Source organism: Ammospiza nelsoni, chromosome 4 (genome assembly GCF_027579445.1).
Source record: "Ammospiza nelsoni isolate bAmmNel1 chromosome 4, bAmmNel1.pri, whole genome shotgun sequence".
Taxonomy (NCBI): Eukaryota; Metazoa; Chordata; class Aves; order Passeriformes; family Passerellidae; genus Ammospiza; species Ammospiza nelsoni.
In genome coordinates this window covers 69,964,018-70,079,293 of record NC_080636.1, presented here as the reverse complement: position 1 = coordinate 70,079,293, position 115,276 = coordinate 69,964,018, and the positions used below count along the sequence as shown (strand labels likewise).

Genomic DNA, 115,276 nt, shown 5'->3' with positions numbered 1-115,276 from the left:
CCTCCTGATTATCTGCTCCACCTGCCCCTGCAGGAAGGAAAGAAGCAGAGTTGAAAAAGCCTTGGCAGTGCTTAAAGTTATTGCCTGACTAATCTGTGTGCTGGTGGGTGGGGACCATTCCTTTCATAGCCTAATTTCCCACTCAGAATCCTGTTCCACTGATTACTACTAATTTTTTTTGCACCAAGCTGTGCACTGATAGAATTCACCCACTTGCATACCAGCCAGAATAAAGCTGCTTTTTGTTTTTCCACAAGCAGGGAGCTTTCCTGCTTGTTTTTTGTTTAGGAGCAGGAGATGTTCCAACCTGACCTAGTGACTGCTATTAGTAACTCTAATGACCTGTGGATGTTTTCAAGCACTTGACTGAGCAAGTAAAACAGCTCTGATAAATGCAACCCAAAGTTCAAATCTGCATAACTGAGATGCATAGAAGGGGAAATGTTACAGAAACAGATGAAGGAAAGAAGCAAAGACTTTAACATCAGTCCTTCCAGTTTGTCCACATCCTCATAATTAACAATGGAAGTAGTTTGAAGGCTGCAGAACAGAATAAAAGCAGATGCAGGGAATTTTGGCGTACTCCAGGTATAAGCAACAGCCTGGAAATAATATATTAGTTCTTCCTGATTTGCAAGTATTTTTATTCCTGCCTTCAATTCAGAGACACTTTCAGTAGCACTTTTCTCAACAGAAATTTTCCTGTGTATTTACCAGAGAGCTGTAGAGAAAATGAACATAAGGAACAGAAAGAGATGTGTAAAATGGACTATTCTGCATCAGGAGTGACACTGTTGGTCAGCAGGAAGTCCTAGCAGAAAAGTGAGCACTCTACAACAGAAGCTAGTCCTAAAGTGCTGACGAACTCTTTCAAATACTTAATTAACAGACCAGATAAATTTTTTTTGCAGCAGTTTGCAATTGCCATGGGCCTTCATATTCATGGGGACAATAAAATCAGTAATGCAAACAGAAATAACCCAAAAATCTTTGTATGAGAAACTACATATGAATGAAGAATTTGAATGTTTAGAAAGACCTGTCAATGCAGCATCTTTGCCTTGTAATTTTTAAATAGTTTAAACAAACTATCTCTCAAATATGACCTCCTATGATGGAACAACTTTAAGTTATTTGTAGGATGCTTTCCTTCTAAGAGCCTCATGTAAATGCAGCTATAGGAATGCTGGGTTCTGCTTGGGCAAAGTTGAACTTTTCTTGAACAACACTGTTGTTACATAATCCTTCCCAAAATGTTACCAAAGATCCGTGCCATTGTAACCGTGTCTTATGTTAGATGTTGGAATATTATATCTTCATATAAAATTGTAGCTTATGTTACCTGCTTTTACACATGAGAGATGTTACAATTCAAAGTACTGATACATCCATCAGAGACACAACATTTGATTTGTGCATTCCTGAACTAAAATGTAATGAGCTACATGATATATGGGTTTTGGGTAGCATCAATAGCACCAGTAATAGATGAAACAACCACAAATATTGGACTGACTTCTGAAGTCCAGAGCAGTCAGCAGTCAAGAAGGAAAAGGCTTTGATTTTCTTCAGAGTGCCAGGGGCAGTCAAGGGTAAGTTGAAAATTTAGCACTTAGTAAAAACAAAACCAATGAACTAAAAGGATGGACAGTGCTCCTTGACAGCTATGCAGCACGGTTTGGAAAATAAGGTTCAAGTGAAAACTGAAATTGAGTCACTCATAAAGATAGAAATGTTATCATTAACCCCAGCCCTTTTGCCCAGATAGCCTCTCCTTTCAGACTTATAAAATGAGCAATGGAAAGAAGCAATTGCTTTCAAAACTAAATACTTATCTGTATAAACAAAATTGATCTTTTCTTCCAGTGATGAAAGCAACACAGTAGTTATTTCCATGGTCTTCCTTTGGAGAATTGAGCACTTCAGGAAAGCAAATTCTTCCAACAGCTGCCAACTTTAGAACTTGCAGTCTGTACACCACTCATGATATTCTATTCAAGAGCATGTAGCACTCAAATATGTGTCTGTGTACATACACATGGCATCTATAAATCCTGAAGGGTAAGCTAATGTAGGAAAGGCTGTGTGAAAAGGCATGAATCCTTATTTTGTGGGCAAGTTTCTTATCCTCTAGATCATTACAAAATTGCCCAGAAACACATATATAATGTGACAGAAAGTGAGGCTTGGATTTCTTGTTCAGGTAGTTGAAGCTCTGAATGCTTCACTATGCCCTCTGTGGAAAAAGAATACTTACACTTCAATCTCCTTATATGAGAGTTTTTCGTTTTTTAAAATAGGTTGTTTCTGAACACTTTGTATAGGAAAGCTTACATTTATTAAGTTGACTTGCACAAAATATCTGAAAATAACAAGGCATAACAAGCTGTCTTTTCTTTCCAGGAACCTTAGACCCAGTGTTTAGGACTTGTAAGAAATAGATGTACATTTCTTCACCTAATACACTGCATATTTCAGTGTGATTTATGAAGGTGGTTTATTTTTCATACACTTCATTAGAGCACTGTGCTCACACTGACACAGGGGCTGAAGACAGCAATACTGAACTCAGAGTTTTACTCCTTATCTGAAAACTATGAACTTTTAGTTTTTGTGGGAGGTATTATTTGGTTTTATTTTAAACAAAGGCTCAAGGACTATTGGCTTAATTAGTTCAGGATTATGATTAACACCTGCTAAGTGTTAAGGAAGTGTGAACATTTTTAGCCGTTTGCTGGGGCTCAGCTGAGCTCTGTCATTTTAATCACAAGTCAGTTTTTAGAGCACTAGACAGGACAGCACATTTATCAAAGTGTAAAATCAGTTGTTAAGGGCTAGAATGACCCTGACAACCCACAATACAAAAAGGCACACAGGTTTCCTGCCAGAGCTGCCTAGCATATGAACAGATAGACCCTCGACCCACAAAACTGCTGCCCTTGAAAGCACAGCTGCTCTGTGGTGTTAAATCTGTATTAGGTAATCACCTCTGGAAAACAATGCCAATGTGAATGCTGCATGTGGGAAACAGTCTGGGACAAAACCCTTATAAACAGAGATCCCACATCTTCATCCCAGAATAATAATCAAAATATTGTTTTCACATTCCACTCTTGTAATTATCTCCAAACAGTTATATTGGCAAAAAAGATCCGTTGATTATGATGAAACTGAACATTAGCCTTTTCCTGTTAATAACGAAGAATTACTTGGTAGAGACAGCGTGTGTTGTTGCAGTTTTTCCAAAGTCTCACCCAAAGTCAGACAGACAGTAGAAAAAAACTCAGTGCCTCGTATACATGCAGCTATAGACTGGGGAATGGAACCTCTTTTTTTGTTCTTTTTTTGTTTTGTTCTGGTTTTAGGGGTTTTTGTGGTTTTGGGGTTTTTTTGCAGTTACATTAGCACAGCTCAGTTTACTGGCTTATTACTTGCTCCCCTTCCCATGGTCAGGTCAGTGCATGAAATAACAAGAGTTTCAGACTGTCTCCAGGAAAGAAAGGATCTTGTTATAATGAGAAATAAAATCCTGTTAAAATAAAACAGGACTGTAAGTCCAGTCACTTCCCTTTACTTGGATGTGATAAGCCAACACAGTGACTGGCAGAATTAATTTATAATTGCCCAAAAAATCCCATTTGTACCAGTGTGCTGATTGCCTGGAGAACATGAATACTACATTCTCTTCAAGTTCTCACAGTGCTAGAATCTCATGACCAAATTTTCATTTTTTTTTAATAGTATTTGATGGCTCTAGAAATGCATGGAATAACCATTTTACAGTTTGTGACAATACAGTAAAGTGTTGACCTGTCTACATGGTGAATGAAAACCACATTTTAGGATACAGATACCTCAGACCTTTCTCTGGCTCCGTGGAGAGAGGTGTTGCTGACAAGGCCATAGACATTGCAGAGTACAAGAATGTACATTGTAGTGCACAACTGCCTGCAGCACACTCATTGATTAGCTTTAGATTTTACTAGAGGTTTGTTCAAAACAAAGGTTCTGGGGCCTCCAGCACCACCCATTCATATCAGATGCTAGCACATCCCATCCTGTTTCCTTCTTGTGCCTATGACTGTCTTTCAAAAGTGAGCTTGGAACCAATCAGATATGATTTGCACTACCATCTCAAACACTGTAACCAAGTCATTAAAAAAAAAAACTCACATAACCTTATCAGTTTTGTCTTCATGTGTCCCTCCTGGAGGACTGCCTTTACAGAGAATCCTAGTTTGGAAAACAACTCTTAAGACCACCAAGTCCAACTGTTAATTTAGTACTGCTGTGTTCACTGCTAAACCACATTCCCAAGTGCTGCCTCTATTTGCCTTTTGAACACTTCCAGGGATGGTGATTGCACCACATGCTTGGGCAGCCCGTTCCAATGCCTGACTACCCTTTCACTAAAGACATTTTTGCAATAATCCTGTAAGCAGATATCCAAATGAGCATCTCATCCATTGTTTATCATTCTCTGTTTTTAAAAAATAAAATCAAACATGAAGTTATGTCCCCAGAGGTTGCTCCTACCAAGGACTGGCCCAGCAGTTTGGAAGCCAACTGCAGTGCCCCCTTAAAGACAGCAGTAGAGGCACAGAGCCCCCTGCACGGCCAAAGCACAAGCACCACCAAAAATCAGTTTCCCTTGCCTGTCTGATTTCACAGGAATGCATAAGATCCAGGAGATTCCAAACAACTAAGCATTCCATAATTTGCATTTTCGTGGCTGATCTCCCCTTTTTTCTCCTTGTTCTAGTTTTTCTTTTTTAAACAAAAAATACCAGAATAAAATACATTTATAAAGACCTTTGAAACAGACTTTGATGATTACTCTGCCTCATGTTTCAGCTAGAGAGCCTCTATTGAAAAAGCAAATCATTATAATTAAATAAAAGAGGCAGTAGAACACACATAAAAGTACTAAATACCTGCAGAAAAGTTTAACTGTCAACTGAGAGTAATATTTAACCAAACTGTAAATTTAGTAGTTGAATGCAACATTTAAGTGGAGACTAGTTTTAGTAACAGAAGTGGCTAAGTGCCTAAACGGTACTGAGATAAAAAGCTCTTACATGAACACAATATGAGCTATTATTCTATGCTTTAAGAAATTTCAAAATTTTAAAGCTCCCATAAGCTTTAAATGTTATGTTACAAGGTAGCTTATGGGAGCTTTAATATTTTGAAATTATTAAGAAGAAACAATATAAACCCAGAGCATTATTTAAGTTTTCTGGCATGCCATCTTCCACCATCTTGAAGTGTGATACAGAACTTCATTTTCTTCAGAATCATTTGCATATGAGTTATATCAATACACAACCACAGCTGTCACAAATTCCATGTCTTTCAAAGGCACCATAAAGTTTTTGTAAGCTTGAACAACTTGATCAGTCCACATTGCGGCTGTGGACTTATCTGAGAGAGGGCAACCTCTGATGATGTCTTGGGGTGTGTTGCTGTCCAGCAGTGAGATGATGCAGAAGAAAATATGAGGTTTCCTCCCTTCATTTCCCATTCCTAAAGCTTGGGTTCCTAATGTACCTCCTGCTCAATCATACAGCTAATAATGTTCAATCATACAGCTAATAATGTTTGATTGTTAAATATTGCCCAAGGGTTTCAAAGGAAGGTTTTATACATTTTTGTCACCTCATCTACTGGTTTTGAAGCATCAACCTCAACATCCTGAACACTACTTTAATTTGAGGATGTGATCCATTAATGTGAATATGTGAGACATTTGGACATTTGCAAACATTAGAACAATGCCTCAACAATTTATTTAAATATGAACTGCAAATTATTTAATGGAGAAAATACTTTTTTTGTATCAAGCAATGAAATAAAGTTTTCTACCAAAAGAAAATCACAAGATTTCTAGAAGTCCGTGGAAAAAATAATTTATTGCAATTTCTTTTGCACATTAACATGAAACATTTATACATATATATTCTGTGCTAATAAGATATACTAGATATAGACAATTTTTATACACAAAGTAATTGCACTATTCTATTTTATAATGCAAATATTCAGAAATGATCAGTCAGATAAGAACAGATACTATTCACATAAAAATGCACTATATATTAAAGTTATGGAAGGTCTATGCATCTGAAAACTTGTCCACTTTTACTGTGTCATATGATGAAACACACTATGACCCTTTCCAAGCTTTACATCCCTTAATTATGTCATGATGCCTAGAATATAACCAGGTCCTCTCAAGGAATAACATAAGATCATTTCTGAAATTAGAGACCAAACCAAAAGGCAACTGTATCAACCATGTCCCAGCAGCATGCCTTCCAACTCCAGGGGCTACATCAGATGAGCGTCAATGCACTACGAGTCATCTAAAATTGTCCAGCAATCTATTACTAATATGACAATTTAATTTTGTTTATATAAATCAATGAGAAATACATTGCAAGTGAACAGCATTTCAGTAGAAGTACATTGGCACATGCTTCAAATGGCAGTATCAGAAAAACAGCTGCCCCCTCCCAATACAGAAGATGTTTACAGTGTCCACAAAGGGAAAATGCAGGATGATATCACATGAGAAACCTTTTTCTAACCAGGAGTTTACAGAGCATCAAGTGTTATTCACAAAATGAATGAGAAGCATGGTAATAGCAGAACCAAATGTGATACCATATATGCAATAATTTTCATAATGCTGCTTTAAGTTTTTTTTAAATATAGTTCCTTAGGTTCACGGTCCTGCCTATCAACTGAAATACCTATCTTTCAAGAAATGTCATCAATTCACATAACCACAGTACTTCAGAGATGAAGATGAAGATGTGAAGTATCAGATTGAAGTGGTTAGCTGTGGCGTGCATACTACATGGATTCATTCAATATTATCTGGTGGTAGGAATGGTCACATGACTGACATGCAAAAATGCATATCAAAAAAAGGAAAGCTTGAAATACATGCTCATAGCAGAGGTATAACAGTACCAAACAATAAGGACAAAAAATTAGCAAGCAAGCCTGGAGAAAAATGGTAAGTATGACTTCAGGAGCAGGGCAAAGGACAATGGTATTGCACATGGCAATGGGAGATATAATGTGAAAGAACATCCATAACATAACCTTACTGCCTGCACCCTACTTGGAGACAGCATTGCACCCTATTCAGTGTCCTCTTCCTCCTCCCTCAGCTCAGAAAGCATCTTGCTTTGTTTCCTTGAGAGCATGCAAACAGAATTTGAGAAGTAAGGAATATTTTTTGAAGCAACAACATGGTGAGTTAATGCAGTGACAAAATACATTTTACAACTTGCAAACAGTATCAGTAAATAGTAAAAACTAAAAAAAAACCAAAAAAGCACAGGTAATGCATGTATTTCTTCCATGTGTATTGTATGTAGGAATGAAACAATTCCTACATGTCCTGGTGAACTACCAGCTCTGCCTGAGATATTTCAATTTGTTCCCACCAGTAATGTGGGAACAGGGCAGAAGAGAAAGATATTAAAAACTGGAGAGGGAGTAAAATTGCAGTCATACATCTGAAGCTCTTGGCAAGATTTATTTTTTACAACAAATCTGTTTCTCAAGAAACTTCAGCTGAACCTCTGTTAAAACAATGAAGCCAGCAATAATTAATCTTATGCAAACAAGCAGATGCAAAGTGATTAACTGGCCACAGTTTCTTTGTTGTATGTGTATTTTGATGCAATTCTACTTATTGCTGTACTAGTATCATGGAAGAGATATCAGAGAAAAAAGGTGAAGGAGCAGCACTCCAAACCAACACTTATAAATTAGGTCTTTCTCAGAAGTAACTGCTGCTCATGGGGACTGATATTAGAGATGCCAACCCAGGAATCAAGTTTGAGGCATGCTGAGCTGCTTCAGCCCTATCATTTTCTACTGGCCCAGTAGAGAAACAGTGTATTTTTAGCTTTGTTTTCACATCTCTTATGGCATCTGTGAACATTTTGTCCTTTCTCCTCACCATGTTCTTATTACTGGTCTTCAGAGTAAAATATGCTGATAGATTTGAAATGCTGAGCTAATAACTCTCCACTGAATATAATGAAAAGAAAAATACATCACTAATGTGCATCAATCCTAGATTGAAGATACTGGAGATAGAAAACTTCACAATAAAAGCATAATTAGCAGAAGTGTCTTCAGGATTATTTAAGAAATATTTTCATGCTTACTTCTATATGCCACTTCTTGCAATATTCTGCAGTGACCTTTCAGGAAGTTTACCATATAGTTTCTAAATATATTTAAACATGCCTCTATTTATTGTCATGTACAGTCGCCCTGTACATAACAATAAACAGCACTGCACAAAATAATACATTAGCATTCTGCAAAAAATTCTGAAAAGGAAACCAAGACTACATGTTGGCATAAAGCAAAGTGATTACTTTAAAATGATCAAACATAAAAAGTTGGTTATCTGATTTTTGCTTTTGGATCAAAACATATATGCACAGCCTATAAAGTGCCAGAAAAAAACACAAAGAGTATGTTCACAGGAGAAATAGTTCAGAAAATCTTAAAGGAATAAAATTTTGTGCATTTTTTGTGTATGGACAGATGAAATTGTGCAGGCAGTAGAGAAGAATCAAAAGATTAAAGGAATATATTCTTTCACTTCTCAAAATCACTTCTGACAAAATGATTATCAGTTCATCACATCAGTGTATATTTCTATTCTCCTGTGCTCCCAAACTTAGTACAATTTAGAAGAGATACCTGTCTTGGGAGAAGTCCTTCTGTCTCTAAGAATTACATCTATATCTGAATTTCAGAATTAATAAAAACTAACAAAATTAGAAAGGCTTTTTCAGTGTGCTTGAACTGTGAGTCTTAAATGCTCCTGAAAATCAGGCTCACAATACTTCTCAGTCAGGTTTATTCCTGCCCCCATGTGTCCCTCTGTAAAGCTCCATTACTGGATAATAGTATCAGCAAGTGTCTCTCAGGACTGCTGTGAGGATTAACAAAAACACCTGTTGTACAATATCTCTCAAAGTCTTAAACTACCTGAACCTTTCATACTAAACATATGTTAGGCTAAAACAAGAAAAATACTCATCTGACTCAGTAACTGTCTAAAATTTACATTTAAAATTATAATGTGTCTTGAAACAAATGATAGGACATTTATAAGGCAGAAAAAAAGTGAAAGGTGTTTCATTAAAATGTATTTTAAATACAGATTTTAAATAATGGTAGCCATGTGAAGTTATCTTACTGTAGAATAAGAATAGAAAAGTATTCTCAAAAGTGGCATCCACAATATAATTGTAAATAATATATATTCAAATACAGAATTAAAATGCAGAGCTAAAGTACAGAGGGTTAATATTGGGAGTTACCATTAAAAAGTCAATATTCATATACTTGGGTACCAGTGGTAATAAATCTGGATTAGATCTCCTAAACAGTTTAAGAGCCTAAATTACACTTTCAGAAGTATATGAGCATTCAGACACATAATTAATTTCCTCTGACTTACAAGAATTATTTCAGCCAAGGTGACTGATGACTTTAATTATTTTAGTCAAGGGTGTTTTTAAGTTTAAATACATAGTAGAAAACTCATTCCTTTTATATTGCTTCAGGGCAAAATTCAAGCTATATAAATTACTTTTATCTTTTTTTTTTTCTTCCTGTTGACATATTGGATGGATTGTATGCACCTGTTCAGCTATGGCAAAGCAGCTGGCATACTGTAGCCTCATTGTCTAAGTCTGTACCACACTTTCAGTCTAGACCTCATTGGCTTTTACTGAAATTCTGGATAATACATGCCCAGAATTCTGAAACTGAGGCATAAGCTTAAAGGTCCCTCAGTTCTTGAAGAGCTCTACCCCACCTCATTTTGAGAAGACAACTTAGGCTGATATGTTTATAATTTACAAGAATTAGTTTTCACCCCATGTATTTCTAAAGCAGGACCTCTGCCATGCAACAGTGTCTGAACAAGCAGGGGCCATCTGGGGTTAAGAGACCACCACACACATCAGGTGTGAACCTGCTTGCAAACAGTTGCTTGACTGTTGCCTAAAGATTTGAAAGCACATTTTTTCACTCACTGCAAGAAAGCAAATGGCAAATTTTGAAGTGCTGGTAACCAGACATGTCAGCTAAACAGAAACCGACATTATATTGCAAAATCTAGCACAGTGCAGAAATCTGTAAGAGGGAGATATAAATATTTAAACACTTGGCATTCCCTCAAGGACTTTCTGAAATCAAAAGTACTCTTTCAGGAACTGCATAAACTGCAAAGACAAATAATCAAGTATTTTCAAGTACTGTCAAGATAATAAATGTGCTAATGAAAGAGTGTTGCACAAAAGTCGTCATTTTTTTCTGTGGAACATTTAGTTTTGCAAATGTAAATGTATCTCCATGGTTTAGATTAAATTTTTTAATGTTTATGTTTGGAAAAAAACAAAATTACACTCTAGTTACTCATACCTCTGTCTCTGTACTCTTTCTGGACAAAAACCAAACCTGCATTGGTTCTTTTTTGCCCTTCATAGAAACTGGACCTCTGTACTCCAGGTGGAACTGAGGATCTGAATTTTCTGGTGTCATAAGACACCTGAAATTGAAAGAGAAAACATGTAAATGAATGGACTTTGCATGCAGGCCACACACTGTGCAAAATATTAAACATGCTACATGTACGTGAGCAGACTATCAAAAGATTCAACTCCATCTCTACATCACTATTATACTTGCAGACCAATAACTGTGTACCATAATGCAGTTTGCCATACAGCTCCATGAGAAGTCACAGACTTAAATGATGGTTGCATGAGGACTGTCACTTTCAACTCCAAAAAACCTTTATGGTATGCTGACAAAGTGATTTAAGATGTCAATACCAATAAAAATAACACATCACTCACCTGTAAGTGTATTCAGAGACATTGATCTTTCCCTTTTCTCCAGTAGTTTCTGTTCTGCTTGTAAGATTGACTGTATTTCCAAAGAGACAGTACCGTGGCATCCTTTGACCTATGACACCTGTGACTACCTCTCCAGTATGGATTCCTATGGTTATCTTTAGAGAGAAAAAATTAAGTCTCAATATTCAAAAGTAACATAATTAATCTGATGCCTCTGACTAAACACAGGCAACATGCTACTCATATCTACTAGAGTTTATTTTCCCAAAATGCTACTCCTGCTTCTTCAAAGCCTTGCATTTTGTGGGTTTTGTCACTTCTTTGTTTTTTAACTTCAGTACAGTGTCATGCCTCTGCCTTCCACATGAACAATCAAACTCTGTAATTTTCCAGCATCCACCCTGCTGTTATTATGTACTGTGAAAATAAAGCAGTGAGCAGAGAGGCACACTCTGCAGGCCTGTGCTTAATGACTGCTCAGAAGGTGCAGAAAAGGTGGCATGGGCCAAGAAAAAAGATGTTTCTCAAAGGAAAAATCATGGTATTTTGTATTCAGAAGGTCAAGAGATAGGACAGAGGTTTGGAGAAGCTCATTCTAGTAGCACATTACAGTTACTGTAAAGCCCCAAAGCTGAAGTACACAACTGAAGTACACAGCTCTGAGCTAGGTGATAGAACAGCAGCATTCATGTAAATAGAAATATGCATTGCACTCAATCATTTTCTGCTCACAGCCTTCTGATGAGGACAGTCAATGCTGCTTGCCCAGTTATGTATCAGTGCTACAGCATCTCCAGAAAGTCCCACAATGAGTGAAATTCCACTAATATACACTGGTGTCAGTAATCATTTCTATATCTGTCTATGACACTGTAATTCTCCTTTTAATGCAATAATGTCTCATTCTGACATGAGGATCTGAGGTGTGATGAAAAATATCAGGGAGGGAATATTATTTTTCTGCTCCTTGAATTGAAGAAGACCCAACAGACTATACTTGATGCACAATAGGAATTCACTGATTATATTGAAATTATCAGAAAACAGACATAAATGGTGTGGACTTAAATGAGTCCTTTACCTTTTAAAGCATAATAAGCATTTTAAGGTCTGGGAACTACATGTGACTTCTCATATTATTTGTATATATCAGTCACAAAATTTAACAATAACAAGGCCCATCCCCTGCATGGACTGTGACTAGAGCATTATCTTATTTCAAAACATTACCATGCTGTCAGAGAATGGGTTTTCATTCAAGCCCTCATTTACTAACCTGTACAGGCTCACCATCTACTTGAACTTGGCCTGCAATTTCCATCATATCCAAAGCCAGGTGGCAGATAGATCGTGCATGATGCATGCAGGGCTCTGGCAGACCACTCACTGTCATATACTTGTCCCCAACTGTTTCCACCTATCAAGATAGATATTTTTCAATTACTTCATTATTATGGTTTTTAGAGTACTAGAATTGATGTAGTGTTTCAAGACTGCTTCTCCTCTAAAAGAGTTCCCTTTCCCTTTCATTCAAATCACCCTAATTACTGTCATCTCTGCTTGTTATTGAAGGGGATTTATCATAAACCCACAATGTAGCAACTTACAATGACTGTGATTGTGTAAACTTGAGTCTCTCTTCTGGTGTCTTCTGAATGAAACTGAGCTCTATGTTTGTTCTGACTCACACTCTTAAGTCACATGGTACAGGACACAAAATTCAGTTCTAGCAAGACCTAGGAATGAACCTCATAGATATAAACACACAAGCAAACACATATACCTATTTATGGGATGCATATGTATCTATCTCTGTACTTTCCTGCTACCAGGCAGATTTGCAACTACACCTCACTCCTGAAGTGAATGAAGGCATGAAATTCACATTGAGTAACTGAATAGTAAGTTATAATTTACAATTAGAAGACCCGGGAATAGAACAGAAAAACTTAAAGCACAAGGTCAGAAGAACCACAAATGGCTTGTATGAGTTCACATCAGCTAAATGTGGAAGTACCTTTATATGTCCACCTAATGGGTGACTGCAGAAATCATGATGAGAACTTAGCACTTTATGTTCCTTCAGACATTTAGAGAAAACCAAAATACTCTTCTGTAGCTATCTAATATCAGATAGAACAGTTCAGAATGAGAACATAAGTTGTTTTTTTTTAAAGCCTAAAATCCAAGAAGATTGGAAAAGAATGACACCATAGCAAATTATAGAAAAGCAACAGATTAGATTCTTCAAAAATCTTATGCTTACCTTATAAACAAATGGATTCCTTCGTGAATCAGTCAGAATATCAAATCTTGTGTAAAGATCATTTAAAAGATTGACAATTTTCATGGCTCCCTCTCCAGAGGCATGTTTGCTACAAAAGGCATTGAAGCCCACAATGCCACTGAAGAGAATGGTGACATTGTCGTAGCGCTTGGCTGGCACAGGGCGCTTGTGCCTCAGCTCATTTGCCACTGAGGGTGGCAGAACAGAGTACAGCAACCTACACAGGCAAGGAAAGAAAGGCAAAAGTGAAAAAAGGGAATCTGGAGAAAGCTGTTTACAGCAGCACTCTTCATATATTAAATTCCTAAACCCCCCAGAGGGTTTGTAACATTCTCCCACCATCAACAAGCAATAGAAAAAGTGCTTACTGAAGAATATGTTATTTGGAAAACAGGAAGTGATCATACCATTTAGAACACATTAGTATACATCTAAATTATCAACAAAATGAGACATGTATTATTCTTCTAACATGATTTGTTAGTAGTGTCTAGGATTCTTTTTACTTCTTTCTGCCACATCCTCAGCTCATATAACATGGTTTTTCTCACAGAACCATAAAGACTGCAAAAAAGACTATGAAGAGATCAAACAGTTTTCTGTCTCTGATTAACTCATGCATTTCTAAATGCTTGCTCTCTGTTGAGCATGCTGGTTTTAGGGTCTAGAGTGTCTTTTTATCAGTCTATATGATGTATTAACACTTGTTCATATTACAAATCACACATACAGACCTTCACCCTATTCTCATGTGTCTTCCTTCAACTATCTAACTCCTATCTTAAGCTCCTTTTCCCTCTCTGACTTTTTCACAAATCTTGAACATCATTTTGTATACAGCCTCCTGCACAATCCCTCATTAGTTGCATTTTTGGCAAGTTCACTACTTGAGTTATAATTAGTGAATACTTTTGGCACATCACACAGTACGTGACACTATCTGTTCCAGCAGCTGCCATGAAGGCAAGAACTCCTGAAGATAAAATGACTTTATAAAGTAAGCCACCAGGAATAAAGAGAAAAAATACTTCTTAGTCTTTGTTTTCTCTGGTTCTCCTGTCCATCCCTTTCAAGTATTTTTAAAATAATTTCCATTACTCCATTACAGAAAAAACATATCTGTCAATAGAATTAATACAGAGATGGGACTGTGTTTTATAAATAAAAGTCAATCATGAACTCCATGCTACTTTTCGCAAAAACTTTTTTTTAATTTGCCAGTCATTGTTGAGCTGAAATGCCATAGACTAATGACTTTTGAAATTGACTTTACAGTTATCTGTAGTACAGGATTTGGGGCCCAATGCACACTGTTATGTGTTATTTTTACGTACATATATCTAGATAAACCCAAATTCATTTCTACAAGTAACTACTACATCAAATTCATAGCATTAAGCTATTCCCAAGTTTCAGCCTTACACAAACTGCTTTCAAGATATGTTTTTCTGTTCTATTATCCTGTGCCAGAAAGACAAGAGTTGGTTTACTGAACTCTGTCAAATAACACCACTCGGGCATTCATCAAATTCACCTTCGCTACAGTGACCGCATGTAAGTTTCCAAAATTTTAGGTAATTCACAAGTAAAAATGAATCGTCAGCTCCTTTTTTATAACTTTTCTTTTCAGGGAGGGAGCCATCAAAACATCTAGGCATATAATGGCCTAGACTGTGGGTGACATTTGACAATCTAAATAAAGACATACCCTATTAAATGTTCTTTCTCGACTCCAAAATTACCAGTCCTGATTATCTCTGATATTTCTTACAAGATTCTGTTATTCTTTAAAGAAGGTAGCTATAAATAATATATTGCTCTGAGTGTTTCAGCCCAAAACTGGGATTTGGTTCTTACGTGTCTGTCTTTTTCTTCTCATCCTCCAGTGCACGCAGAGTGTGCTGCAGTCGGTCGGTGAGGATCTCAAGCTCCTGGGTCAGTTTGTATTCCTCTCGGAACTGCTCTCCCAAAAGAACCAGATCACGGGTGGCATCATGCAGTGGGATATCACTCAGATATAAACCCCTCCTGGTTAAATCATCCAAGTTCATCACACTGCAAAGCAGAGAAATATACACTAATATGGGTAAAATGAAACTTGACAAAGGAGCATTTAAAACTCAAATAAACAGCAGTCTGCTGAATAACAGTAGAAAGATGAAGCTTCTGAAATTGTGATGAGCTGTACAACATATTCTAGGAAAACCTTATTTGTGATCATCCATTTTAACCCACAGCACTTGATTTTTGTGTTTAAATACAGAATTCTCACAAAGAGTTCCATGAGCATATCAAACGCATGTACTTCAGCTCACAAAGTGAGGTTATGTAAAGAATCTTTCCATTCAATCCTCCATTCCAACCACTTTTTTATCACCAATCTATTACATTAAAACTACTGCAAAAATACACGAATATACATAGAAAACCAAGTCACTGTCACATTCCTTAGCATTCTCTGAGTAAAAAACAAAACTTGCTAAAAAAAAAAAGGAATATGAGGAATAACCATTTATACAAACTGGGCAAGAGCAAGCCAATGTTTCTACTGAGTATTTAATACTCAGTCAAGTTCCAATGTTTAAATGCTCCTACCTCTTTTCGTATAAACACATCAAAACCAATTAAATCAATACTTGAACCAATTAGTCTCTGTAGTACTACTCTCATAAGTGTTCTTAAAATTAGTCATTGTAAAATGAAAATCAATATCATAGAACTCTAGGTTTGAAGTACCTTGGTGAACAAAGAAAGAGAATGCTGTCTGCTTCAGGCAAGTAGATCATTTGCCCTTTCAGGCGTAGGCAGCTGATTTCTGTGCCAGTCAGTTCATCTTCACACTCCAACTTTTCCACATCCAACAGCCCCTCCTGGTGATGAAAAGTCACCACTGTGTAAGGGCAATGGTGTGTTATGCACCAGGCCTAGTCTGTAAGTGCATTCACTACAAAGGCAGTCAGAATATTTGGAACAGACTTACAGCTTACACTAAGCCCTGATTAACTTCTTGTTTCAACACCATGCACTGTCTGTATTTTAATACTATGTTTTGCTACCTTGAAGACACATAGCATGGTATCTTTCTTTACATTCATGTTCCTAACTCCTTGTTTTCCACATTGCTCCTTAACAATAGTTTTAACAATAGTATTGCCTGTTCTGTGAAGTTCTATCGGTGCCTGAGATCATCTCTAATAAATCATCCTGGTTTCCCTCAGGTACAGTTTTCTTTAAATAAACAGGGTCCTTGATGTAGTAGGCATTACTCTACACACTGCATCTGCTCATATCACACACCTTGTCTCCTGCCCTCTTTAGAGAACAGGACACAGACCTTTGTATGAACATAGGAATCCAAGCAAGAACACATTTCATATTTGTGTCCCACACTCTTATGAAGTAAAGTAAATGTAATTACCTCTCTACATTTGCTTTGATACAACACCATAAACTAGACTGGCACCTTGCAGAGAAAGCATGAGACATGAAGTGTGTTTACTTCACCATTCCTACAAAACACTCTGCTTAACAGCTATTCACAAATTCATACCTGTGACTCTCTCTTGGCTCAAGACTCAAATAGGTCTGAGCATACTACAGAGAATTTTCTCTGAAGACTTCTGAGCTTTCTGCACTTCTTATCTCTCCAAAGCACACATCCTTAAAGAAAAACAGGGAAAATATTCTCTAGTTACCTTAGTCCTCAGTACAAAGACTGTATTGATATGGGAGAGGATCCCATGGAAGCTAATATCAATATGAGGCCGGACCAAGGAGAAAACTGACAGCAGACTGCAATTTCCTGGCTGCAGCTACAATATTAAAAAACAGAAAAGAGGAAAAAAACCCCAAATGTTATGCTTTATAATAAAAATATACATAGAGTAATTATATTCCATTTTATTAGATGACAATACCAAATAGAAGAGAATTTATGCATCTCTTCATTGAATAACAAATTTTTTTAATTATTCTCTTACTGCATATGGACACGACCATAAGGAACAAAGCTGTTGTAGAATTAGGTTATTTTCAAGTCCTTTTTCTAACAAGAGAAGCACAATTTAGTAAATATTATACAGTTACATTGGAATGCAGTTTAGACAGAGAATCCTAAATCTGTTTTATTCATCTTTATAATTAACCTGTGAAGCATCTATCACTATGAATTTTCTATGGCTATCCATGCATAAGAATCATCTAACCTGTGGAAGGACTCTGTATATAGCATTGCCACATTGTGTGACCACCAGATCTCTGTCAAATATGATGTGGAAAGGAAATGCCTTGCAGAAAGTGTAGGGACTGATGCGAGACTCTTGGGTACCGTTTTCCTCAAATCTGTCAAGGTCCTCATAGTAGTCCTCTTCTTTAGATTCTTTTTCTTCAATTAAAAATTGAATGTGGTCACACTCCTCATTTCTCTGTTGAATAACCTAAAGAAATTAAGAAAAAATGAAAAACTGAAAACTGCTACTCAATAGTAACTGGACTGCTACTATGGAGACAGGAGTGTATTTAGAGAAGAAAGATAAATTCAGGAATTATACTGACATCTTGAAAAATACCATATTGTAGTAAGAATTTGTGATTTCACAGTCTTTGTAATTGCAGGTGAATAATTATGCCTTTGCTTAGCCACAGTTGCTCTCTACAAGAGCAACATAGTGAAGATCACTCAAATACAATTTATTAAGCCTGAGTGAAATGCAAATCCTGAAATGAGGGGTCAAGGCTCAGGTTGTACTTGATTTTTTTTCTTGCCAGAAAATAGGGTGGCCCCTTTCCCTGAAATGAACCTGTGTGAGCTTTGAATCCCACAGAACCCCATAATCCTTATTTTGATCAAAGATGTTTGCAAGGCGTATAACACAACAGCAAATAGTGCTGACTGTTTAGTGATGACTAAATAGTGCTAAGAGGGTGGATGTGTCACTGACAGCAAGAAGGAAAGTGGATGGAACACGTTAGGATATACAGTCCTTATACATTCCAGCAGACTGTAAGATCAGAGCCAACAGACAAAACTAAAAGCAATCCTCTCTGGGCTGTATTCCACATTAAAGGAAATGACAGCAAAACTAGAATCATCCACATCAGTGGAATATCAAAAAGGTGTCCTTAACACAGCATTACACTCTTCAGTAATTTTACTCAAAGTTAGTAAAAAATATGAAATTAATAGGGACTAGTTTATTTCCAGCGAGAGTCATGTATGGCAATATAATTTAAGGTAATAACTACTAGAATAACATCACTTACCCTGAGAAGCCAAATTCACCTCTTTTCAAATTTAATTACACTTAATGATTGGGAAAGAACAATTCTATTTATATAGTATTGTTTAGCAGCTTTTTTCTGGAACATGTTCCACCTGATTCTACTTTCATGTTGACTCTGATCCTAAAGTCATTGAAGCAAAAAAAAGATTTCTTAAAATTTCTAAAGCATCCTAATTTTGCCCTTTACACATAGTCTTAACCACAGAGATAAACAGTTACAATTTGAAAACAGAACAGATTTGCACAAACACTGCAACTGATCCCTAAGATGTCAAGTTTATTAAATATCTGATCTCCAAAACTGCCAAAAATAGTACTTGATGGGCTAGGGAGTGCTGATGCCTTTTTTTGTTCCTAAACAAATGGAGGAGTGTAAAACAACAAAACAGTATTTTATTGTTAAATGATGATTAATTTAAGGTGGCAGTGTTCTTTGATCTATAAATTGACTGCTCATTTGAAGGAAAGAGGCTTTTCTGGAGGACAGTTTAGAGCATGAGCCTGATTTAGGTGCTCTATAGCTGTGTGCTGCATTATTCTCCTCTTTCTTTTGCTTATGTAAGTAACTTAGAGAAAGATCAGCCTACTAAATTTACCAGCTAATGTAGGTACCCAAAGCTGCATGTACAAATAAATTCAAATGTTGATGATGAGAAAACCTAACTGCCTCAAAAACTGTACTGGTAACCCACATCTCAGTGTATGACAAAGATAAGTGGGAAATTATGACCTAAGAAGGGGTAAGCCTCAGAAAAAATAAATGGTGGCCATCTGAGGAAAACATATTAAGTGGGTTTGTCTAGGAGAATGGAACATAGTAGATGAACACCTAGTTTTCCTCTGAATTCAGAATTTAAAGGTTTTCCACATCTTCCTTTTAAATCATTATCCCTGCAATTGTGAGAGACTGTGGTCATATTGAAGATTATCAGAAGGCAGTCAAGAGTCCTAGCTCTTACTTTCTATCATTCATGTACACTCCCACAGGTTTTATTTTAACAGTACCATTATTGTGGCCAGAGATGGCTGAGATTACACACAGAAACCTTTTTAAAATTGTGAAGATTTATCTCTAGAACTGATCTATGCTTCCAGATTATTTCCAGTCTTGGATCTTAAAGTGTTGCTCTTGCCACAAATGGAAAAAAAAACCCTGCATATTTTGGATAAAAACCTTCTTAATTCAGCAAAGGTGATTTTAAATAAGCTAATAATTTTTAAGGAAATGTTCATATTAACAACACATCACCTTCCAGACAGATTATCTCCTTATAGCCATCTTAGTCACTGCACACTAGTATTCTGTTACCAACTTGTACTTACAGACTTTTTCCTGCTACAATGCAGCATTTAACAGGTTGCTTTTAATAACTTCCCATTTTATTTCATCTATTATAAATGAATGATGCATCAGTGAACAAAACTCAGGCTTAGATTAAGAAAACTACCTATAAAAATAGAACTGCTACATGTTTCCAGACATCTAGCTAGTTTGAGCCATGACCCTCTGCAGATCCTACAAGCTCACACAGTGACAAAGTCAGTCCTCACACATGCTGTGCTATTTTCCTAACCTTTACAGATTAGAACTGTGCCAGTAACAGTGAAAAGCTGCAAATTTCCTAAGCATCTTCAAGTTCATTTGAAACACTATTTTTGACCAGACTCCAGGGCATCTAGAAATGCCTGCTGTATTAGTGCAACATGCTAGTACAGCAAATGAACACCAGGCCAAACACATGGACATGTGTCAGACCTACAAGACAGACACCGAGCCAGCAGCACATTCCTGGTAAACATGATATGCTGTGGACATGGCTGGTTTATGCAATTTTATTCTGATCATTCATGCACAGACACTTATTAACAGATGCTTTAATCATACCCCTCTCCAGGCTACAAAAATCCACTGATGCATCCCTAATTAACTTCCCAATGGATATGCAATTTCATTATGTCCTTTCTGCTCACACAACTTATGAACTATCTAATCTTCTGATCTCATTACGTCATTCAGCTGGTCAGCAAATTCAAAATTAGCACTTTTGACTGTTAATATAAGATGTTAAATTCTGTTCCTTCACCCTTACCCCTATAGATCCAAACTAACTGGCCAGGTATTTGTTTGGCATAAGGACCTGCCCTAGATACTCTGATAAGCTTAAGTAGAATAGAACTTATCTACTGTTTCATCCTGCAAGCAAAGTTTGCAAGCCACACAATTTCAGTGTCATTTAAATATTGTTGAAGAAGCCTCTGATAAATGCTTGACAAATCAAAGTTCAGTCACAAAGCAACAAAGCCAGCAATCAAGTCTAATTCTTCCTCCCCCTGCAGTCTTAGCTGAAGTGACATCAGTTCACAATGTCTAAGAGCTCAATCACCATAGTAACTGCAGTTAAAACTGAAGGGAGAAATCATTCTCTTGGTTTCAAAGAGAATATATAACATCTTACTGCTAACCTGCCTGTGCCTTCCAGGAGATGTAGCTTCAGAGTTTGTCCTTGCCTAATCAAGTGAAAAGTCACACCAATATTTCAGGGAATGACAATTGAGAGCAAAGTTATTTTAAAATGAGTGTGGTTTAATGTATTTGGTGAGCTTCACACAAGATATTAAATCAAGAAGTATTGCTGTGATACAGAATAAATAATGAGCACATGCTATCTGTTAAGCTGTCACTATGTGTCTACAAGACTCAGTTCTGTAGATCTGAGCATATCCCCAGGACACACTCGTATTTCAGCATGGCAGGACAGAATGTCCTTGGACAGTGCTCTTTTTTGATGAGATTGTGAAAATTAATACAAAAACAGGGGGGTTTTGCCCTTTAAAGGCCAATACAGCATGAAATTCTTGATCTCTTCTGTTCAAAACTGACTGTGCAATGCTGCTTAACAAAGTTCACTGTAGTTGCTTCAGAATGATCCCAAGACAAAGGAGTTCAACTGCGGAAATGACAGTGAAAAACTTTCAGTTTTGCATACCCAAAGATAGAACCATGGGGATATCTGTCCCTGGCAGCTGGCATCAAAGCAGATTGCCTCACTTCACCAAACCACTGTGCCTGGAGATAGTGAAGTTTACAGCTGCCCCAATACCAAAATTAGAGACTGACCATGCTCCATGACTGACTTATCTTCACACACAGTTGGCATTGTAATGTGTGGACCAGCATTGCTTGTCTTCCATGACAAGTACCAAAGTAATTTTTAGACCAGCTCTCCAGCTGGTCACATCTTCACTTTGTTTTTTCATACTGCCATTACTAAGCCTGAAATTATCATCTTGTCAAGGACTTTCCCTGTTCTTTTCTCATTTTATATTGTAAAACATCTTCCCTATGTAAAAGATTGTGACAGTCTGCTCTCAAATAACAGAACTGCAGAAGTCTGCTCTCCCAACAGATTTTTGGGCTCTGCTGGATTATGTACAACACTCTTTGTTGTCCATACCATTAGTAGCCTTGAGGAAATCCCTGTCCTGACTTCACCTTCACAGGTCACCCTCATTTATATACAAACAACCTCTGACAAGTGAAGCAAGAGAAGGCTTAGCCAGTAGGCTGCTAACAGAAATCTCCTGACAAAGTTTGTCACCAGCACTGTGATGATTTTTCAGTTCTCATACTGAGACTGGAAGAACATGAACATTCTTAGTGCATACACAAAGTCAGCAACAATTTTAGAGACAATACCTGCTGCAAAAATGATTTAGTCTTAGCTCTATTTGCTAAAAATGGATTACCATATCAGAGAAGATAAGGAAAATTGGATTTGAACTAATTAATCAATTAATGTCAACTTGGGCTTTCCTGAACTATTCAGCCGGAATTTTGAATCCAAGTTCAAAACAAATTGGTTTCCTTTCAATCTAACAGAAACAAAATTACACTTCCCCCCAACCCCATCCCCCCTTTCCTTCTGTGCACACACACTCTAGGTGTTAAAAGAGAAAGTAAACTTCCCAAAGGACACCATTCTGGAAAAAGGAAGCCCTACTTTATTTCAGAAGATGTATAGTTTTAGATACATATATATATATATATATATATATATATATATACACACACATACACACAAAATTGTTCTGTGTGACTCTGAAGAAAGATGATAAAATGAAAACTTTTTTTTTATTCAGCTACTTCTCCACCCCAAGAAACAATGTGAGACAAAACAAGACAATAGTTCTTTAATATTTAGTTTCCTCTTGCGATCATTAGTTGGTTTTCTCTGCAGGTTGAGGAAGGTGATCCTTCCCCTCTCCTCAGCACTGGAAAGCCACACCTGGAGTGCTGTGTCCAGCTGTGGGTTCCTCAGTTCAAGAGAGACACAGAGCTACGAGACAGAGTCCACTCCCTCTAGGGAGGGCTGCTAAGATGACCAAGGCACTGGAGCATGTCTCAGAAGAGGAAAGGCTGAGACAGCCAGCGCTGCTCAGCCTGGAGAGCAGATGGCTCAGCAGGATCTCATCCATGCACACAAATACCTGAAGGGAGGGTGAAGAGAGAATGGAGCCAGGCTCTTTTCAGAGCCTGGACAAGAGGCAATGGGCACAAACTGAAACACAGGACATGTTGTCTGGACATCAGGAAACACTTTTCTACTATGAGAGAGATGGAGCACTGGCATCTGTTGTCTGAAGAATTTGCAGAGTCTCCATCCCCAGCGACAGCTGAAAATGTCTGAGCATGGCCCAGAACAGCTGGCCCTAGGTGGCCAGGCACGAGCAGGTGAGGTTGAACAAAACAACCTCCAGAAGTCCTTTCCAACCTCAGCCATTCTGTAACCCATGAAAAAAAAAATCTAACCACTTAATGAAACAAAACCAGCATTATCAAAACCAATTAATCTCTGCTACCACCTATACGGAGACTTGTAATATATTAGACAAATTCAAGCAAAGTTTCATGGAAATACAGAATTAGAAGCATGTATTCTCTCAAGCAGATTTATATAAGCATTTCTTTAAAACAGATGGAGAAGAAAAGTGGATAACAAAGTATTGAACATCAAATTGCAGATATCAACATTATACTAATATAAAGAGAACTGCAGAACTTACTAAGTCAGTCCTGTGTTGGACTGTCATGTGAGATGTTTGGATAAAGACATTTGAAAGGACAAGTCAGAATCTTTCTGCAAGTCAGAAGATGACTCCTGTAATAACATTGGAAACTTTGAGCTAGGCACTGAGGTTTTTATCAGATTAAAAAAAAAACCCATTCTTCCTTAAGCAAAATGATAATTAGGTTCAAAACAAGAATTTTACAGTAGAGGCACTGATTGGTCCACAAAACCTGAACGAATTAAAAGCAATTCCATTGTTCTTCTGGGCTGTGCTGTTTCAAACAATGCATTGCTAACAGACTGAAACACAAAGCATTAACTCACTAAATTATGAGGCAAAGAATGGAGACGAAAGAATTTGGTCTATTTTTTCTCCTATTCTCAATATTTTGAACAGTAAAGCTACCTAGTTATAACAATGCCAGACTTTACTTTAAAACCTTCACTCCATACCATTCCTGATTAATATCTGACCTGTGGAGTAACACTGGAAGACTTCAGCATCTGTGGATAAGCTGCAAATTTCAGCTTTTTTTTTTCATTTTTAGAGAATAAATTCTCTTCCTATCTACCACTGAAGTTTCTGAGTACCAGTGGAGTACAGCAGTGTGTAATGTCCTAGAGATGTCAAGACATGGGCTTTATCAATCAGGAGAGGCGTGAAAATGTTCAGTGTTAAGGGTACATTCTAACAGGGAGAAGTTTAGAACTGGGGTAACAGACAAAATAAGACAATATAAACTTTCTTCAGTTTAGAGTTTAATACTATTTTTAGGCACCTATGTGCTTCTACCTCAGACAGTCTAGAAGAACAGTGTAGGTTGAAATTAGACTTTGCATTCATTTACAGTAGGTTTGACTAATAGTATTAAATACCTATTTACTTACAGTACAACTGTAAAATTTCCAGAAAAGCCTAAAACAGTCAAATTAATATAAGAAGTAAATACATAATAAATATTTAAACCTCTTTAGAACACATATTATTTGTGAGAAGTTCTAGGATATTAATACAATTTTCTCAGCAAAGTAACCTTCAGATTGAGAGGACAGTTTATCAAAAGTTTGTGCTGCTAGATGCTTTGGACAACCCAGATTTCTCCTCTGCCCCATGGATCACTTTTGCCTCTGTGTGGACCTCTGAGAGACAGAACACTAAACCATGTAAAGGAACATATAAAGGTAAAAAAAATATGAGGAAAAAACTATACTGAGGAAGTGAACCCAGTTCACTTCCTCAGTATAGTTTATTTTATAACTTGACACCAGCTGGAAAGCAGAGCTGAAGAAGCTGTTGAAGACAAATCTGAGCACTGAGAGAACAGGGACTGCTTAAGCTGCTACCAAAAGAAATGCTTGTCAAGCAACAGCTTCAGCACTTTTACAGCCAACTTTCCAACATGGTGCTCCTTGTCTGTCTCAACACTTCAAATAAACAGGGAACTAAAAAGAGGATTGTTTTGATTGTGTTGTATCCTTCTGTATCTGATTACCAACACCTGCTGCAAAGTTTGAACTGTGGCTTTCTACAAAATAGAATCTAAACAAGGACACAAGTATATCACCCACTATACACAACTAGACATGTACTATAAACTTGAGCTAGCTTAGAACAGGAAATCTAAAAGGCAAATACTTCAATACAGCAGTAAAAATATCTTTGTTATTGGATTGCTTGCAAATCTCTTACCTGAGCAAGATCATGTTTTTGTGATAAAATAATGAATGGATTTTCTCAGAGAGCATACAATGAAACTGCTAGAAATGTAGTATGACTAGGGAATATTTAAAAAACCCAAAGATTGATTGGTGTATCTGCTTAGATTCTTTTCTACTTGATAAAAAAAATTTATATTAGTTTCAATAATTCTAATAGAAAAAAGCTTTCATTTTTTGTTTCTCCCCCCACGCCTTAGACCAAACTCTGATTTTATATTATTACATATACAGGACCTGATTAATCAAATCTTTCTGTTGCTCTGTATGGGCAAAGAAGAAGTCTCTTTCCCATTTTACAAGCGAGAGAGCAATCATGTCATTACATTAACTCTGTCACTGAGGAACATTTTTTTCACTTCTGGGGCTCTAGGCGCATATCCAGTCACACTTCCATGCAATGACAGCAAGAAACCCACAAACATGTTCTTTTTTCTGGTCAGAACTTGGCATGCTAGCTGGGAGGAAAACAGTGCTTGCTGCCCAGGCCTCACCAATGAACATCAGCCTCACAGTCTGCACACAAATTAAGAATATAGGACAAAGAGGAAATGTCTGTGCTCTCAGAGAACACAGTAGACACTAAGAAATATATGCCAAACATTAAATAAAGGGGGAAAAAAGCACCCTAAATGAGCCAGTATTAATTTTTTTACATGTGCTTTTCTGAATAAGGGGATATTGCTCTGTACTGTTCCCAGTCAGGTCTGGCTGCCAGTTAGAGCTGGCCTTCTCAGCACATAGCTGTGTCCTTCAAGCAACACAAATGATGATGGCTCTTCCTGAGAGTCATGCCACTTCTTCACAGAAGAGAGCAACAGTGAAAATTTCTGTTTGCCATCACTTCACCTTTAATTTTCTTGGTTTTTTCCTATTGACATAAATTTTCAATGAGTATATAGCTTCAGACATTACCTTCATGTCTATTTCTGTACCATGGATCTGTTGAGCTACTGTTTTGATGATGCCAATGACAATATCCTGCAGACCTTCTCTTTCAGAATAGTAATGCAGAATGAGTCCCTTCCCCTTCTCTGCATCCGTGCATCTGAAGGAAGGGGCTCGCATACCCGGGTAAATTGTAGCAAGGTGGTCATGCAGAGCATCCAGGTTCTGGAAGAAGAAATTAAAAACATGATTATAAGGCATTCACTCACTATTTATGAAGAAAGTAAGCACATATTTTGTCCAATCTGAATGTCCCCTTTCTCCTAGTGCTCATGCTTCTACACATTTGCCTTATTCTCTGTAGACCTGCCATCACAGCAGGCTTTTCAGGTAGCCCAAAATGTTCTATCCACCATGGCAACATTTGAACAACGAATGGCATAAAAATAAGGACTACTATAAATTACTCCAGATAATGGGAAGTCATGCTTGATTATGCTGCATTTTGAAACATTCAGATGATTAAAGACCTTCTGTGTGTTTCTCGGTCTGGTACCTCACCCAGTTTCATTCCTTCCAGTTCTTGTCTCTATAATCTACTCTTCAAATATGAGTTCAGGAGCCAAATACAAATAAGCATGTCTAAATAAACATAAATCTTTGTCCTTATCATCAGTGAAAAAGCCTAGGTCTGACACCTTAAAATCAAGTTTACAGGGCCTGACAAAGTTCAAATTTTAAAGTTAAGATTTAAATGCTTGAAAGACCAAACTTAAATATATCTTTTCTTTTGACAATAATTGAAAAACTCCACAAAATAAACAGAAATAGCACAGCTGTTGTAATAATTTATCAGGAAAAGTTGTTTTAAAAAGGGAAGAGATTTTTTTCCCCCTGCTATTCTCCCAGATATCTCACATGTTTAACTTTAAATTTCAACCAGACAAATTGTGATATGGAGAGGAAAGCTAAATTATAAACTTAGGCATACCTAATCAGGATATTAGAGAGAACAGTGAGATCAAAATTACACTTAAAACACAACACTTGATTCAACTTTGATTGTGATGCAATTATCAAGGATCCATTTACTGTACGTTTAGCATAGAAAGAGAAACCTAGTTTGCAGGATAGAGCTGCAACCCACAATTTTTTATTTATCCTCTAAAATTCAGACAACTCTTTGCATCTTAAGTCCAGAACATTACTGCATATTTTAAATGTTGTTCTCTCACTGCCCTGCAAGTGACTGCTTTTCTGCCAACATAGGAAGTTAAGTGAAAATATTTTCAATGTGCTGTCTGGGAAATTCTCCACCTTTCATGAGCATCTGTCGATCATCAATTTGTGGAGGCACACTGAACTTGATTTCATGTGAGCTGTGAAGTGCTTAAACAGCTGCCTTTTCTCTCGGAGACCTCCAGACAAAATGACACTCTTAGCAATGAATTCCGTGGGATGCACTTAGCCTGGAATTTCCTCCTTCAGTTTTTCAGCTTGTTTCAAATTCATGTTTTTGTTGCTATATCAACATCTCCAAATTAGAACATGAAGAGGCAACAATCTGGGTGTCAATTCATTCCAGCTGTTAGTGGGCACTGACAAAAAGACATAATGCTTGAAGGCAAATTCTGTAAGAATTTTGCAGGGTTCAAGACAATGAAATTGGAAGAGACTGCTTTGAAAGAGTGTGGATGAGAAAAGAGCAAGAGAGATGACTCTGAAAGATTGCCCCACCATCTCCTTCAATGGATGCAGAGCTCCAGTTTCAGTAGATATGCCTCAGAAACAGCTGGGATATATTGACCTTTTGGAGAAAAACTCCCAGGGAGATACATGGGAAAAGACAATAATCTTTCAGTTACACAGTCACCAGCTGAAGAATTTCAAACAGGGAACAGCAAATGTCTCAAGGACAGGATTTTTGTAAAATGATTGCCTAAGTATCAACATTTAAAGTAAAGATTTGGCACAAGTGTGACTAACAACTGGCAATAGCCCCACCCTGCAAAACCACTTTGCCACCCTTCCACTCCTTTATGGCCAACTCTCTCAAAGCAGTGTCACAGGTGAAGTCCATGTGATGTGTCCTTCAGCTTTTACTCTCTAATCTTCCAGAGTGGGGACTTACAGCTCACTGTATTCAAAACCTCTCTCTGAGACATAACCAAGGAGTAGACAGATTTTTCCAGATCATGGAGCTGAAACCACTCCTAGACCCAGACACTGTCATTGTTACTCCTACTCCTATTTCTTTTTTGTGCTCAATCCATTTCAAATTGATATTGCAGATTCTGAAAGAATGAATGTCTTTTTTCCCTGTATGTTCACCTGCTGTGAGCCAGAGGTGAGGTCAGGTACAGATCATAGTAGGCCAAGCTCTCTCCCGGAATTCTTGGCTCCTAGACTGCTCAGATGTATGCCAGAGCTTGTGCTGGGACCAAAGAACAATTCCAGAGCTATGAGTGATCAGAACAGTGATCAGCTCCATGGAGAAACACAAGGGAATCTCCAGCAAAGAACAAGCAGTCAAACTAAATGGGGCTGATTCTGGTCTGTCCAAAAGTGAGAGCTGTGGTTGGCACCTGAAATACAAAGATAGGCTGTTCAGTGCTGTGTGGTACACAGCACCTGGAGACTTATCTAAAGGAGGAGTTAATCCCCTGAATTTCAATGCACTGCAAGTATGAAAGTCTAAACAGCCATGTAAACAATTCCTTAAATGGGAGAACTAACCACTTTGATTTTCATTCAATAGAAAGTTACTAAACTGAACATAAATCACACTTTGGGTTTCTTAGGAGGTACCTCTTTTCACATTGCTTCTCTTTGGCACAGTGTCTTTCAACATCATTTGCAAATTTTCCATGCTTGAGTTTTTCACATAAAGTATAAATATTTGATTTAGTTGCCCTTTTTATTTTCCTCATTCATGAAGCTTGAAGTACCTGTGTTTCAACTATGAATAAATGAAATTTTCTTGAGATGTCAAAGGAAATGGAATATAAATGTGAGATTTATTTTTATATATTTTAAAAAGCTGCAGCTCTCAATTATTTTGTATATATCCTGGACTCCATATACATTTCAAGAAGCACATTTTGGAACTCTATTATGTAAAGAATCTGAGAAAAGTTTGGGACATTAAACCCAATCTGCACCTATTTTTGTAACACGTATATAAAGTCATTTCCTGACCTAATATGACTGCTGGAAGATGCAAAAGTAATAAATCACAGGTAGTGTTGATTTTCCATTGCAATAAAAAGCTAAAAAAGTACACTTCTGGCACAGCTACTAACACATTAGTCCTGTTAACATTTAGAGAAGTACATAATAGCCAATGTCATCTGTTAACACTGAAATTCAAACAAAGCAACTTAAAATACTGTCATTAGAAGAATATAAATGTAAGCTGTTTCCACTTTTGTAGATGTTTGGTGTTTATAACAACCATGTCCAGTCCTTCCACCAGCACACATGGTACGGAATGAAAAGAGAAGTATCTGGAAAAGGGCATGAGGGAAAGCAAACAGAATCTGTATTTCTGGCCCATACATGAGCAACCAAAGTTACTCCTGTATAAAACCAAAGTATCTGAAGGCTTGCCTTGAAGGCAGCCTGTGAATGAAGCTATGAAATATAAAGGATGTCACATCCCACAGTGGTTTACAGATTGCTCCATGATGTGTTGGAACATCCACATACTCTGTTCTACCCAGCAACTACAGTTTGTGGGATTTGTACAAGAAGTCTGGGTTGACTGCATCTAGAATGCTCTGGAATGATGCAGGTTTTGGGGCAGTGAGACACAGAAGTAAATATTCAAGTAATCCAACAAACTATGATTCTGCTGTTTCCCTTAATGCTGGAGAGATTTTAAGGGTACAGATGACAAGAGGCTCCTACATATTCAGAAAAAATCAAGACTTTTGATAGCCTTTGGGCACTCTCCAGTTCAATTCTTTTAACCTCATTAGAGTAAACAGTTCTCTCTAAGAGTCATGTAGATCACAAATCTTAAATACAAAGTGCTTACAGAAGTGAACAATCTTCAGATGACAAAAAGGCCATTTTTCTACACCTAGAAATAACACTCTAGAGAAGACCCTACATTTCTTCCATGCTATTAAAGAATATTTTTAATTTTGTGTTTATAATGCAGTATCATGCTGTTCTGCAGTATCCCATCCTCAGTTCATGGATGAAGGACAATATCAAGAGATAAGCTGTTATGAGCCCTTGCTCTGTACATAACATACTATTAGAAATATCCAGTATCTATAATAAGTCAGAGATAACAGAAGAAATATCATAAAACCTGAAGATCACATTTTCTGTTACAATAAATAAGGCAAGTCTACTTATCACAGACCACCCCTGCAATCAGTTGCATATGAATACTCCTGATGTAAATTTCTCTTTGGAATTTCAAAGTAAATTTCTTTTGACTAGGCAACAATTCTGTCTGGTATATGAAACATTTTTGCAAAAAATTCTTACCTGCAAAAACTCTCTGACATTTGAGCCCAAGACACGTAGAATTGTATCATAACCAGATTCTTGACAAAACACAAAAAACATCTTCCCAAACATTTGAAGAATTTCCCCAGCATTTAAATCTAGTTAAAACAGGAAAATATGATTCAGTCCAAACACTGTATTTCATGCACTTATTTCATTACTTTTGCATTCAAAAACAAGAAAGACAGTACGTAAACACTATCCAGATCCAGTAGGTCAAGAACAAAGCAAAATTCAGGGTTCATATGGCAAATAAAGAGCATCCAATAGAGGAATTTCATTAAGATTTGCCAATTACTATTACTATTTCACCACACTGTGCATTTCACACATGTATAGCATTTAGATTTTGATACAGAAAAATGAATCACTTCCTGAAAATAAAGGAACTTGGTTGTTAGTAGTGCTTGCCTCAGCAGAGTTGATTCCAATTTACAATAGCATGAAACCACATCAGCTGCTCCAATTCAGCATTACTACAGTCATCAGTCTTATAGATTCTTGGCTAATTACTGATGCAGAACAATTTCATACCACACTTGGGCCTGCAGATAAAATAATGCTGATGGGCATAATTCTACCTTTTAAATTCTAGACCAGAGTTGCAATGACTGAAAATGAATGCAACCCAAATCAATGGCTGATATGCAACTAAATGAAATGTGTCCATGCCACAAGCATTTCTGTGACTCAGCACTGTTCTTCAGCAGAGATCAAGGATTCATTCACTCATTCATACATTTATTCATTCACTGCTCTTGCAGCAGTGGTTGAAAGTTGCAGTTGCAGCAGGATGTTGTTACTTCACGACTGCTCATTACACTGCCCATGTTGTGTGGATGAGGTATATTTCTTCAGTTTAACATGGAATACTTTGTAAATAATAAAAATAATTTCAAGCAATAAAATAAGTAGATTTTTCTTAGAGAAATACAGAAATACAATTCTCTCTCCTAAGATTTAAAAAAAATTTTGTGACCAATACTCCATTTTCACTTCCCCTGTGCTAAATCCTGTTCCTCTCTGCTGCACAGATTTGGGGGGCAGGAGGATATTACCTTTTTTGTGATGAATAGGTAAAGAAGATATCTGCATTACTTACTAAGGACCTTGCTTGCAGCTGCAACGAGGTCATAGGTTTTGGAATCATCGTAAATTATTCTGACCAGAAACTGTCCCTCTTCATCCAGCTGTGCCTCCTTCCTAAAAAGAAAATAGAATAAAATCTTTTTGCTTGAGGGAAAAGCACCATATGGATAAAAGTCTTTTAAAACAAAGAAGCCTGTATAGTTATTTAAGACAGAAAATTAGAAATAAATTTGTTCCATATCCCAGTCATTAGTGTACAATATAAATATTTCAGACCACAAGTGTTCTGAAAATAATAATTAGCTACAAGAAAATAAACATGATTTTTCAGTACAGAGCCTCAAAGAGAAGTTGCTGTACTAGTAAAGACACAATCTGCATTTTAAATAAGAGACTATCCAATAATGCATCCCATGATGGGCTCTTTAAACTCTTTTTGCTTTTTCATTCCATCACATTTTAATTACACTTTATTTACAAAAGGTGTGGGATGTTTCTAACAACCATTTGCACACACATCCAAAGAGGAATTTAAAATACAGATGCAGGTACCAAATCAAATGTCTTTTTTCAGAATTCTGCACACGCCAAGCAGATAGGAAGAAAAAGGATGCTAGGATTTTGCAAGGCCTTGTTCTCATATCACACATCTATTCTCACGTGTAAAACGTCACCACTTAGCTAAAGCAGAATAAAAATACACATTTCTTCACTAAAGGAAACAACTCTCTACCCTAGGTTTAAGACAAGACTCATATATATGTCCTGTGCACACTTACTCCAAGTAAAAAACCAAAACAAAATGACTACTTTGTTTTTCATGTCCTTTCCTATTCTCTTCAACTTGAACATCAAGTCAGCAGCTTGTCCAAAAGGCAGCACAAATCTGTAGGGTTTGTTTTTTTACTGAGGAAAACAAGTTGATCCCCCAGACAATGAATGTGCCTCCCAAGCTTTGCCTCTGGCACAAGTGAGTTGCTAGGGAGGACCCGCATGTGCCCTCCTCCCTGTTTTACCCTGTGTGCACGGCACAGGAGCCAGGGCACTGGTGCTGCAGGAGTGCTGAGTCCCAGCTCCTGGAGCACCTCCATGGGCAGGCAGAGCCCAGGACACTGAAGAGGCAGCTCCCATGGGGCTGGTCCTGCTGTGCACAGAGCATGCCAATGGACATGGCCCTGGCTCTGCCTAGTTTCATGTATAGCAGAATTCTGCATTCGCTCTTATGCCCTTGCACATTTTTCTTCAGCAAATGAGGAGATGTGCAGAGAGGCCTGCTGTGTTCTCTGATGAAGTCGTGCCCTGTTTGTTGAAGTCCTCATCTGGAAAATGAGCACAGCCTCCTTTCTCAGTGTGCTTTTTAAAATAGGTGCTCACTTCCTGTGGTGTTGCCTACCATGACTCTCTATAGAGAGATAGTGTGCTTTGCAGAAATAATGATGAAGTGAGACATTTGTAAGTACTCATGCTCTAATTGATGTACTTAGAATATATTTTGGCTCAGCAAAACTAATATGATCACAGCATCATTACTATATTTGCAGGTGGAGGGTCACAGCTACCTCATTAAAAAGAAATTATACCCTTTCATCTAAATGTATCTCTATGCTGCAGTCCATTTCAGGAAGTCAAAAGAAAGGCAAAGAGACAGGAAAGCCTTGAAGTGAATTACTGAATCACATCTTGCATCACACCAAAAAAAAACCCAATCAGTATACAATGTTGCTCTTTAGAAAAATACCCTCACAATTAGAAAAACTATAAAAAAGGCAGATTATGAGGTAGGTTCTTAAAAAATTCTAAGGACAATCAAGACATTCCTCAACTTGGTAGTAGTATAATTATTTTTCTAATGTACAAATTAAAGAGGACAGTGAGTAAACAATTATTTACTAGTACCATGGTAATGAAGAGCTTTTACCAGAGTATGACTGGTAAATTGAGTAAATACAAAGAAATGCTCTTTGAGATATGGCTCAAGCCTACAGAGCCAGTATTTCTAACTTCTGAATTTTTCTGGGTCACCAGAGGAATTATAAAGACCTATAAAAAGTAGAATTCTAAATCTACTATGTAAAATCCTGCATCCCCTCTATATCAAACAATTTCTCTCCATTATCATAACATAATCACCCATAAATTAAAATCAAATTATTTGACTGTAACTCAGGTTTTAATTTCCTAAAATGGTGTAATTGATTTTAAAAGTAAATTAATACAAAATAATAATGCCTGCAGAACAATTCAAGCACTTACAGATGTAGTGGAATTATCCATCCATAGAAATAGAAACATCTCCTGAGGTACTCAAAGGGAAGAGGTCTGAGAATTAAGTACTCTGGTTGATCTTAAAACTGCTAGATGGCAAATGGTACTGCTGGGAAGGACTGATTCCCATGTCATATGGCAGTATTTTATTGAATTAAGTGAAATGACTTGTCATCTAACCCTCCAGTTTGTAATCATCAGTCTTTGGTAATCTGTTCACTTAATGGATATCTGGAACCCATTATTTTCTTATTCCTCTTCATCTTCCTTTAATCTTGCTCCTCACATTCTTCCCACTGTCCAAAAATTACACAACACTGTTTTCATATTATTTTAAAAATATATAAAAATATATTCTTTATTATTACCAGAAGTATTGAAACTGTTACTTGACATAATCATTTTTATACTCACTCCAAGAATGATGAACTGAACACAAGCTAAGCAATTTCCTAAAGAAAAATGACAAGGTTATAGGGGAGGTGTGACTAAATATACCTCATCATTCCACCTAAAAGAAACATCATTCTCTATCCAATGACATGAAAAATATTATAATAACCTTAATTAAGCAGGCTCTTAAGCAGGAAGAGAGGTGGGAAATGATGTCTTGAAACATGAGATCAATCAGGGACAGGAAGGTAAAGTTTACAACTCCTAAGAACAGAACTGAAATGAATATGAGAAAAGAAAGCCATCTTGATTTTTTGGTTCTCATAACATGGTCTGTAACAAGCCAGCTACAGTTCGGAGGGATGTTTGCAAAGGGTGAACAAACTTTCCCACATCTCTGATACATGCTGTGCTTTCTTTTAGTCTCTCTGATCTGAGCCAAACCACAAAGGATAATACACACATCTGGAAAAGCAATGAACATCCTCAAAAATACTGCATACTTACACAGTTCAGTAGACACAGCTTTTCTGTGTGAGAATTTTCTCTATGAAAAATTGACCCAGTTTGATGTTGGTATCTCTTTCAAAACTTCTTGCATTTTTTTCCAACTACATTGACTGGAACTTTTCCTGTTTACTTCTCTGTGCCAAGCCATGCTTCTTTTTTTCTTATTTTATTTGTCTTTAGTTTACTTTGTCAAAGTTTTTCTTCAACATTTGCGATTTCTCTGAGACACCACTTTTTAAAATCACCCCTGGTTGTTTCAGTTATTTCATTCTATTCCATTTAATTATTTTAACTATTTTTTTCCTAGTTTACTCTAGATGCTTTGGATCACTCAGCAGCCATCTTCTCTGTAGCCTTACTGATGTATTTCCCACTAAAAATATTTTTAAGTTGAGCAAAATTTTCTAGAAAATTTGTCAAAGTAAATATTTACTCCTGCAGGGGATTACACTTCTTAGTTACTTCTCATGCAGGAAAAAATTTCTTTGCTTGTTCTATAAATATGGCAAGTATCATGACAATGGCTAATCAAAGACCATGTCAAAAGATAAACTGCCTTTTTAAGATGCATAGTTGAAAATTATTAAATTTCAGAACTTTCTTGTTCCATTCCAAGTCCATTCCTTCATATTCTGAGATCTGTTGTGCTGGGGCATCCCAGCAATTTAGATACATGTTGAGCTGAAATAAAATTCAGTTAGACATCTGTTTTTCTGTATTATTTTTCTGCTAGATGAATTTCCCTGTCTGCTCCATCACCTTTTCACAGAAGTTGCTCTGCATACAGACCACACATAGGCACAGTGATTGTGGACAGGCTTGTGAAACCTTTCTGCTTCCCTCAGTAATCTAACAGCAGTGAGAGCTTCCAAAAGTCTTTCTCTCTGAAACACTACTCTTAAGACTATATGTGATGGGAAAATGCTGCTGTGAGTTTATCCAAAATGGCCACTGCAAAGTGAAAGCAATCCTACTTTTTCAGAGGCACTGGTCCTTCAGCAAGGCTTCAAAACAGCAGGGCCTCTAAAGAACTTGTGTGAGAGAGCATCACAGCCATCAGCACCAGAGGCTGACCGTGCCCAACCTCCAGCAGCCCAGGACACAGGGCAGTGTCATTCAGGTGGACACCTCAAATTGTTTCCCCAAGGCTGCAGTTTTCACATTTAATTACCTGACCCTACCTGATTTCTCAAAGCTGCCTGCACTTACACTAAGGAAATGGTTTTATAACACGGGTGAGAGGAAGAAATATATGATAGTGTCATAATTAGAATTAATGTTAAGAGTGAGGCTGCTTTTTCAGCTTTGCAGAGCTGCTGTGGTCAGCTGTCCATAACCTGTAATTCCTTACATTTGTATTTGGCTGACCACATTTTAGAGAAAACTTCACAATCCATAGCTTTACAAAAAAACTGTAGCATTTCCCTTGAAATGTTTTGCTGCAATCTTAAGTTACAGTTTTTGACCAGATAAAATTGTGGGAGGAAATTAGCATAGTTCTAATGTTTTCTGCAGACTGTGGTGTTTGATCACAAAGACATTAACAGCAATAACATGTTGGTAGCTTTCTTAAGAACTTGACTGGAAATGAGCCAAAAGCAACAAGCTCTGGCAAATTCCCAAGCCCGGCTTATTTCTTTAGTGAAGAAGCAGAATTACAGTAGCAAACTCCTAACTTTTATATGGCTGCTCTTTCAAAATAAGTTTCAAGTCAAATAGAACAGAATTTACAATTAATGTCTCATTTACATTTATAGAGACAAAAGTGTAGGGTTTGCTCCCCTATAAATTTATGTTCAAAATGTTGAAATACCCCAGGATTTTAATGCTCTTCCCAAACTGATTCCTGTCACACGAGACGGGATATTTCATGTTCAAAACTTACATCCTATGACATGCCTGCCCTAACTTCTACAGTCTGGCAGCCCTTTTATTTACTCTAGACTAATTCTGAATGATTACTCAGAGCTATTTCAATTGTGGGAAACAAAGATTCCAGCACAGACTTTTCTAAAATGCTTTTGTTTTCCTCCAGAATGTTTCTATTATCCAGGTTAATGTGAGGCAGTTTACTTGGGCAAGAGAAGAACCTTAACCATTGCACCATGGAAAATAACAGCTATACAGAGGCTATTTTTCACATAAAGATTTGGCCTTGAAATCAGTGGAAAAATTCCTATTGAATAGACCAAAGCAAGATCAAGTCTTAAAGCAGCCTTTCCTCCATCAGTCATGCTAACACCCCCAAAAATTCAGCAGCACAGAACAGCATTGCAGGTGATACATCTGTGTACAATGGTCTCTTTGAAAATCTTCCCCATTGTGCAACTAGTTTAGTATTTGTAAACACACTACTAATGTTCAAAGGTGATGTTAATAATTCACAGAAATGGCTGAAATGCTATGTGTGGACAAGCATTCTGAGAAGAACTATTCCTAAAATCAGAACAGATGCTGCACTTCAGATGTTTAAACCATAGGATGCACGCATTTTTATATCTCAAGAGGTTTGATGTAGAAAGGGTTTCTTTTGCCATTTTTGGAGATTTTACAGACAACACAGCTGGGCAAGATGTCACATCTGCCTGGTCTTACTTATACATAGTCCATTCTGCACAAGGTGAGTTTTAATGTAGTTTTGCAGTCAGACTGTAGTATTTAAAGTGAATTTGCATAAATCATACTCAGGAAGACTGCTGCTGACAACACTTTTTTTTCCTGTGAAGTCATACTTGCTATCCTGCCTCTGTAACCAGTCAAAAAGGTGAAATCTTAAGAAATTCTTAAAGAAGAAGAACCCTTTCCATTTGCATGAGGCAAGTATTGACAAATATGTGGTAGAAGACTGTATGAACAATTATTTTGCATCCTGAAGATGCATAGGCTTTCTGTGATATAACATTATTGCTTAGAAGCTGCTGGTGTCACTTTAAGAGATCATCCAGTGTCCCAAAAGCTCAACTGGATCTCTTCCTACCAAAACTCAGCCCAGAGTGTGTGCACTGGGTGTGTCACCTTGAACACACCAAAAACAGCAGCTAGTTCCAAGACCACCTCCAGGACTTCTTCCATGATACATATTGTTTCTGCTGGGACTTTTGCCACCATTGTGCTTCAGTATTCTTGGTGTACCAAGGATGGAAAAGTGCTCGTTAAATTGAAGAGATCGGTCAAAACAATCTTAATGACAAAATAACTCCAGTGCACTTAGAAAGCCAGCATGGTTCTGATCTCACTGATAGGAGCAAGTCAAGTTTAATTCCGTTCCAAGAGTAGCACTCTTAAACAGGATTACATGGGTCAGACCCAAAGATGGTATCTGTGAACCCAGAATCATTGCCTTTGCATCTCATTTACATTAAAATGGCAAACTCACTGCTCATATTACTTCACAGACAGTTGTTTTTTCAAACTGTTTTGGGTCTTTTTTTCATGTATTTCACAAAGACGCTTTACAAAAGTTATTAAAAATATTCAGCCCCTATTCTGAAAAGGAAAAAAAGAAAACAGGCTTGTACATGTTTTGGATGGTCCAAGGATATTTTAAACTACCCAGCTGGGAAGAACATAAATTATATTAAGTTACAAGATTAAATAAAAATGGGAATCTGTCCAGGAAAATGATGTTCTGGGTAAAATAAATAGGTGTATTTATAGACTTCACAGTTCTGAGCTATTTCCCAGTTTTACAGGCTGGATACGGGAGTGTTTAATGTAGGTTTTCAAAACAAGATAATACTAGAAGATACAGTTAACAAAAGTACAAGTTCCTTGCTGCTACTACAAACACTAAAAATATTATTAAAAATATAAAGCCAGTATTATTTTGCTTCCTTTTACGTAAGTGGAATAAAAAGAATGGTATTTACAAAATACTCCTTCGTGCATTTCATTAACAAGAGTGAATGATGTGTTTATAACACCTGTTATCCTGGCACATCTAAAAGCACTTAATTCTGGGAAAACTGCAAAGTACCTGAGAGATTCTGGAAGAACACACACACCAAGTTTCATAACATGCCAGTATTTCATTTTAGCCAGCCCTTTCCCAGAGGAATTAAATAATTTGGCATCCACTGAGTTTAACTCCTGACCTTCAAGCAGGTCCTTCCGCTGTGAGGAACTGAAATAGCAGGAATTATAGTGTTCTGACCCTATGAAGCTTGCAAGTATTGACCTCCCTACCCATGAAGAATCATCTAGTCAGAACCACTTAAAAAAATATTAAAATACTGATTAGAACTTTGGAATAGTATGAAACAAGGACTTTAAAACAGAAACAAAAATAAATGTTGCTTTCTGGATAAAACCTCAATAATGTTAAAAGGGGTATGGATTAAAAATAATCATCTACTGTCATTTCACCACTAATGGCTTTCCAAAGTGTCCTTCTCATATCTATTTGTAGGAAATCTGTATTTTTTCAAAATTGTTGAGATTGATCGAACAGAACATTGCCTTCAGCACTGGGTAAACCCACATGGTACTGAAAGAGGCAGCAAAACCTCCATTTTCTTGCTTTTTAACAGACCACTGCAATTATTTACAAGTGAAAACAACATGATCCAAAATAAGAATGGATTCACAATCTAAACTATAGTGAAACAGTCAATTTCTTCCACCAGCGTGCATTGTGACAAGAGAGTTAAAATAATTAACACAGGATGTCTGCAACACTTGAGCATGAAAGAACCAGTAAGTTCAAGTAAATTGTAAAGCACAGTAATTAGTTGTGGGCTGGGAAAGGGAAATATTGAGCAAGCTCCCAGCAGTTCAACAAAGAAGGAAAGAGGATTCACAGGGACTGACTGCCCCCACTGCAGCACACGGGTATGAATGTGGGTCTACATGGTATACTCCATAACTCACCTGGTCACCACCCAGAATTCTACAGTTCCTGGGGGGAGAAGTACAGAAGAAAGGAACAGGAAAGGCAACATTTTGATGGGAGAAATCCCAAAGGCTTTAATAGGATAAATAAAAAGGCTTTAATAGGATAAAATAAAATTGAAGTCTGAGACACACCAACACCTACACCTAGAAATTTACAAGGAGGTTTGCACTGAGGTTCTCCTGCAAATCAACCCCTTGACAAGAAATACCAAAGAGAACTGGAAGGCTTTGTCACTTGCTTCCACTACAGATGATTACTAACTGAAGTGCCCCAGTCACATTTTGTACAGATATTTGATTCTTATTTGCTGTTTAGTTTGCATTTTTATTGCATTTTTATTGCCCAGGCCACATGGTGATTATGTAGACTTAATATGCACATACACATACACATCAATATTTATTTGCTTATGTACCTAGAGACACAAATAGATTTTCTCCAAAAATTTTACATTCTAAGCTGTTGATTATCCAACTTCTCCGCCACCAGAAGTGATGCTGTTATCACTGCAGACAGACTGTTACAGACTATGGCACTGCTTTACATGCTTTCTAAAGGGCTGCCCTATATATAGAAACTACAGTCAGCTCAAAACTGGAAAAACACTTTCCAGAACAATTACAAAGAAATAAAACACATCTCATAAAGAGCCTTAAGCATCTGGTGAATTTTTCTTTGCAGTTTAGTGAAAGCAGAAAAGATGGACTCGGGCGCACTCAGCACCATGAGAGCAGCTTGCTCCAAGCAACATTTCCCTGCCTGTTCCCAGGCCTGTGTGACACAGCACCCCACCCACACCCAGGAGCCCACAAAAGCTGCTCCTTTTCCTGCAGGCCTCCAGCTCCCTCAGTACTGAGGCTACATCTGTTGCAGACATTTCTCCACAGAAATCCTTTCTTTCGGATTTTTGTGTCTTCTGGAGGACAGAGGCCTCAGAAGAGAAGGTAAACAATTATTATCAGCTGCTGTGGCATGTAATGGGATGCACCTTGATTGGCTCATTTTCTTTGTTTATAATTAAGGGCCAATCACAAAGTGTAAGCCAGGGACTCAGTCCTTGAACACAACTTTGTTATAGATTCTTTGCTATCGATCGATTCTTAGCCTAGCCTAGCTGCTCTGCAAACCTCTCTCTATATTCTATTAGTATAGTAATAATGTATTATATATAATATCTTAATAAATCAAGCCTTCTGATTCAAGAAACAAGATTCACCGTCTCTCTATCACCAGCAGCGCCCACTCAGGCACGGTAATACTACATCCTACTCCACTAATGCATAACTATTCTGTGTTTTGTTTTATCCCATTCCTCAATGTATAATCTCAGACTTGATTTACAGCAGTTTTCAAATCCAGTTCTGAAGAGAGAATTATTCCTTTCTCATAAGTTTTCCTGTGGAATTGATCTCCACTAATTGCATGCAGAAGCATTAATTAGGTCTCCAACAATCTCATGAGGCCAATTATACCATTTCCATTTAAAACAGGCAAGAACACCGCAGATCAAAAAGGTTTAATTCACTTCGGGTGCCCAGTATGTGATCAATGGTTCTGTTTTTTTAAGATGCTAAGCACTTTTTATGTTTAAAACACAACATTCATGGACTTTACAGCCTACCACCATCAGCCCTACAAAGTATCTAAATTCCCACTAATTTTAAAAGCTTGCTATTGCAACGTAAAAGAGATTTTCACTAGAGCTGTTGTGCATATTTTCCTAGGTTTCTGAAAAGCAAACTACACTATAGTAGGAGCTATTACTACACCTGAACACTGTGCTAAGCAATAGCAGTAGGTCAAAATCTTAATTCTCACAGGATTTGTCAAGAAATACAAGTTGTGTTTTGATATAATATTAAAAAGAAAAAAAAATCTCTGACAAAGTGACATTTTGAACACAGCATAGAGACATAGAAAGCCAAGCTAAGGCCTTCACTCTGCAACTAAAGAAGGTTTTTATTATTTGCTTTGTTTAAGTAGTATAAAAATGGGCAATTTTTGCTGTGAGAAATTCCCACAAAACAATGCAATCCAAGTCCATCTCCTGTAAAAAAAGTATAAAATATTTTTTCCGAGGCATTTAATATTCATTTTATATTATTTATTTTTATTATTTACTATTTTAGAATTGCAAATTCTATATATATTACAAATATATTTAATCAGAACAGCACATCCTGTCAATGAGTTCCTAATTACCTAAATGCTAGGGAAATCAGTGGAGTACCATTTTTAGATAGGTAAATTAACAAAAGCATCTACCTTTCCTGACTTAAGCAGGCAACTTACAACACTACTCATAAACCTAACTGCTAAGAATGCCTTTGAAAATTTATCCCATAATATGCACTCTTAAACCACCTACATTTCACTGCAAAAGCCACACCAAGTCACTACAGTCTGACCTATGTTAACCTTCACCAATGGGATGTGGAAGTTTCTGTCTGTTTAGTTTTCATTTTCAGGCCCTGCAGTTTCTTTCACTTCCCCAAATGGTACAGCTTCTCCTTCACCTGAACCCAATTTGAAACTGAGCAGTTTTCCACTTTCCTTTTCCACATTACACCAGGCCAATTACTCAATCCTCAGTGTTTCACCATTTTAACCATAACAGGAGATTTACAGGAAAAAAAAGCTTTTAAGAGACTGGAGCCTTGGTAGGTGATAATCTGTGAAACTTGGGGAATGAGTTTCCTTCCTCCTAGGAGAAGCAATTGGCTTTTGCTCTTCCATAGTGTGCACTTCCAGACCACTGGGTCCCTGCAGAGTCTGTGCTGGCCAGAAGGCTCCCCAGACCTGCAGTCTTGGCATTTAACAGTGTGGAGAGCACATGCCATCCCAACCCCTCCAAAGGACAAAGCAGGGCAAAGGCAGGAGCAGAGGCCTTAATTCTACATTAAGCACCAGGGATGTAAGACTATTGCTTGATTTATATATCCCTATGCTAAGTACAGACAGCAAAGGGGCAAAAATTGCCGATTTTTCTACTGTGTAAGTTTCAACACTTCTTCAGAACCAAAATTAAAAGTGTTTTCACCTCTATGTAGCTACTTTTAGTAAACACTGAGTTTCAACTTCCAGTGGAAAAACTTCTAGTTTTTCCACACTACACATTTTTGTGGGAACTTCTACCATAAAAACAGATGAAGATGAAGGAAGATGAAGGAAGATGAAGGAAGATGAAGGAAGATGAAGGAAGATGAAGACTGTGGTCGACTGGTTGTGCCATTTCATTTCCCAAGTCCTGATATTTCATATACCTGTGTGGGGAAAATATTAATTTACTCTACAGGCTTGTAATGAAGCATTTTAATGCATTTCTTTATTAGATTTTTCAGTTCTCATTCATTTTCTTGGCAGTATGTTGGAAAGTATCACAATTTGAGCATCTAACCTGGCCTCAATTCAGATTTAGGAGCCCGTGGGAAAATCCTCTATTCATTTAATCAAACACAGAGGAATAGTGTTGGGAAACGCAGGAAAAAAGACTCTGTACATATTCCCTGCTGACAGCATTGCTCTAGCTCCCACACATTGACCTGGAGCTGTTTCAAGAAGACATCCCTGTCAATGCTTGTCACACAATTAAACCCTTAGAACTGCCGAATGGAGTGATCAGAATTTCACATATATTGGCTGTTCAGCTCAGCCATAAGTGATACCTGTTGTTCAGATTTTATGGTAGAGGCCTCTTTCAAAAATGTACTATCACACACCATAAAAACATGCCTGCCATAGAAACATACTAGGGAATACAATTTCTTAAGCCCTGGAAATTTTCATTTATTTTGACAATGTGAGTAATCTCTCTGCATCGTTTTGGACAGGTACATGGACAGTAATTCCATGTGCACTACTTACAATTGTGTGCACACACTACCACACCACCCAGCAGTACAAATTTGGCCTTAAACAGACATGAGCCACAATTGCATGTATGTGGGAAAGGCCAGGCCTGACAACTTGGAGTTTATGTTGGCTGCAGAGGGCTTGAAGATATCTAATGCCAAAGGAATCTTGAGAACCACCCTGAGAACCAGCCATTACAACTGTGGCACACAGTCTAAACCAGCCCTCTGCATGGAACAAGTACAAAATAAAGGAGTCACAAGAGGTTTTCTCTTAAGCATGGAAGGAACAAATGAAAACTGTTTTCTCAGCAACAGTGTGGTTAACAGCTCTAGGCTAACTGTTGATTTACTAGTAACTCATCCTTACTTTCCACCAAGGAACTTCTGCTACTGCACAATTCAGAAGCTACAGGAGGACTGTCCTCTCACTCCCTGTTGCTCATCCAGCTTTGCTGGATAAATCCTCTAATGATTCTAGGGCTTAATAACAAAACCCCTGTTTATTAGTTCAAATTCTTAATTCTGCAAGTGGCAGTCAGAGAAAACCCTAAGGAGAAGCAAAATTTTGAGACTCTGCTGTTGGAAAATGAGTAAAGTCATCATAAATCAAGATTAACTTTCATTACTTACATGCCAGCTTTCTTAGTCTTATTTTAAATTCAACCTATTTGGGATCCAGAATGCTGGTTCAGAAATAGAAGGCTTTGAACCATTTTGTGTGTCAAGCATTTTAATTCTAGTTCTTTAGGAAAGTCAAGCCCTGTATCAAAGTATATACTGTAATTTTTCCATTAACTTAGTTAGCCTTTTATATGATGTGTAAAAGAATATTTTGTTCAGTTATGCTTTTTTTTTTTTAAGTGGGTGAAAATAACATGGAGAACTTTCTATCTAACTAACTTTCCCAAGAATTCCACTCTGGGTCATTAAAAACCAGTGAATCTTTTTCTGATGAGATCATGGTTTTACAATAATGCTGAAAAATGAAAAAAATATCAGACACAGAGACTTGAAATCATCATGCTAACTCAGGTAACAGTAAGTGATGGCACTGAAAACACCACTCTTGTAAGAGCATCAAATTCAACCGTTTGGGTATCCAAATTCTCTATGTAAGAACTTCATTCAACACCTCTTTTGACTGAACAAGCTACGAAAGAGTTTCCATGTGTCAGATGGAGAATACCCTTTCAATTCAGCATTTAACTTTCTAAAATTCACTTTATTTGAAGAATGACCATATTTCATTAGTTCAGTTTATTTAGTTTCATGTTTTCTTTCCCCTTCTATCAACACTAAGTACAAATTCACCTGTTGGCATTTCAGAATCACTCAGCAATCATAACCCACCACTCTGCAGTGCTGATTCACATCTTCTGTGCTGACTTCAGAGAGAACAAAATGGCAGTATGTGACCAACTCAATATTGAAAAAAAAACCAAAAAAGTTTAGATAAGAAATGTACTGAACTACCCAGAGGTCTCTTTATTTCACAAAAATGCTGAAGTTCTATTGCAAATTCAAGCTTACTAACAGTGAAAAGTTCCTCTTGGGTTTTTTTGAAACAGCCAAGGACTGTTGACTTCAATAATTATTTCTCCAGTCATCTGTGATTCAACTGATCCAATTCAGCATGCCACAACCCTGTTCTGTACTTTCTTGCTGTTTCCTAAATGATTAACAGTTCTAACAAAAAAAAGCCTTTGCAAGAAGTTTGCATTATCTTATAAAAGGTAAAACATCCAAGTTTTTCATCAACATCCCTTGGCTACGAGCTGACACTACCATTCCCTAAATCAGAGGCACCAGAATGTGTTCCAGGGAGGGTTGGCTTACTGGTTTCTGAACTCTGGATACACAACTGAGAAATCCTGCTGAATAAATACCCCATGGTGACCAATTCCACACAAGGAGCTATGGCAGCTGCTGCAAATGCATTGGCTCCTTCTTGGGGATCACATTCCAATTTTCTGCTGGGTGGTGTCGTGCTGGTTTCCTTCCAGAGAGCCATCTTCTTGTGAGCTAACAGCAGAGCCTACCTGCTGGGCTGCCACAAGACACAAATGTTTCTCACTTGAAAAGCAGAAACAGGAGGTACCAGCTTCCTGAATTATCACAGCTGACCTTAGAAAAGTATTTTGTATATTTCTATTAGACTTCTCCAAAATGTTATATGAGTAATATTCTTCATGGGCTTTAGTTATCTACAGTATTCCATCAGGTGTTTCCAAAATCTAAAGAGACAGGACGCATCAGGGATTATGGCTGTGCTCTGGCAGTCTGCAGTACGGTCTCATGCTAGAAGATGAAACTCTGTATCTTCTCTGATGGATTGATCTTAAATACAAATACATATTCAGTGAGTAATCTGGACAATAAGTGGTTCATGATACTTAAAGGCATCTTGGTAAGGGATGCCATGGCAAGAAAGAGTGAACATCATATTTTATACATATTTTTCTTCTATTTATTTATTTTAATTTTCATGGGAAATTATGCACGTGTCACTATTTTATCACCTCCTAATTAATATATGTCATTTTAAAAAATCAAAAATTTTCAGGAATTCAAAGTAGATCACTGTGTTTAGAAACGTTTAGTATGTAAGGAAAATAAATGTCTTACTTATAGCACAAAACTCTGTGGCACACACTAAAAGTTCATCTGTGCTATGCACAGAACTGTATTTGCAAACAGTAGTTTACAGAATACCTGTCAGGGATCAATAGAACAATGAATGCCTGCTGAACCACAACTGTGGACTCACCTCTGGTCATTTTAAAGACTTGGCTAGACAAAAGTCATAGCTGAGCCCTGATCTAGTGCCGGTGCCAATCCAGGCTGGAACAGAAACTGGACTAGATGACCTCCAGAGGCCCCTTCCAGAGAACATTTCTATGATTCTCTGATTTCATGGTACTGTGCAAGGTTACCACACTCTTAACAAATGATTTTATGAAAAAAAATATGTCATGGTAACAAAAATATCACAATCAAAACTGGCCTTTTGAATTGTATTAAGACAACAGCAATATATTATAAAATCAACATCAACACTGACATATTAAAATAAAAGCAACAGAGGCATATAGTAGGGGTCCAGCTGAAAGAGAAGCACTTTCTTCAAGTTGGATAATCGACTTCTGCCTTCTTAAGAGATCATATTAAACCATTTCTTCTGACCACATGTTGCCTAAAGCCTGATGAAGTAAGCCTACAATTCTGTAAGCTTTTTACAACCTTTCAAAGAATTTTGTTGTAGTTTTGCCCAGTGGTTCGTACTACTATTTTTAAGGTAAACAGAATTTTGTTTGCACACTCATTTAAAACTTTTAGTGCAAGCTCACAACTGATCAAAGGTTTAAAGTGAAGGCAGTCAGCTCCTTAGAAAAACATTACACTACCAGAAAACCAAGGGTTGGGCTCAAGAAACCAGGTTCAAGAAATGAAGCCAAAAACCATTCTTCTACCTACATCCTTACATATGTACATCCTCTTAAATAATCAGTGACTGTTTTGATTTCGAGCTGAGGACATTACCAAAACCCGACACTATTTTCACACAGTGTTTATTAAACAAACACTGTATCTTAGTTCCTTCAGGGATGCAGAGGGATGCAACTGTTGCACGGTTCACCTGGTGGCCTGATGCCAGGACAGCACTTCGGCCACATACTCCTTATCTGAGGGAACCGGGGGCTCACTGCCATCCCCGCTGCGGCTCCTGGGCACCGGGAAAGATGGATCGAGGCGGGTCTTGGAGGCGTTAAGGGAGGCCGTGAGCGGGACGAGGTGCGGCAGGAGCCGCGCTGGTTTGTCACGGCTGGGAGCCGCGTCCTGGGCGCCGCTGCCGGCCCGCGGAGCTGCGGGTGCCGCTGCCAGCCCCTGCGGCCCGCAGACCGCCCGGCACGGCACACGGAGCGCTGGTACCCGGTACCCGGCACACGGAGCGCTGATACCCGGTACCCGGCCCGGCTCCCGGCCCTGCGCGCCCCCGCGGACGGGCGCGCACACAGACGCGCATCCACAGACAGACACACGGACGGACGCGCACAGACACTTACTTGATGTCCTCCCAGACGGCGGGGCCGTAGTTGCGGATGACGAGCAGCTCCAGGGCGTGATTGACGAAGCCGTACTGCGGGACAGGACGAGGCGGCGGCACGGTCAGGCCCCGGGCGGCAGGGGAGCCCCTTCCCCCGCCGCGCAGCATCCCACCCCACCCTGCCCATCACCCCGCCGGGAAGCGACCGCACCGAAACATCACCCATCTCCCCCAAAACAAAGCTATGGCGCCCGGCTGCCCGCTTCCCAAGGGGATTCAGCCCCCTCCCTCCCTCCGCGGGCCCGGTGCCGGCAGAGCGGACGCGGCCCGGCCCCGGGCAGGGCGGGCGGCCCGGCGGAGCTCACCATGGTGCCGCCGCCGCCGCCGCCGCCAGCAGAGGATGGGCCCGGCCGCCTCACCGCCTCCCCCGGCCGCCGCAGCCCCGAGTGGCACTCGCCGGCAGCCAATGGCGAGCGCGACCGCTGCCCGAGGGGCCAATGGCGGTCGCGGCCGCCGCGCTTTCCGCCAATCAGAGGCGGAGGCGGGGCCGCGGGAGCCGAGGGCCGCGCGGGGGCCGCGGCCGGCGCCGCCCGGGGCTGAGGGGCGGCCGCTGCCCGTGCCCGGCCCGGAGCCGGGGCTCAGCCCGGGTACCGGCTCGTTCCTGCTCGTGCCCATCCTGCGCGTACTGCTTGCGTGGGAACCTGTAGGGCACTTCCCCGTGCAGCGGCTGCCTTCGCAAGAATGCTTCAGTTGTTCCTTGTACCCATGCAAACGCTTAGATTTTAGGGAGAAAAACGTCCCCCCAAAACGGACGAATCTGGGCGACAAAGTGATCCCAGACATTTCTGTTCCTGGGCGTTCATTTCTCAAAGCAGTGAAGTTAAAAGCGTAATGATGAGTGCTTTCAGTAACGGAATTTTTGTGTGTTTTTGAGTCCTTTCAGGTGTCAGTGTTAATAAATACAGTGCTGTATCATTAATCTCCTGAACATGTATTCTTAGACAGTTCTCTAGGTAAGGTATGATCTTTACAACAGGGGTCTTGAGCAGAGACAATATGCCAAAGCCAGTTTGGAAATAACACAGTCCATCATGCTGTCATATACAAGGAATAAAAAAAGATTATACAGCACCATGTATTTTAAAGCCCTTTGTACAATAGAAAGACCTGGCCCCAGTGTGCGAAATAAAAAATCTAAGGAGACCAGTAACTTTAAAAAACTTGTTTAAGAAGAATCACAATATACTAAAAATATAGTTAGTTTATCTAGGAGGACAAGGAGATGAGTACCTAGTGGACTACCAATGTAGTAGCTCTTGGGCAGAAACCTTGCTGCATGAAGCCATAAACACTAGTCAGACCAGATCAATTCTAAATGTAGGTAAAATCACAGAAGTTCAGACCTTAGTAAAATAATGCAAAATAAGTTTAACATTTGAACTGTTCACACAGTTCTTGAAAAAAAAATATGAATCATTGATGTTGGAAGTTCCATGTAAATAAGTTTAAAAATGGCAGCATGTAAAATCTTTTGAAATTTCAACCACTGCCTGATCAACTTTTGAATCTGTGTTAAGAGCTTTTAAAAGTTCTAGTAAGTGAGGACACGAATGGATGGGCATTAGAAATTTAGCAAAATCATCTCAGTAGACATTCCAAGAACAGAAGAAACAAACTCTAGTTTTAGGTTTTGTAGGCATAGTCATCAGTTCTACTTAACACAGTCCAAATCTACTGGGAAAACCAATTTTAGGTTTTTTAAAAGAATGACCAAGAACAAAAGCTTCAGTATAACCAGTTAAAATCATACAAGCAATATGATAATTTTAAGGGAGAAAGAAAATATTTAGATAAATTAACCAAACGGTTCCAAACTACTGGTTGAATATCTCTGTGTAGAAAACCAAATAAAAACTGGAGATGTAAATCTCTAAAAATCTTTTCAATTTCCCGGAAACTGGCAACAAAATAATGTAATAAATCATACTGCTGGAACCAGACCAAAGGCTGTGCTTTGCTGTAGCTAAAGAGGGGTTGGCACCAGTTAACTAAGATTTGAACGTGTCAGGTCACTATCTACTTTTTACGTTTTCGTAGGAAGTGAATTTTGGGAAAATGGGAAAATTCATCCTACCATACAACTGTTGTAGTTACATCTTTGTGTGCCTGCTGCTTGTAATGAAAAGACAACACCTGGGACTTTTGCCCTCCACTGGGGTTGGTCTTCTCCCTCAAGCACTTATAGAACAGTTTTGAGGGTACAAATGTCAAGGAATTCCTGGCAGCACGTCCCAGGCAGGAAACAAGTTGACTGTATGGAGAATAGGTATAAAAAACATTCTTCACAGGTTTCAAGGGAATCCACTTTGTATATGGAGTGAGCCCTCATGCTCATGAAGTATTAGAGAGATTAAATGAAATATTTATAGTTATGGTTTTCAGAGGTGGATTATCTGGTGATTTTGTGTACCTGAGTGACACTTTTTTGAAAGTGCTGACATCTACAAGGGTCAAAATTGCCTGAGATAAATATGAAATTGCCTTTCTTCTGATTTGGTTCAGGCTTGGTAGGTTGCATTTACAGGCTGTTCTTGAGATTAACTCAATAGGATACAAATGGAAGTTCTAGACAAGGTGAGATTTGTAAAATGTGAAGTGAAAATGGCATGGTCAGAGTAAAAGCAGGTAGATTTAGTTTTCTAAAATAGAGGTCTCATTTGGAAGACGCTGAATTAAAGAATTCAACCAAGTGATTTGCTGAGAAGGACTAGCTTCAATTCCAGATACCTGCTCAATCAAGACTGTCTGGAAGTCTTAGGCAAGAAGATCTGCTTTCATCTGAAGGAGAGGCTCAATGTCAATAAGATAAATTATTCCATCATAGCATACAATTAAATTCCCATTTGGTGACCCTCATGCACTAGGTACATGTTATACATGTTTTATTTTAATATGTTTCTTCCTGATTTGAGATGCTGACTTCATCTGGCAATTCTTGGTGAGATTCATGAAAGCAAAAAGTAGCATAAGATCCTTTTATGCTGTGTGAAAGGGCAGCTGCTGAGAGAGTAACATTCAGCTCAATATGGTTTGTGTTAATGCACAAGCACTATAAAACAAAGGAAGTATTTTAATAAGTTGCATTTTTTACTTTGGACTTTGCTTTTACAGTTTATTTTGTTACTGAAGTCCTGAATAAAAAGACTGCCTTATATGGTACTGCTGGATTCCACTTGCTGAAGATGGAGTTATTCTACTGACATGGACTGAACTATAGGTATTTTCTAGTTATGGTCTGAGACCTGACACTTGGAATTGTCATAACAATACTTCTCAGGTGCAGAAACACCCTTGTAAGTTCCCTTCAGCAAGATTCATTATTTCTACTATACCACTATATAGTGTTCTCCTATACAATTCCATTAATTTTTCAGTCCTGGTATTGACAAGCTATGATGAACCAGCCCTAAATATTCCTATGCTGTTCTGTAATGCAGTAAGATGTGTACATTTGAGAAACAGAGAGCTCTATTGCATCCTCCTGTTAGAGGAATGTAATCTTAGCCATGCAGAGTGAACTAATAATATGTATGAATTTTCCCCAACATCATCTGCAACCAGTGGAAAGATTTCTGTTCATTTTCATGTGCTTGTAGTCCAAAACCCCTGGGAATGCCTTTGTCCTTGATACTTCTTTGGCAGGTTTTGTTTGGGCTGAAAAATCAGAAGAGTGGAAATGTTTCTGTGTCTGAATCCAGCTCTTTTCACATCCTTGGGATGCTACTGCATGTATTCTCTCAGTTATTTCCCCACTGTGTGCTGCTGTGCAGGATATGCATTTGCCGTAGTAGAACAAAAAATTGTAATTTCCTACTGCTCAAAAAATGAGAAGCAATTTTAGCACAGATCTTCAAAGGCCATCTTATAACGAGGCTGCAAAGCAATGTGCTCATTTACATTTCTGTTAGGAAACCACTGGCTTGACTTTGCTTTCAGCATCAAAAGTCTGCCGAGGCAGATGAGACACACAACTTTATAAGGTTGTTTACTTCATTTCAGATTCTTTCACAGTTTATTATTTCTTTGACTGGCTTTCCAGATTACATTCCATCCTAAATGCATATTTAACATTCAGATTCTACTGCTTGTGCTCTGAAGAATATGTGTCTTTAAACTGTTACATCTGGCCATAGCAAAGGTTCCAGACTCATCGATTATCTTTCTTCTTTTATTTGTGTTTCAGTATCAGACCAATGGTCACTAACCTAAGACAGTAGCTTTTACTCTCCCTCCATGCTCTGCAGAGGACTGCCAGTGAACATATGCAAATAGGATTGGAAAATTAAAATAAAACCAAAACCAAACAAATCTTATATCTGATTATTTTCTTCCCATGCAGGTGCAAATAGCCACACAATCAGAGGTGGCTTTAGAAGTCTCAAAAGACTGTTATGGCACACACCTTGCAGACTTTAGAGGCAGGAAAGCAAGTCCTAGCTTTCATTTTAGAAAGTTGTATTTGGTTTCTGCCAAGCTGACTTAAGAGAAACTGGAGCAGAGCTTTGAAAGCAACTCAGTACCTTGTACACTCTATGGCAAACAGCCACAAAAGTCTTTGCTGTTGCAGGAAGCAAATCTCCCACCGCTATCGCAGAACAATGGGCAGGCATTAAAAAAAATGTTAGCAGATGGAGTGGCCTGTAGGTTGTAGGATGGGTGGGGTTTGAAAAAGGGTCCCCTTGCCAAGATTCAAGAGCAACTCCCTTAATTCTGATGGCCTTTTGTTGGAAATACTGATTTTGCCCCATGTACTGTTAATTGCAGCTGTTTCTGGAAAGATTGCAAAAGAAAATGACGAGAGAAATAAACTGGGTTTGGGGGAGGTCTCAATTGTGCCTTCACAAGTTTTCCCAGGAAGAAGTAGATCTGTCCCAGGGGCTCAATTATCTGTGCACTTCACTGTTCTGTCAGTTTCCCTGACTCCCTTTGCTCTGGTTTTGCACAGTAGTTCAGAGAGAAGGAAAGCATCAGCTCCACACTAATTGCACTTCCTCTGACACCAGCAATGCAAATTTTTTCTGACATCCCCCTGAAATCTTATCAGGTCATGCCTGAATGAAATAAAATTAATTGAATTCTTTTGGTACAGCTTACAGTTTAGCTATGTCAGTGTTAAGATTCAAAGGACCCACTTTTTATTTCAAGGGCCATTTACACTTCTTTGGCAAAGAAACTGCAGTAATAAAAATGCATCTTCCATCACATAGTGTAAGTGTGAACAGGAATCAGCTACACAGAATCTTCATGAACTAATAAAATAAAATTTCACACGTAACAAAACTGTTTCTGGACATAATACTAAGGTATTTTTATATTCATATAAATAGCATTGCATAGCCTCCAAACATTTTCACAATATCATACACTATACTACAGAAGAGATCAACTTAAAAACAACTCTATTATTTTCTTCCAAAATGTCCAAGTATTGCATCAGCTAAACTGCCTTTCTTCTGTTTATTTCAACAACTTGCTCATTAGCTTTCTGATTCCTTTTGTTCAATTTAAATGAAATGATTAGTTAAAGGTGAAAAGAATATTTTAGATCTAAGTGAAAAGATCAATTCAAATATTTGTCCCTTGTTAAATACATATTTATTCTGAAAAAGAATTTAAACAGAGGAACAGTTTAATTTAGGTCTCTCAGTGAGACCTAAATTCTTAAATTATGTTTAAAGCTAGATGGACTTATGAAGGATTTATTTACAACACGTCTGAACACATGCACCTTTTAAAGCATTTTCATGAATTGTTGTCTTAAATATGTGCCTAAATCCTGTTTACTTCCCTTAGACTCAAGTATGTTGCTTTCTGTGCACACTAAAGCACTTCAGCAGAATTCCTCCTGGAAGGCTGTTACCTAAGGAAGGTTATCAAGAACTGCCATGATGAGCATCCTATCTGATGACAGATTTATATGGAATTTGGCTTTGAGCATGGCCCTCATCCAGTCAGCAATAGTTGTCTTCTAGGAACAAAAGGCAATTCCCTCCTAAATGTAATTCCCATTCGGTCTGTGAAATAAATCCTTTTTATTTATAAGTCTACTTATTTCTTAACCAGGATGGATAGATTCATACTGACCTCAGTAATTTCTGATTTATTAACATAAGCCTACTGAACTGTCAGGAGTCAAATACTCCCCTATATTCTATATCCAGGGGTACCCACACAGCACTGCTAGTAACCTCTGGGTATTTCTCTCAGTAGAACAGAACTATCTGACCAATATAATATTGTAAAGATCAGTTTCCAAGATTTGCATAGTTCTTGTTTCCTTGAAACACTGGGGTCCAAAGTGTGACAAATACATGTGCCTGTATATATGTGTGTGTGTATATATATACATATAAATATACATATATATACATATATGTGCATATATATATATATTTATATATATATAAAACTTTCTGGTTCCATTTTTGTGCCACAGAACTATTTCTAAGCATCTTGGATGGATATAGTAGACCTGAGAAAGGATTTAATGGTTCAAGTTTTGTTCAAATGCTCCTTACAGGAAATCTGAATTGAAATATGTCTTTAAAACATTTTTAATTCTAGTCTCTTTTAAGGTCTTTTCTCAAGATTCTGATGCCACATGTATGAGTTTCTACCAAACACGAGTAGGATTAAATGGTTTATTGAGCTTCAGAATGTACCAGTCAAGATCAGAAAATGAACAAAATTGTATCTTAGTCTAATAAAATTGCTCCCTGTAAATATTAAGAGACCAAAATCTGATTTAGTGGTTTGAAGAGACATTTATGGCTTGATATGCCAAACGCCAGGAGCTGAAGAAGTCATAATAATAATACCTGATACAAATGGGAGTAGTAGTATGTGCATAAGCGATGCAGTTCTCCAGCCTGTAGTTGGGATCAAACTGTACAGCACAGAGGAATTTCTGGGCAGACGGACGTGCTAATCAGAGGCAGAATCCTCAACTCAGAACTCTTAACTAACTCTATTCTGCCAGTTCCACAGGCAAAGCCTTTAGGATTCTCCACTCATATTCCATCAGCCACAACAGAAAAGTTTGTACTGTAGTAGTACTAATCTTTGTAAATGTGCTCAGATGTTTAAAAGCATCTCTTTTCACCTGAAAATTCCCCTGGCAACTTCAGACCGAGTATGTGATGGGCATTTCCATAGCACCTCACACCCACATTGCATCCTCAGATAAGGATCAGAGATTTAAGCTGGTGTGCTTCCATTCCATACAGTCTAACTGGAATTCCATTTCTAAGCAAACATTCCAAAGCATATTTTATTACACTTCTGTTAAAACATTTCAAATTTAATTGACAACAAAAAGAAAACATTTATTGCTGTAATACATAATAACAAGTGGATAGTATTATTTTTAAGTACTTTAAAAACCCTAAGAACTAAAATAGTTTGATGATTACAGAGATGTTAGTATGTGATTATACAGTATTTTAATCTATATTCATTTTATACACAAAATAAAGTTCATGAAACAGTAAGCAGCAACTCTGCTATGCATGTGTATTAGCTACAATTATCAGCCTGATCCAGAAAATGCTGAGCACCCTCATACTTTGACCAGCCAGTGTGAGAAGATGGTCAGCAGCCTTCTAGGATGGGGCCCAAATGATGCACTAGGAGTATGTGATGGCAGTGACATACTTTAATATTTTAATGGACATTTTCTTATGGAATCTCTAAGAAAATACATTTTCATAGTCATTGATAAGCACCAGCTCACAACACTGCATGTGGCTGCATGACTTGCACATTACATTTCCTGACAAACTGCATATACAATACATCTAGAATTCTCAGTATAGAGAGAACTGTAGCACTTACAAATTACCACAGGGAAAATACAGTTTATAGTAGCATTTCCAACAGTGACATTGCAACATTACTTTAGCGATTATGTTCCTTATGCAAAGGAGAAATAAAAAGTAGTCAGTGACATACTTCCTGAAATTTTAATACTGGCTTTCAGGTGTTAACAATCTAAAGTGCTTTCATGTTTCATACAGTTTTAAAAATTTTCAATTTGTACCAAAAAAAAAATCCAAATATTTATAAATTTATTCTATACATTTGTGAATGTACAATTTAGTCTATTCCTGTTTCCTCACCAAAAAAATTGGCATTGCCATCTCCCAAATCTCTCTTTTGAAACCAAGTCTGTGAGTTTGTTCCTTGATTATAAGCATCCAGAAAATAGCAAATTCCAGGGATATCACTTGGAAAATTTGGTGGAAGCTCCTCTCTTGAGCGTGGTGTGAACACAAAACCTGGGTATTCCTTTAATAACCTAAAACAAAAATTAAACATATTGATTAAAATCAACCAGTCACTAAGAACTAAGCAGATATTCAATAACTCTTCATATATGGCAGGGAGAATCCAATTTAATTTTTATAGTTATTTACTGGAAATATAAAAAATAGTGTTTACTTGGTAACCTTGAAAGCCTATTAAAGTGTGCATCAGTGCAAATAACAGTTTCTCCTCTTTTTTTTTTTTTTTGTCTTGGTAATGTTTTGCACATAGGTGCTATGTTTGTTGTAATTTTTTTCAAGAATTATTTAGTGCTAAAAGCTTGCTCACATCCGCACATCAAATGCACCATAATTAGTATTTCAAAGAAGGGAATACTGTGAACCTTATTAAACTATTCAGACCCTCTTATCAATTTTAATATTATTTGCTTTTTCACATGTTGAAACAGAGACTGCTCTCTGTAGGGATAAATGTTGGTTAACTCATACCAAAGCTTTCAAACAATTACTGACATATACAGCAGTTGTGCAAGGTGCCAAAACGTTATGCATGTGTCTTTAGAATTGGTGAATGAATCAAAATTTTAAAAAGACACAAAACAAAAAGGAGGTTAACACCTCATTCAGTAAGAAAAAAAAAAGAAACTCTATAACAACAATAGTTTACCAATTAATCAACATGCCTACTTTTTAGGGGTATGATTCAAAATGATTTTCCATATGAGTGGAATGGAAAAACAATCACTGTTGGCCAGCACTGCTTATGTTGACATACACAAGCACTGGTGATGCTAATGCTCTCTCTGCGTTTTCAGAGTGCATGAGCAAAAGGGTTACTTTCTCTGTGCTCTAATACCTGTGCTGCTTTTTCTAAATCACCTATCCAAAATCATCTTAAGCTTGGCACCATCTATGTCACATAACACATGCTGCAGGGGATGTCAGGAAAGATCCTCTGCCAAGTTCTCTGTCTGATGCTGGATGCAGAACCTTGCCACAAGGCATTATCAGATATGTGGCAGTGGGTACAAGCTAAGTAAGAAAAACAGATCACAGTCCAGGATACACTGAGGGTAGCAGAGCTTCCTTAAAAGTAATAATAATTTATACTTTTGCTTATTTTCCCCAGCCAAAAAAACAACAAGAAGATAACAGACTACTACAGTAACTACTGCAGGTGGACATTTTACATACTGCACTGTACCTGTAAGTTGTTGGGCTGACATTTATTTTTCTAGGTATACTGCAAGATTCAAACTTATTGGCAAGGGTCACATTATTTCCAAAAAGGCAATAACGAGGCATTTTAACCCCAACAACTCCAGCAAAGACAGATCCAGAATGAAGGCCAATACGCATCTTTAAACAAAAGAAAGAAAACAGCACTTTTAGGTAAAATAGAACTGGTAAAGTCAATTTTATAAATTATTCTTCATTAAAAAATATAAAGAAAGAATGAGCTATGAAAATAAACAGGGTTAGCAGAGTCTCCTTAAAATATCTGTACTCTGGTCATTACTGCTCATGGAGAAGGAACTAGCTGAAGTTTATCTTGTTCTGCATTTTTAGTCAATAATCCTACCATATCAAAATGTGAACTGCTGTGAACTTAGCTCATACTCAGATCTTTGACTCTTACTTAACTGCTGCTGGTTTTTTTATGGTTCTTTTTGTTAGGTTTTTTTTCTGAGCTGTGTTCTTTTTCTCATGTGCATTATACATGTGTAGAGGTGTTTTCTTCAGAACAGCATTCTGACTAAATAATGGTATGATGCCAGGAACCTTGTATGTCTACTCTGCATACTACTCTTTACATACCAAGAGAGTATCATACCAGTACGAAGAAGTTGCAGTTCCTAACTTTGAGTGTAAAAGTAGAAAAACCTGCAACAATACCAAAATCCACCCACATTGAAAAGATGGCTGAAATATGTTCATCAAAATGCAAGTCTGATTCAAAGTATGCCATTTGCAGTCACACCGTTTTTTCTTGGCAATTGATATGTAAAATGACAGTAGATTGTGTGACAAATGTATTGCTTTGCACAATATACAATGTTTTCATGAAGCATTTAATTAAAATAGATGCATGCTTTCATTAAAAATATAGTTTCCTTCTTAGAAGCTTCTGGTTAGGTACTTACACAATATTACATTTTATCCTTATTTTAAAATAGTTTCAAAAATGTAGTACTAGCATTTGCATGTAAATTATACACCTGTTATAACATTGTCAGAGTGTTTCCAGATTTTTAAAGTGTAACTTAATTTGATACTGCAAAATACAAAAAGAACAATATTTATTTATAATTCAATACTGCTGTTCTGTGTGATAAATGTGGAGCATATAATCCTCTTAATAACCATTTTCTTTTTCTTGGAATACAAGTATTCCTTAATTTAAAAAAAAAAAAAAAAAAAACAAACCACTAAGCTTTCTGGAGGAACAATGAACAGATAAATGTTAAAAATTAGGAAATGAAAGACATAATGAACTGAGACACCTCTATTAAAAATAACAGGATGGCTATTCCAGGCCATTTGAAGTACATTGAAGGTCCACAACATAATTTTTCATGCACACAGACCTTTCTTTTTCTTTCTCAGTAGGACATAATCCTATATGAAAATTTCAGTACATGTGTAAGTTCTCACTGAAAGGAAGCCATAAATATAATTACCACTGAATTTAACAGTTGCTTTGACAGCATTAACACCATTATCTTATGGTGGTTCGGTATCTGACTGTGAAACAAGAGCAGCAATGGAATCCTCCAAAGCTGTGTGGATTACTACAATCAGAACGTCTTTGGGCATTCATATTCATAGCTTCTGCGTCAAAAGACCTGCAGTCTAATTTGGAAAGAGGATTAGTCATTTCCTTAGAAAAGAGACTATTCCATGCCACTGACAGTTTTATTGCTACTAAGACAAGAACTGCAGCATGTCAGATTGCACCTATTCCCTTCACTGCATTTGTCTTTTAAGTTGATTTTCATATCTCTATTTCACCTTTACCACTCTACAAAACTCTCATCCACAAATCTAAAAAGGTCAGCTTCTCCAGCCACAGTCACTTGATTCCCCAAATTCCCTAAGTTAATGCAATGATGTGAAAATTCCTTGAGACAAAATCCCAGAAAGCAATTAAACAAACAAAAGAGCTCAGTTTAACCAAAGAAAATACAATAAAATATATGACCTTGATTGGCTCTCCATGGGGAGACACCACCTCGTCTGACAGTTCCATCATCTTCAGGGCCATCAGTGCTATTTGAACAGCATGTGTTTCACTTTCTTTGTGCAAGCCTCCAGCAACACAGTAGGCATCTCCAATAGTCTCCACCTAAAACAGACATATTTGTTCCTTACACTTAGATTGTTTGATAAATATAAAAGAACTGCCTAAGTTCTTTCAGTAAGAATTTAGTAAAACATAATTCTTGAGTAAGTCTTAGTTTTCCTGCAAAATTATGTAAGTACTGGACAAATCTTGCAGTATCATGCAAAAGGAAAAATTACACAACTTTTATTTATTGCTGGGCATAATTCTAAAATAGTTTTCCTTTTTCATTTACAGTCAGGCACCCCCAGCTACATTAAACACCTGTTTACTCCAGAGTCACAACACCGTCATTGAAATTAATTTTTAAAATTAACTGTTAAGTTTTGATGGGTTTTTTTTCTTGGCTGAATTAACAGCTGTTTGTGTTCACCATTTTTGTTTGTTTTGTGATTTATTTTGTCTTTCATTTGAAAAAGGTTTATAGCAAAATAATTTTTGGACTTCTGTTATTTTTGTCCCACTTATTCTTAATTTCCTTTCCTGCCCCAGAATCCCAAAGAAAAGCAATGAGTGGTGTACCTTGTAGACATCTAGCTCTCCACATTGGTAATCAAAGCGAGTATAAAGCTCATTAAGCATGGTGATAACCTGCATAGGTGAGCATTGGGAACAGATGGCAGTGAATCCAACAATGTCAGAAAACAGCATTGTGACATTATTAAATTTCTTGGCTTGTACAACTTGTCCCTGCCACAGCTGCTGAGCAACCTCTCCAGGAAAAATTGAAAACAGAAGATCTACAGTCTTCTTCTTCTCCTCTTCAAGTGCTTGATGGGCCTGCTCAAGGGTTGCTTTTAGCTTTCCTAACCTCTTCTTCAGTCCATCCTGGGCTCTGGCCTGCTCTCCTATCAGAACAACATCTCTTAAAGCATTGTGAATGGGAATATCAGAGAGGTACAATCCACGTCCTGTAAAATCTTCTAGTCTGTCCACACAGGGAGATCCCAAGAATAGAATGGCACTGGATTCAAAAATATAGATCATTTGGCCTTTAAGATCCATTACCTGAAACAGTTAAAGAAACAAGAATTCACACAAAACATACAAGGCAATGGTCTAGAAGTGAGAAATTTTAGAGAAAATACACTTCGCTAAAATGTAAGAAAATCAAGACTGGCCCATAATCCTTACATTTTTATTTAGTTGCCTAGAGAAATCATGGGGTGCTGAATCACAGAGCCATCAAGTAAGTTCATTTTTATTTAGTCTTCTGGTACAAGAGGACCCCAACTTAAGGATAAACCCCTAATTATGTCTGAGTATCAGTTTATCTTAGGGAGAAAAGAAAACTGAAAAGAATAATTTTGCGTATTATCAGCAATTGAAAAAATGTGCTACTATAGTGGCCTCTGAATTTCTACTAATAACTGGTTCATGCACCACTTTCTCCATAAGGTAAAGTGAGAAAATCTGCTTCAGTTTTATCACAGGATGTTCTATACTCACTGAAATTTAAAATTAAAGGCAGAAATGGCAGGAATATCCAATTTTAATAGTCTAAAAAGGAAAAATGTTTTATGTGAGGTGTTTTTATGTCCCTTCTTTATTCAGTTGTGTAATGTGAAAGGTGCTGCAGAGCTTAGCTTAACATGGCTCTGAAAGACCACTTGTTTAATAAAATCTGTTCCTTACTAATAGACATTTGCATATGCAAGTACATGCAGAATCAAAGCCAACTCTACTACCCCTTGTAACCATTCTAGTGCAGAAATGGATCTGAGATGAAGTAGCTACAGCTTTTAATGGTAGCTACATTACTAACTGGGTAAAACTTCCTAACTGTTCCTCACTGAAGTTTTTGGAGTGTTGAGTCTGAGTTGGTAATTCATCCCGGAGTGCTTCAGGTGTAGAGAAGCTGGAATTTAGCTGGGAGCAGGAACAAATAAAAACAGTCATTGGACACGAAATGTTTTTTACTGTCCCAGGTCATTTGTCACAGACCCAGCTTCAGCAGAGATAGTTGTAATCCCATCAGCTGAAACTAAGTGGAACCTTTGGTGATTCTATCTGATGAAAACATCAGAGTATCAAAGATTCCAAAACACCAAAGGCTGAATGAGCACAGAAAACATCTGTTTATTTTCCCCAAACCTAGAACTGTTCCCAGATAACTCAGGGGCATTTTGTTAAAGCTTTTCCTGCCACTGTCTTTGTGCTGAAGATGCCCTTACTCTCAGCAGCATGGCTTTATTTCAGTATTTCAAATTATTGAAATGAATCAAATTTGCAGTCAGATTTTACTTCTGTAAAAGTCCTAAAGCAGAGTTTTGACTGAACACTGGCTTCAGAATCTGAATTACATTTGACTACGCTAATTAAATCATTATTATGCAGTTGTATCAGATGTAGATAATGCAAAATGCACCATGTTTTGTGGCTATTTTAACTCCATCTGAAGAAAAAAAAATTCCTGGTAGAAGTAATGGTGATAAAAAGTCTCTTACCATGGATGGTTTCATATCAGTATTATCCCATCTTCTAACTCGTACAGTAAACTGCATATTTAGCATGGTCATTATTGCACTAAAAGTGCAGCTTACTTTGGGGGTAAGAATTTCAAAATACTCTTCAAAATTTGGCTTAGCCTGGAATTCTCTCCTGGTCAAAAGTCTTCTTATCCCATTTCCAATTTGAAGAACTGACATGTCCTTGTCAAACATAAAATGAAATGGGAAAGTCTTACAGAACACAGAGGCAGGAATCACAAGTGAAGACTGTGGTTTACATGGAGATAAGGATGGTTTTGCACTTTTGACTTGTATAGAATACAGCAAATAAGGCTGATTAGCAAACTCAGTGCAGTCATTATGGAAACAAGGAGGCATGAGCATCACTTCCACCTCAGTTTCATACAAAATATGAGCTGCTGCTTTAATGATACCAGGTAGAATAAGACTTGTGATTTTCTTAGGAAAGAAATAATAAACATTTAAGAAGTCCTGATCTTTCTCCAGGCATAATATGGAGGCATCTTCAAGTCTGTCCTTTTTTCCTGCTTCTTGGCTGTGGCTACTCTGCTTCAGCAGAGTAGTGAAACTATTCAAGAAGTCCTTAAGGGTGCCTCCAATAACCCCTAATATGTGTTCATCCTCTTCATAGCATACTTTGAATAGCTCTTCACCAAGAGATTCCCGTAGAGACTCCACGGGAACACCTGCACAGAACCACATTTTAGTCAGAGCTGCACTCATCATCCTGAATCACAGACTAACCTCCCCATTTTTTTCCAAAACAAACAATCAATACCCTTCCCTGATACAGCATTGACACCTGAAGGCACTCTCATTTAGGAGTCCTGGAAACAAGGCCTGGAAATGGGGGGATGATTGGTTGTGGTTTAGAAAGACCCAAGATTCAGTGTTCTTTGTAGAGATGTAAGACAAAATGGATGCGAGTTTTCGCACAAGATTTAACTCAACTCCCTTAGTTTGGTCTAAAGGAGTAAAATAAGTTTAAAAACTAACACACAAATAAAATAGGATCTGCTGATCTAAGTACTATGTGTAATCCAGTACATTAAATAACCCTGGGAATATTCTGGAGCACTGAGGACAATTGGCACTGAATGGCTCACATCATTGCTAGTAAATTTGTTTTACCTAGATAGCTGCATGCAAACTGACTGCTGGAAATATTCCATTTCTCCAAATGTTACTGGGAATCCTTTGAAAAAGTATTATCTCTCGCAGACCAGCTGTGTGCCTGGACCAGTTAAACAGTTTAAGTGTACTTATATTCAGTTCCAGGAAATGTTAATTTACTATTACAGATGTAGCCAGAGTTACATATTAAAAATTATAGCGTTCTCTTCTGACATACAACAGTCCTCAGAATATGAAGTAACAAATTAGTAACAATACTAATTTATATAAAATATATTTTATAGATATATATAATAGATACTCTATTTATTTATATATATTACTAAACAAGCTTAAATTACCTGCTGCATTAGCATGATCACTGATTATTTTTTCAAAATCTTCTCTATCACCAGTTTTTCTGCAAAGATCATAAAAATATAATAAAACCCCTGAATTATCAAGATAAATGTGGTAAAGACAATAAGTATAGAAGTTACCTCGTCTTTAAAGTGTATAGACTCAGTTCTGCTGATCAAATAATAAGTTTTTAATTAATTCAAAAGGGGGTCTTGGTAGGATCTTAGATTATCCTATGCATTTCTGGTAAATTAAAAGTTTTGTGGTCTGATAAAAGTTTTGTGGTCTGAGCTCATATTGTGGATTTCAGTCAAATGCTATTGCCTGTCATTGTAACAGTCCTGGTTTTTTGTTTGGTTTGTGTTTTTATCTTGAAGCCAAAACTAAATTTCCTAACACATTGTAAAATATAATTGGCATTTATATTCAAGCATTTTTTGGAATTACAGTGTATTTAATTCAAAAGAGGCCAGAACATATTTTTGCATTGAGAGGAAAAACAAATAACAACTATTAACTCCAAAATTACTTGTTCATTGTTAGTAATGAAGATATGTGACACAAAACTGCAGCCCTCTGAGTTCTCTGAGGACAATAAATGTCAAACTGAATGTTTGACTCCAAGTTATGAGAAAGGCTTATAGCTTAGATTAATCTTCATATAAGCAATAAATGCCTGATACATGCCTTCTGAATTTCTTCACTTGGAATATCATAGGTATATTTATAGGCAAAAACAACACAGACACTTAGATTTGTTTTACATTGGCATTATTGCCTCCTTCAGAATATCACAGTAATTTTTTCTTTTCAACTGATACTCCAGGGAAGCAACACATAATTAAAGAATGGGAAAACATTCATAGCAATAAGCCAGTCAGCAATTGCAAAGCACATCTGACCCGCTATCTTTGGTTCAGTCAATGTATGTAAAGTGCTTTAAAAATATCAAGTATAATTTAAAAGATACACTGCAATTATCTATTCTTATCATGGTGAGCAACAGTGTAGTTTCCAACTTGATTATTTTTCTTCACTTCAGAAAGCAGATTTAAACTGATGGTTTTATTTTTTCAGATGCATTCAATAAACAGAATCATCAGAGTATCATGAGATGGAAAGAAATTCTAACTCCCTACAAGGCTCAAATGATTAATATTGGATACTAAGAAGTGCTGAAAATTGAGCTGAGTTCCTCAGAAGCAGAAACCAGAAGCCATGTGAGCTCAGGAAAACATCCAAGTCAGTATCTGTAGTGTAAGAGTGTTCACTGTATCAGAAACCAAATTATTTTGTATAATACTAATAGTATTTCAGAATCTTTCCCTGGGATCTTAGAAACTCTGAGCTAGATCCATATACAACCAATCTATTGCTCCATCAATGCCAAGCTGTCTCTGAGCTCCTCCAAAGTCCTTGCCTGCTTTGCTTCCCTGTACAATTTGTCCATTAAGTCAACTTTGTGAATGATGTCAATATTTGTGAATATTTTAAAATAAACTAAATCATTACTAGCTTACTTTACATGAAATGTTACACACCAATTTGACAAGATAATTGAATATAAATTCCAGAAGTCTTGATTCCTGGTCACCACCCCATTCCTGTCTGAAAAACATTATTGCACTGATACAATATTATTGCAGTGTAGTTACAAACCCATTACACTTACATACCTGGTTTCTTTTATTCTGTGTTTTGCAAGTGTTCTCTGCAGTGCAAGATTAAGCCTTTCAAACTGGGGAAAAAAATAAGTATGTCATATGTATATATGTCATTGCTGAAAATTTAATCATGAGGTAACATTTTTATACACAGAATTTCTTTGCCATCCTTGGGACTAACAACTTTCATTCAAGACAGTATTGTTGTTAGAAACAGCATGTCTCTTCTGTGGTTATGGGGTTTACTTTATGTTCATCTCTTCAGCTCCAGTACCACTGTAATTAAAATTAAAAAGTTAAGCCCCTCAGTAATTAAAGCCCCTCACTTCATGTGCACCAGTGGTAGTGTATTTTAAAAACAGTGATCTTCTTCAGCTCCAAGCTTTCAGGTGGCAGTAAAGACAGTGCTGCTAAGAAATAACTAACACAGCTCTCTATTATTACAAATCCCAGCCCCCAAAAAAACACAAAGTACCATTAATACAAAATTATTTTAAAGAAAAGAATAATTTTCACTGTGTATGCCACGACATCCTCCAAATGAAAATCTAGTCATTGTAGACAGCCTTTATTAAAGGATTCTCTAATAAAAGAAACTTTAGAGCATAACAAATATTTGCCTTAAAATACTTCAATCCCATGATTCCATATCCCTTTTGCAGTTCCTAATTGGAACAGATGGAACATTTTCCAAATATGTGTATTTCAAATTGTTAGGGCCAGTAAAGCTGTCATATGTATGTAGTCTCTGATATTCAAACCCCAAACTTCCCACACAGACAGGGTCATAGAATAGTACTATACTGGCATGACAGAATTCAGCTGTGAGGCTTCCTGTGGCCTGGCTTTTCTTTGGCTCTCTTTCCCTAAAGAAACTAGCAGCTTTTACTGCATCTTTTACTTTTGTATTTCCAGGAGGAAAGGTTGCACAACCAAAGAAAATATCACATGAAAGAAAGACATATTCTGTAAATGTTCTCCAAGGAAAAATCTAAAGTGAATTAGATGCATATATACATATCTATATATGAATATATAGAACATGTATATGAACACAACATAAATTACATCTGTGTAGAAACCAATACAGTAAGTGGAACGCCATCCAATCCATTACTTATAAATGAGCAATGTTCTCCATATTTCTGTAAAGAAAGAAGCAAATTAATCAACAACATGCACTACATTATATCCCAAATTTAATCAAAAAGTTGTCTGGAAGCACTTTGTCCTGGACTTCCAAGCACAGCTCACTGTCTCCATGAGAAGCACACAGTTCAACAGAGGTCATGATGCAGCTCCATTTTGGAGCTTCCAGTTGGAAGGAAGATGATGTTACTCAACGACATTTAGGTAACGTAAATTTTCTAAGCAATGAAAAATATGTTTCTAAACAAGCAAGGCCCTTTTATGGAAAAATAGGATTAGGAAAATGCTTAGGGCTTGAACCTAAATCAGCATGAGAACAGACCTGGACAAAGTTCTGATGCATATGACTTGAATAATTGTAAATAAAAACAATGATAACCTTGTATTTCAGTGGTTCCTAGGCTACATGGCCATAATATCTTTGCTTTGCCAAGCTTTGTCCCATATGATGAACTAGCCTATCATAATTATGTAATAGGCAACTGCATACATTTATACCACTCTTTAAAGAGGAAAAAAATACCAGTTATTAAAAATCCCCTGAACAACTATATACTAGAAAAGCAATGCAGCAATCATGACATCCTGGAAAGGGTGCTTTGCCAGTTCATTTTTGGGTTACGAGTATTTTCCTTTATAAATTTAGAGATCAGTTTAAAGGTTTAAAGGGATGCATTCCATCTGTATAAATGCAGCAGAGGTAAAAAGATCTGCATAACCAGATCTGCAAATAGATTTAAAAAAACTCCGGCACTTTAAGTAAGATACACCAAATGTCCAAGTAATGGAATTGTAATTAAATGAGTGTACAGAATTGTCCATTTGCTATTTCCAGTCCCGATATGTCAGTCAGTTCCTTCAAACCTCCCACTGAATTTGAGACAAGGCCAAGAGCTGGATGTCAGAGAGCTGCATTTTTCATGTTCTTTTTACAGAGATAAACCATGGTATTCATCTCCTCTCAAGCAAGCCTAGGCCTGTTTTCAGTTAAGTTGAGCAGAGACATAAGAATATCTTTGTGGTAAATACGAACAGTAATGGTTTTTAAAATAGCATGACAGGAGGTTAGTATCACAGCAGATGGAAACATCTATTTTAATTTTTTTGTGATAATGACTAATGCACTTAGCAGTTTGGATTCAGTTAGGTGAACTGATGAGATGACCACATAATTTACATAATTAGGTATCAAGGCTGAATTACTATTACTATATCACTATGTTAAAAAATAGTACAAAAATAGATGGATTTAAAAAGAACAATTAAAAAGATCAGTGTAAGGGTGCAAATGCAAGGCAAAAATAAGGGAAATACATTAGAAGGAATGATGTTTATGACACAGATTGTGGCAAAATTATGTCCAGAAGGAATGGAAGTGGATTTAAACTAGGGAGAACTACAAAAGAACACAAACTTTTAAGTTAAAGCAACTTTCTAAGGGCTTACATCTAAAGGCAGGCATAGAATGCTTTTTTAACATTTATAGTTAAATGCTATTAAAGTTTTATTTAGTACCTATTTACCTCAGGAAAGATTAGTTTGCAGATGCTTTCAGTTAGTGTGTGCAGGTACACTCTACTTCTGCTCGTTTTCCTTTGTGGAAGGTTTCCTTGACCATCTTTTTCATGGACTTCTTTGCAGATGGGCAAAGCTGCTCTAGAGCTGTTTTCTGTGCAGTCCTTGTCATGTTCCTCAGTAATGTGACCTTGAGTCAGTAAGGAGAAAGGACATTCTCCTGTGATCTTCAAGTCTTTCAGTTTTGTACAGAACATACTGTACAAAGTCTCTCTCTTGAGATTAGGAGTACTTAGCTCTGTGTTTACTAACAAGAGCAGAAGATGCCAGAATAATAAGTTGATAAGGCAACCACTGTGGAAGGCTATTGGTAGCTATAAATCACCACAGGAAAAATTTTCTGCCCCTACAAAACAAGAAAGAAAAAAAGAATTACAAACATTTATTTTCTCTTTTAAAATCTTATGATGTGCTGGTTTTATCTTAAGTGCATTAAAATAATTACTTTTTGAGGACTTAGCTCAAGAAAGCACTTACTCTTGTCCCATTTTAAGCATGTAGTATCTACTGACTTTAGTGCTTTGTGTAACTCAAGCTGAGTGCATGGTTAAGTTTTGTACGAGTTGGGACTCAAGTGATAAAGGCAGAGGACTTGTCTTACCCGACACATATTTGGTCACATTGATGGATGAGGTTTCTGAAAGTTGAATTCCAATGAGGAAACCTTTTTCTTTATAAGTAACTATTAAAAACTATCTCACATGAAACAGATTAGTTATGAATACTTAAATCTAAATTTACTTGATGTCCAAGATATCCTTTATGTAACAGAGAAACATATGTGTGTGTACTTAAACAGTAAACCAACCAAGACTAAAGGTTAGAGTCTCTTGTAAAAACAACTGACTGGTGACAACTCACATCTTGGGAATTTGACCACACAACTGCAGTTGCTTGGAAACACTAAGGGATTTTTATGCTTTTGAAGGTGGTATTTTCCAAACAACACATTAAACTTTTAATTTTAATAGTGGTTCCATTTGTTACAGGGCCAAAGCCCAGCTAGAACTTAATCTGACTACTGCTGTAAAACACAAAAATGTTTTTACAAATACATCAGCAACAAAAGGAGGGCTAAGGAGAATGTCCATCCTTTACTGCACGCAGGAGGAAATATAGTGGCAAAGGACAAGGAAAAGGCTGAGGTACTCAATGCCTTCTTTGCCTCAGTCTTTAACAGTGAGAGCAGTTGCTCGCAGGACACCAAGACCCTGGGCTGGAAGACAGAGACAGAGAGCAGAATGATGCTCCTATAAACCAGGAGAAAATGGTCAGTGACCAGCTACACAATATAAGATACACAAGCCCATGGGGCCAAATGGGATTCACCCAAAGATCTAAAGGCAACTGGCAGAAGAGATCACCAAATCATCTTTCATTTACCAGCAGTCTTGGCTAATTGGGCAGGTCCCAGTTGACAGGAGGTCTGTTAAGATAATGTCCATCCACAAGAAGTCAGAGGGAGGATATCACCTTGCAGCCTGACTTCAGTCAGGCTCAGTCAGCCAGGGAAGGTCATGGAGCAGATCATCTTGAGTACCATCACACAACACATGCAGGACAACCAGGGGATCAGGCACAGCCAGCATGGGTTTAGGAAAGGCAGGACCTGCCTGACAAGTCTGGTCTCCTTCTATGACAAGATGACCTGCTTAGTGAATGAAGAAAAAAGATAAAATCTACCCAGACTCAATTAAAGACTTTGACACCATTTCCCACAACATTCTGGAGAAACTGGCAGCTCATGGCTTTTACAAGAATATCCTTTGCCAAGCAAAGAACTGGCTGGATGACTAAGCCCAGAGAGTACTGGTGAATGGAGTTACATCCAGTTGGCAGCCAGTCACTAGTGGGGCTCCCCACAGCTCAGTACTGGGGCCAGACCTGGTTAATATCTTTATCAATGACCTGGACAAGGGGATTGAGTGAACCCTCAGTCAGTCTGCAGGCAGCACAAAGATGGGTGGGAATGCTGGGGGATCTGCACAGGATGGATCTATGCTCTGAGGCCAATCATATGAGGTTCAATAAGCAAAGTGATTGTCCCTGCCCTTGGGTCACAAGAGCCCCATGCAGTGCTACAGTCTGAGGGAGAGTGACTGGAAAATCGCCTGGCAGAAAAGGACCAGGTGCTGGCCATGCTGGTCAACAGCAGCTGAACATGAGCCACTGAGTGCCCAGGAGGCCAAGAAGGGCAATGGATCCTGGCCTGGATCAGCAATAGTGTGGCCAGCAGGACCAGGCAGTGATCATCCCTCTGTACTCAGCATTGGTGAGATCACACCTTGAACCCTGCATCCAGTTCTGGGCCCCTCACTGAGGTGCTGGAGCATGTCCAGAGAAGGGCAATGGATCTGGGGAAGGATCTGGGGTAAAAGTTTTATAAGAAGCAGCTGAGGAAGCTGGGTGTGTTTATCCTGAAGAAAAGGAGGCTCAGCCAAGACCTTACTGCTTCTAAAAGGAGGCTGTAGCAAGCTGAGGATCAGTTTCTTCTCTCCAGTAACAAATGTCAAAGAAGAATCAGCCTCCAGTTTTAACAAGGGAGGTTTAGACTAGATATTAAGAAACATTTCTTCACAGAAAGGGTGCACAAAAATTGGAACAGGCTGTGCAGGGAAGCAGTAGAATCATCATCCTTGGAGGTATTTAAAAGATGTGTAGATGTGGCACTTAGGGACACGGTTTAGTGAAGATGATTTATTTCAGTCAGGCAGTCTGAAAAAGGCTCTTTCTTTAATTTTCTATTGACTGTATCTCATTGAATCAGATCCTCTCATCCTCATATAATACTCTTAAAAAATAATCCTCGAGAGCTTCTGGCAACTCTGGAAGCAGCTAAGTATTACATTTTTCTCTTTGGAGATACAACAACTACTTCTCTCAAAGGCACTACGGCTTTAATAAGCCTGTGGATAACACCATTTGTTTCTGCCCCTGAGACACCCTAAGGGCATTTGGGGTCACACGGCAACTGTATCAGGGTTAAAAATAACTAATTCCCTGATACAGGTTATCAGCTCCTGCTTTTGAAACAGCTGGAATGAATGGCACAGCAGAGGAATGCTGCAGACACAGCACAAATGGCACGGAAAAAAAGAGAAACAGACAGGGTCTACTTTGATTGGACCTGCTGCTGAGAAAAATATTTGGCAGAAAAGCCCCTTTAAAGCATGCTGTAATACTGATGGTGTCAGGCCAGGCTCTAGGGGACATCTATCAAAATTAACGTCTTATTTTAAGAATCAATAAACACAATGCTAAGAACAAGAGGCTGAAGAATGTTTACATAACATTTTATATTTCTGATTTCAGTTTTTACACAGAAACTCATTTGTTTCTCCTGCATGGACATCAGCAATACTTCATTTTTTTATTGCTGAATAACACTGGGCAGCAAATAAGGCAGTGAAAAATTTCAAGCAAGAACCATACTCCAAATACATAAATATACATAATACTTTATAGTGTAAACATTTTTATGGATACATAGATGGATATTTTTATTCAGAAGCCATTACATACCCAATATTACTACACTAAGAAATAAAAGCAGAAAAGAACCATATTTTATGTAGTTGGACTGATGTGTGTACTGAAGTTAAACACACATATATACATGCAGAATTGTCAGACCTAAAAAAATTATGGCTCTGATGGGTCTTACATTTATACTCAGGTGCTTTGCTGGATTCGGGCCTTAAATTTCAAGATAAATTTTGAATTTACAAAATAACCACTAAAATTTCTTAAGTCAAGTATATCTGCAGTTTGAAAGGAAAAAAAGACTCTGAAACATATTTTTGGAAAAGAATGTAGAATTAAACATTTTAAACATCTCCCAGGGAATGCAACACTGCAAATGCATATGCTGCTATTTAAACAGACTTAAAAAAATTTCTGAGTGAAGAATGTAAGAGTGAATTAATGGCTAGATTAGACAGCAACAAATATGTACTACATTTGCACTAACCTAAGAACAAAGAAAGTGAATGACCTTCATCAGTTACCAATGAGTTTTCAGTTTCTTTGGATTTTTTCCTGCTGATTAAGTTATTTCTCTATTTTTAGAAAACAATAATCTGGAAGTATTTGGGGTTCATTTCCATGCTATAATATAGTATTTTAACTATACCACATTTATTGTGATAGGAAAAATATCCAGGCAGGTAGAATCAGTTCAGAAAAGGAAGTGATGCCATTGTTTTACACCTGAAAAGTCTCCAGAAGCTGTCAATTGAGAAGAGGTCCCAGAAGATGGTCATGGGACAAGACACTGTCAGGGGCAAAATGGACACTAATGTGAAGATCCCTGAGTTGACAAAGCTGCTGGACATGCAGCTACTGCGTCTGCAGCTTCTTTTTGTGAAGCCACCCTGTGTGCTGCAGGACACCGACACTCAGCCTTGTCCTGCCCTGGTGGGGACTGGAATCTTTGCCCTTGATCTCAACACTACTTTGGGCTCCTGCCAATTGCTATTTATGAACATATCATAATTGATTTGGAAGAATGTGGATATCCATGATGTTTCTAGCAATAACACTGTTGTACAAACCAATACCAGATCTTTAAAGTCCAAATAATGAAGACATAGAGAGAGTTTTCTGAAGAATCCTTTTCAAAGGATCCTGAAGTTCTTGTTTTCCCAGAAACAAATTGTATGGCTCTTTGATAAGAGAGATCCCAGTTCAAAACCATTATCAATTTAACAGGTATAACAATTTTCAAGCAGTGGTCAGTTCAAAACTCTTCCTGACCTCTGCAATGACAAAACCCCCTAAATCACATCTTTAAATAAACAAAGAGGAAAACCTAAATCCATTACACTTTAGAGGATTCAAATACTGAAAAAAACCTCTGTCTTCTTTAATTAAAACATCAAGTTTGCATCTGGTACCCTAAGTGTATCTTGCACTTAATTTAAGTAATGTTCAGAAAAAAAGTCTATTGTATTACAGGAAAATCTGTCTCACTCATATAGTAATTAGACATGTTAAAGGTCTGACAGGAGAAAGATAATGAATTCCCAGTGCAGAGATTACAGAAGCAATTTCAGCAGTATGATGGACCTTAAAAAGGTATGAAAAACATGATACCACACATCACAGTTTAAGTCAAACATCTGCAGATGTGTTTCAGGAATGAGGAACACCAGCCCTCCAACTGTTCACCATGTCTTTAGACATTTTCTGACCCTAACAAAAAAACCCAAAAGGAAACATGAAAGTAGTTTCTGTTTTTGATTCCTCTCCAAACATGGTTTGAGAGAGCTCATCCCAGGGGAGTAGCAGTGTCTAATGTGAATTCTCCATCTCTGGCATATTAATTGATGTTGTAATTACCTTGGGAAACAAACTGAAAATTAAAATTAAATAATCTGCTGTGAGATCAAACTACAAGGAACCAATTTATTTAGTGTCTGACTGAGTACAAGATGGCACTGTGCCACTCAGAAAAATGAAGATGACTTTACATAGTATAGCTGCAGAATAACTTAACAATGCTCAAAATGCTCTGTACAAACATTTCTAAGTTTACATCTATACATGTCTCTATAGATCTCTCATACTCATCTATACAAGTCAAAAACACATTCCTCTATGTTTATGTTTACTATCTGCTACTGAATACTTTCTTTATTACAACATTTATTGACATTGTCATGTAATACAGATCAATGAATCAATCATACAGTAAAATCCCTAATATTAACACAGCCATTTATAAAAATCAAGCAATACCACTTGTCAACAGTAGCTAAAGGCAGTTTATAATCTTAATTTATGGATATGGCACAAAAATTAAAAGCAACATTAAATACTTTTTATCTTATGACAAGCAGAGTCCTTCACTCAGAATAAGACAGAATATGGTATGATGGTATGTCATTTTTTAATTTTAAATCATACATATCACTTTGTTAGGTGAACTGCTGCATGTTGAGCAATAATTAAAAAAAAAATAGTCCATTTTGCCAGAGTCAAAAGATATCACTGACTGAATCTAACTTTCTTTAATACGACAGAGATTGCAGCACTTGCAGGAGTGATGTGGAAGCCTTTGCCTCCACAGAAGCAGCTGTTAACTTCTGCCGTTATGAAAGAAAGGGGTTTGCTGTTCCCACTCAGCTCTAATCTCTGTGGGGTTCAGAAATCATTGCCTTTTGCCCCTTGCCAATCAGTGCCTCTGAAGAGAGCAAGGCAGGAACTGTTCTTTTTATGCACAGGCAAAATGCAACCAGCTTCTAGTGAGACACGTAAGGATCCAGCACCCTCCCCATCATGAGTAGCAGCTCATTTCTATTTTAGCTGCTGTGTCTATCAGCATATAACTAAATATTATAATTTTTCTTAGTAATATTAAGCACAATATCTGCATATTATTTTTTCTACTACAAGTGCTGTAGGTAGCAACAAAATCAAAGCCCTGGTGATTGGTCCATTTCCAAGGATCCTGAGGTTGTTTCTAAAATACTAAGAAGCAAGCACCTCAGGTCCACATCAATATAAAAGCTCATATTTTAATAAGTGAAAGCAAGTATTTATTATCTTATTAAATCCTGTACAAATAAGTTAACCTTTCATTGTTTGCTTCACTGTTAGTTTAAACATGTCCTGGGTACATACACCTTCAAAGCAATAATTTGTTTGGATATTGCAAAGCCAAGGAGTTGAGGTCTAGAAACCCCTTAATAAATGTGACCATTCAATCCTAAATCATTACCACCTTGTGTAGACATGGGCTTTATTTCATTTACAAAGTGGTACTTTCCTTTCCTGAAAGATTCTAGGCTTTTTCACAGCACATATTTCTGCTACCAGAGCAAAGGCAAAAACTGACGAAAAGGTTGTTACCCTCTCTACAGATCAGGATCAGACACGATATGGAACAGTGGACTCCACAATAATTTACTGGTGCCCAAGAAATTACTAGAATCAGCAATCTCAAACTCCACTCCAGTTCCCAAAATGAATATGCTTTGCCAGGCATTAACTTTCCTTCTTGTTCAGCCAAAATTTCCACCCTCCTTTCTTTCAAGTCAATCCTTGTTCCGATCCATCTTTACCTCAGAGTCCTTTAAGTCTTTTACCATTTTTTCTTCAATGCACTAAAATTTCCATTGTGTGCTGTGCAAGCCCAGTTCCAGTGTTCTCACCCTCTGTTTAGGGCTATTTCTAATACAAAGAGAGACAAAATTTTTCTGTAAGTCACAGCATACCTTTGATAATAAGGTAATACCACAACACACCACAGAATTTACTGATTTAATGAAATTACAGTGATTACCAAATGAAGTAAAATATAGTAAAGCAGCTATTAAAAATAATATAAATCACACCAATCAATCATTTTTTTAACAGTCCAAACATTTTAGTAAATCCAATTTCAGTGTTGTAACTTATCCCAGTGACTGTCCTACATTACTATATGACTGCTTAGGGCAAGTTAAAAATCTAGACCTTGCTTACAAGAAATCTTTCTCCCCACACAATGTGGAATTTCCTCACCTTTCTACCTTTTTTTTTTCCTGTATAAATTGTTTTAAGAGGCAGAGAAACACAATCAAATGTTTCCTCTGTGCTCCAAGTTGAATAGATTGCGATTTGCAACATTAGACAGCTACCAAGCCAGGAGATGAAGAAAATAATTACCTTTGTTTTCTGAGAAAAAACCAAAATTATCTACTTTTCTATCTTGTCATCTATCTTGAAAACAAGTTTCACAGAATACATGTCAACTTCAAAACTACTAATATGTCTTATTTTAAGGTCACGAGACAGACATTTCTGCTGCTTTACAATATTAGCATTTGTGTAATAACACCAAACACTATACCTTAATATTGAAACTAAGGTTCTTGAATACAGGGCAGAACCCTCATTTTAAAGTTACTGAGATTTCTTAAACTGGTTTTGCGACTGACTCATTTCCCTGTAATGGTCTGAAGCAAGTCCCTGGATCCAAATATACCCCTGGGAGAACCCCAGACTCCAGATGTGAAAGTCATATTGCAGCCACATCTCTGGTTTCAATTAAAAGCACAGGGGGAACCTTAATTACTACACCCATGTTTTGGCATGTAGCTAAAGGAAGAACCGATTCCCAAATGCTGCTGATAAAATACATATTTGCCATTTTAAGTATCACATTAAGTACTTTCATAGGGTAAATATTTTCCTATGCTAGGACCAAATAACAGGGAGGCATGCTGAGAAGGCAGCGTGGGAAAAATATTATTTTCCTGTGAGTCAAAACCTCTGTGAAAACAGTCCCCAGCGAGCCCAGCAGGCAGGCTCACAGCACCTGATGCTCTGCTCAGGATGAGAAGGAGCCCTTGACTGTGACACATCCGCACCCCCGGCCCGCAGCAGGGCTGGAGCCCCAGCTGAGCAATCCCTGACGGAGACACCCCGAGAGCCACGGCCCCTTGCACTGCAGGAGCGCTGGAGCTGCGCTGCCCACGGCCACTTGCACTGAGGCAGCAATAAAGATACCTCAACAAAAACTAGAGACCTGCTGTATGTAACCGTGATGCATTATTCAGGGTTTGGGCTTGCATTTTGGTTTGGTTTTTTGAGAAATCCCGATACTGAACTGACATAACTGACGAGACCTCGAGTGATCCGGGTGCCCGGATGAGGAAGAATTGGAAGGAGAGGAGCTGCTGCAGTGAGGGCAAGCAATGCAAAGCATCTGGAAATTATTCTCAGATTTAAAGGAATATATTTTTAAATATAGCATAATCTACATTTGCAGTCCCTGAAACTACAATACTTCCATAAAACTTGTACGAGAAAAGCTATGAAAAATAAATTTATGTCTTTTTTTTTAAGAATTAAAACTCATCCTGAGGACATGCAGTGGTCATGACAGTCTGCAGGAGTTAAATGTAAAGATCAAAGTGTTGCCCACAGCCAATGGAATTTAATTAGAATCCACAAAAGGAGAAGCACTGATGGTTAGAACATGAAGTCATTGTTAATTGTTGTGCTTACTGATTCCTTCCAAATGCCTACTTACAGCTCAATCTCTCAAATTTAGCAATGCATAGCACTTTACTATTTAACTTGACCTTTAACTTTACATGTCTGCAAAATCTGATTTTTGTTAATTTCATAGACCAAAAATGCTTTTAAGAAGCAAATAAACTAAAAAATAATAGCAATTATTTTGTGATTAAAGTGAAATCTAGTAACCTTTTATTCCATAACATTAGTGGATCTTCAGCTAGCATTCATGACTTAGCCAGCATTGCTGCATCTCTTTTTTAATAAATGAAACAACAAAGTGTTTAACAACTCCAAATTTCTAAAGCATGAAGTAGCTTCTCATTTGAGTACCATGCTCTGGATGAACTGTGAAGCATCTTTCAGAGATGATAAAAATTTCCTCTACTTCTTGCAAGACACTTATCTTGCTGAGATTTGTACCTGCACGTATTCTTGCTGAAGTTGATGTAACAGTTTACTCAACTGACATACAGGCTTTCATAAATATTATTTTCCCAAATACGCTGGAGCATGGTAGAGCAATATAAAACATTGATTGTAGTGTCTAAAGACAGTGCATATAGTTAAATATTCCCTTTGTGTTCCCAGCTTTAAATTATAATGAACAGCAAGTTTTATAAATAAAAGTATTATAAATAAAATGTACTAAAAGTTTCCATGGACTCCACAGATCTTAGAGAAGTGTCTGAAAACTAGGTCTGTAGAAAGAAAAGTGTTTCATTAGCAGAGTTCAGTTGCAGAGTTTTCTGACTAGGTATTTGCCACCTGTCACTTCTGTTTACAATGTCTTCAAAATCATTTTCATGCTGAAAATCACTGACAACTACCTTTCATATTTATTCAGGGCTAAGCACTCATGCCAACTCCTGTTGAAGTCAACAGCAGGTTTCTGGATACAGCAGGAACAGGATTAAACCTAAAAGGTCTGTCACTGCTGTCACTGAAATACTGATTTGCATGTTTTCTTATTTTTGAACCAAAATATGACCTTGGCTTTTTAATGTTGGGTTTTTGCAGCTAAGTGTGCAGATGCAATATTCACAGAACTGAGGTCATTTGAGATTACAGAAAGGTTAAAAACTGTGCATGGGAAGGTAATAACAGGAACTTGTAATTAGCAAAAATGGTTTGTCCTGCAGCATTGAGGTTATGTCCTTGTACTTTTTCTAAAAAAAAATATTGATTTAAGATGTGTACAACCCAAATAGATGGCTGAAGGGGTGTTTTCATAGCCATCATACAGCTACTGATTCTGTTTTAGGTAGGTCCCTGCAAAAAAAAGCAGCTCTGAAGGAGCAGAGAAATCAGCTACTTTCCCAATTGTTCTCTTCCATGGTATTTGCAGAGCAGGACCAAGAGGCACCTTCCTTTTTGATTAAATGCCTACAGATGGTTTCTGCTACAAAACATGTTTAAAAATAATTGGAATTGCTGATTTAGCCCATGTGCACTGTAAATTAGCACCTTCCTTTTTTATGTCACTGATTGGCCTGTCATTTTGCACACAATGGTACAGGCTCATATAGTTATTCATAGCCCACCTCTTTCAAAAAAGGTGGGCTCTTCTAAAAAAGATTTGAATACACAAAAGCATCTTACCTTTGAAAAGATTATCAGCACATCCAGAGAGACTGAATGCTCTAAGAATACATTACAAAACCACTCTGAGTATCTTGTTTAGGTGCTTTCTAATACTCTTCCACAAAATACAGCAGATATGCATTGAAAGCAGAGAAAGCTAGGTAAATATAAGAATTTATATTGTCCTTAAAAACACAGGCTTCTCTTTTCACTAAAATGATGAAGCTAAGTAAAGATGAGAGCTTCTGTAAAATATTGAGCTTGCACGTGTGGTATTAAGAGAAATTAATCTTGTTAATCACAACAAATAAGCACTTAATGACTTACATTAGCCTGCTGTTAGTGTACACCATGTGTGTAACAAAACTAAAGATAAAATAAATCCAGAAGCAGATTTTGGCTTCCTGTTGAATGTTCAATCTGAGATGCTTGTTATTGTCTCCAGTGCAATTGCTGAAGTTACCACAGCTATTGCTCTTTCAAATCCTTCCGTTCCATTTATTCAACACTTCTTTTAAGCATATGAATGAAATCAAATTGCACAGAGTGTTTTTCAGATTACTTTTGCACAGGAAAAGTCAGCACATATAAATGAGAGCAGCAGGGAGAAGGAATGCAAGATTAACTCAGAGAGAACTGCCACGCTCACCATCTATTCTGCAATATCTTCCCCTTGGCCCCGGTGGCAGTTTGAGGGGATAATGTGGCCCTATGAAAAAGTAAGCTGAAAACATTTATGGGAGATTCAGCTTTGATATATCTAAATCATAGCAAGGCTAGTGAGATGTAGAAATGTGAGCTCCTTTATAAAGAAACTTCTCAAGTTATTAAAATGTAGCTTCTTGTTTTAATAATGGACACAGTGAAAATCAGAGGATCACTGAGGTATTGATCATGACACCAAGGAAAAGAAAACGTTCATAACGCTACATTTCCAAATCCTCACTAGTGATAAACAATTTAAAAAAAGACACATCCTTATAGGTAAAACATTTAAAATAGTAGAAGCCTTGGACAGTGCTGCTCCTCCAGTTAGAACAGATACATTTAGAAAGATTTAGTATGTTTCAAGCTATGCATTATACAGGTTCAAGTACATTAGCCGTTGAATTGCAGCCTTTTGTTACAATACCAAAGTTGAATATTCAAACAGAACAAAAATAATACCATCCAGTTTTTCGAAACTCTGTTTCAGTTTTGGATATTTTTGCGCCCAAGTGCTGGTTACAGACTGGCACTTCCAGAAATAGATGAAATAGATGCTTAGCTTGCAATGCTTGCAAATTCCACTGAAATTCACCAATTTCTGTGGCAGGTGTTTCAGACAGGGATTAAACAGTTTAAGAGATACTGAAAAATGGAAATCCAAGAAGAGGTTAACAAAGAACAATTCAGAAAATTTGATCAGATGTATCAATTGCCAGCCTCTAATTCAAGGCACAAATGCAGGGCTTAATTATTGAGGCAAATTAAATGTATTTTAACCGTAATTCTTCTGCTGCTTTTTTGTGACTTTTTGTGCAAGGTCCTCAGGTCTTTCTCTCATTGGGTAAATACAGACATTGTGCATTGCATGAACCACAGGGTAATCTTCCTGGACTTATTCCAGGCAGGGTACCTAGAATCACCCACATTTCTTCACTTCACAACCTGTATAACTGCACTGGCTGCAATGATGTTAACATCACAGTATTCTTACCGAAGTCTGAAAGATCAGAGCTTGTCTCCACTCCTCAGATTGCAGTTTTCCTATTTTTTCTAATTTATTTTGCTGTTCTTTATTATGTGAAAGACAAAGAGAGATGCAGACAGAATAAAGGATCATGGAGGAAAGAACAGAGGAAAACCTATAGAAAAACATGAAGATCAAAAAATCCATAAGAAATAAGGAAAACACGGCCAATAGAACAAAACTATTTGCAATTGAATGGACAGTTCTCTTACTGATAAAGTGCTTTCTCTCTACTACAAATCCATTGAAGTTTGGTAGGTTCTTATGCAAATAATTTTTCTGTAATCTGTCAGTATAGCCTATAGAACATGTTGACATGCCAATTTAATGGAGTCTTCCAGCAGTATTTTAGATTTTAGGAGAAATTTTTTGTTTGTTGTTTCTGTGTTTCAACCAACTCTCCTGGCTATGTATTACTCTCTGATGCACAATTAAGGAAAGATACGTGTTTATTACCTTGATTTGGCCATCGAGATTCAATTTCTAGTTTCACTGGTTCGCTGCACTAACACCTATTGGAGGGCTGGGAATGACATACTTTGTTTTGCAGCATTGTTTAATGAGGCTGCCCTGTGTTAATAAAGAAGTAAAAACTTCCTGTGTTATCTTCCAGTATTTTGTTTTAAATGGCATTGATTTCGAACATAAAGGTTAAATGTCCATTGTTACCAACTTAAGGTTTCATTTCATAATTTTACATTTTCTTTTTTTTTAAGGATATTTCACTTGTGTTCTACAATATGTCCATATTGTACAATATAGACATTTTGTTCTACAATATGTCTATAAGAAATCCATCAGGCCTTCTGAAGGACCAGTTAGTGCTGCACGTGTATCTGAGATGCCAGGATGGAAGCATTACCTACCTGCTCCCTTCAAGGCCCTGACCTGCATGGCAGCGAGGCAGCATGGAAGTGCACTGGTGTCAGCAACCACCCATAACCACAAGCACACCTTCCTCCCACTGCCACCACAGAAGGGAAGGAACTGTATGGGCATCCAGTTCTTAGCTCAAGGTATGGCAATTTATGATTCAGTGCTGGGAGGCTTTGGGCTTCAGTCCTCAGGTAAAATGAGCACAGAACACATCTTGGTCTAGAGGAGCTCTCAAACAGGAGCCAAAGAAAAGTAGCAACAGAGTCATCTCAGATTTACTTTATTGAGAACCCAAACTAAAATCCATTGTTATTGATAAACATCTTTGTCTCAACACTTCAGCTGCCCAGAGACCTAAGGCTTACTTGAAGTGTAGGGGCTGTACCACCACAAAGGTCCTTCAAGTACAATTTCCCACCAAAATGTTAACAAATAACATATGAATTCCACATGTGCTGTTTTTTTAAATCTGTAAAATGGAAATCCACCACTGAGCACCTGTTTTCTTTTGTCATATTAAGAAATTACGTTCATTTCAAAAATGGAGCTACCTAACAGGATGTCTCCAACTTGCTGTGTTGCATACTAGTTCTGTGAATAACAGCTCCAAGCAGAAAAGAACACAGTTCAGCTGTTTCTGAGGTGAAAGAGCAGAGCAACTGGCTAGTGAACTGAGGCAGAAAAGCTAAAAACGAACCAAAATCAAATTCCGGCCATATCAAGTGGATAGGTACTCAAGAGTAGTACTTCAAATAGGTTTTGAATGTTATTTGAATATTATCTTGAAGAGATATGCTCCTTTGCCTGGACAGTTAAAATTATTGTTCACTGGACCTTGAAAAAAAAAATCATGTAACAAATAATGTGTTCCACCTCTGTACTTGTTTATGTGCTCAGAAAGAGAATGCTACATAGGAAGCTTCCCCTTTTCCAAGGGAGTAAAGGCTGAGAAGCCATGAGAATAGCTGGGGCAGAGGGAGGGAATGTGATGCACAAGTTGCTGGAGGATGTAAACCACAGACTTAAGTTTAAGGATAAAGAAAAGTAGTATCTCCTTCACAAGGAATTTCCTGCCAAGATGAAGACAAATTTTTTTAAGCATTTTGGCATTCTAGAGCATTTTGAAGCAGCGTGAATCTTGCACTCTCAACACGTAAAAATAACACAGGGAGGAAAGAAAGGCTGCTGCACTGTGCATAGTCTTCCTTTGTATGGGGTCAGAAATATTTGACATTTCTGCTTACACTTTAGGTGATGTGGAAAATACAAAACATTTATTTTAAATACTTGTACCTGACAAGCCTTAACAAGACACAAGCACTAACTTTACAAGTATCTTGTGGAGAAATTAAATTCTCACAGTATCACAAGTATCATTGCAGTATATTCACACTGTAAACCATTGCTCCGGATTTTCAACTCTGTTTATAACAGGCATGTAAATCCCATGATGCCCATACTATGTTTAACTGACATTAGGATTGCATTCCTAAGTAATGCAGCTTCTTTGCTAAAAGACAGAGTGCCAAACCTAAGTTTAAAGATCAGAATGCATTTATTAATATTTTACTCAAGATCATGAGCATTTTCCATCACTGCAGTGTAACAGCTTGGAAAGAAAACACTGAGTATTTGTCATATAAACCCATATAACTGCCTTTTTTGGCATATTTATTCCAGCATTAAACTGATCAGCCATTTACAATATAATAGCTTACAACAGTGGCAATAAAATCTAACTAATTTTTTAGATGCTTTTCTGTCACTCCCACTTTTTTATTTATCATCTTATTTTTCCATCTACCAATTTCCTACTAACAAAATTCTGCCCACAACACAGGCAGGGATATTTTGTTTTCGTTTTTGCTACGGGTAAAGCATAACCCTGTATCCTATCAGTAGTCCTTGTTTTTCACTGTTTCAAAGCCTATTTGAAAAGATACTTTTTCCTTTTAATTCCCCTCTATCGTTTGAACCCATTTTTGCTTAGAACTTATGATTGCTTAGAACTCCAAATAATTTTCAAAGAGAAACTCAAAGGAAGATACCATGAAACCACATTTCATATATGAGGCAACAATCAAAGCCAGTTTTTACTGGCATTTCTGAGTGCCTGTCTCTAATCTGCTACGAGAATAGTCAGTGACATGATGCCCACCCACCTCTATCTCATGCATGGTATAGCTGCACACTTCAAACTGTGACTAGCCATGCCTCTGTTGGTTCTAAAATTTACTGTTGTTATGGTCAGTGACTTTTTCCACATATAGCTGACAATCATGCTGCCTCTCCCACAGATCAGGAGCATGTGACATTCGGGGCTAAGTCCGACCCTGATCGAAGCTGATACTAATTTTCAGATCAGCAACAGATTTTCAGTGTCACGCTACAAATGTGGTCTCCGTCTCATGAGAACATCAAAAGGTTTTGCAAACTGTGCCTAACTTGAGATGAAGACTGGTCTCTTCTCTGTTATTTCACTGCCACAACACAACCAAATGCTTTGTCTGCAAAAGGAAATATTTCATTACCTTCCAACATTCATGAAGGTCTCACTATTTAGTCAGCAAGATCACAACTTGCGAAAATTTTTACAGAACTTTTGTTTACGCTTAAATACTGGTATTTAACCTTCTGTGAGGTGATCCTTGGGCAGGTTGCTTAGCAGAGAAATAGTGCCACTGATACCCTGCATACTGCTCTCTCTCTCTCTGTTGCTGTTGGTAGGCCTATTACGTGCTTATTTTAACCCAGAAGGCTCCAATTAATAGCGGGGCCATACAGAAATATATAGCAAAAGATGATGTCTGACCTGAAGGGTTTGCCCTCTGAATGGCTAAAACAGAAAAATGGGATATGAAAGGAGCATAACAATGCTTCCTTTATAAATGGGGAAATAAAGCATGCTGGAGATCACAAAAGGAACACAGCAGCCAAGCTAAGAAGTGTATCCAGATGTCTTAGCAAAAGTTAAGAGATTGCACAAGTTTGCTGGGCAGTTTACTAGATCTGAGTGATTTAGAAAAGTTATGTTTGACCTTATAAAAACTGGCAGCCAGATCTTAAAAGCAACAGTGGGACGAAAACACTTTACACAATAAAATTCTAACAGATTTTGAAGATAGGATTCATGAAAGGATGCAGGGGCTAAATATACATGCAGAACAAGGAAGGTATCCTCATACTAAAACCACATGGCTAATACACAGCAGGTTTAATGTCATTCTCTTACTTCTGAAAGCTTCATAATTCCTTAAAGAAAATGCATTTCCCCTTGGCTGGTTTTTAATATCATGCAACTTTTTTGGGAACTTTAACTGTATCAAAATAAGCATTTCATTCAAGCTATAATTAATTGTAATTATTTCTGTCACAGTTTTTGAGAAAAAAAATTGGTTCCCCATTGACCAAAAGCCTTGCTAAGTTACTTAAGCCACCAGACTCTCCCCCTTCATAACATTCTAATGGGGAAATTCTAAAATCCTACTTCTAAATATGCCTCGTGAGCTCTATGGACTAATGGCTCCATTTTCACTAAAATTCCAGAAATTTATCTGTCTGCCAAAGATTTTTCTCATCACGAAGGCAAATAGTTTTGCACTTTCAGCTTGCCAGTGCAAAGAGACAAGAGACAGCTATGAAGACAATTTCGGCAAAAACAACAAAAAAGGAGATTTAAAGTTAGATTGATACATGCTTTCTCTGAAGACATGGAAATTTTGCCATTTTTAGCAGTTCTATTTAAAACAGGAACTGCAATGAGTATTTTAGGGTCCTGGATGCCAGCAGTCAGGGCTGGGGAGAAACACAGCTATTCGTGTAAGCAGATGCCCCTCCCTATTAACCAGAAGGCAGCACCTGAGCATATTGTCTTGTGTTTTCAAATCATAGAAATCATTATGAGCAAACATAAAATCCCAATTTTTCCCAATAACAAACTAGAAATATTGCTGAGGTGTTCCTCTGTTTTCAGGCTTTTACTAATGCTCTTTTGTGTGTGAAGAGTTTCTGCATTTGCCGAGGAGGGCAATCAGCTTTCTCTGAACAATTTTTGCCAGTCTGCATCTGTATCAAGTGCCAAGTGAAATGCAAGGTTAAAATGAAATTAAATACACATTTACTTTGGTCAGCATTAGAAAGGCAGTCATTGCTGCACAACACACTTCTGTCTAATATACTATTGAGAAACTTGGTGTTGTGCTATTATTTATTAAAAATGGAGAGTTTAGCAGCAACTAATGTACATGGCATCACAGAAACCACAAGTTTTACTGCACTGTCTGGAATCAGTGACATTCAAGAATTACACCGGGAGGATTCCCACAAAATACATTTTCCCCAAAAGCATGATGTATTTTGGTTCTGAATAACTCAGAACTGGGCTGAGGAACAGATTCACTTCATAAATGTATGTTTCTTTCAACTTCCATTTGTGGAGGGGAAAATAATCAAAGAATCTTAGCATGCAACCTTCTAACAAAATATTTTAACTTTATTCACTTGGGAGGCAATTGGATGACTTGCATGGGATATTCCCTGCAGCTCTCTAACACAAATAGCTGTCCAAGGGCTACATTCCACAATGCTTGATAACATCTTTGGAAGTGGTTCCAGTCTCCTCCAAGATGATACACACGTCCTGTTTCTAGATTACAACTACACAATTGAAGCTCTCTTCCTGAGCCACTGCATGGCTGACCTATTTTCTATATGGACTTAGCTGAAACAATCAATGGGCATAGCCAAGCGTGAAGTGCAAGGCACAGCCAAGCCATCCCAAGGGAGGGTTCCAGAGAGTGTGACCCACAGCCCCAAACCATCCCAAGGGAGGGTTCCAGAGAGTGTGACCCACAGCCCCATGCCCCACAGCCCCTGCAGGAGTGCAAGCCTCCAGGCATTTCTCCCCTTGCCTTAGGGCACAGAAAAAGTGGCCTTGTCACTCAAGCAGGGACAGCACAGCATTCTGCTCACAGGCAGATACATATGCATAGGAAATAGAGATGGGGGCTCTCATGAAGGAAATACCCTCTAAGAAATAACACAAGGTCACAGCTTGGTTATCATCTGGGCTTAGTGCCCTCCCTGGAAGGAATTACCCTCCTGGGGTCGACTTGCACAAGGGATTTCATTTGAATGCCTCTGCTAGCAGGGCACCATTCTCTTGGAACAGCTACTTCGAGTGTGAATAGTGAATATGCAAGAAGAAAATCAATTCACAAATTGACTTTAAGTAATACAAAGGAACTCATTTAAAGAGTCAGAGCAGTAAAATCAAGAATAATGTGTACCACAATACTGCCACTGGGAGAGTGCTTAAAAGTAGCAGTAAAGGCCTGAACCATGGAAGGGGGCATTTGAATGAAATGAGAATGTCAGTTAGAATACAACTAATCTCAATTAAATCTGAAAGCAGTAATATTCTTAGCAAGGGCATCTATTCCACTTAACAAAACTATCATATAACAGGAAACATTAATAAAAAAACAACTGGAAGTGAATATCACGAAGTACTATGCTCTGACAGGGTGGAGAGACTGAAGGCCTGTGCAGGCCCTGAAGCTCAGAGAGGTGCCTGGGGTCAGAATCAATGGACAGGACGTGGTGAGGCCTCTCTGTGGTGAAGTAAAATTAATCTGTAGGGAGCACATTTGCTCTGGCTTAGGTCATGAAGCAGCAGAACAGTGAAACGTGCACTCCTGCAAAAAGGTTGATATCAGCTTGCTCTCAACACCACATCTACAGAAATAAATATCCTGTGTGGTGAGCCACTTCCTAGCACTGACCTACAGCTGCCATCACCCGATTAGGACAACCAAAAATATGGAAGACAAGCATATCACCAAATGAGCTGCAGTCAGTACCTATGGTACAAATAAAAGGCTTAACTATAGATATTAACATGTTTTTTTCAGTTGTCTCAAAGCATGAGAATCTATAAACAAAAACCTTATACAAAATCTGCTTTTTCTAGCAAATTTTGCTGCTTTTATTAGTAAAAATTAGTTTGTTGTTTACACCATAGCTAGAAGCCCTAGTCAATTTAAGCACATGCTTAAATCCTATTGTAATTTTAAAATTAAATAGACACTAACATTCTGCCCTGAGCAGTGTTGCTTTGTTGAACAAAAACCAATGCCTTGAACTGACTTAAAAATATAATATGTTTAATGATAAACTTGAATCTCTACTTGTCATACAACTATTCATGGAAGACACACTGAATATACATCATACATACAGCCATACAATATACAAACATCATACAGCCATATCTGAAATGGTGAAGACATGCTAGAAAGAATGTTCAAAGTAATGTCAAATATGAGATTTGGCCTAATTGAAATTTCAAATGCTAAAAATCTTAATTGTAATGGCAAACATCTCCATAAATGCAGTAAATTTTAGGACACGTAGACAATAAAGATCTTTAAAAATTAAATAGTACAAAAAGTGCAAGGACTCCCAGCAAAGAAACTCTAATGGCAGGTCTCCAATGGCCCAAATTTCATTTGTTAATAAAATGTGCCATCTGAAATGCAATGATTTCTACATAACATTACAATAAAATACTTTAAATCACATCCTGCAGTTTCCAAGAATTTTTTAAAATAAGATTTCTTTTTCCTTATGCAGAACTTTTCTTAAATGACTAAGCTTTTATAAAGAAAAAATATATTTTTTTCTTTATAAAAACCTGTTGCTAGTCTGCAAAGTAGATACAAAATACAGCCAGTACCTCCTCGCACATATTTCCTTGTGGATAATTTACAACATGGCATATGCTTGCTTAGATTACTGAGGTGCTTGAATTTTAGTTCTTGGGGATTTTTGAAAGTACAATACGATTTACAGGACTTTTTGTTGAAAACTCATTTCAGTTAAGAGGAAAATAGCTGTGTTTGTTACAAATTCTATCTTGGCCTCTTGGATAACTTATTTTGAGTCTTGGTAATTTTTTTTTTTTTTTTAGAATTTTAAACAGATGGCATTCATACTCATAATAGCACTGATATTTTATCTTTTATAGCATGACATAACCAGGTTTTGACTGCTACTGATATTTGGCATATTAAATTTTATTATCAACTCTTACTTATGTTTTGATTTCACTATGGGATCTGTTTTGAAACAGACTGTCATAGAAGGCTAAGAACAGATTTTTTTAAAGAAAGCATTAATCTCAGTAAGACAAATATACTCGAGTACTTACTTTTATGGACCCTGACTTCTCATTTTTAGTGTTTTATTAAAAATTTTATTCATTTGAGTACTCAGCAAGTGAACCAGTGGAAGAGAGTGCAGCGAGACCTTGGTGAGACATTTTATTGATGTCAAAAAGGAAAAAAAAACCACTGTAGAACTAAATTCCTTACCTTTTCCTCCAATATTCGCCTCATGATCTTGCATTGTCATGACTCATAATAGCTGCAAGCTACATATTTCCACAGAAAAAGGAAGTACAACCAGGAAATCTGAAAATGTCCTTTCCTTCTCTCTCCTTCCATACTTTTCCTGCCTGCTTTGGATCAGCATGATTCCAGCAAATGCTTTTTTTTTTTTGAGAATGGGAGCACAAAGTTTTTCTATCACTGCTACAGTACTCCTCCTGCTTCCTTACAATCACCTGGTTCATTTAAGGTTCTTGCTACTGGCAAAGCAAAGAGAACAGTCATCAGAACGTATGGCCGGATGTAGCACCCCAGAGCAACACAATCCAAGCAAGAAACTTCTCTACAATTCTCTTTCCTACAAAGAGAACATTTGTAACACATTTGCACACATTCCTGGGATGCCTGAATTGCTTATCTTCTCTGATTAATTATGTAAAATGGTCTGTTACAGGAATCTCTTCCCAGTACAGCCTGTCACCACCTTTTGTTCCTGACCCTAGGAAAGTAGTAGACCCATTTACATGATTTAAAGTGTATGTTTCCTTACGACTCCTTTTTGTAGTTTGGAAACAAATAATCTCAATTCTAACTACAAGAAAAGGGAGTGGCTCCATTGGGAGTTTTGTCTTAGGAAAAATTATAAGATTAGACCACTTCCAAATAAGTAAAACACTTTGTTCTATTCATACAAATATAATTAAACTCTTACACTTGTTATGAAAAAAATTCCTCTGTTACATTATTCTGCAGCTCTGTATTCTCAGACTTAATAATGGAAAATCCAAGTGAATAAAAATGTTGGTTTTCCTACTAGTATTCCAAATAGCAAATGTCTGATCATCTCTCTTTAGAGCAACCCACATGCAGCACACGTAGTCCAGTGGATGTGAAAAGCCCAAATACAGCATTACAGACACACTGCATCCTTGCTTATCACTTGTTCCCTGTTAAATCATCCTTTGAACTTAGAAAGCCATCTTACTACATCCCCAGAATTAGTGACCAGCTCTGAAAATAGAGCCATTTTAGAGGCAGCATTAGATCAAGCTTGAGACATGACGTAAGATGTTTAAAAGATGTAGGAAAGATGTACAAAAGCACTCCTTTACATATGAGAGAAAAAGTTTTCAAGTGTATCATGATTATAGATAGTGATGATTTTATAAAGGGAATACTAAACGTAGGCTATTAATGCCCACTGGGCTTTAGCCACAGAAACGAACCTATTCACTCAGAAAAGGGATTATGAGCCTAAAGTCTTGAAGAAATGGAAAGAAGAGGGAGGAAAGTGACTGAAAAACTGCTAATCATCATGAGTGCAACACAATTTGGCGGTTCATTTACTCTTCCTAGGAAAAAGAAGCAATTGGAATAGCAGATGCAGAGATGAAGTTATTGTTAGAGCATCAAGTATGTGATGAAATATCAGGCTGGTGTCTCATTCATGAGGTGGCATGACAGAAATTGCTCTGAAAACCGGATAAGAAACCTTACCTAAGCATAACGCAGTAACGCCAGCCTGAACGGCTTTAATTAGCTCGACGAGCATCGGCAGGTCGCGAATTCTTAGAAAGCCTCACAATGCACAAAGGCCGCCGGAGTACCGCCCGTGGCTGGAGCCCTCAGCGGGCTCCCCGAGCGCTTCCAGCCCCGAATCGATCCCTGTTCCGCTCACGCCCATGTCTGCCTCGGAGCAGGGCGCACAGGGGGCTCGGGGCGCTGAGGGGAGAGCGCTTCGCTTCCCCCGCCCGCTGCCGGGCTCAGCACCGACCACCGCCCGGCCGGAGAGAGCCCCGGCCCCGGCCGCGCCCCGCGGTCACGCCGGGCGCCCCGTCCCAGCGCTGTCCAGGGTCCCCGCCGCCCCTCTCCGCGCCCCGAGCGCCGCTCGCTCCCTCGCTCGCTCCCTCCCTGCCTCCGTCACTCACTCACCATGGCGCGGGGTGCCCGCGGCCGCAGCCCCGCCGAGGGGCTCTGGGCAGGCGCCGCTGCCGCTCCCCGGCGCCGCCAAGGTGTATTTGGGGAGCGGGCGCGGCGCGGCGGCGGCGGGGCCCGGCGGGAGGGGCCTCCCCGCGGGCCCAATCAGGGCGGCGGCGGGGCGGGGGCGGCGGCCGGGGGCGGTGCGATGGCCCCGCGGGCCGGGCCGGGCCGGGCCGGTCAGGCAGAGCCGGGGCAGAGCCGGGGCAGAGCCGGGGTAGTCCCGCCGAGCGCCGCCGGCGCGGAGCGGCCCCTGCGCGGGGACCGGCGGGGGCTGCGAGCGGGGCGCGGGCTCCCCGGTACCCCCCCGCCGCCGGTGCCCCCTCGCCTTGCGGCCCCCACGGGTCTGGGCTCGGAGAAATGTCAGCCTGCGCAGCCGGGAGCTCCTGTCTGCGCCTTCCGCGCCAGTGGGAGCCTGTGTCACTGGGGGCACGGCGCTGTGCTCACTGACGTCTTTTCCACACCAGGATCCTTCCACATACCCTTCTGTTCGAAAACGTGTGCTGCCATATTTGTTTTATTCGCGTTTTCTCTACCACGGCTTATATTTACTTATTGCTAATGATATTCCGTGCAATATGTGATACACACCTTTTTTTACTGTGGCCTTGGAGTGCTGCTATTTAAGCTCATACCTAAGCAGTGAAAGAAGGGAAATGCCTTTCCAGATAAGCACAGAATAAAAGAATCGTTTACTCAACATCAGCATATCAGATGGCCAACTTCAATTTAGAGCACAAATTCATAAAACGCTCCTTGTAGCGTTGCCCAGGTATGAAATTGTGCTCTTAGTTTGTGCATGCCACCAGAATGATAAGTCAACAAATTTTAAATCTTTACCAAAGCCTTTTTATGGTAGATTCACTGGATGGAACCAATGGATAGTTTATTGGAAGCCCAGGAGAATAAATAATTTTGTCGGGCTTGGACAATTAATAGTGACTGAGTTCACAGTAGGAACAGTTGCCTTATTAAGTCACATGGAAACAAACAGAAAATTTCACCAGGAAAAATGGCTGTTGTTAGCTGAAGGATGAGTTTGGAGCAGGACCATACCTACGCAGCAAGGGAAGAGTGGCTTGTGGCTGACTGACTATTGTACTGTAATAAGCAAGTGTCAAAATCAACCAAAACAAAAGTAGCACATCTCCAAGTGGTTTTGAACAGACCAACTTTACGCAATAGAGGGTATCAAACTTAAGGTGTGAACGTTTTGTTGCTTCCCTGTCAGAACTGGAAGATGGTTTAATAAATATATCTGCTTCACACCATACTTCCCTGCCTGCCATGTAAAAAGAAGAGAAATCTGTCAGCCAAAGAAGCGATTAATTCCTTCAGCCACCAGTTAGTTAACTGAAAATAATCTGCCAGAGCCCAGTCTGCTGCCATTTCTGAAGTCATTGACAAGCAATATGAAACCTGAGTGATAAATAGCATAAGACTTTGTGTCCCTCATAAAACTATTGCATCAATAGATAATGCATTGATGCAGTGTCTTGCCTTCAAAAACAAAAATTAGTCTCAAGGCAAGGTGTGGCCCTGCTAATGTTTGCCCTCATTTGCAAACTGCCCTAACTCTCACTTTTCAGTCTCACTTTTCTTGCCTCGGGGAACCAGACATTTCTGGAAAAAAAAAAGTAGAAACAGCTTTTGAGCAACTGATATAAGTGAATTCCATTATCAGGTTTCTGTACCAAAAGGAGTAAGAGCTTCTGTTGCACAGAGAATTCCTATTCCAGGATGTGCCATGCAGATTTAGATATGATGATCGCTGCAGTGTAATCCTGCTGTGACCAGGAACAAACAAACGCTGGACAGGAATGGCGAATTTGGACATTTGGTGAGGAGCTGAATCATCAGCACACCAAGATCTCCCAAAGTTCTTGGAAAGCCACTGTTCATCCCTGTCATTTGTTATGTGTGTACTAGCAGTGACTTGCAAACTTGCACCAAATAAAACAAAGAACGTGCTTAGGAATAGGAACTTTGCAGTGAGTATTTGAAAGAAGAGAATAGTATTTCAAGTTATATCAATTGAAGTATTAATTAATACAAGGCAGTATTCATTTTACTTTAGTCATTGGAAAGTTAGTGCTCCAAACAAAATTAGATTGGATAAATTCCTTCCATAAGATCCATAAGATCCTACAAATACCAAAAAAGATATCACGTTTTATTTAAGGAACACTTATGTCACACTTAAAAATGGCAACATTTTCTTAATTTTCTTCTATAAAATCAAGTTCTTTTTTTTGACCAATAAGATGGAAAGATTGTAATATATGTAATGGTGCTAAGATATATGTATAATCAAATATAAGGGCATCATAATTCAGAGCATAATTAGCACTCCTAAACTGCCATTTACTTGCATCTGCTGTATTTAATTCAAGTTCCCAAATCAGATGTCTTCAAAGAAGCACCTCTCAAATGTATCATCTCCCCCATGGCAACTGAAATTTCTGAAAATACAGAAAGCTGCAACCCAGAGCTGTGGTGCTGAGCAGCTGATGGCTCAGCCTGGATGGCTTCAGGCACCGTGGGGCTGGAGATGCTGGCAGATAATGGCAGAAAGAGTGAGGTTGGAAGTTACCTCTGGACTTGAGCTAATCCAACCCTGCTGCTCACAGCAGGGTGAACTAGAGCACATTGTTCAGCATGGTGTCCAGCCAAATTTCTAGTGTCTTCAAGGATGAAGACTCCAAAACATTTTTAAACATCACATTGCAGTGTTTGACAACCTTCACAGAAAAAAAAAAAAAAAAAAAAAAAGAAGTTATTTTCCCATATTTAAAAGGAATTTCCTGTATTTCAGTTTGTGAAATACACATCCTCCTGTCCTCCTGTCTTTGCACAGGATGCCACCGGGAAGAGTCCAGCTCCCTATTCTTTTCTGTTCCATTAGATATTTATACCTGTGGATAAGATCTCCAGAAGCCTCCCTTTCCTTAGTCTGAGCAACCACAGCTGTGCCCTGTCCTTGTACATCAGATGCTGCTGTCCCTTAACCATTTCAGCAGCCTTTGCTGCACTTGCTGCAGTCAGTTCATGTCTCTCCCTCGTGCTGGGGAGCCCAGGCTTAGACCCAGAAATCCAGATTCTCCACCAGTACTGAGTAGAGGGGAAGCATTACCTCCTGCCACCTGCGGGCTGTGCTCTCCCTAATGCAGGCTCTGTAATGTTTATGGCAGCCTAAAATGATCCTAAATAGCATTTACCACTGACAGGAGAAATTGCACTGCTGCACATGTGCAGTGCTCCAGGTAGAAGTCTGCTTGGCTGTAGTGCTCATTTGTGTTTTTGCTTGTGAAGTCAATGTGGTCAATCACAGTCCTCATGGATTCCCTGGCTCAGTTCACCTCTAATTGGTGGATTATTGAACCAATAATAAAGGGGTGATGTGGCTGTGCTGTGCATCTTTTTTGAAGGCATGGACAAACTTAATTCTTGCCTTAACTATAATGCTTGGCTTTGTAGCTTTGATTCTTTTTATTTTTCTTTTCTTCTTCTTTTTTTTAATCATGCTTCTTGTTTGTAATTAATTTCTATCCCACTGTGTAATGATGCATTTTCAGGACTGCCATGTAATGGTGTTTGTTGGAGTCTCCCATGAGAAACTCATTACCTTTCCACTCCAGTGCAGAGGAGATGCACACAACACAGAAAGGTGACAGTCACCTAATCCATGACACTACTAATCAAATCAGGGGTTACACAACAGGAGGTGAGAATTAAGCTTGAAGATGGATGAAAATTTGAAAAACTGAAAAAAACTCTGTATCATTTACTGTGCCTTTTTAACAGCCTTCTAAGATCAATCTAGGTGCCAAAAGGTGTGATGCCAGCTGAAGAGTGAGTTTAGTGTTGTACTATTTAAAAAACATATGAACTGAGATTAATTGTGGGGCTTTGATATCTCTGCCACCTGGTTAATATTCTCTTATTGGTTCTTGCTATAGGAAGTTGAAAACACAGTGGAGGACATACTACCACTGATATATCTAAAGGCATCTTACCAAATTACATCAAATTCAGAAGAGGTTTCAGTGATTTATCCACACCTAACTCAATATGTCTCTTTCTGGACAATATTAAATCCTCTCAGTTAGAAATCACTTTTATTTAAGGTTCATAAATTCCTTCTTCAGGAATGTGTCTCATGCTGTTTGAAAATATCTGAAAAGGGTACCAATGTTAGATGTTTTACCTTCAGTCTTTTTCACTGAAAGACTCCCTTTTCAAATAGTTCCTGTCATTTTTTCACAGTTATTCAGCCATGATCAGTCAGATCTGAGTATTTATCAGGATTACTGTCTGTATTTTCAACAAAGAAAGGTTTGCACAATTTCAAGTCTGCCTTGAAGAGGAGTTTTTTCAATTAATTAATAAAAGCACAGGTTCCCTCTTCTTTCATGGACTTCATACACCTGCAAGCAAGCTGTCCTGGAACAAATACTTTCTGAAGATAGAAAGAATTTTTTGTTTCTACTGAAAGTTTTCTTGGTAAACTGCTGTTTCCTGGAGGGTAGATTAGATTTACTATGTGTGTTCTAACAGTATGTCTGTATCTTGTATACAGAAGTACAATTTTGTGAAGTTTTCACAGTAAATTACCATGGAGAGTCACAGGGATGTTACAAAAGTTGTAACAGCAGTGACAGATAAATAGGATTCTTGGTTTTCATTTTCATTGGAAGATAGAGGCAGTCAGACTTCCTGTGAAACATCTTCCAGCTGGATTTGCTTTCCTGCCCAACATTCTTATTTTTAGTTGTAAGATGGGTGTAATGCTTGTTTGTACTGATCCTAATACCTCTTTTTAGGCAAGGAAGCAGTGATATTTGGCCAGATGATAAAATTATTTCATTTATGAAGTCATATTTAGGAAACTATCAATTTTAAATACAAGTTCCATCTTGGATAATTGAAAAGATTTTTGCATTCTCCTCTAACTTAAATTGTTATGGCATCCTTCCTGTCCTGAGTGAGTTGTTATGAAATCTCTGTCCTGTGTTGTACTAAACATTGGCTATGCTTATGATGTGTGATCCTGAATAACTTTTAAGTTCCCTGCTGCAGGTGCATGACCTGGCAACACCCTGACTTTGTCATGGACGAGCTCTGCAAATGGATTCTTTCCCACTGTGGCTTGATTTCCATGAAAGGAAGCCTAGGCAGGCGGGCTGGCAGGCTGGCAGCAGGAAAGCAGCTGCAGAGTGCTTCAAAAGGGAGCACCAGGCTCAGGGAGTAGGAGTGCAGGGAGCAAATGTCATAAAGTGCATGTGTGCTGCAGCATGTTTTAGCCTTTTTCACATTTTATAATCACATTAGGGAATTGATTCTTGCAGGCATAAGAATTCAAATCTAGAAAAAGTTTCATAACTAAATAAGCTCAGTTTTGTGAAATGTTTGATTTATATACTGTAGTCCACTGCTGTGGACTTTCTCTGCTACCCTTTCTTCACAGTCTCTGAATATGAGCTTCATTCAGCTGTGAAAATGATGTGAGAAGAAAAAACCCTGTGCACAAATTGGCATTCAAATTATATGCTGTTTTAGCAATATTGAAAATAAGTTCAAGTATAATTCCTGTGCATAAAAGTAGTTCTCATTCAATATTTCAGTCTCTGATCTTCTAAATTAGATAAAGTTTTGTAACTATGTAATTATAAAAATTGCTTGTTTGTTTTTATTAGGAAGGTTCTTTTTGCATTATGTTAAGTATGATGGATTCCAGCCATTTTTTACTTGTTTGGAAGCTGTGAGAGGACAAATATATGCTAACATTCTATTTCCTATACATATTCTCTCTCCATTTTCTATAGAAATTATTGCTCATGAAAATATTCTTGAACAAGCTCAGGAAGTTCCTCTTTTAGATACTTTTATGCAAACATCTGGATCTACCCTTGATTTTGTGAGGAACTATTGTGAGTAGTTAAAGAGACACTATTCTGGAAATCCTACAGTGTCAAAAGAAAATGGAATACAGTACTGTATTTTCATCACTGGAAAAGGAAGAACATCTGCAAATAAAATTATTTTGACCTCTGTTTTGCAAATGTTAGTTTGTATAGATAAATATTTCTCCTTTAGTCTAATTACTTACCATGACAAATGCTTACTGACTGGCAAACCAGTACTGTAGGTATGGGTTTCTTCTTTTTAGATTTTATTCCTGGATCATTTTGGTTTGCAACTTCTTAGCATGGTCTGCACAGAGTTAAAATATAATGGTCTACTTACAGGGCAAAGGTGTTATCACCATCAGAATCTAGCTCCCAGCAGTTGCTACTGAATACTGGAAATTTTGAATAGACTCATCATGCCACTAAAAACTGATTGGAGTTGGCTCTCTAATTCATCATAAAAAAGCCTGCAACCCCTCCCCTCCACTGCCCTGTTAAACTGTGTTGTTTGATATTAATAAATGCAAATAAATATTAAGCTACAGTGACTTCATTTATCTCAAGTTATCTAGTCAGACAAATCATGACTAGAAAATGAAAACTTAGCTCAAAACTCATTGGGATTTCTGTTCTGTCTTTTTCATGTTGGGATTTTGTTTTGGTTTTTTGTGTTGCCTTGTTTTTTGGTTTTATTTGTGTTTTTTTTTAGGAAAAGTAGAAAAGTACTAAAGAAGGAACCTCTTTCTTACAGGACTACACACATGCAGGCAATTATCACCTGAATTTGTCATATTAAGCATATCTAGAATTGATTTCCTACAAAGTAAAATGTTGATTTCTTACTGCCTCCCCCCCAAATATATGGGTGTCTTTTCATCACTCTTAAACTTCCTACAGTAATTTTTTTCTACATCTTGGCAGAAACCTTCTATCTTATGTTAAATGAGAACATTTGTCATTATCCCTTCACCTCTCACTTGTATTCATAACAAAGAATTAGTTCCTTGCAGAGCATATTGTCCTATCATGAGCCTGACACTCCTTTTGTTCTGTAGACCTTTCCATGGAATAAGTCTATGAGTAGATTCTTTGTATTAAATCAGTACAAAGTAGCATGTTCTCAGTTTTGAATAGCTAAATATGATAATAAGACAACAAAAGAATGAAATCTGAAATTGACTTAATACAATGACTAGAAACAGAATAAGAAAAAGAGAAAAGAAGCCATGTTCTGAAAAGCCAGCAAAAAAGCTACCTGGCAAAAGAAAAAAAAATATATGTAAGAGTAAAAAAATTTGTGAATTTCATAAAAGAGAAGCTCCACTGAATGATTTTATTCTTTTGCCCCTGAATTTCCAAGTCCATACTTATTAGCTGTTCTGTGAAAATTTCCACTGCTAGATTACACCAAGTGCCACTGCTCTTACTGCCAGATAGGCATTAATAACTATGTGCCAGCACTGCCTAGGCTTATTCTGTTCAAACTAACACTCATAAAGTTGATGAGGAGAAATTTAAAAGCTCCTAAAGTGGTTTTTGATTTTGCTATTCTAATAATAACTAGTTTATGAGAAAGGTCTTGAAAGTTAGAGCTCTGTGAGAGAGGAGTTTTGCACAGCTGGATCATGCATCCTTAAATCTGAAGTGAAAATATCCTTCAGCCAGCAGAGTAAAAGGCATTCTTCCTCAAAGAGTAAAGATCATGTGCACCTGTTAGCTTCATCACTTCCCCTAGCACTTATTCAGTATCACTAGGTTTAACATGATTTTCTTGAGGTAGTTCCTTAGGTGGAAAGATATTAAAAAAGCAGAGTCAAAAGTACATTTGAATATGTTTGTAAAAAATTTCAAATTACTTACTTAACATTAGGGACCAAAACCCCACAAAGCACATGCATGGTTTTGCAGACACATGCACCAATGCTCACTGTCCTCCTACACAGCCACGTGCTGCCATCAGCATCACCAGTGACATCTCCTGTAACAGAACCACAGCTCCTTCACCACTAGTCTGAATTAAAAATAAACAAACAAACAAAAAATTATTTACTCTAAAACCTGTTTTAAAAGTGACAATGTGGATGGTGGAAAAACCCTTTGATGGGTATTCAGGAAGGATTTGTTGTGTTTCCAGTTGTTAATACTCCCTCTAAGGAAAAGAGCATGCTTAAAATACATCATGGGCAGCATCTCTCTGTGCTAAGTTATTTACAAAGCTATGGATTTTTCAGTTAGAAAGGAGTTATATAAATATCACTGTAGCTTAACTAGTATTATTTGTGGTGGCATGTTAAAGATTGACTCTTTATAAAAGTTTTTTTAACCTCAGAAGTGTATTTCATTGTTTTTCCTGATTAAGAAAAGCACAAATACACCCCACAAAACAAACTATCAAAAGCTAAGGCAACCACAAAAACAAAACCAGAAAAAGATAAAAATCATTTTATGGTGCTGATCTGTCTGTCCTGGTCTCCCTCAGTTTGATTTTTCAGTCAAAAGACTAAAATAGACCTTGTTAATAAGCCTGTCCAAAATACATCCAAAAAAGGAAGAATTTTCAGGACCAGGGAGAAAAGATTCAAAGATTGCTTACCTGCCATTCTTTCTAAAAAATTGCTTAATTTAGTAAGCTTTGGAATGAAACATAACTTCATAGGTTCTGGAGGTGATTCTACATCTGTTTGAACAGCTGCAGCAACATGACCTTGTCACTGAATTAATTTTTAATTTTTCTGGTTTTAATATGTAATTGAATTGCAAATTGAATTAAGCCATAAATGTTTCATTGTGAAATCTAAAAATGCATATGTCTTGAATGATAATTTTAAAAAAATTCTGGACTTGCTAAAACGATTGTTCTGATTAAAAAAAAAAATGCTTGTTTTGGTATAAAGAATGGCAACAACTTATGCTTTGGTCTGAAATGTTTGGACCTGGTTCTCTTGCAAAAGAGATTTTTGTACTGTTGGGTTTAGATTGTATACTGAAATAGCTGAAATAAAAGATTTTCTAAAGTAGTTTGAGAATTTTTATCCACTTCATTTTACCCAGGTACTCTATGCTTTATTTATACACTTTGGTTGCATTTTTAAGTTGTTTGTAACTACTCTGTGAATTTTCCTAGTTAACATCTGATTGAACTAGGCAACCTTACAAGCCAACCTGCTTGTGTGTGATGGAAACATGCCTACAGTCAGATTACCATTTAAATAGTATATTACCTAAACTCGGGAAAAGCCTGACAAAATCTGCTCTCCCTGTTTGTATAGCATACACTTAGCCAAGCTCTTGTTTCTTTACTCACATGTACAGATAGACAATCCAGTTTCTGGACAAGTCAATAATGGATAGATTATTTATAACAGCTTCTAAATGTTCGTGGGTAAAAATATTATCTACTTACTGCATTCATGAATGAGCTGAAAATCTGAACATTTACCATAATCATCCTTTTTTCCTAGCAGCCATAGTTTTAGAACTGCCAAAACTGAGGCGTTGTTTCTTTTTTCTTCTTTTCTGCCTTTCTTCTTGTTTTTCAATCTTAATGTTGTCAAAGAGTTGACAATAACAAAAAGATCTCAAGGTTAGACAACTCATATGCATAGGAATTTAAACAGGAGTCAACTTCCCTCCATCTGCTTTAATTCTATTTCAGTTTTATGAATCACCTCAATGCATAAACTGCTGCTGTCCCACAGGTGGATTTGTCATTTGTGACATGAAAGAGCCTCTTCTTAATATCAGAAAAACAGGTGTTGGTGTCCTGTTGTAGAAATACATGGGAGGCTTCTGAAGTGGGTTACTGGAGTAGGCTGTGGCGTGCAGTTGGGAGCCAGCCTCTCTTTGAGGGTCTGTAAAGCAACCTCTGGAGTGACTCACTGGCTCCAGGAGGAATCTCAAAGCATCCACATGGACTTTCCTGCCCTGGGTCCAAGCACGGCACTGACTTATTCATTCTCAGTAACACCAAGGATTCCTACCAGGTCTATTCACACACAGGGTGTTTAATGTAGCATTTCAAGAGTTTGTTAGTGAAGGAGGCCAATACAAGTCTCTTTACCAAGCCAGGCTATTGCAAAGCTCTTCATTGAAGCTTCTGGAGGATTAGAAGAGCTAGTTGTTGTGGCCATCAAATATATTATCTCTTAGTATACCATGCAATAATAGAAGAACTTTTAATTTCAAGTAGTTACTATATTAAATCAACAAGAAATTTATTTTAAAGAGCATGATAAATTTTATGAAAGTTATTCATATTGCCTTTTTGCAGGCAATTAATCTTGCCCATATTGCAGACTGAAAGAAAAACAAATCACAAAGCACTGAAAGTTTAGCAATCAGTGTTGTTTTTAGGGCCTGTGCCTGCTGGTCTCTGAAATTTACAAACTTTGTGTCTTACCTATAGAGAATACTAGGTTTTATGGAAAATACTGATTACCTAATATGTGAGTCATAGCTTAGGTTTCTGTTAAGTAACAGAAATTTTTATCCAGCAGAATCTTTATTATCACTAGTATACCAGAACAAAAAAAATATAATTGTCAGAGCTTTGGCTGAATTTAAAAGGACACAGATTTACTAGAAGCAGAAAAAGTAGAAATTAAACAGAACTGACAGAAAATGGGAAGTGTGAAAAGGAGGGAGGAGAAGAAATAATTCTGATTATTTTTAGTTATACTCTTTCATCTCCTCTATTGACTCTGTCAAATATCACCAGCAGAAAAATTATGTATAAAATGTCACAGAAAGAAGAAAGCAAACATAGGTTAAATATAGATACAATGTATAAAGGGAATTTATTGTAATTTTTGCTCCCTGCTGTAGTTAACACATAGATAGACATATTTTGAAATGTTTTTGAGAAATGTTTTTTTATACAGTTTTATGGTCACTGAACTTCTTACATATTAGAAAAGCTCCATCTCTAACCTCCTGAGGGAATGGCACATAGGCAACTACTTTTGAAACATGATTAGGGAAATACACTCAATTGTGTCATGGAGGTTTAGGAAATGCAGTTGTGCATTTGGGACAAATCCTGGTTCTTTACAACGCAGCGGATTGATCATGTGATTGTGACGGCCTCACCCTGGCTGCTCTGTTCCCCTCTTGCCCTCCCTTGCCTTGCACCTCTCAAGGCTTCTACCCACCAGAGGAACATTCTCCTTCTCCAATCCACATCTTCACAGACGTCTCTCTTCTCATCTTATCCGGGTGAAAGACTAATGTTCTTCTCCCTTGTTTCCTCTAGAGAAACAGGATACAACATGACAACAGTATCATATATTGCAATATCATGCAGCAAGGTTCCAAGTAAAACAATTTTTCCATATGAATTCTGTTTTTCCTAAAGGTGATTCACTGTGTCTTACTCTCATATGCACTGACTTGGAGCAATGTTTACATTTCTTTTATGCATGAGAATAAATATGCACATTGTAATGTGCTTTTTTCTATGTAAAGGAATGTTTCACAGGATTGAATGTAGCTTATCTTATGCAATGGGTTGACAGGCATTGTCTAAAGCAATTTAACTTTCCTGTCCCTAGACGATACCAGAAAAAATAATTTATTTGCTGTTTCAAAGGAAATATTTTTACTTCTGCAGTCCTTAATGTAGATAAACCCTTGCTTTTATCATATGAAGTGGAATAACTTGAAACATATTTGAAGTACATATGCTGATATTGCTCAGTATTTTGTAAATGAATTGTATACACAAATGAGCAATGTAATATTGCTGATGTGATGTGTAGGAGTGGGTACTGGGAGCTATAGCACAGGATGAACTGTGTCACAACCAAACGCTCACCCTGGCTGCTGTTTAATTTCTGCAGCTTTAGATCCTTACTTAGGAACTTTGCATCCATTTTTCTGGCCTCAGCTCAGGTAATGACACTACATACTGAAAGTAATACTGACCATTCATTTGTGTTGCTCTCTCTCAGGCAGCTCTTCTGGATATTGCAGGCACATGAAATACATTGTATATAACATATCACTTGTTACTTCCATCTGGCTCTTTTGGAAAAAAAAAAAAAAATTTCTGGTACATGAAAAAACCTGCTGCTTATGGACTGAGCTCACGTTAGTAGCCTAGCTTCACACTCAGCTACCATTATCACTATATCCAAAGGCAAGAAATGCAGAAAGCTGAGGTGCAAAACTCTCTTCACACTGCTGGCATGCTGGCTTCTAGGGCAGTCATGACATACACAGATAAGGCAGATGTAAGGCAACATGTAAATTCAATATCTACTCTCACTATTTGATTTCTACTGGATGCCATTCTTCATTCACTTCAGTAGGGCTACTCCTGGGATAGATGGATGGTGTACAAGAAAGATTATCTCTTAGATAATAATTTTCAACAGCTTTTTTTTAGCTTTTTACCTTAAATATTAAGGAAAAAAGTTTACAAATGCTGGAGAAATTAGCTTTGTTACAAAGCAAAATTGAAAATTAATTATTTTGGCTATTTGATATATTCTCTCTATGCAAACTTGTGAAAACAAATTTGTGCCATCCAAATTTCGTTATATTTTTTTATTTGCTGATCTATTTATATGTTAATTAACATGCATTTTTATGCCTGTAAAAATGTTGATGACTATAGAAAGAAATATTAGTCTCCAATTTCCATAGATCCTATTAGGAGTTGAAGTTAAGGATTTCTGAGATTAATGCTTTCTCCTTCAGGTAGTCTTATCTTTTGTTCCCTATCTCAGTGCTGGAACTCCTAAAATCCCCTTTTCATGCTGTCCACATGTCCGCAAAACATGGCCTGTCATGGAAGGAGTATCCCTGTCATATTGCCTGATGCAAAGCTCTAGAGCTTCATGTAAAGACCTTTCCATCTAAACATCTTTCCATGTAAACAAAAATTAAGTACTTTTTCAAGCCTTGTATAGAAAAAAGACAACAAAAACACTTGACTTCTTGACCTGTTTGGTAACAGGAGGGAACATCCTTCTTGCACCAAGTGTTAATGCAGCGCTGTAGGCACTCGATGCCCCGAGACTGCTGGTTTCAGTTCTGTACAAAGCTGCAGTCAGCTGGAGCTTCTTCATTTGCCATGCTTGAACAAGTTCAAGGTTGTAACTCCTGCCCTGCTGAAACTGTGTCAGTGAGATCAGGATCAGACCTCTGTATTAGTATAGACTGGGAGAACACTGGTGAGAGATGGAGAAAAAGAAAACAAGAAACTTATTTTCCCTTTTTTTTTTGATAGCTCAGTCAAATCTGATTATTTTATTCATTATTTAGCATAATTTCACCAATTTTGAGCTGGTTTGGCATTTGTACAGGTGCCATATGTGTTTCCAAGACCTATAAATTCTAATTACCCTTGCATAGGGGATCTGACATAAACTGTGTCCAGCTTCAAATCAGGCTTGGCAGCTGGGACACACGCTCCAAATTTCTATCCCTTCTGGGGGCTAAAGGGAGCTATAAGCCCCCTAATCAGTGCTCTGAGAGATATCCCTGCCCTGCCAACAGGGAAAGCCAAAAACTTCCTTTGGCCAAAATGTCGTCACTGTCAGCTGGCTGTTTCTGTATCTTCCTATAGTGGTGTGCTGGCTAAAATAAGTAACAGTAAGTTATGTAAGCTTCCACTTTACTAAAACTATGAAACCTGAAAATAAAGGATTTGTTCATAAGTTTTTAAGCTCCTTGTCTAGAAGGCGATAAATTTCCTTTTTCTCCCAAGAAAGTTGTTTTGGTTACCCCAAAATGGCAATGAATCCAGTGTACAAGGAACAGAAGGAGACTGTCTGTCTGAATTCTTGGGTCCTGAGAACTATGCCAGCTTGACAGTCTGTATTATCCTCTGCTTCCTCACTACACTTGCATTTCTCTCCCTTTCCCAGGTAGAGGAAATGAATTAGGGGAAGGAGTGAATGTTTTATGTGGGAACGTAGTGAAAAATAAGAACTGAGTATCACATAAAAATTCAAAAAAGTAAGTTGCCACCAGTATTATATTCTCCTCCTCTTTTGAACATTGCAAAGTATTAACTAGACAGCATTCATAAAAGGTATTTATTTCTAAGGAAGAAAGAAAAGGACAAAAGACAGGAAATACTGTGTTAGTGTCTTGTTAGTGTCTGTGACTGTTATGCATTCTGTAAGGCTTCAAGGTGGTTGAGTTAAAAATGGAGACTTATTTCCTTCCCTCAGAACAATGGAAAAATCTTTTGATATTCTGGTAAACCTGTATGAGATAAAAGCAAGAAGGAAATAAAAGAATTTCACTTTCTTGAGTACTTGGGTCCATATGGGGACTCTAATTTTTATTTGATAATTAATAGAGGGGGAAAATATATTGCAATATAAGTATTTTAGTTCACACCTTTCTTCTTTCTTTCTTTCTTTCTTTCTTTCTTTCTTTCTTTCTTTCTTTCTTTCTTTCTTTCTTTCTTTCTTTCTTTCTTTCTTTCTTTCTTTCTTTCTTTCTTTCTTTCTTTCTTTCTTTCTTCCTTCCTTCCTTCCTTCCTTCCTTCCTTCCTTCCTTCCTTCCTTCCTTCCTTCCTTCCTTCCTTCCTTCCTTCCTTCCTTCCTTCCTTCCTTCCTTCCTTCCTTCCTTCCTTCCTTCCTTCCTTCCTTCCTTCCTTCCTTCCTTCCTTCCTTCCTTCCTTCCTTCCTTCCTTCCTTCCTTCCTTCCTTCCTTCCTTCCTTCCTTCCTTCCTTCCTTCCTTCCTTCCTTCCTTCCTTCCTTCCTTCCTTCCTTCCTTCCTTCCTTCCTTCCTTCCTTCCTTCCTTCCTTCCTTCCTTCCTTCCTTCCTTCCTTCCTTCCTTCCTTCCTTCCTTCCTTCCTTCCTTCCTTCCTTCCTTCCTTCCTTCCATCCATCCATCCATCCATAAATTTCATGCTACAAGGTAAAGTAAAAAATGGAAGGCAATAGGTCAGATTTCCTACAATGTTCCAGTGACACACTGAAATAAGCCTTACTGTTTATCCTTCTTACATCCTCCTGAAACAAATCTTTATTAATTGTCTGTTTGAAATAGAACACAATGTGTGTCCTCATAATGGGCCATATCCTGCTATCAATATTTTAACAGATCCCCCACGGACTGTAATGTGGAGTCTGCTAAAAAATTGATGGCACCATTATGCTCAACTGTAAGTATATTTATAATTAAATTATTTTTCTTTGAATTCATTCAAATTTCTGTCTATGAGAAATTCAAGTGCCCTGGTTAAACTAATTAATTGTGAACACATTGTGTTGTGTGTATTTTTTCAGTCTGAAAACCTGTCAGAAATATTCATGCTTTCCTGCTGTGGATTAACACACAAAAGTTCAGCAACTTAGTACAGATTCCAAAGACAAATTACAGCAGAAGTAATTTGCTCTGATTATAGGGAGCAATTGTTATAACTAAGTATAATATATGTACAAGTCAAGCCTTGTTGGATAAAGCTGCATAAAAGAGAGGAAGGAAGGCTACAAATTGCAGTACAGTAAAGTTATGATAAAAACTGAAATAAAAGAATTTATGAAAAATTCCTATTTTTGACCTTCTGACTTCCATCAAGGTTCAGAGAGCTGGGAAATAAAGTATATGAAGTTTCAGCAAATACCATAGGATCTCCACTCAAGAAGTATGTGCTTTACAAAATAATTCTCCATGTTATTTAAAAGTTAAACAAACAAATTTTTTGCAAAATACATACTCCAATTTATTTAAGGGGAAGACTTTCCAAAATAAGAGAGAGATTACGGTTCTGGGCTGTATTACATTGGACTAAGCTTTTTAGCTGCTGTTTTCCTTTATTAACCAGCTGAATTTCTTATTTCTGAGTATTTCCCACCACTGAGACAAGGAATTAATGAATTGCTAGCTGAATTTGAGCCCATTCTTTGTGTTCTTTTTGAATTTGAGTCTTTCTTTGTGTTCTCTTTGTTTCTCTTGGTAGCTTTTTGAGGTTTTCTTTCCTTCCCTTCCTTTAGTGCTTTGCAGCTCTTGGAAATATCTTAATTTACTCATTTCAGAAACCACCTGGAAGATAAGTATTGGTAACTATCAATGCACGAGATGATCAAAAGCTTTATGAATATGATACTTTTAAAATTTTTTTTCATCATGTGTGCTAGATAAAATTTAGTTTTTTAGACTTTCACACTGCATAAATACATGTATAAATCTGTTTCCATTTTTTAAGTGTTCAGAAACAGTATATTATTAGAGTGGATGCATATATCTATAAATAGGGTTTATACATACATTTTTAAGGACCTAATTTTGAATGGCTAGATTTTTATGTGTCCGTCTGAAAGTTTTTTCAGCCCATAACAAAGAGCAGGATAAGCCAACTAAGCAAAATAGAATAGAAGGAATATCACCCTTCTGCAGTCTTTTACAAAATATGGGAAGCTTTGGGCTAGGCCCCTTAAAATACTGAGTATTTCTCATGCAAACAATAGAGTGGAGCATTCTAAAATACTTGATTTTAAGCAGAAAATCTCTTCTTTCCACAAAGTTTCTGACAGGAATGGAAAATGGCAGTTTATGAACGATGGTTTCTTGTAATCAGAATGGAAAACTGCTTCATCACAGCCTCCTGTCTTTACCATGTTAAAGCTGGGTCTGTATATCCCTTCTTGTGTGCAGCAGGAGAACATGTACAGCAATCCTTTTTATGCTGCATTCACATCATTATTCAGTAAATATTGCTAGAAGGATCTGTTGCAGTGGCAACATTCAGTGTTCATCCATAGGGTGACAATCTACGATACAAATCCATTGGATATGTGTTTTGCCAAGGTCCTTACTCCCAAAATCAGATTTAACTTTTCTATGGAAACTGGCCTAGTAATTTATGAGAACAGGAGGAAAACAAAATTCTTCTCATCTGTATTTCTCAGCAGTAAATCAAAATAAACATTTAAGTTTAGGAACTGTTTCTCTTGCTTTTTGTAGTTCTGCAGGACCAGTTTTTTCTAAGTTAGTTGCTTCATTAATTCTTTGGTGTTGCAAACCAGGGAAGACACACAGAAGCTTAAAATGTTTTCGTATTTATGTATAGAGTTTATAAATATATGTATATATGTTTATGTATAGAAAAGTATCCAACCCATTTAGGCAAGTTAAATGAACCCAGTTTTCAACAAATTAAAGGATCCAATATCCCATAGTAGATGAAAAAGCTCTCTCCTTTTACAACTGCACAAATGTCAGCTGCTCAAAATGGGCAGAATGACTAAAGGATAATTCTCTGTTCCCCACCCTGGTGCATGAGAAGTGCTGCAGTGTGGGTGGTGTACTCTTGCCATGTATTTTTGGGCCACCAGTATGAGACATACCACTCAGAAGATTACAAAAATATTTTCATCGATGTCTTTTTATGGAGTCTTTATCTTTATATAGCTCTTTCAGTCTGCTGCTTGGTGTAAACCTGCAATATGAGAAAATTTCTTGAAAAAGCTGAAAAAAAAGAAAAAAAACCAAACTACTAAAATTAAATTTACAAAACACAGTGAGGGTGAACATGCCCAGTCTGGTTTGTTTATAATTACATTCAGCAGATCTGCTTACAAGTGCTATATGTTGATATGTCTCATTGATAAGAGACACCACAATAAGAAACAGAACATGCAGGATTTTTCATAACAAAGGAAATTTTTTCAAAAAATAGAAGACAGTTTTTCATACAAGAGGATTGAACTTAGCTTTGTCCCATTTGCATTATTACAGCTTAAAGATGAACTTGGTGTTTATGCTGTGACACAATGTTAATGTTTAATAGATTAAAAAAAATTAATTGTAGTTTCAAGGCTGATGCACCAGAGAGTTTGTTATTGCTGAGACGCAGATTTTTTACATGTGTAAATTTTGCACTAACATAATAAAATTTATTGAGAATGGTCTTTAATACTATTTAGGAACATTTAGGGACATTATACATTTCACATAAACTATTAGACTTCCTATCTTTAGTAAAGGCAGTAAGTTTCTGGAATAAAGCTGATCCTACTAGCCGCATGATGCTAAACCATGCTTCAGTTTCATTTAAATGAACCATAATTACAGTTGCAGTTGAATCCCAACACCTGCCTTAGCTGATTACAGTAAAAAAATCAACAAATAAGCATAGCTTCAAAGGAATAAAATTAAACCTACCAAATCCCTATGACTGCTCCAGCAAAGCTGTGGAAAACAGATTAGAAAAGAGCTCAGTGAGATATGTTGTGAGGCAGACAATATAATATTCCTTTTGTATTACATGGTAGAGCGGAGAAGCTTTAAAGCATGAGCTTTAAACTGGCAGTTCAGCTGGTGTTGAATTGTCCTTGGCTGGAGCAACACCAAGAAAACAGGTTTAGCATCTCTCCTGGTCCTCTCTCCCAAATATGTACAGGTTGACATGCCTACAGTCTTCTGATTCCATCATGTAGACACCATGTAGAGTTAGAAGAGGGCACAAAGAAAGCATCCAAGTTTCCTGTATTTACTGCCTCCTGAGACTGATTTTTGTTGTTTGAAGCAAAATTACATGCTTCAGGTGTGGATAAAGTAGAAAGAATCGTATTAACCATTCTTGTAATTGTTATAAGAGAGTTAACGCTAGTGTTATCTAGCATGCAATGTTAATTTATCGATAGCAAATGTTAATTTATTATGTATGTTAATGTTAATTTATTGATGTAAATAGTACATTTATCTTTTAATGCACCAGTCTAGAAAACACTATGGATTTTATCAGGGAAGTATTCTTTTTTAAAGAATCTGATGCAGATTCTGCATATCAATCATGTCTTAAATTGTCAGCTCTTATTCTAAACTTAACATTCAAGCAACACAGCAAAACCACCTTTGTTCTGAACTCAGTGGGATGTGAAATGCCAGCATGGCAGAAAAATACGATTTCTTCCTGTAGAAACAGACCATCAGACCATCAAAGATGTCAGGATTAATATGAAGTGGGCTGTCAGAAGAACTATCTGCACTGAAAAAGCAGATAAACAGATTTCAAAATGGGAGTTAAATGCTTTTTCTTTTAAAGTATTAAATACCAGCTATAAGTTCATTTCTATGTCAGGAGTAAAAACTATGCCATCTGGTAGAACAAGAAAGTTTTCAGGCTCTAGTCACAGTGAATGCAGCTGGCTCTGCTGAAGACTGTCTATACTGCACATTGCAGTACAATGTAGAATTTCCAGTTATGTATAAAAGGAGGGCCTTGAGTACTGGGAGGAATAAAGCCACATTAGTTAAGATTTCTGCTCGGATTAATACATACTGCTTTTCATCATAGGGTTTGTGTAGAAAAATTCCAGTTGGATTATCTTCAATGGAAATGTTGCTATAGTGCTTCTAGTTTCCAGTCTAGTGCCAGCATGACTCTGTGCTGGGATATCCTGAACCTGATTTCATAGGCAAAATTAATACAGATCATCATCTTGAGTATGTGCTACTCCAGTTATGTAAGAGTCAATTTACCTACACACAAGTAATCTGAAGAAGTCTGTCGCTTGTCACAAACCCAGACTGAGGATGTTGCAGAGGAACTGCCAAGGCACCATCTCATGGGAACTATTAGCCTTCCCTGCTCACAGGAAAAAAAAAAGTGTGAAAATGACACTTTTGTGCTTCCAAAGATATTGAAAAAGTGGAGCGTAAAGCCACCAGAACATTTGGCAGGCTGGAGCACATAGTGTGAAAAGCTGATAGACTTTAATTTGTTAAGTCTGGAGAAGAGGAGGCTCATGAGGGTCTCACTGGTTTCTTTATTGCTTCACGGGCATCTATACAGGACATGGAGCCATAATCTTCCCAGTACAGACTGCAATAAGTGTCAAGATAGCATAAACAAACTTAATCAAGGTCATCAAACACAGGACAGTGAAAGGAAAACATCTTCACAGTGAGTGTGGTCGAAAGTTTAAATCAGATGTGATCATCTAGGGGGGTATATCCCATCTGCATCTTTTACATGTAAACTATGTGAACAGTTTCTATGGTGTCTCAATTCCGTTAACAAACTTTCTCCTATCAGAATGTAAAGACAAATTAGTAAATTGCCCCATAAGTATCACCAGTAGATGAAAAATAGCTATGTATGTCATGAATATTTAGAATTCTTATTCCACAAAAACTTCCCATGTTTTAATACAAATATGGAGGGAGGTTGTTTTCCTAAGGATAACTTGATTTGAAAAAATACTGTCTAAATAGAAAGTGTTGCAAGTAATTTATTTTGAAATACAAAGGCTTTTGGTACAAAGTATTTATCCACAAACTGGTTTGAAATCCTTTTTTGTTCTTTAAGTTGTCATAGAGCCAAATTCTGCTTGAAGAGTGAAGCACGTGGCTACACTGGAGTCAGCATATATTAAGTCATTGAAAGTTTATAAATTTATAATGTTACAATTTGGTTCAAACTTTTTAGCACTTCTGCCTACAATTTTTCAAAAATTGTTAAATAATCTCAATGCAAAGCTTTATTCTAACTGCTTTTTGATGCGTTTTGTAGAGCAGCTGACTGGTGCTCAGCATGTAACAATAATGAGTGGCTGACTTTGCAGTATGATCAGCAACCATTGTTTTTTGAGATAAAAGGCCCCTTGGGCTCAGCCTTGCAAAGTGCGCAGCATTCTGGCTGCAGTTCTGCCAACTTGGTCAACACATACATGATATTAAACATCTGAGTCAGCTCCCAAAAATAATGAGGCTGCACTTGCATTCACAGACAAACACACACTAAAACATCTCTCTGAGCACAGCACACATCATCCTGCAGGACTGGCTTTCTACCTGATGTGCTTATGCATGAGCATCAACTTGTCAGCTGCTCTACTAAGCCACAGTTTTACTCCTAGCAGAATGGCTGACAGCAGCTTGGGAAATGTGAGGTATAACACGTGTCAAGAATTTGCTAAGAAAATGAAAGAGGCCATACCCACAGTTGATACTGATGTGCAGCATAATCAATTGTCTGTATTGTAGATTCATACAGCACTGATCAAGTCAGAGGCTTCCTGCAGGCTAACAGCTAGCTGATAGTCCAAGGTCATTTACAGTTATAGTGTAAAGATAAGCTTGATAGTGTTGCAGCTAGCTACAGGGCTAGAAATACATGCTCTGCAGAGCAATGCTTAAAAACAGAAACTCTGTGGTTGAATACTCTCTCACAGCCAAAGGGTGAAGACTGCTGTCCAGTGAAGATACAGTCAGATCCTTCTTCCTTGGAATATATATATATATGTATATACAAGCCGTGATTTTTGGTGCTTTTACAGAGCTGCAGCTTGTTTTTCTTCCATTTTGTCTTTTATTTAGGAGATGCATGACTGAATCAGACCAAAACAGACTACTTGGGCTAAAGTACATAAGGTTTTTTACTCTGTCATATTACTTGCTGCTCTTGTTGCAAGTGTTAAAAGCGAACCACATAATTACTTTTCATCAGTTTATTTTATAAACCAACCTTTATTTCACATACAATGACACTGAAAGAACCATGCAAAGCCTTATTTTTCATCAGGTGTTTCCAACAGGCAGTGCAAAGATTTAGAATATTTTACTGGCGTTACTGAAATCTGTGTAGCTGGTGAGAAATAGATGATGAGAGTTGCTGCAGTGCAGGGTGCAAGGGCTGGCTGGATGTCCTGCAGTAAGGCTGAGGGTTGCTGTGCACGCTCCTCCTTTGGCCCATTGGCCAGGGCATGCTTCCTGAGGGTACATTATAAATGCGTTTGCAAATTTGAAGAGCATGGTGATGAATTAGGATATACACTGCAGAAGAGGGTGCTGACTCTAAGTTAGCAAGTCACAGACCTTTGCTGCTGACTCCACCATCCATTAAGAAAGTGCTTGATCTCTCACTCTCTCTCATCTGACATTTCAGAGTACACTGTGGGAAAGAGAAGTTCCAATTGAAATTCAAGCCAAGAAAAACAGAAGAGAAAAATGCATTCTGTGAACTGAAAAACTGGGTTAGAGGTTTGCGTAGATGGAAGGGGCTCCAAAGGGTCAAACTTTTGAAATCCTTCAAAATAACTTTTGTTTTAGTTATTTGTTTGACAAATAACTAAAAATAACAATGAACTTAAAACTTCCATTTTGTTTTTTTAACTTTTGCAGTTCTGCAACATATTAAGATATTTGCCACTGTTTAAAATAAATAACTTTTCCATAGTATGATTTAAAAGAAAATAAAGCAAACTTCCAACAACCCACCTTGAGTCACTTGGTTGAGAAAACAGTGTACTTACTTATTTTAATGTAATATTCATATATTTCTGAACATTTTAATATCCCCAAGTACATTTCTGTGCCTATAGCTATATAAATAGCTAATAGTATAATAGCTATATAATAATATATGTTAGCTAATAAATACAATAAATATTTAGCTAATAATAGTTAAATAGCTATATAATATCTATTCTAGGCTATTGCTGTGTCTGTAGTGGATTCTGATGACAGTATTTGAGCACAGTTATAGAATATTACCAAATTAGCTGGAATACACACACTGAGTTGTCTGAGACAAACTACTTAATAAATCCGTAGGAAATTTCATGGTGATTGCTAAAAATCTGCAAGGGAAACACTATAGCACATTTGTGGCAATGAGACATGTTGAATAATGTACATTCTGAATATTTTCTCTTGTGATTTGAAGCCTTTATTTACATTGACTAATTGTGAAGCAGACCTCAGAAAGAGCAAAATAAAAAAAAATTGGTAGATTGCTAATGGATGGCATGCACAATCATTAATAGGACTTCTTTGGTTATTTTAATTTGCTTGTATACTAAATTTAAAACAGAAGAATATGGTTGGGTAAGGAATTCTGAATCTGCTAGTGTTCATTTAGGGTTGCAAGTTCAAGGGCAGTTATTGGGTCTTATTCCTTATTTACCAAGAAGTGTTGGATCAAATGATCCTTAATATCGTCCAACCTGGTATTCTGTTTCTATCATATGATTTTTCTATCAGTATATGACTCATGTGAGAATACTCCTGGCCTTGAAATGAATTGGTCTTTGTTTACACTGACAGCTATGACTGACCTGAATCTTCCTCCAATCCATATTCAAAGATCATTAATCTAAGAACTCCTCCACAGTGCCCCTGGGAAACCACCTGGTATCAGGTAAACAACATTCCTATTTGTCAAAATTTTAGAATTTATGTGTTAAACTTTACTGGAGTGCAGGATGTTTTTAAGTATTAACACAACAGTTCAATCTTGCAGCACTTCCCTTCCCTGCCCCTTCTCAAAGCTGTTTTACGTGGACACAACCAAGAAAGGCAAAGGAGTCGCCCACCTTCAGAGTCATCTGGAAGAGTCTCACCATGAGAGTTTAGCCATATCACAAAGAGGGTGAGGGGACTGGAGACATCTCTCAAGAGGAAACCTGAGGGAGCTGGGCCTGTGCAGCCTTGAGAAGAGATGCTTGAAGAAGAGGCATACAAATACTTTGAGGGCAGACGTTCAGAGACTGGGGCCAGACTCTTTCCAGGGGCGCCCAGTCAGAGGATAAGGGGTTACAAGCACAAACTGAAACACAGAAAGTTCCACCTGAAAATGAATTAAAAAAAAATTTTCTTTGAGGGCAACAGCACTGGAACAGGCTGCTCAGAGGAGCTGTGGAATCTTCTTCCATGGAGATACTCAAACACCATTTGGATGCAATCCTGTACAACCTGCTGAACCTGCTTTAGCAGGATGGTTGGACTAGAGATCTCCAGAGATCTTTTCAAATCCCACCCATTCTGTGATTCACTGAGAAGGGACAAATGGAAAATAAAGTCTTTGCATGAGGGAAAAATGCAAGAAAACCTTTGTCTAAGCAAAGACAAATTTATGTTCACATAAATTTCCGTTCAGTTAGGTACACAAACAATGCAACTGAAAAGAATTAAAAATAGTATTACCCAGTTAAAAATAATACTTCTTAACAAAACCCAGAGAACAAAGCATTGAAATTGTGCTCAGAAAGACTCCTTTCTCTGTCTTTTTTAATTTTTCATCAGGAATATCAAGACACTGCATTTCTTTTCCTATTGTTTGACTTGAATTGAAATACTGTATTTCATTTGATGGTCTCCAAATGTTTAACATTTGTCAATTCAGTACTTCCAGGGGTGAGGGAGAGGTCTGCAATGGTGCCACAGATATCTTGTTATGGAAGCAGATGTCTAATTTATTTCCTCTGTATTGGCTTTCCTGGTTGAACTACTGCCTTCAATAAAGCTAGGGCAGATTACTGTCTGCCTGAGCATCAGAGCGCACAGGAGAGTCAGCACAGCTGACTGTGAGTCCTGGAAGAAGAAAACACTTTGATTTTAGTACACCTGGGCTGCCCAGGGGCTGTGGCTGAGTCAGTGCTCATCTCACCATCCTTGGTACGGACCAAATGTGCCTGTGGCAGCAGTAACTTGGTGCATGTTGGCATCGCCTGTCAAACCCAGGAAACACCTGGGAGGGAGCACACAGGGTTAGTTCTCTGTTGCCATGGCTACCTGCACTGCCATCCTCTAAAACCAGTGTCAGTATTTTGGTCTTTTGTTCATGTCTGCAGTGGAATAAACCTGAAAATAATAATAAAAAGTAAAATTCATTTCACATGCTTGTTGTACTGTGGATTATAGGAAGTTATGAAACCATAATTTGTCTTAGAAAAAGCACTGTGGAAGGCACTAAAATGCCAGAGTTGATTTCCACTTTTGTTTAAATTGTATAAGTTGTTTATTCAAGATTTGCAAATATTGTTTCTTGATTACAACTGTATTTTTCACTTGCAGCTCTTCAAACATGACATGATTAAATATAACAGGAGTAGCATTCAACCCACATAAAAATAATCATAATCTGACAAAGTGCTAAGTAAACTTTATTAGTCCTTTTGACAGACCAAGAGAGAGTATCCAGAAGCTTTCTTAAGATATTGTGTAGTAGAGCCTATTAAGGAAAGAATTTACTGAAGCTGATATAGCAATATATAGTCAGAGAAGGATATAGGGCCTTATGGGTGACATAAGATGAGAAAATATAAAAATATGCAACTGATTATTAAAAAAATGATAGAGGACCTGCCTTTTAGGTTGTTTCTGAAGTGT

At 37.7% G+C, this 115,276-nt stretch overlaps 2 protein-coding genes across 4 annotated transcripts; both read right to left on the bottom strand.

Annotated features, from left to right (window-relative positions):
* Nucleotides 1-5,893: 5,893 nt before the first annotated feature.
* On the bottom strand, nucleotides 5,894-48,135 carry GUCY1B1 (guanylate cyclase 1 soluble subunit beta 1). Its single transcript, XM_059469937.1, has 14 exons — nucleotides 48,092-48,135; nucleotides 47,746-47,819; nucleotides 31,779-31,879; nucleotides 30,656-30,774; nucleotides 26,180-26,377; nucleotides 17,403-17,633; nucleotides 16,893-17,009; nucleotides 15,934-16,067; nucleotides 15,055-15,252; nucleotides 13,177-13,414; nucleotides 12,187-12,327; nucleotides 10,911-11,065; nucleotides 10,474-10,600; nucleotides 5,894-7,206 (listed from the first exon to the last, which is right to left on the bottom strand). Exons 1-14 carry the CDS (start codon nucleotides 48,092-48,094, stop codon nucleotides 7,183-7,185), a joined length of 1,860 nt encoding a protein of 619 aa, XP_059325920.1. The 5' UTR covers nucleotides 48,095-48,135; the 3' UTR covers nucleotides 5,894-7,182.
* Nucleotides 48,136-54,413: 6,278 nt separating this feature from the next.
* Nucleotides 54,414-90,326, bottom strand: GUCY1A1 (guanylate cyclase 1 soluble subunit alpha 1). 3 transcript variants are annotated; one of them, XM_059469847.1, is made up of 10 exons: nucleotides 80,015-80,148; nucleotides 74,790-74,898; nucleotides 67,674-68,071; nucleotides 65,014-65,075; nucleotides 63,340-63,398; nucleotides 61,841-62,550; nucleotides 59,916-60,401; nucleotides 59,253-59,396; nucleotides 57,255-57,409; nucleotides 54,414-56,082 (listed from the first exon to the last, which is right to left on the bottom strand). In XM_059469847.1, the coding sequence occupies exons 3-10, from the start codon at nucleotides 67,920-67,922 to the stop codon at nucleotides 55,881-55,883; spliced, it is 2,067 nt and encodes a 688-aa protein (XP_059325830.1). In that variant the 5' UTR covers nucleotides 67,923-68,071; nucleotides 74,790-74,898; nucleotides 80,015-80,148; the 3' UTR covers nucleotides 54,414-55,880. The 3 variants fall into 3 exon arrangements, with proteins under 3 accessions (XP_059325830.1, XP_059325831.1, XP_059325832.1); XM_059469848.1 differs by lacking the exons at nucleotides 74,790-74,898; nucleotides 80,015-80,148 and adding an exon at nucleotides 90,244-90,326; XM_059469849.1 differs by lacking the exon at nucleotides 74,790-74,898 and having other exon boundaries at nucleotides 80,015-80,162.
* Nucleotides 90,327-115,276: the final 24,950 nt, after the last annotated feature.

What these genes read in the sequence shown, in the direction of transcription:
- GUCY1B1 (XM_059469937.1), bottom strand. An exon ending in AGCTGCAAGCAAGGTCCTTA is followed by an intron (nt 30,775 to 31,778) that starts GTAAGTAATGCA and finishes TGTTTTAACTAG; the next exon opens with ATTTAAATGCTGGGGAAATT. An exon ending in GTCTCTGAATACACTTACAG is followed by an intron (nt 10,601 to 10,910) that starts GTGAGTGATGTG and finishes TTTCAATTTCAG; the next exon opens with GTGTCTTATGACACCAGAAA.
- GUCY1A1 (XM_059469848.1), bottom strand. Translation starts at nt 67,922, where the DNA reads ATGTTCTGTACAAAACTGAAAGACTTGAAGATCACAGGAGAATGTCCT. An exon ending in GCAAACTAATCTTTCCTGAG is followed by an intron (nt 65,076 to 67,673) that starts GTAAATAGGTAC and finishes TTTTTTCCCCAG; the next exon opens with TTTGAAAGGCTTAATCTTGC. An exon ending in CTGATATGAAACCATCCATG is followed by an intron (nt 60,402 to 61,840) that starts GTAAGAGACTTT and finishes TAACTGTTTCAG; the next exon opens with GTAATGGATCTTAAAGGCCA.